This window comes from Acanthopagrus latus, chromosome 6, assembly GCF_904848185.1.
Source record: "Acanthopagrus latus isolate v.2019 chromosome 6, fAcaLat1.1, whole genome shotgun sequence".
Lineage (NCBI taxonomy): Eukaryota > Metazoa > Chordata > Actinopteri > Spariformes > Sparidae > Acanthopagrus > Acanthopagrus latus.
This window is the reverse complement of record NC_051044.1, coordinates 24,334,677-24,478,855: the sequence shown is the minus strand read 5'-3', so window position 1 is coordinate 24,478,855 and position 144,179 is coordinate 24,334,677. Positions and strand designations below refer to the sequence as shown.

The following is a 144,179-nucleotide window of genomic DNA, read 5'->3' as shown; positions in this document are numbered from 1 at the left end:
ACATACAGTTTAAAAACAAATAAATATAACTAAAATTCATGTTTTGATTCAGCAGAACAAGTGATATCACCTTTTTTATTCCGTGCATTCCTCCTTCACAAAACCTGGTTACCTATTACCCATGATGCAATGTTGTCACTGTGACATCACTGGAAACAACTAATCCAATTACATGCGACTTCCTCTGGAGCCACAAAAAGTTTTTATACTACTTTCTCCACTTACACTCCTTAAAACCTTAAAATTGGTGGAGTTTACCCTTTAAGCAGTAACAAAAGGACAATGAATCAGGTAAATCATACCAATTGAGGTCAAAACCTCCAATTCTACAGCACTTGCCTTTTTGAAATAAAAAAAGCAATTCATCCCGGCATGTTAAAGTTTCTACCCTGAAAGTTTTGACAACTCATTACAGCCAAGAGGTTGATATAGTGAGAATAATTGCCAAATATTGCTGCTGTAAATTGTGCTTCATTTGTTTAGTTCAGGCCTGGATAAACTCATGCAGTGCCAAGGCAGTTCTCTGCTCGAGGCTCACGGCACTAGGGCTGCTGGATGTACAGCGTGAAGTAGCGCAGGGTCAGGCGGGGGTATCATTAATTAAAAGCATGTGCTCCACGGAAGCGCCTCTCTGCAATGCAATAAAACAAGTTTATAGGCCTCCGCTGCCCACATTCTTTTTCCCCACTTTTCATCTCTATGACAAAATGCCCTCTCCCTGGTCAGACCATAACTCTCGGCCTGCTGACAGCTCCAGGATTACCACTGTGGGGAAGAGGGTGAGGTGGGAGAGAATGGGAGGTAACAACTGGGCTCCTCAAAGTCATCATGGCAGCCATAGATTACAGAGTATCCTCTCCCTTACTCTTCTTGGCAGGCAGACGACGTGCGACAGCGTGCATGCTGATGAGTTGTGGGAGAGATGAGGGAGAAAGGAGGGCAGGACAGGATCGTATGGCCCCGAGAAGAAAAGCCACCTGATCCCACAGCTGCTGGTGCAGCCCAGGCGCCTCTCACTCTCCCACTCAATAGGTGGAGACAGGAAGGGCTGGCGTGAGCCGAGGGACATGACTGAAGTGTGAGCTCTGCTTCCGTCAGCTCTTTGTGTCTGCGTTCACACCTCGGTTGCTCACATCTGGTTGTCCTGGAAGAGATGCTCACATCAATTATATTATCACTTTAAAAAGGCATCACGTCAGCTCTATTAATCCTACTTAACTATACATTTAGTACACAAACTGCTGATATACGACTTTTTTTTTGATATCTCATGGTCCTCTATGTTGAAGCAAACCTAGGTAAAAGATCTTGAAAGTTAAAAATTCCAACGAGGATTCCTCTCTCCCACAGAAAACCATGCTCCCGAAGATCCTGAAATTCCTCGGCAGTCCTCCCGCCTCTAATCCTGTGACTTCTTCTGCATCAGCGGGTCATACATTTGCATAACTTATGCCTGTATTTATGGTAGAAGTGTAACTGTTAATGCAACAGACATCAGGATAGTTAACTAGTTCAGTTGTGTCACTTTCACAACATTATGTTTGCCTCTGGTCATACCAGACCAAAGGCTTAAAGGAAAAGTTCACCCATAAATGAAAATTCAGTCGTTATCGACTCATCCCCATGTGGATGGAAGGTTGGGAAGTTTTTTAGCATCACAGGAAATCAACTCAGCAACTGTTCTGGCTTTTCATTTCACACCTTAAAACACGTCCCCATCTACTTCAGCTGCGTAGGAGAATGCTGCGACACTGTTTTGCAGTGAAGAGTCACCCAACTTTCCACTGCCAAGGACTATAATGTTGGCTGAATTTTCATTTTTCAGTGAACAGCTCCTTTACACAGAGTCCCATTGTAGATACTTGTACATTTTGATTTTGTATTTTAGTGTCAGATTTCAACCCAGAAAGCACCACAGCAGCACTACATGTACTTATAGTTTGGGATCAAATATGCAACTAAACATCAGTTTAGAGTATGCAAGTGACTCCTGGGAATGCCCATCAAGACCCGGTTCTAAATTGGAACCGGTTCTACATTTGTAAGAGCCCCAAGCATTTTCTCGGTACTTGAAAAAAAGCAGAGTGAGATTAGTGGATCACAGAATGGTTTCGGTGTAATTTATGATCACACATGCAGCCACTCCTCCGTCTCTTTCCCCACAGCTCTGTGTGATGGTGTTTGCCCGAGAACTATTCTGAGCTCTTCCACACACACACACACACACACACACACACACACACACACACACATACGCACACACACGCACACACACTCAGAGGCAGTGGCAGGGAGACTTCAATAATAACGTCTTACTCAAATTAACAACAAAACACTTGCTGCTGTAAGTGCAATAAAAACCTTGGTGGGTAAAAAGCCAACGAGAGTGATTGATCAAAACACTCGGTACAAGAGGAAAAGCATGTTCAAAATATGGTGTTCCAAAATCATTAGGTAGGCTAAATTCTGAAAAAAAAAAAATAAAAAATAGCCTGGAACAAATTATTAGACCATGTGCTGCTTGAAAGGGGATGCATTAATAAAGCACATTCCAGTGCCAAGTGTATCTTATGTTTCAGGGATCTGCCAGTTCAGTTAGATTTCCTGTACGTCTTACGGATACTTAATGTTTTGAATGGACATAAATAAAGTCATGTCTTATTATCTGGCATGAAAATAGATTTAAGCGTAGAGCCCTGACTGACTGACTTCACATAGATGCAACAAGTTAGCCATGTAGCCAGTGAGCTAACTAGTAATATGTAGCCAGCCTGGAACATGCAAGTCAGTCATGAAAACTCTTCAAGCGCCTTTACATATTTTTTATTTGCTCTGTCATTAACAGGTAGTTAGACTTCTTAGAAAAGATTTTTTATTTTTTCTACCATGAAGTCCTGTCTCATAACCATCTCCAAACCATTCCTTTTTTGTGGAGCACCAGCACGTTGGACGAACAGAATCCACCCTGCCCTCTCTACCTGAGGCACTCTAGCAGAACGGAGGAAGCATCCCCTCAAGACAAGACATGATGGAATAAAATTAAAGTTTTGTGGCTCCTCACTATACCCCTTGCTGTAGACACCTTTGGCTGTAGTGAGCAGCTGCCGTCAGCAAGTAGCTCAGTCAGCGGTGGAGCGAAGTGGCCCTGTTAGCTGGCAGTACTGTAGCTGCACCTCAAGACTGTTTAGGTGAGGTTTACGCGTGTTTTACGATTAGTTAAAGAGCCGGTTAAGCATGTCGTGATTCAACAGTTAGTCAGCAGCGTTGCAAAGCATGTCAAAGTATATACCGCTGATGGTTTTGTTTGATACACAGAGCATGTAGCAGCAAAAAACCCCATGTGTATTGAGGAATTCAATAGCTTATGAGCTCAACTTTTCATTCACTTTTCATTATTTTTTTCTTCCGAAGGTACATATACCTCAGCCAAGCATTCACGGAGAAACATTATGTCAGCCGCCTCAGGTGAATCGCTTTACCTATCGTCATGGCAGCGCTGTCACGTTGCATGCCTCTCACGTGCTTCACAACTAGATCTTTTCGGTGGTCTACAGCTCCAGACTGGAAAAATAAAGTAGATGTCAGTTTGTTCTTTGCATCACATCCACTAGAAGATATCAAATCTGACATGCGAACGGGGAGAAAACAGGGGACCCAGAATGAGGAGGTATTTCAGCTGCGGTGTGAATGTGCCCTTGTCTTTCCATCTGTCTATCCTGGCTCTCTCTACCTGCTCCCTATGGTGTCTGTGTCTGTCTAACCTGTGTCTGCCTGTCAGCTCTCTATCATTTTCTCCACGTCTTTCTTCTTCCGCCGGTCTCCTTCACTGTCCTATTTGAACCAATTTCCCGCTCCCTCTACCTCCTATCCACCTTCTCTCTCCGTCTCTCTTAACGCCATCATTTTGTCCCTTCAGAACCTGGCTCTCCTCCTCCCAATCCCACTCGGATTAACATACATTACACATTTCACAGTGACTCTGTAATAAAAGACTGTATTCAGCCTGTTTCTCCGAGAGCAGAAACCAGTATTCACATCTCCCCAAGGTCAGGACAGACCTGAATAGCCCACCTTAATTCATTTTGGGGGTGTGCCAGTACTTTGGAATGCCTTCTTTGGATTGCCTAGTGGCCCAGGTGTTGCTTTTAGATTACACTGTGTGCTCGCACAGGCAAAACGACGGTCTGTAATCAGGTTAGCTGAATAAAGAGACACGGCTGCTCACCCTCTTTATAAAATTACAGCCATTGTCAACGCTCGGGACCACTTGTCCCCGAGGCTTTCTGACGAGCAACATGGAGCTCTGGCTGTGAGCGCGGTGGTGGGCATGATGGCGCCTCAGCTAGAGGGGCGCTGAGGTTGGAAGTGGCCGGATGGCGCAGGGTGAGGATAGCTAGCCGACAACAACAACACGAGAAACACATGCCATGAGACACCGTGTCATACCGCTCACCCAGACCCCTTCTAACACCCTCCTCTCCTCTCAGGAGGCGTTTGGCAGACAGCGGAGCATCTGCCATTACCTCCAAATTTAGTTAGGGTTCCCTCGTTCCCCCGTCACTGATCCGTCTGTCTGGGTTAGGCAATCGCCACAGCGCTACACATGCATATATTAAAATTCACAGCGCTGTCTGTCTGTCTATTAGGTAAATCGCTCAAACAGACTGGAGCAGCGCCATTTCACACCGTGACCTCGCCACCCACGGTCTAAAAATAATTAATAGTGTTGTAGGAAGACCAGGCACACATCATTAACTTTCATCACTGTGTTTCACTTGCTGGGAACGAAACAATCGATGAGCAATGCCTCATAAAATCAGATCTGAGGACAGTATCGTGCGGAAAGTGTGCCTCTGTCTGCTTGGGGAGAGCGGGGAAATGGAAATACTGATACTGGCCCTGAGCATGTACTTGCCATTCAGAAATATCTTGTGCTTGAATTAAATAATTTAATGAACATGTGGGAGGCTGATATAAAAAAGAATTATGTGGAGCAAACACAAATTCTCTTGCATTCACTCTTAAAGCTGTTGTGATAGCAATGCCGTCTCTCTTCTCTATGTTGCCAAACTTGTGTGACTCCATGCAGGCGTCTTTCTTCACAGGAACTGACAGCGTCCCCTGATCCACCACTGCCACTGTATGTACCAGGTACATGCACAGGAGCTTTGGATTTCAGGTTTTCAGGCACAGGGCTAGCAGGTTAGCATGCTACTTCAGTAGATATCTCTGCAACACAATTACGCACACATCTTTGACATCAAATCTGTTATTTCTGCACATTCCGTTGATAATTTTGTTTTTGTTTTTTTTACTAACATTGTTAGATATTGCACCTTTAAACAAGTAAATGAAACTCACAGCCACTTTAAATAATGAGAGAATGAGAGACGGGAATTGCAGGGCAGGAATCAGCTGAGGCCATTTTACAACCAGCCAGTGTTCTTTAACCATTTTGTTGAATTTTTTTTTTTTTTCTGTTTACTGTTTATGTCAGTAATTCATCTTTCAGTTGTATTAGTTCACATAAAAACTGCTTCAAAAAAAAACAAGTGCAGTAGCTAGTCATTTTTGCTCTATAATTAAGGCTGCAGGACTAGATATTTACATACATAAAGTGTTTGTTTTGTACCTCAGAACTCCGACTGGACTTCTGGTGATCATTCTGTGGTTTTGAATGATTCATTTTTTTATTTGACTTTTAATTTTTTTTTATAGTTGAAATCCATACAGATTTATTAGTATTATAATTAACCCACATAATCACATCGATTCGTCTTCATGTTGGTATGATCTGTTCACACCGGAGATTTTTCCAACACTAATTTTTGTTCCAACAGCATTTTCTTTCTTTCTTTACCTTACCCAAGCCCCCCTCGCCCATGGACTTGCCGCTGTCAAATGAATAACACGATGTGAAAATTAGCTTTGCTCCCTGCTTGAATCTACTGTCATTAAAACAGAAAATGAGCCTCTAGGGTCAGTGAGAGAGAGTATTCAGAAACCGCACAATGTTTCATTTACTTGGTTGACTTTTATTCCTCTTGCAAGCAAGAGCCATCTCCAGCTTTACACAGATATGACTGTGGAGGAGCAGCCTCCCTCAGTCCTCAAAGCAAACACAGAGCCAGGGACAGGCTGATGTCGCTCAAGATGTTAGTTGACCTTTCTTTACTTGGTGTCTTACAATGACTTCACCTTTGTTCACTTTCCCAACAAACATTTTAAAATCATGATGGATATACTTCATAAGATGCATTAAGATAAAGCAGTGTTCCCCACGGAGAAATCCCATTAGATAAAGTGATCAGGCTGAAAGAAAAAAGGGGTCGGGGCAGGGAAACACAGGCCAAATAATAGAAAATCATCTTTTTCCTTTTATGGCATAAAATTGTGTTCAGTAGTTACTAATACCAAAATTGGAAAAAGGGATTTGACTTGAATCACAAATATTAGAACCCAGTATTTTTATTTTTGATTGACATTTATTCAGTCTAATTTGATAAATGTTAATAGTGTTAAACTAGAATGTCACATTTTCAATATGACAACATTCTTCATGTGAAAAAAAACGTTGGTACAAAAATGGAAATTTGATGGTTATTGGCATAAACAGACTTTATTTATTCTGTTCAACATCAGGCATGTCAATTATTTTTCTATTAGTTTCTATTAGTAAAGATATTTTTGAATATTTCCAAAATACGAGGGAAATCTGAAAAGAAGAAAAAATCTAGTTCTATAATAGTTCAACTAATAGTTTCATAACATGTGGTCCACTGCTCCCCAACACTGTGCCAAAGTATAACAACTTGAGCAACACATGATCAAAACAAGATTAGCAAAAGCCCGAACATGCGGGACAAACCACATGATTATCACTGTAATTACCCCCTCCACACCTTAGGCCCTGGAATGCTCTGCCAGAGGAGACTGACGGACATTTCAATTTCAGCGATTAAGAAACACTTGACAAGACAGGAGATCCAAGCTGTGATTGGAGTCGTGTGCGCTGAGCGTGTGTTAACGTGACGACGTCCTCCGTGGACGGCGCTGCGCTTAATTTATGGAGTGATGTCGGTGTGCATTGTGAGATCTCTCTGGGTTTTGCCCAAATTGAAGCAGAGGACTTAGTTGAGCTTTCCGCAACATTTAGATTGCATTTCCATTCCCGTCTTCCCATCCCACCACCGGGCACTCCCCTCTCACGAGAGAGCGCCAGGTTGTGTGAGGTGGGCGTCACTCAGCTGGAGACACGCATCTGTAACATTAAGCCTCATTACACCTCAGGATGTTCACTCAGCGCCGCAGATGTCCCACAGCTCGTACCTTTCCCCGACGCACAGAGGAGCTTGTTTTGCTTATGGAAATAAAGGGGAGAAAAAAAAAACATCTTTGCATGTATGCATTCTTTTTATTGTTTTTGTCATTAATGATCACTCAATCAAGAGTAATAACACTAATGTTTAAGTTGGAAAGAGCGCTAGATGCATTTGGTTATTGTTAGAAAAATGTGCTGCATAAGGCATCTCGATTATGCAGCATGAATTATGCACAGAAGCACCAGATCTGGATGCAAGCACCACACACCCAGAGCAGCTCAGTAATTGGTTTTATGTAATAAAACCCACCCGGCCCCCCCCCAAAGTATTTCTTCTCCTTGCGTATGCAGCGAGCCGAAGTTATCAACCGACAACCAGACTGGATCAGGAATTTAAGATGAATAACACAAATCAGCTTACTCACAAGAACACAAAAGGTCTGCCGAATACAGAGCGGCGCTGTCAGCACTTTGCGCGAGGCGGCGGCAGGAAACGAGCTCCACTGACAGTGTAAATCATAGATCAGTTCATTAGCAAAATGGCACTGATGGATTTACATTGGGGTCAGAACATTACCAAGTGCCTGGAGGATCCGGACTCTCTTCTACAACCTTGTGAAATGCCTCGCCGCGCCGTCCTTTTTTTTTTTTTTTTTTGCGCTGAACATTTAAATCCTCTGTTCCAAACCTCAGGCGCAAGACAGGGAGATTTACACCTAAAAGAAAAGAAAAGAAGGCCAAGTGTGAGAGAATCGTCCTCTCATTCAAAGTACAACATTCAAGCTCACAGCACGGCACGGAGAAAAAGAAGTCATGAAATCAGATACATCTTAATGTCATTGTCGAAGGGACATTGTCTCTAATGCTGTCACATAATCCTTTACGTCAAATCTCCATCAAAAGGGTTAGGGTTAGTGACAAAACAGTCAGCATGTATGAGCAGGAGCGGGTGAATGGGTGTTACTTGAGGCTAGTGAAGTCTTTGCTTTTTGCTTTTTTTCCTCCCAAAAATGTGTTTTGGTTTACATTCAAGATTTGTATATTTATATTTTGTTAGATGAATGGCCTCATGGGAGATTTATATGCTATGTACTTGGGCTATGTCTTGCATTCATACTATCAAATTAAAAAGAAATCCTTCCTACCCATGGTATGAAATGGACTGTGAGTATGATTTGACATGGGAATTTTGAAGCTGCTTAATGAGCTGCTCTATGTTATCACAGACTCACCTCTCAGCACAGCCGTGGACCCAATTATGGGCTTTATTTAAGCCCTGTATCCCTTTGTGATTGATATGTCTTGATTTGAGAAAGGTCCTTGTGACTGAAACGTAAAACGACCTTCTCCAAGAAATCAATAAAGACATAAAAAGTGTGTGCGGGAACAGACTTTTTTCCATCAGGATCACATGTCAGTAGTTAGCATCTCTGCGAACATATTTTCTTCTATATTTTCTGTTCAAATTGTACATTTTAGAGGTTATGTCCCTTTTTATTTTCATATTTCTACTTAACATGTCATATCATGTTCATATGACATGTCTACAAACCTGACTTTGACGTGTCTGAGGGTGGAAGTGACAGCGATGGACCACAGTTCGAGGCGCTGTTTCAACACCTGTAAATGTGAAATGACTCAATACTTTTGTCAAAAGACCACGGCATTTCAACATCTGTAAACATGACACCACTGGATATTCTTAAGGTGATCTCCAGATGTTTTCCAGCTGCATTTGTGGTGACAAAAATTAATATTTCTGATGGAATATTTGGCCCTCTGCACGAGCATTTGTGGCAATAAAACTGGGTGTTTTTAATGAAACAACGGGACATCCTGTGGCCACCAAAGCAAGTATTTTAAGCAGAAACTTTAAGCCAAAAGATGTTTTCCTAACCCTAACCCAAAGGTTTTTGTGCCTAAACATAACCGGAGCACTGCACTGTGACATGAGAGAAGCTGACAAACTGAACCATAAGAAACCTCAAGTCTAACATGGAAGTGTAAACGTCTTAACTGACTTTGGCAACATTTACTCTGGCGACTGGGTTGCTTTTCCCTTTGGATGTGTCTTCATTTCCTAACAGTGGGCAGCACTGATGCCTCACAACATGAATGCTTAGAGCTGACAAGGTCCTCACATCCTTCCTGCGCTTATTTATTAATCTCATTGCCATTGTGTACATTGTGAGGAACTGGCGACCTTTCAATCTGCCTTTGTTCCCGAAGTGTGCTGACAAAGGGCTCCGAGCTGATCATTTCACACAGTCATTCATAATGTGCAGCTTATATGTGACAAGCCAGTTATGACCCAATTATGGCATATAAAATTGTTCATTAGTGATTTGTGCCCAGGTGAAAAACACTTTTTGTGTGTGTGTGCGGGGGGAAAGCGGGAGGTGAGTCACAGAACACGTCCTCCTGCCTGCACAAAGGGCTCTTTCTTTTCTGCCCTGGCGTGAATTACCTTTGTCTGCGGCGCTCTCTCTTGAAAGTCAAACAGGGCATTCATGTGGAGACTCCTCAACAAAATTACAGCTCTATTGTAAAATAATGTATGAGCGCGTTTCATCTTTGGGCAGTTCCATGACTACTTTTGCTGGTCACAGTTTCATGTGGATAACGCCTGGCATTGAAAAATGGCTCCTTTAATGTCGCTGACACAACATCTGTATTGTGATGATTTATTCATTTAAAACAGACTGTCACCTGTGTCTGAACCCAAACATGTAATATCATCAGCCGCCCTGAGAGGATGCGTGTGTCGTGGTCGTGGTCAGTGTCGGAGCTGTCCAGCGGTGACGGCTGCTGCTCGGGGGCTGTGAGGTAGCTCTAGTGGAGCATTTCAGCAGCAACCGGCGGCAGCCTGCCGAGAGCAAGTTAGTCCATACAAGGTCAAGTAAAGGTGAGGCACTAGTCTCTTCGGCCCTGGCGTGTGCTTTACTACAGTGCGAGAAGTGTATTCTGGGCTCTGCTCTCGCTCTACCAGAGTAGAATAAGTGTCACTCCCCTGAGAGGAGCTGTCTCGGCCAGGAAATGTGCTCTCAGAGGACGAAAGGCGCAGTTTCCTCAACCGCTGACTAGCGGCTGGCACGCACACGGCGAGGAAATGAACGGGGAGGCAGATTTGGAAAAGCACAATGGTAATGCCTCTTAATTAGAAAGGTCTAGCTGAGAGGGTTTTTATCAAATCTTGTGGCAGGTGGTTATTAGACAGGAAATAGATTCTGTTCAGAGTTGAACACTCCCCCCTTCAGGACCTGGAAGAGTCACAGAATTACAATTACACACCTGGAGAATTCTGCGCTGGCAATCAGTAAACATGATTAAAAAACATTAAATATGAGTTGGTCTCCCCTGAATCCTAATGTATCACTGCCGTGGTGGAAATCATTGTTTTTTTATTATCTCTAAGAGGATTTAAACGATTCAAATCATTATTACCATTACCAATGTGATGTTATTTGCTCAGCCTCACATTTCAGCCTCTGTTAAAGATTATATTCTACTTTCAGTGCAATAGGCCCTGTTTATTTATTTATCTTGACCTTGGTCATCACATTTCTCCACCCTGGTTAAAAAAGCACAGGAAAGGCTCTGCTGCCTCCAGAACTTAGGAAGGCTGAATTCCGGAGCAAGATTCATGTCAGCTTTTACAGATGAGCAACAGAAAGCATCCTGACTGGAAACATCACAAACTGGCATGGTTCCTGCACGGCTCAGGACAGGCGGGCTCTACAGTGGGTGATGAAAACCACCCAGAATATCTTTACAGGCATTTATCTGAGACAGGTGGGCTGAAGGAGAGAAATCTTGCATAGGTCTTCATATTATACTAACTTATAGGTTCATTCAGTCATTTTGGGTGTCTATTAGAAAATGTAAATCTTGAAAACATTTTTTTTCTTTGTGTTGTTCATTGCTGCAGCACCTCTATTCACCCTCTGTCTGAACACTGCTTGTGGCACTACTGATGGCAGTGGCTGTGTAGTTGTGACATCACAACCTTAAAGCAGTACCGACAGAACTGAATAGGAGCTGTGCGCAGTTGATTGAAATCTCACTTTCTACAACATGAGACCTTTAGGAGGTTATTATTGTTAAATTTAACACAGAATTGTTCCACAAAGGTCTTCTCTTATCAGCCTTTATCACAAACAATTTCTTAAAATACAATTCTAAAAAGAAAAACGAAACAAAACATGATTCCTGATATCTAATAAGTAACTTTGGAACATGAAAGGGGCAATATGGAAGAATTAACCACCAGTTGAATGCTTTCTCAAAACCAGTAGGGGGCAGCATATTCAAAAACAGGCTTACTTTAGCCAAGTGGAACCTATTAGCTTACGCTGTTAGCCGCGCAGCTAGCCGTTCAGACTGGCTTGAAAGCAGCTTGAATCACTGGGGAAGTGTTGGCATTTATACTGCTTGCACATAAGCTTTGGAACAGGACTGACCAGAGCTAGCCAATTAGCATGCTAAACATGCTTTGCAAAATGCAAAATTGTTTTTCCTCCTCCTTCATATTACATCTTTAAGATAGCAGGTATTGTAAGTCAAACCTTTTCTTGGTTATGTTTTCTGGTCAAAATGTGCATGTATAAGGAGCTGATAGAAGGAGCAAATTACTGATGCTTTTCTTTAAAGCTGTCCGATGCAGTTTCTCTTAAAAATTCAACAGTCTAATGCCCCATCCAGGGACAGCATAGAGATGTTCATAGGCTGACTAGTACTGCTCATTAACAATAAACATATGTGTTTACAGTGGATGAGGATTTAAGAGTGGTGGCAGATTATGAGAAAAAGTACTGTTTATTAACTGTGGAAATGCTGCTGCCTGGTGACATCACACGTAGCAGATGGGGTTGAGGACAAAAATAGCAGACATCTGTTGTCACACACTCCTGCGTACAGGAGTGGAAGACGGTGGAATACACTGCGCACTGATTTCGGTGCTCTTTACGACCCTTCAGGTGAGGTAAGATGTTTTTAGTTATCAGCTCTTCTCGAGACAAAGTAATGGCTGCCAGCTCCCAGAGGGGGTTCACGCTTTGGTAGTGCGTTTGAGCAATATAAGGCCACAGTGGGGCCATGCTTTGCAGGTCACTCTTTTTTTTTCTGCTGGTGGGATTTCTTTTAAGAGGAGAAGATTAAGAAAAATCACGCTGTTGGCAAGCAGGCTTTGGTACTGCGAGGGGTCATCGGTAGCAGGATGAGTAATATCACTTTCCCTCGTGTGCTCTTGGAAAGATCTGTCATTGAAGCGCCACCCTGCCGCCACTAACTGTTGAGACTTCGTCAGCAGCTGACAAGGTGGAGCTTTTAGAGAAATGGTAACAAAATGTTGCAGTGGAAAACATACTCTGTTGTCTATTGACGAGAGAACACTGAGTGGCATGAGTCCAAACAGGCCTCTGAAGCAGATGGAGATGCGAGCAGGATCTCCCTGTCTCATCTGTAGGGGAGTTGTGTTCAATCATGACCGTCTTGTCCAGACAAGCCAAGACACAACCCATGGTCTGGGCAGTGTGGGCAGTTTGACCTGCGGACAGGCATACAAGCAGAGTCGCGTCGCTGCCAACAGAAGATGCTGTGTGAAGATGTTGATTTTATCCCCACATTTTACCATTTATCACACTGCAGGATGCACATAAGCGGTGAATGATTTCTCTGAGCACGCCGTGCAGAATCAGGAAACATCATCGCCTCCACCCATGAAATATTCAGACTTTCCCCCACCAGCAAATCGATGAAGCACCTCGCCAGGCTAAACAGTCAGAGAGGTCATTATAGCGAGAAGCTTATAGTCCAAAGCAGGTGTGCCGGACCAACTGAGGTCTTTTCCTTAGTTTGTTCTGCCGGAGAGAAGCTTATCTTTGGATGCAATATTTGGATTGCCACAAAATTGTGCATCTCCTCACAGCAACACTCCTGACATTTCCAGCAAAACAATTGTTGTATCAAGTGTCCCCACACGGAGTCTGAACCCAAAGGTTGGAAAGCTCGAGCTGAACTTAGAGCAGACAGTGAGAGAGAGTGCATTGATTTCTCGCACTTTTCTCGGTAAATCCATGAAAGAGGCACTTCAGATCATCGATACCATAAACAACTACATCATCCATCATTCATGATTAACATTAATCCAAAGCTGCAGGGTTTAGCACTCTCTGCAAGGGTGCAGGCATGTGCAGGGCCCTGCATATGTGTTCAAAGATGCACACGTAGTGTGGACGCGCATTTTCTTTTTCTACGTGACAGATTTATATATTCAAGAATGTGTGGCTGTTCACATGCGTGTGCTCTGTGCCGGAGCAGGAGAAAACGTGCGCTGGAAGCAGAGTGGCGGAGGCGAGGGCAACATGACAGCACGCTTGGCTTGTTCAGCTGGTGACCCCACTCATCACCTACCTCCAGGCTCTCCCTCCACGAAAAAAAAAAAAACAAAAAAAAAAAACAATAGAATCTTTTTACTCTGCCTCTCTGAGCAGTGGGCTGTGGATTGGCAGCTGCCCAAAAACGGTCCAAGTTTAATAAAGTATCTGTATGTGGGAGAACTGGCGCGTATGGCCAAAATAAATGCATTAAGCGCTGGATTTAGCAGCATGAAAGGTTTAGAAACATTCAGATTTATGTAAGCTTTGTGCTGGTGTGGGTTGTGTGTGTACATGGCAGGAAATCATTTCAGTCAGACTCATATTGTATGTTATTATAGGGATTATGCCATTTTTCCAGTCCTTAATTCAGTCGTTGTTTGAGAGGGCACAGGTGTCCTAACACGCCAAACAACAGAGAGTAAGTGAATATCTGATGATTAGATCAGATTAGACTGAATTAACTTGGATGTTAAGTACAGCCTGCTCTCACACTTAGCGCTGGTCTGTGGCCCTAAAAGCTTCGAAATTTGACGTGTAGGTACCCCATTAGCATCACTTCTTGAAGCGGCAGGTTATTACTGTGGTATAAACTGGGGGGGGGGGACACTGTTGTGATTGGATGGGTTATTCATTCAACTATTTCCACAGACCAGCGTTCGCATCTGGTTTGTGACCAGCAGTCAGGAGTCATTTGTTTTGAAGTTCTGCTTAGTAATTAGGTAATGGCTATTGTTCTAAAAGGTTTAATAACTTTTAAACTGCTAATCATGATCAATAAGCTTTCTGCACAGCTGCGTCTCTCAGCTTCTCAGTGGTATGCCTCATCTTGTTTGGGAATTCAGGGGCTTTGTGGTGAACATGGCGACGCTGTCATGTTCCACAGCTTTGATTCATCAAGGGAACCTGCAGAGCCTCGTCCTCTGGACCAATGGGCAATGGCTACTACAAAGATACTTTTGTTGTTTGTGTTCATATGATGTCAGTAAATCAGCTATACCACACAGTGTCTTTAGAATGAAGTTGATATAATAGACAAACATAACTTGCCTCTTATTCCTTCCTTTTTCTTTTCTGTCTTGCGTGCCTAAAGTTTGTTTTGTCTTTTTCACATGAAACAGGATTACACCAGTTTTCAAGTGAAAATGCCAGATTTACTCAAGGTGATGGTGTGCTTCATTTGGTGGCTTGTCCAAGGTGTCATATCCCCCTTAACCCCCCTTTAATTTCCTACACCATGTAGGGTAACACCAGATATAAGACCGTTTACTATTAGCTTCTATTTCTCTGGACTGAGCAGGATTGTTCATTTTCAGTGGCAATGGTGGTGCCTAACAATGAAGACAGCAACTCCCATGATCCCACGCTACTTCACAACACTATTTAAGAGACCCTTAGCAGCAGGAGTGACACACTGTACTTAACATACTCTAAGGTGATGGCTGTGTTTTATGGTAGACACTGCAATTGTGCCTTAGATGGTATCATCAAATCATCAAAGTTTCTTATGAATTATGAATGCAAAGATACTCTGGAAGTAACTAATTAGTTGCGCTACTAAGAGACAAAGGGCCTATGTAAGTCTAATAAAAATACAACCAGGGAGCTACTACTTACGTGCTGCTTTTAATTTGATATTACCCCAAAGGCCCTGCAATGTGCTCTAAGAGCTTGTACTACTATAGTGCTTTCTTTCATTTGTGTTTAATGCCTTTTATGTTGTATATTAATTAAAAGAGGCTCCACATAGATTAAGTGATGAGGAACTGTTTGATATAGTGTTGCACGGAAACGTGTGCCACATACTCAGTCGCCATGATAACATATTGTTCGCTCCGCAGGAATTCACCGCTGCTAAAGACGAAAAAAAAAAAAAAAAACATCTCTACATCATCCCCACACAATGGCCGAAAATTTGCTCTGTTGTCACATCATCTGAACCGAGCGCAATGGCCTTACAATGGCACAATTCTACCGAAATGTCAGGCCTTCGCTGCAATGGGAAAAAAAAAAAAAAGGCTGAGCCGGCGTGAACAGAGAAAAGCTGTGAAATGGAGGCAGACAGAGCAAGAGGTGGAGCGTGAGCTGGAGTGGGAGGGGACGGTGCACAAACACAAAACAACACAAAAAATGATAGAACGACGCTGGAATCCAATTTAGGGGCCCTAATCAGAGCAACGCTAAACGGGAGAGACGAGCAGAGCTGAGGTGGAACGGCGTGTCTGATGAGATTCTGTGAGCACACATCAGCATCCATCTCGCCCTGCGTCATGGGTAAGAAAGAGATCGTAGGCCCTGGCTGTGAAAATCTCTGAATGGCGGTAAATCTGACATGGTTATTAAATACAAAAGGTCCATTAATATGAATCAGGGGTTTGATTAAACACCGTCAGAGGAAACATACAGAAGGATTTTACCCTTGTGGAGCGACCTTATATATAAATTAGCCTTTTTCTTTTGGTAACCTCGCTATTATATCTTCAAAAGTAAAATCCTTTGTCTGTCCAGTGTTCCTTTACACTTCAAATGTCGGATTAGTTGGTTCTGAAAAATAATAAATGTCCCACCTTTACACATTTATACATTCACACAGCTTTTACAAAGAGCCAGTTTCCTCTCCAGTCCCTCAGCCCGGTAACCCTGGGAACTGCTCCCATAAAATAATACTGCACCTCATTTGTTAGGTCCAATGCCATCATCCAGTGCAAATTCAGGAAGCACTATGCACCTGCAACACTCCCCGCGGCTTCATCAAATATAACTAAGATCTTTCCCTAACAATAAGCATGTGTATTAGTTGTTTAATCTTATATATAATCTTATATATTAACAGTAATTAGATGTTTTGGGTGCTGAGCCCAAACTATACCTAAGCCATAGTTTATTTCCTTTCATCTGCCTTAGGGCAAAAGAAAGGAAAACTGAAAAGTAAGTCATTACCTACCTTCATGTTAATGGTAAGTTCTGTGCAGTCAAAGCTTTTTGGAGCTTCACAACAACAACAACAACAACAAAATGGTTGCAGTATTCTCCTAAATACATAAAGTAGATGGTGATTAGAACGAAAAACAATGGCACCATACACCTTGTATGGGGTTATCCAAGTCTCTGGAGGCCCCAGATCCAAAACTTGATTTTGATATTCTCACTAAAATCTTCCTTAAAGCTGCTAAGCTAAAAGTGAAATTGGCATCATTATCTGTTTGTTTTTTCCCCAGGCATGCATATATATATATACACTATATTACCAAAAGTATTCGCTCACCTGCCTTTACTCATTCTATGAACTGAAGTGCCATCCCATTCCTAACTCATAGAATTCAATATGATGTCGGTCCACCTTTTGCAGCTATTACAGCTTCAACTCTTCTGGGAAGACTGTCCACAAGGTTGAGGAGAGTGTTTATAGGAATTTTTGACCATTCTTCCAAAAGCGCATTGGTGAGGTCACACACTGATGTTGGTCGAGAAGGCCTGGCTCTCAGTCTCCGCTCTAATTCATCCCAAAGGTGTTCTATCGGGTTCAGGTCAGGACTCTGTGCAGGCCAGTCAAGTTCATCCACACCAGACTCTGTCATCCACGTCTTTATGGACCTTGCTTTGTGCACTGGTGCACAGTCATGTTGGAAGAGGAAGGGGCCCGCTCCAAACTGTTCCCACAAGGTTGGGAGCATGGAATTGTCCAAAATGTTTTGGTATCCTGAAGCATTCAATGTTCCTTTCACTGGAACTAAGGGGCCAAGCCCAGCTCCTGAAAAACAACCCCATACCATAATTCCTCCTCCACCAAATTTCACAGTTGGCACAATGCAATCTGAAATGTACCGTTCTCCTGGCAACCTCCAAACCCAGACTCGTCCATCAGATTGCCAGATGGAAAAGCGTGATTCATCACTCCAGAGAACGCGTCTCCACTGCTCTAGAGGCCAGTGACGGCGTGCTTTACACCATTGCATCCGACGCCTTGCATTGCACTTGGTGATGTGTGGCTTGGCTGCAGCTGCTCGGCCATGGAAACCCATTCCATGAAGCTCTCTGCGTACTGTACTTGGGCTAATCTGAAGGTCACATGAAGTTTGTAGCTCTCTAGCAATTGACTGTGCAGAAAGTCGGCGACCTCTTTGCACTATGCGCTTCAGCATCCGCTGACCCCTCTCCGTCACTTTACGTGGCCTACCACTTCGTGGCTGAGTTGCTGTTGTTCCCAAACGCTTCCATTTTGTTATAATAGAGCTGACAGTTGACTGTGGAATATTTAGGAGCGAGGAAATTTCACGACTGGATTTGTTGCACAAGTGGCATCCTATGACAGTTCCACGCTGGAATTCACTGAGCTCCTGAGAGCGGCCCATTCTTTCACAAATGTCTTGTTTCACAGTCTGCATGCCTGAGTGCTTGAATTTATACACCTGGGGCCAGGCCAAGTGATTAGAACACCTGATTCTGATCATTTGAATGGGTGAGCGAATACTTTTGGTAATATAGTGTATATATATATATATATATATATATATATATATATATATATATATGTATGTATGTATGTATGTATGTATGTATGTATGTATGTATGTATGTATGTATGTACACACACACTGCTCAACACATTAGATACATCAGATCTCAATATGAAGTTGGATATCTATACAAATAACGACAGGGCAATGTCTTAGGAACAAAAGGATGCCAAGTCTTTTAATGGAAATAAAAGTTTTCAGCCTACAGAGGGCTCAATTGTGTAGACACCCTAAAATCAGAGTGAAATGAAGATGTGGCAGGCTAGTCCATTTTTTCAAAAACTTAATTTCTGCAACTCAAAATGCTTTTCAGTATCACAAGCTTGTATGCATGCTTGACAACGTCGCGGCATGCTCCTAATGAGACAACGGATGGTGTCTTGTGGCATTTCCTCCCAGATCTGTGTGAGGGCATCCCTGAGCTGTTGTACAGTCTGAGGAGCAACTTGGCGGCGCCTAATGGACCGAAACATAATGTCCCACAGATGTTCTATTGGGTTTAAGTCAGGGGATCGTGAAGGCCATTCAATTGTTTCAATTCCTTCATCCTCCAGGTACTGCCTGCATACTCTTGCCACATGAGGCCGGGCATTGTTGTGCATTAGGAGGAAACCAGGACCTACTGCACCAGTGTAGGGTCTGACAATGGGTTGAAGGATTTCATCTCGATACCTTATGGCAGTCAGAGAACCATTTCCTAGGCAGTAGAGGTCTGTGCGTCCCTCCATGGATATGCCTCCCCAGACTATCACTGACCCACCACCAAACCTGTCATGTTGAACGACGTTGCAGGCAGCATAACATTCTCCTTGTCTTCTCCAGACTCTTTCACGTCTATCACAGGTGCTCAGGGTGAACCTGCTCTTGTCTGTGAAAAGTACAGGGCGCCAGTGGCAGACTTGCCAATTCTGGTGTTCATCAGCAAATGCCAGTCGAGCTCCACGGTGCTGGGCAGTGAGCACAGGGCCCACTACAGGACGTCGGGCTCTCAGGCCACCTTCATGAAGTCTGTTCCTGATTGTTTGGGTAGACATTCACACCAGTGGCCCTCTGGAGGTCATTCTGTAGGGCACGAGCAGTGCTCAGCCTGTTCCGCCTTGTACAAAGGAGCAGGTATCGGTCTTGCTGATGGCTTGAGGACCTTCTACGGCCCTGTCCAGCTCTCCGAGAATAACCACCAGTCTCCTGAAATCTCCTCCATGTTCTGGAGATTGTGCTGGGAGACACATTAAACCTTCTTGCTGCAGCACGTGTGGATGTGCCATCCTGGAGAAGTTGGACAACCTGTGCAACTTCTGTAGGGTTAAGGAATCGCCTCATACTGCCAGTAGAGATAATTACTCAAGCCAAAACCAGCATGAGTGAAAAATTCGCCAAAAAAGATCAAGAGGGAGAAACTTGAAATGACCTCCACATGTAAAAAACCAGTCCTGTTTTGAGGGTTTTCTAATTGTTGCCACTGTGGTGCACCTGTTGTTAATTCCATGAACACCAATACAGCTGAAAGTGATTAACGATGCCCTCAGCTGCTTAACCAACCAGAAAATTATCAGACAGGTTTAACTGATTTCATGCCAGGCCCAATAAAAAAAGTTAAGTTTAATTTTTGTGAGCAGTGTGTATATATATATATATATATATATATATATATATATATATATATATATATATATATATATATATATATATATATATATATATATATATATGAAAACGAGAATTCAGTCAGTTAGGGTCGGTGGCCCTTTTCTTACCCTGGCCTGCACACAGTATCTATAGGTCATGACCCTCCACTGACTTCCCACCAGCGGATCTGGTTTTAAGGGGTCGACCCATAAGCACGGACTGCGGGTGGGACCTCAGGTCTCCGTGGTGAGTCGGTGACTACTATGTTCCCCTGCTCTTTCCAGGCTCCCCGATCAGTGTGCTATCCACTCATTCCAGTAACTGTACTTTTGGTCCATGCTGAAATGATTGGAAATCTGTGCTTTGAACTATCAAGGCTTCTTTGTACATGCACAGCGGATAAAAGGGCACGTAGGCCTGAAGAAGGCCCATTATGTGGCTGTTACGGTGCATCTATGACGAATGTCCTCCTCCTCTACCTCTATTTTTACTTGAGAGCTTTGTGGTTTTTTTTGTGGCCACATAGAACGTGCACAGGAAACCTTGCCCCGGTCCATATTCTCTCATTCTCAGAGCCCCGGTCTATCAAACAAATAGTCAATTCTTTTCACACAGGAATGTTAATGGCCATAAGTAAGTTGGAAAGTAGAGATGCTGCACAAAATCAGTATATTTCCAGGTGCTTAAGTGCAATTCAGTGTGCCTTCAAAGCCATCTTCTTCACCATCCTTAGTGTTGCCATGGGAATGAAATGACGCAGGATTTGACGCCACTTTCACCCCCACGAACCTGAGCTCAACAAGACAGGACCAGGCTGAGTCAGGAACGGGTCTTGTAGCCGCACCCTGACCTCGGCGAACAGGTCTTGTTAACGTTCTTGTAAGTGTCTTTCAAAACTCCGGCAGCCGGATCATATTTCATGTTTTTATTGAAAAGAGTGCACATTTGAGTTCATAATCGCCTCTGCATTACGCCGGGGGCCCATTCCTCTCTCGCTTCCCTGATTTATGTTTCACTAATCTCTGCTCACGGGCTTGCATGCAGTGTGAATGTAGCTAGCGGCTGACCTGGATATCTGAGAGCATTATAAAGCACTACAGGGAGTCCCAGGCTTTGAGAAATCGTGTGGACGGGGCAGTGCTGTGAGTACACATCTATTGTTAATACGTCCTCGGATCCTGAAGTCCACCTCTAGGGGAGCGTTACAGGCTGCAGCTATCTATTAGCTCCAACTTATTGTCAGTGAAAGAGTCAACCGTAGAATATTAAAACCGGGCTGAGCTGTCTTGAATTGTGTATCTACTGTATACATATATAAAGGAGAAGAGGTTCAGGAAATGTGTCCAGTGGAGTCAACGCCATTTTGGAGACACGACAGGTGAACGGGGTGACATTTTAAAACAATGGACACAGTAGCTGAGTAGTCACATTAAGACAGCTACATTTTGTATTTCGAGCCCTCTGAGATTGTAATTGTATTCATGCAGATGAGTTATCATCTAATTAAATATGTACTCATTTGCAAAACATTCTCAGAACAGAAATCTGAACAATGCCAGGGTCAGAACGATTGTGTTCTTTTGCTGACTCTTTGTTAGAGTCAGAGGTTGCAACTGATTGAATAATGGATCTGATTTTAAATTACAATTTTTCATTTTTTTTTAATTTTTCCGCCATGATTTTAGGAGCAAATTGTTTTATAAGGCTGTGAGTGAAACATAACCCTCAGATTGTCTAGGGATTTTAAAAAAAAAAGAAGATAACTACAATCAGTTGTAATGTGGGCACTGAGTGACAAGTTCTTGATTTATCAGGAAGAAAATGTGTTAGAGACATAAACGTAAGCCGCAGCTAACCTCTTCTATGCGGGGAGTGCCTGCAGAGTGGGTGAGAGGAAGCCAAACTCCCGGAAGTAACATTAGAGAGCAGATTGTAGGAAACTGTCGCAGCTACAGGAAGAGGAGCTGGCAGTTATTGAATTTCTACCACAACAATGCATTGTTCAAACATTAGACCATTGCTCATCTGGATCACTGTTCAGTGGTGTGGCCAAATAAAGACTTGGGGGGGGGAAATGCAGTTAGCCGAGAACGGAGCTGCACGTCTCGCTGTGAGCTGCAACAGAAGGACCAACATCATCAGAGTGCTGAGGACCTCGGGTTGGTCACTGGTGAGGGACAGGATGGTAATATTCATTTTTAAATTCCAGAATGTTCCGTGCCTTGCTCTTTTGTATAGCAGTAATGGCCACAGGAACACGTTGCACATCTCATATAGTCAAACTGTTTTTGAAACGAGTCTGAAAAAATATCTAATGGAACAGAACAGCAGCCTCTCTCCACATCAGGCAGGTTTCCATATGTAATATCTGACTATATGATGAGTGTGGCATCATTTACTGTGCTTGTCAAGCTTTATAAAATGCTGTCATGACTGTCAACATAATGTTGACAGCTGCTGTCATGGTTTGTCTTTTTCTTTGACCCCTTTGTTTAATTGTTTTATATTATGATGTATTTTTTACTCGTGTTAGGGATTATATCTTTCACCTGTCACGGTCTGAGTTTGTGCTTTTGTTTTTTTCCTGTTTTTGTTTTGTTTTGTTTTGTTTTGTTGTTGGTGTTGTTGTTGTTTTAAGTTATATCTTCCGATGTCAGGTCTCACTTTCTTCTTCCTCCCATTGTCCATTTTCCCGCCTCTGTGATTGTCTGCCCCTCCCTGATGTGTTTCACCTGTATCCAATTATCCCGGCCTCCCTCGGGTATACAGTCTGTGTGCTCCCTGCTCTTTGGCAGTTCGTCTGTTCCAGGGTCTCCCGCTCCCATCTCCCCGTGTTGTGTTTCTGGCTTTTTCCCTCCTTATTCATGGTTCGTGCCGCTTCTTTTTGATTTGACACCTCGCCGTTTGATCCGGTATGTTGGTCTGTGCTTTGTTTAGCTCTGGTGTGCGGTCCCTGCTTTTTGCTTTCATGGATTTTGGTGTTCGGCTTTTGTCGTTAAAAGTCGTTAAAAGCGTTTGGGTCCCCTGTCTGTTCAAATCATGACACTACCTCTGTAGCGGCAAACAGGGATCTAGATGAATAAATGAGATCGTAGATAGCAATAACTTAAGTGCAAAGTAGAGATTTCTTGCTGAGAGTAGACAGTCACACTTTATGACATAATTTATATAAATAAATGGTTAATGAATAGTTGATTAAACAATATTTTATAGTCCTTTCAACATTAACAAGCGATTCAGTTCTTTATAAACCATTTATAAAGCAATCCTAATATTTGGGACTTCATCATGGCCTTCCACTGAATGTTTATGGGTCAGCTACGCAGCATTTACTAACCATTCACCACACATGCAACTTCTAATAAACAGCTGTTTGTTGACAGGGAAAATATTAGCAACTAAAGTTAAGCTATATGAACTATACATTCACCATTCAATAATTGGTCTATGGTTATTGTTAAGGTTGACAAACTCAATGTGAGAAGAAAGCGGCCTTTAAAGATTTAAAGATTATAGACAGTTATTATTATTATCATTTTTTTTGTATTGGTCTTCTTATGTTTAAACATGACACTAAGGTTATCTGTGTGTTGATGTGCATAAACATCCACAACAGAAATCTAAGCTAAGATGAACAGCCAGTTGTGTCTTTTGACGTCTTCTTTCCACTATTATATAAAGATTATATGAACTAGCCTAAAATCTCCCGATTGACCAGTGCATGAAAAGAGTGCGGCCCCGTCTGACTTGTTTGGGGGTTCGGATTCTATAAAGTAACTCTGGCTGGGCCGAGGTTGTTTTCCTGAGTGTAATTTGCACATCAGGGAGAGCGTTCCAGCTGTGATGAAAGGAAACTGATTCATAATTCATAGAGTTGTAAATGTGGGTGCAACGGGCTAATGGGCCCTGCGCTGTTATGTAATGAAACGCAGCCTGATGAAATTTGGGAATATTGTATGACCACTGTAATGGGAACTAGGCTTTTCTAATGAATTTGGAAGTTATGGCTACACGTGTCAGGTTAGCTTCATTTCACTGTAATGAAAGACGACCCCCTCTCTGTTCAAGGTGAGGCGCTTATCAAGAATGCGTATCCGGCTGCCAGCTTGAAACGAAGTAAGCGCTATTATAAACAAAACTGCCAGACATAATTGTGAAACATCCAGTCGCGTCTTATCACTGTCGCCGTCTCAGATGGAAATAATTGACATGAATCCCTCTTTTGAAGTGACACTTTCGACTCAGTGAGAGCGCAGGTCAGACGCTCTTGCAAAAATAAATCATTAAAAAACTGAGAGATGAAAGAAAGGTAGAGGGAGCGAATGGAAATAGAGAGGGGAGGACAAACAGAGAAAGAGTGGGAGAACGATAGCAGTTATAGCATGCTAAGGAACCGCGCTGCCTTTGTTCTCGTGCCACACGCAGGAAAAAGGCCACATCAATGATGTTGGCTGTTTCCAGCGAACGGTATAAAAGAGAGAGAGAGCGACGCGAGGAGGGGGAGAAAGTGAGCGTAATCCATTTGAGATTCTGGAAGGGACTCAGTCCTCCCTGTCACTCGTCCATCCTTCCCAGGAAACACAAAGAGCATTATGCATGAAGCCCAGAAGGTCTCTGAGCACGCACCATGCTGTCGCCCGGCTCCGATATACAAAAGTCGCTCCGACACCATTTCTTTGGGAATTCACAATGTTGCATAACACAATAGAATACGTCCAAATCAGTGAGGGGTTAAGAGGTGATCATTCTCCCTGCTTTCAGCCCTGACCACCTCCTCAGTGCTCCCATTGAAGTGTGACTAACAGCCAGTCACCTTTCAGATGTGACATCTCTCTCCCTCTCTGTGGGTGGACGCTGAATAAAGAAATGGCATGGGGGAGTTAGATATTCAAATGCATTGTGTTCTTTTTTTCCCTTTTGAAGTCTCAAAGTGCTGCCTTGGATTTTTTTTTTTTTTTTTTTTTTTCTGATTTCTGTGGATTTTCTCTTGGGTGGAAGTGCAAAACTTCCTTATTCGGCTGTAAAGTTTAATGAAGGGGTACAAGATAGGGATGTGGCAACCACCCAAACATTGTGCAGGTGTGTTTTGCAGATAAAGTTAGAGTAGAACACACTGTAGGGAGGGGAAATAAAGAAAGGAGATAAAGGCTGAAACAGATCATACGCAGAACAAGCTATGTGATGGCACATACCGATAAAAAGCTGGTGAGACAGAGCCACATTCACCTTTGTGTGCTTTTTTCCCCTATTTTTTTAATGCAACGAATGGCACAAATCCCAGCATGTCAGGCAATATGAGATAAAAAGCAGTCAGAGATCTCTCACTTGCTAGCAGACATACATGTTTACGGTGACAGTTTTCAAATCTTCGAGGGATATGTTTCGTCTCCATTTCCTGCATTTATCTGCACCGCTCAATAGAAACTGTTTTTTTTTTTTTTTTTCTATCCACTCTCATGTTCAGCTCTTGTTGAACATACTGTGATAGAATCTCAGTGATGATAATGGAAAGGATCATCAGTATGTTTTTATCATGCTACTTCCTAGACAATGCAACTATGGGGGGGAGCATTAATCAAAAATGACGTGAGTCACTGACCGACCCATCTTAAGAGGGCTCCTGAGAAAATTAAAGTGCATTATGTATGTTATGTCAAATACGTCTGTCTTGTGTTGCTGAGATATCCGCTATAGTTAGCATACTAACAAGCTAGCCCCAGCCAAGTAACACCACAAGTTCACAGTCTGGACCACTAACTGCACAGCTAACTAAGCTAAGCTGGTGATTCGTTGCACCGTATTTGCTGGAGTGACTTTGCTTCAACAGGTGGCCAAGTTCATACATAGCTCACTTTTTAGCACATCTGGATCTGTGGGGGGAAATGACACAATTTCTTCCAACTTCAGTTTTTCAGTGAAACATTATGTTGCCTTTTATATACTCATACATGGGAAGTAAACAGTTTCCTTCAAACACTAATTCAACGTCCAGTTGAATCTAAATTGCACCGTGCACACAGGGAACGACTGCAATTGAAACGTGGACTATGCAGGGCCTGACTCAGGGTTTAAGAACTGTTGACTAATCATAGAACAACAACAGAGGATTTAGATCAAAGATGTTCCTAATGAACCCAACCTGATAAATGTATTCTACATAACACCACATTTGAATATGTGCAAATTAGGCTGGTGAAAGATGAATTCATTCATTAATTTGGCTTTAGAGTTTTCGCACAGAAACTTCAGTACTTTATTATGAGTGTAATATATGTACATATATAGAATTCTCATATGTGAAATATATTTATGCATACATATACACACAAATATGTACATATATGTATGTATTCACATATACAAATTTTAATGGTATTTCTATAAACCTACATGGTCTACAAATATTAATTACATATATATTTTTAACATGTATTGCCGCAGCATATAATACCATATAAGTATTTGTGTATAAATGCACATTTTACAATGTGTATTTTCATGTATACCCATAGTATATCCTCGATACTCAGAGAATGCTATGCAGTAATCGTATATTACCTTACAGGAAACACACATATAGGCACCATTTCCGTACAGGGTATGGTGCACAGCAGCTACCCATTATATCTCACAGCCAGGCCCAGTTGTATTCCTCACTTTGCTTCCCACTTTGTGATTGCATGTTCTTCCTGTGTTCATGCTGATTTCCACCCACAGTCCAGACGTGTAGGTCAGAAGAATTAATGAATGCAAACTGCCTGGAGGTGTGAAGGTGGGATTTTTCTCCCGCTTCTGTGTTACTCTTGTGTTGGACCGTAATCGATCAAGGTCCCTCTCCCTGCCTTTCTCGATGAACGTGAACTCCGTGCACCTGCGATGTGATACAACAAAGTGTGAAGCGTATTACCGTCACACATATGGCACAGAGACGCTGCAGTCTCCTCTCGGCTCAAAGCCTGTAGTGCAAAAGGAGAACGGTGATTCAAGAATGCACGATTTAAAAAAATATACATTTATACACATTCGGTATACAGATGTTCAGCTAAACACCAGGCCCTCTCGTAACAGAGCTGCCAAGGAAAAAGGCTGTGTGACGGCTGAGCTTTCCGAGGGGCTGAAACACACGTGTCACTTAGAATTCAGCGGTGTCACAGCTCGGACCGAGCCAGTGCAGACAAATATTGGTTTTGTGTCAAAAAGCTACTTGAAAGTTGGATGTGTTAATCTTCCTGCTAATGGCCCGGCAAAGGCCTCCTTATTATTCCGGCCCCAGCCTCCCTCTACTGAGGGTGTCTCCACAAGGTTAATTAGTGGAGGGTCCCCCGAGGTTCTCCACGCGATGTGGGCTTAGGATAGTGGAGGTGCCTCTACACAAACAAGGTTAATGGAGCCTCAGATAACTCCTTCCTTCTTTTCCCTTCATCCACACGGAGAGTGTTACTGTGCCTTAGTTATTCATCTGCCTTTAAGGTGGAGGGGCTGGCTGCCTTGGGGGTTTGAACTGTGGGTATAGGCTATTGAGATGACATTCACATCTGCTTACGGTCATTGCATTATTTAAGTAATACTTCACTTGGCGATGGGAAATGGCAGTATGGTAAATAACCAACTGCTATTTCCAGCTCTATTATGTGATGAAAACCGAGAAGTTTAATCATCGCGTGTCAGCGTGCAGAAACAGCAAGAGCAGAAAACATTTTCGCTACTAAAAAATGCATTTGGATATCATTTCGCCAGGAAAACCATTTTAGGGACTATCATCCATCAATGATCTTGCCGTGTAGCAGCTTTTCTGATGTAGGCAATAATGTCCTATTGAGCTAATCTCGAGCCCATGGGTGTATCTGTCATCATTTCCCACGAGAGAGGGGCGGTAACACAAGGCTTAAATCAAAGAAATAACTCCGGGAGAGAGAGCGGGGCCCTGCAAAGGTCACTGTGTCACAAATGACTTTGCATCAAGAGTCACACTCTGAATCACACCCTTGAATAAAGTGTGTCTTTGAGCCATTCCCTCGGGCATGTGGTTGAGTAAGCTGCACCTTGCCCACTATGCCTCACCCCACCCTCCTCCTCCTCCCCCCGTGACCCCCGTCAGCAGCGACATGATTTATCGCACCAGCATCCCCTTCAGCACCATCCTGATTGTTTGATTTCTCGATTGACATTTACGACCATCCCACCTGCATGCATTTTTCATGCTCGACCGGGGACGGCGAGCGTGCATCCACCGATCATGAAAAACACTCAAATAAAGAGAGAGAGAGCGGGAGAGAGAGAGAGGGGGGAAAAAAGACACATAACATCTCTCATAGCGTGCCTGGAGCTTCATGTGCAACAATCATGTTTACTTTATGTTCCATGAGTTCAGAGGCTGGCCGACGCACCCCCGTCTGTCTCTGCGCATCTTCTTGTCCATGTGAAGATATCGCCTTCAGAGGGAAAGGGATGAGAGGCACCCCGCTGCCTTTTTGAGGTCACAGGCAAGGAGGGCGGCGACATGCTGGAGGTTTATAAGGGGAATGAAAGGCAGCAGAGGAGCAGCTAAAAGTTTTAAAGCATGACCCAGTCCCCCTTTGGTGACGAAGGTGGCTCAGCGTGTGCTGAGAGGCTTGTGAGGGAATCTGGCTCCTCTTACTCTCTCATATGCACATCTAAGCACTTTGCCAGGCCTCCGCTGGCCTCCACCCCGTGTTTGTTTGTGTGGGGGTATTTGTGTGTGTTTTCTGTGTTTATCAGGTGCGGTGTTTTGCTTTGTTTGGGTTATGAATTCCGTGCCCCCCCCCAGTGCAGCGTGCCACGCTGTGTGTGATGCTGAAGCCTGGAGGAAAAAAATATGAAAATAAAAAACGGACGTCTATCGAAGCCAACTGTCGTGAAGTTTGTTCGAGAAAGCCACCGGACTCCCTCCCCTCTGCAGTGCAGCTAAACACTCAGATGAATACGAGCTGCGTGATATCTCTATATGGTATCATCTGTAAAGATGCAGTGAGGAGCCCACCAATGGTTCGCCGTGCATCAGCTCACATGCATACATGATTAACAGATCAATCACCTCCATGAGTGCTTCTCTCATGTGATATCATAATATTATGTCTCCCCCCTGCTTTGATCAGAGCTGGTTATTTCCATCCAGGGAACCGCTGCAAAAACCTGCAGGAGCATCACACACTTGTAGGCCCATCACTTCACAAGCCCTGTTTGATGCATCTGTCTACAAGCATGGAGACCCACTGACTATGTTATTCCACAGCACATTAATGGAGGGCCTCCAGCTGAGTGCGGCTGTCAGACATCTGGGGGAGAGAGATAGCTAAGATGTGGCAGCTCCTGTCGCTGTATTGATTCACTCTCCGGCGCTGACATTCAGAGCACACACGAGCCAAGCTTTGACAATCTTATGTTCTTGTGCTGGTACGGATTTCACGGTGGAAAAGAGTGAAAGTTAGTGCAGGGTGATGCGAAGCTACGGCAGCCGACACTGGGGGAAAGTCATCCGCGCGCTGCTTCTGGAGCGCAAAAAAAAAATGTTTACTGGGTCATAATCTGTCCAAACTCTTCGGGAGCGAATGGGAGGATGAAAGGAAGGGCTCGGCCTCATACATATGCATGGCTGTGACATTGTGAACTCTGAGGGTTAGCACAGAAAACGATGACTAATTATGTTTGCCGTCTGTCATATCAAAAGATGTGCTGAGCAGGGGGTGGCAGTGACCGTCCCCACTGCAGCCCATCGCTTTCACTTTCTGTCTTTGTCCGCGTGCTCTCCGCCACTCTCAGGTCTCCGCGGCGTCCTTCTTGCCTATTTTAATTTCCCTGTCAGGCAGTCTGCTTGCTGTCTGTGCAACTAAGCTGCGAGATTCCTCGCTTGTTGACTCAGCAGTTAAGTGCATTAATTCCCCATCTCTCGAACTCATTTGGTATTCCGTGGGATAGAAAACAAAACTGTTCTCTGGGTGGGTAATGCCACATAAATCTATATGTAAACATATCATAAAACAGAGTCTAAAACTGTAGCTTTGAGCAGATTCGCGGCGCTGTTACGAAGCCAAATTGCCACCTTCAGACTCTGCATGCCGCTGATGTGCTCTCATTCTTGCATGCGCCGCCGTACTTTTGGCCTCAGTGCATCGTATACATTTATTCACAGAGGTCAAACCAGTAGGTTGGTGCTTGGACATGTCTGGTGGAATAAAATGAAATGGATCTATCTGCATTCAGTCCGAGAAAAAGGGTCATTAAAGTGTCCAGACCTTCTTTTAAGAGAGAAGAGAGAGAGAGAGAGAGAGAGAGAGAGAGAGAGAGAGAGAGAGTGTGTGTGTGTGTGTGTGTGTGTGTGTGTGTGTGTGTGTGTGTGTGTGTGAGAGAGAGAGACAGACAGACGGTGAAGCAAAAGCCTTTCAGATGCTGGTGAATTCTCCTTTCTCCTCTCTGGTGATCTTCTATGCTGTCCAGCCAGTCACGTTAATTAGATGGGCAGAAACCTCGCTGTCATTGTGTCAATGACTTTTGAAGAGGGCCCTGCAGTCAGGAGGACCGACCGTGCCGAATTCTCTTTTTGAACCCGCATCTGGGAAATGTGGTTAACAGGCAGGTCAGGGAAAAGACGGCGTGCGGAGGGGAAGAGGCGAGAAACAAAAGAGACGCGGGGAGAACAACAGAGGGCGAGCAAGGAGTGGAGGCATCACGGCGAGCGGAAACAGAAGCAGAGCGAGAGACACCTGAGACAGAGGAGGAGGAAAAGGAGAGGGCGACGGCAGATGAACAGAGGCCGACAGTGTGGTCCAGACTGAAGGTGTCAGCCCCAAGCTGTGAGCTCCGTGTGGGCTGTTAGCCGAGCGCCCCGCTGTTATTCAAGTGCGAGGGAGGGGTCAGCGCTGACCGCATGGCCTGCTGGGAGCTGCGGCTGTCTGTCTCTGCTATTCTGACGGCTTGCAGCTCAGTGAGCGGAAGCTGACAATGAATTACGGAGAGAAACCTCAAATTAGTTTCTCTGCCTCCACGTTTCCCTCAGGGGAGGCGAGCAGAAGGAAGAAGAGATGGGATGTGCAACGTTATTATTACCCACAGGGCAATTAAGAGTGTAGGGAAATTAACCAGAGAGTATGATGAAAATGTTTGCATTCTAGTGTAACTTGTCACATGATTTTGGAGGCTAATATCAGACATCTTGATTTTCACACTTACAGTAACGTAGTCTTCCCACACATTGTGCATGTTTTTCGTGGTGAGATACGGTCTTTTCAGTTTGAGCCTTACTCTCTTGTATCATAATATATTTGTGTATTATGTATGTTGTCTGAATAGCTTCTTTTTTCTGTGCTATTTGATAATTGGTTAAAAAAGGTGTGGCTGGTGTTGTTTTCACCTTGTGAGTCTCTGTGTATTTGTGTGTGTCAGTTCTTCGTCATGGCAAAATGTGGTCCCATTGATCTGATTTATAAGGGTCAGTACTTAATTTATCATTTAATCCATGTTTCGTTGTTTTGACAATAAACCTCTGTTCTTTCTTACTTTTAAAAAAAAGAGTTTATTAAATTGATAAATGTAATAAAAGGAAAAATAGGGGATGTACAATATAATAACCATTTGTCTTACCGGCATTTTAATGATAATTGTTGACATGCACTTTAAACGTCTGCCTGAGCTGTGATGACACTGCAGATGACTGCTCCTGGCTATTGTGTGTAGTTGAGATCGAAATAAAGGCTGAGTTTGAATAAAAATGACAACTCAGTAATGTAATAATGTAGTAATGAGTAATGAGCGTGCACGGGTGGGAACGTCAGGATATGGATGGGTGCTGTGGCGGGTATGATCCAATCGCAAGATGATCTCTAGTTTTAATTCTCCCGTGTCTCTTTTTTCATATCCCTGCTGATGAATACCTCTCTAAGGCAGGATTCACGGCAATATATCTTAAAAGGGGGCGATGCACGTAAGCGAAAGGATACATACAGCAGGTAAAATCTAAATATTACGTAATCTAATTGTGCTATTGGAAAAAAAAACCCAAAACTAACAGCTGATGTTTGGCAGTGGCTTGATAACGCTCTGTCCAAATTCTTAAAGCTGCTGTAAGTGTTAGTAACAGTTAACAATCCTGCCCCTCTTTCTGTACTACATGAATGCGCTGCACTAATTGCCAGACATAGCACCACAGTAGGATCCCGCTCTCTGCAAATCAATAACCTCTTTGCGGAGTTCTCTGTCCTGATTGGATGAAGTGTGCATGGATACCAGAATGTGTTTTTTCTATGTTACAGCACGAGCAGGAGGAGGAGTGACTGACATGGGTTACTGACCCAACACTATATGACAGTGCTTACTGTTGTAATATAGAGCTGTTTAACACTTATATTAATTAAAAAATATATATATATATCACTTACAGCAGCTTTAAGTTTTAAGTCTGGTGTTCAGAGTGTTGACTTTTACTCTTGGATTTAAACTCTGTTTTAATGAACCACTCAAAGCAAGTACAACAACTCAATACCAAATTGGTGTAATTTACTAACTGTTATGATCTTAAGAATGTTTTTTTTCCCACTCCATTCATTCTGAAAATGAGCATACAGCCGACAAAAGCAATCATGATTTTTGGGTATGAGACAATATAAAGTTATCCAAAATATCACTGTAGCATCTTTGTGAGGTGTTCACCAAAAACCGTCAGCAAAGTGCTTTGTGAAGAAGAAAAAGCTGCACTATGCTGTTTGTATTCCAGCAGAATAATGACATGATTGCTATCGCTGCGGAACAAAAACAGAGTTTTTGTTCTGCGAGACAGGACAACATCCAAAATGAGAAAAGTTGAATTGCATTAGTAAAGGCCATTGATATTCTGACAGGCCTGTCTGAATATCAGTTCCCTCAAGAGGAGAAAATGCCCCTGGTGTGGCAAAGGAAAAGAAAAGAAACAAAAGCCTGAGAATGTTCAAGTGAATCATCTTTTAGTCACTCTGCTTGCTTTGGCTCTTAGTGAATTCTTCGACTTTAGTTGAGCGCGCCACTCTTCACCAACACAAAGAGAGAGGGCAGGCATTTTATGCATTCGACAGGGTTTGTTGACATACCAGAGTATTATGCCAGTGCAGCACTTTTCACTTCATTTGTGCTCTTACTATGGTTCGTCTTGAAAGGACGGCATGCGTCAAAAGAATATTTCACTGTGTGGAACATGGATCACTGACTATGAGAAGCTGTCGCTCCCAAGAAGGGGGTTAAGAGCAAAAATATCAAATAAACATGAGATAAATTCCCTCCCAGCTGACATTAAAGGGGTTTACATTTGCACATATCAAAACTTTCTCAAGGTTTTACAATGTAGATTGAGGTATTTGACCATAACGGGGGCTTGCAAAAAAAAAAGATCCCTTGGATGTAGCTGTTCATCATCGTCGCCTCCCCTCCGTCTTGTCCTCCCCAGCCTGCTGACACTGATGGTTTCTAAGTGAGTATCTCATCCCTCTCTCTCTCCCCCTCTGTCATAATCACTGCTCTTTATGATCGGTTTGCCCTCTCTGCCCTTTCAAGATGCGGCATGTAATGAGGGCTCTGGAGGACTGTGTGAGTGGGCTATTTAGCTATTCAGACAAGATCAGCTCACACATCCCACGCTCTTTAACTCGGCTCCGTACCAATACCGCTCAGCTGAGCACAGTGATTGTTTGTCCCTCTCACAAGGTCACATACTGGATGGGGCAGCTCAGACATTCAAAATCCATGTTCTTTCAGTGCCTACTCAGGTCATGTCAATCACGTGATTGGAATGAGCAGCTCTATTCACTCTATCCCCCTGACAAATAAAAAGATGTAAAGATGCAGTTTTACATGAGTTTAAAGGCATGAAAGACAGCGCAGAGCTCCAATTTTGTCATCTAAATACAGTGAAAGTATCAAAATGCCTAATTTATTGAGAAATGCACGGAGCTCTCCTTCAGCAACTGTGTCACTGTGTGAATGAGCTGTTAGGACTTCTGTATTGATGTGATGTGGCAACTGTACAGAGCCACGTCACCAGCACAGCAGGGGTTGCCAAACTGGCAGAGCTGATGTGGAAATGCGGCAGGCGGGGCCTGCTCTGCTCAGGCCTGTGAGAGCTGACCAATGAGGGCAGACTGAGCTTAAGAGACATGCACTCACATGGTATGTTCAGGCAGACTCTGACTCAGCTGATGTAGGTGGTGTTTCAGGCAACATACCTCTCCCTAAGGTATGAGTGTCAACAAGCTAGCAGCTGTTATCTTTTCTTTAGCTGGGATTTAACCATTTAAATGCTAGGGTTTGCGCAACAAGTTACCCCAACATATTTTGCAGGGGCACCCCCACTGTGTCCTAGGTTTAGCCCCACCTAAGATATATGTAATTGGTTTAAAGAAATACAAACAAACCCAAGTGTTTTTCCCACTGGACGAGAATGATAATTGGTGCAGCCAGACCTGTCTTTATTTCTGAAACAGCACTGTGGAGATAGGTCTGGCTATACCGGACATAGTAGAGGGTGAGCAGAGGTGCTGCAGCAATGGACACTGTGAAAAAAAAAAAATGAATATTTGAGTATTTAAATACACCAGATAAAACTATGAACCTGAAAAGAGCATGATGAGCGACTTGTAAAGGGTCACTTCCCCTCAATTAGAGAAACTCCAACAAAGAACAAGTTAGAAAGATGTCGGCCTACAGGCTTCACTGTCAAATGAATGAATTGAAGAATGAAGGAATATCTAATGTTTTGTTCTTGTCTTATCTTATCTCACATTATTCCGCAAAACACCAACATTCCTACATATAATCCCACAAACACTGGGTTGCAGGTAACATTCAGCTAAGAACAATGTACTTATACTTATGTACATCTTATACTTACAGACTTGGACTTACCTCCATAAATACGAATTCAATTTGATAAAAGCATTACTTCAACCATTCTGTATGGGTCTAGTCAGTCACATCAATGAGCAATGAAACAAAAACATCACATGTATACCCACTGACATATTACAGCACATGTTGGCTTAATGAACATTTAAACATACACAGACAATCTAATATTTAGTCTTTATAAAATCTCACAAGATGTCAACAATGATAAACACAGTAACTGACAGGAATCCAAACAAACCTAATCATGATACTGAAACATTAACAAGAAAAGCCTATATTCACCATTCAACCCCTGTAAGCATGCATTATTCATACATAAGTAATACTTAATCCACTCAATATTTTAAATGTTTTATTTTCTGCAATTCATTTCATCCTCTTGTTCCGAGCTTCAGATCAGTTTTCACCATTCGCTGTGATCTATTTTTAAGCAAAAATGATTGATTGCATTCATGTCTGCCAAGAGTTCCTGCGTTATAAAAAGTACCTTTTTTTTTCCTCATGAAGATTTAAATAAACATAAAAATTAGAAAATTGAAAATTCAGAGAATTATGGATTTGAAAAGCCTATTGTGAATCAAACATCATTTCCTGGATCTTTTATTGTAGCTCGAAATGAAAAAGTAGACCTTGACCATCATTTTATGCATTTTCTGATTTTAACAAGGCCAGATATTCCACTTCACTTTTGGTGGGGACGATAAACAGAAAACAGTCTCAGCAGAAAATTCCTGAAATGGACACCAAAGGTGCTGCCAAAAGAACCCTTATACTACAGAGGAAATGCTGTTTACCATGCGTACAATTAAACTGTACTAGATAGTGAAAGATAGAATAGAATAGATGTTTATTGTCATTATTTCAGAAACAACAAAACACAGATATCAGCTCTTTGTTTGACAATATAAATATCAATATAAATAGGTATTAAAAAAAATTATACAAATCACAACATATACAACAATAATGAAATATATACAACAATAGGAAAAAGGGGGTTTAATGGGGTTTAGGGTTTTACCAGTATGTAAAGTACCAATATTTTGGCTCAGATTCAACTGTGAGGTAACAGGCAGAACAAAATGCAGTCCTAACTATAAGTGTGTTTTATTTATTAAGGTAGAGGTAAATTAGGTTCAATGTTTGTAAATGTGACACCTCAGAATATTTTATAAGGAGAGTCCTGGGAATTTTGTAGCTGTGCTTGTGTTGACAGAACCATTTGTTTTTAACGAGACCTCAGGACATCTACAGCGGTGTCTGTGGCCACCTAAACAGGGAGCTATTTCAAGCAAAACAGTGTTTTTCTAACCAAACCAAGCATTTTTTTGTGCTTTGTCCCAAAAGAAAAATAGCACCTTTCTTAAAAGTTAACCTTTGCAAAACATCCAATTACCATGGTCAACCAGCACCACCACACTCAGAGAAGGTCCACAGGCAGGTGTGTGAGGTGCAGGTCACACATCTTTAATCAGCACAACTGTTTTTCATTGCATACATGTTCAAATAATGTGTTTTCACTGATTATATTGAAGATATTGAGAGGGAAAAATTTCTCTTTTTTCCCAGAAAGGGGGGTCTGGACTCCGTGACTCCCACCCATGGATTTGAGGGGAGTTTTTGCAGGTTGTGCATAGATTTTAGAGGTACAAATACTTCACTGGACTAAGCAGACTAGCTTTAAACTACAACTACTACCGCCACTTTTGACCGCAAGATAAGATCTTTATTAATCTGTCAGCAGAGAAATACATTTGTTACAACAGCTTATCAGTCACAGGCAGAGGGAAAAGAACAACTGTGACTGAGTTACAGATAAGAATGTATAACACAACAGCAAGACAAAAAGAGAATAAACTAAAGATAAGGTGAAAAAAATGCTGATAATGATTATGATAACAATAACGATTGTGATAATAACAATAACTACAACAATAATGATAATAATAACAATTAAAGTAGTAATAGTAAATAATAAAAATAATAAGAATATACTCACTATGTCATTAACTGTACAGTTTAGATCATAAGTATAGTAAACGCACAGTGAACTGTGTGTGACGTGGTGCTTCTGTTCTAAGCCCCGCCCCCGTTTGCCGTTTGACCTATGAACGGCTCTGTGTTAACTCGCACATGCTCGCGACGTCATCCCTCTTTGGTCTTCCGTGTCAACATGGCGGCTTCCATGGCATCCCAGGCTGCAGCAAGAGGACTGAGGACAGCGACCTCTAAGAACATACTCCTCGACAAACTCAAGGTTTTCTTGCAGCCTACATTACAGTGAACGCGGTGCTCACCTCTCACGGGTGGTTTCTGCTGTCGCGTGTCCGTTGTCATCGCCTCGGGGAGCTGTCAGTGTAGCCGCGCGGCTAGCAGGCTAGCATGTGAGAGCAGAGGGAGGTTTGACAGATCAAAGTTGAAGAGTGTGACAGGCAGCCCGCTGCTGATGTAACCGAGAATATGTCCGTGCTGCTGTACAGTTGTAATCACTCTTGAAGGATAAGTCAGCCATTGAACAGGAGCTTTACTGAGGACAACCTTGCTAAAGATCTGAGCGTTTATCTGCCACTTTGACAGTAACCTGACATGTTTGTCTGTGTGTGGATACGTGATATTTTTAAAGGTTTATAAGCTGTGAACTGGCAAATCGTTAAAACGGTGCAAAATCCCTATGAATGTTAGTTGGGGTTCTACAATATATAGTATGTGTGTAGTTTTAATACCTCTACAGCAGACTGTGTGTGCACTTGGTCCAGTATTAATGGACTGGATAAAACGTCAATACGGCAATATGTTGGCATATCGTGTGATGAAAATGTATCGTTTTTGTACTTTGCCTTTATTAAGATTATTTTGCGATGTGTTGTTAGATGATTTCCTGCAGCGCACTGATTATTACAGAATCTCACAGTATTGTGACTTAATCTGTGATTACCTAATATTAACATGTCCACAGCTTAGTGCTAAAGCAAAGTTAGGCAGAAATACCTGAACGCTGCCACCAGTACTGCGGCTGTTCCAGATAAGAACACAGTAAAATGTTTAACTTGTGTACTTTGATCCTCCAGTGTCTGTTTGTGAGCTGTGAACCCCAGCGCACAGAGTTTATCCGATTAGGTCTGTCTCTGTACACAAGAGAAAATGATTGCGGTTACATTCTCATCCTTTTTGCAAACAAAGCATTCGGCCTTAATGATTAAAAAAAAAAAGAAGAAGAAGAAGAATGGAACAAATATACTGCCAAATCAACTGAAGGGAATCAGAAGTAAAGCCCCCTGATCCATGTTGTCTAACAAACAAGTGCACTTTTAAGAAAGCAGAGCTGTGTTTTGTGTATTAAATGCCAGATGTCAGCACAATCTCATTATTGATTAATCTGCCAATTATTTTCATAATGAATTGTTTGTTCTGCAAAATGTCAAAAAATGCGAAAACTTTTAATCACAATTACCCGCTGCCCAAAGTGACATTAATTGGTATTTTTGTCAAACCAGCAGTCCAAAACCCAAAGACTCTTCATGAATATCAATAAGCAATACATTCTTATATTTATGAAGCTGGGCCCAGCACTTGTTAGACATTTCCTCTTGGAAACTTAAATTAATTGTATCTCTATTCTCTCTATCAACATCAGCTCAGGATATGAGCACCACCCCAGTTTGACATGTTTTTTCTTGGCCAGGATCTGAGATCCAGTCTTTGTTGGAATCCTGTCGGTATAAATATTTGTGACACTCGGACAGATGTCCTTAGGAAAAGGACAGAGCAGGAACCTGTTGGTAGTGTAAACACTGTTCCAGTCAAGTCGACATGCACTGTTTGGCACTGTGTTAGCAGTACAGTTGGCAATCTCGTGTCATGTTTACTTTTTCATGTCTGATTTTTGCCTGTTGCCCTGTTGGAGCCTTTTATCTTGATATGTGGATAAAGGTATAAAGTGAGCATAATAGGGGGATTTTGATAGCTGGTGTGCCTGAAACACAATGGTTTGCATGAAACACTGAACTGGAATAAAAGTGTTGTTTTTGATATTGCAAGCACTATTGAATTAAAACATTAAGTGATACTGACACCCCAAATGAGAATAAGATATCCCCAGTAATAGGAGTCAAGTTAATATGGTCATCAAGATGCAATCTAGGGCCCCTGCTGACTATTTTGTGATGCATTGTAGCTTTTTTTTAATCAGGAAAAAATGACAAATGCTTATTTTTATACATATTTCTGTCTGAACAGCAGTTAAAAAAAACTAAAACAAAAGACATTTACAATCTAATGCAACAGTGAAGACACTATGATGCTATCGAGGGTCGAGGCAGTCCATCACTAGGCTAGCTTACTTTAAATCCTGCATGCATGGTCATGTACACTGTTAACTACAGCAAAAATCAATTCCAACAAAGGTGGGAAATACCAACAACTTAATGACCTGAAGTAGTAACCATTCAATAGAGCAGCAGAGTGAAAATGTTAAGTGTCCAACACCGGGAATTAGACCTGAGACAATCAGAGAAACACGCATCCCACATTCTGTTGCTTTGTTCACTTGGTGCAGATAGACAGTTAAATATGAGAGATTGAAGCTGAGGTTTTAGTAGAGAGCAACAGTTTAGATGCTGCCTCTTGGTGGTACAAAGCAGAGATTACTACAAAATCTGATAACAGGAAAGGGGCTGAAGGCACTGAAAAGTACTGAATTTGACCTTTAACGCAAGTAAGACAAATTGACACCAGGTTTGGCAGTTTGTAATTTAAAACCCTGACTGAATGTGTAGCAGATTTCAGTGCAGGTCAAACAGCTGAGGGAATTTCTTCTTGAAGAATGACAACAATTTGTATTCCTTAAATCACTGTTCAGGACGTGTATGAAAGCTGCTCTGAAGTCAGAGCTGATTAGACCTGATTAGGTGGCTGAGAGGAATTTTTTTTAGGATTGTGGCAGTTAACGGATAAGATAATAACTATTATTAAGCACAAATTACAAGGACTGTGCAGCTTTAGGGGTCATGTAAAATGCATCTAAAACTGTCGAGACGTTACACACCTGCATTAGAAATTAACTTTATCCATTTAGATTTAAAGGGTTGTTACATATAAAATTAAAGAATTTTGAAAAGCAGTAGTGGATAATAACAAACGCTTATATAACGCCCGTATAAATGTATAACATTATTGTGATATCAGTCATGTATATATATTTATTGTGTTGAATTATCCTCTTGTGTGTAAGTTGTATTTTCCAGCTTTGCTTTGCAACACCTACTCTGTATTCTCATGTTCATGCATCACCTGCATGTATGCGAGACTCCATGCAATCTGCAACAATCTGGAGGTCTGTCAGCGAAATGTATTGTTGTCAGCGGTGTGCAGAATGTAGTGTAATTCCACAAAAGCTAAATGCTTTCAAAATGTATAATCTCACATTTACTGGTTTTTGTACCAGCTTCTCTTCAATTACTTGTACTACTCTCCCTCACTCTCTCCCTCTCGCTCTCACTCAGAGCCAGGTGATAAGAGTAATGATGAAGGATTCTCTCTGGTCTGTAGCACAGTATCAGAGCCTGAACGGATTGACAGCCAGGTATCTCTACAATAAAAATCAAATCAGCTCTGACAGTGTGCCAGCTAAGCTGAGGAATTCAATTTGCGATGATTTGTCAACAACAATGCAGAGGACATCCCAATATTCAGATGGTTGGCTCCAGGATGCTCTTAAAAGGGGAGTGGGATGTTGTGTGTGTGTGTGTGTGTGTTGTTTTTTTTTTTTTCTCTCTCTGCTCTCTCCTTCTCCCTCTCTCTTTTTCTCCCTCTCTCTCATAAATCAAATCTCCTGAATTCTTGTCTGCACAGCGAGATAATCCTCAGGCTGTTTTTCACTGTCGTTGCACAGTGGTGAATTTGTAAACGTTTGCTACGTTTAAAAAAAAAAATAAAAAATAAAAAATTGTAAGGTGTGCCTGCTTAGTATTAACCTAGCAGTGTCAAAACCCAGCGTGGTTTGAAGGGAAACACTGGGAAGAGAGGTGGCTCAATGAGACTGGGTCCTGAATATTTTACAGTGGGGGGTGGAGAGCCCTCTGCTTGCAACGACTTCTTTTGCTGGAACTTCAAACGACGGGCGGCTTCCCCATCTGTCTCAGCAAGAACACATTTACATTTCCTCCCCGCAAGGGATACTGCAGGACGAAGTTAGCTCTAACTGGATTTGAATATCGCTTCACCAAGGTTAATAGCCATTTCTGTAGCTGGTGAGGTGCTTAGGCTTTTTCAATAATTTAGAAGGGCTGCAGTCATTAGGAAATGTTGGCAGCCTCTGAAATGGGGAATGCACTGAGTGAATGCACTCCTATCAGCTTAACTTGTGCTGTTGATCTTGTGCGGCTAATGAGGAAAAAGTGAGGCCGAGGCTGAAAATCAGTTGGAAAAACAATGTCAGTGATTGCTGACAGCTGTAATTTAGCGAAAGTGCAGAATTTTGAAGATTTCGCTCAGCTGTCATACATGATTATTCATCATCTTCGAAACGAGACCTTCAAACATATCGTAAGTGTGATTTGGGCTTCATTTGTGAGTTTGCCCGGGGCCGCCCCCCCTGTGAACGTTGTTTAGAGGGCGTCGGTCTGGCAGCCTGAGCCCGTCTGAGTGAGTTTGTGACGGAGTAAGAAGGCTGCTACAATATGTGGCAATAAAGACAGCAGAGATGGAGCTACCCTAAAGTGTCTCCTCACAACTGACATTAAACTTGCATAGCCCCAGACACTTTTCCTGGATGTCAGAGTTTGACCCTGCAGTTTTTTCCTCCCAGAGACACTGTTTCCATGATAATTTTGAAAGTTCTGAGAACATTTGCATAAAACTTAGTTCGCACTTTTCAGAGACCCGACTTGGACACGTCAAGTCACATGATAACAGCAGTTAATCACTCCTGTAGTGCCATTGATTTGCCATGGTTGAGTTTGCAATTCATGAATGTGCCTCCGGGGTATTTGCCTGTAAACAAGTTGATATATGTGGACTTGAATGTACATCGGGGCTTTGGTGATACAGCCTATAAATAATATTTTAATATTTTATTGCAACACACTACATACATACATATACACACCTATCAGTCACAACATTTAGCCCACCTGCTTGATATTGTATGGGTTCCCCCTTGTAAAGCCAAAACAAGTCTGACGTGGAGACACGGTCAGAAGACTTCCGGGGGGCGTCCTGTGGTGTCTGCCCTCGCCATGAGGGGGTGTACTTGGCCTGCAGTGGTGTCTGGATGGGTGGTGTGTGTCAGCTGGGCACACGCATACATGTCAGGACCCAAGGTTACTTCACAGAACACTGCGTTGTAACGACATGATCAATGATACTGACATCACCTGTCAGGGGTTTTAATGTTGTGGCTGATCAGTGTATATTGACACTTTGAATTTTCCTCTAGAGCCCACAGAGATGCTCGATTGAACCTGACTGAGAGTCAGCTCAGTAACTTTTAATTTATTTTCTATGGATCTTTTAAACCCCCTTAATTTTCCATGGAATAGATAGAGTATATACTTTAAAATTTTTGACAAATTCACAAAACGCATACACACAGTTTTAGTAGAGACGAGTATTGCCACTTTCACAAGATAATAACCAAATGATCACCAGTGATGTAGTTACAATGAGTGAGTGGGTAAAGGGAAGTTAAAGAAAAACAAATAGAACGGTGAGTTCAGAAGATGACATCACTTTACTGTAATGCAGCCGTTAAATCCAGGAAAAGCTTTAAAACACGTCCCTATCATGATATAATGATATCCAACATCAAAGATGATGTATGGTCTCATATCTGGATAAGAATAATGATATATTGCCCTGCCTTAATGTATATGTCGGTGAACTTTGACACAATTGCACATCCTTGCATTGGCTTCTCATTATTACCGAGTTATCTTCCTCTGAGACTCGACACTTTGAACACTGACTCCCTAGTCCGCACACTCTCCTCTCTTATTAACTATGCTAATTACTGATATCCCTATCTGTAGAGACACAACAGTCAGGTTTTTCTCTCTTAAGCCTGTCTGTGGGAGATTAGACCTGCCCTGCCTAAAGACCTGCCAATGACGCAAATCTCACTGATCTAAATCCTGGAGCCACGCTCTGCTGCTCCCGCCTCTGTCTCTGCTCTACCGCTCTATTCCCCGCTCCCTAACAGACAGATGTCATTCCTCGTGCCGCGTTATGATGGCCCGGACACGACCTTGGCTTTTTAAGGAGCAAGGGCGCAGAAAGCAACAAGTGCGTGGCAGCAGTGATGAGAGCCAAAAAAGTACATCTTATGTTCCCCCACCTGTGACCGTACCTGATTTGTCTAATCTTTTTAAGCTGAATATTCATCGCGATTATTGGCATCATCAGAACGTGGTACGGGCATTAGGCAAGTCAAGATGAATAGATGCAAAAGCCTGGATGTACTCTGCAGTGATCAACCTGTGTTATGTTTGTGGGGATGAGTCATTACGCTTTTGATTAAACCAAATGGCAAAATGGCCTCATGTGTTACTCCCAGTATTACATCCCTGTTATCTTTGCCACTACCCCTCATCCAAATCTACGCTGGCCATACCCAATCTGCCATCAATACTCAATTACCTTATCAGTTAAAGGCGACCAGGCTCTCTGAGCTGACCCACCAATGCCTCACGAGGCATGCACTTGCCACATGGCTGGCTGTAAGTGGAGATGTGCCTGTGATTCACACCGCGCTGTTTATGCAGAAAATCCACATCAGCTCTGCTTCTTTGCCTCCTCTGTTTTCCTTTCGCTGTGTGTCACCCCACTCACGGCTTACTACACAGCGCTCGTCTAATTGCAAGACGGCCCGTATTTATGAGTTGCGACTAAGTAGCAAACTGCCACCTCATTAGCAGAAAAACATTCCGCCGCAATCAGTACGGCAATGATTTTGATAGTCGCTCTGAGTACTAGCTCCCTCTGATTCGGCCCGTGCTCACGGAAGTGGACACTATAAAGCTCCCCTTTAAATTCTCCCCGGATGGTTAGCTAAATGGATGGGGGATAAAAAAAAAAAAAAAAAGGCGAGTGCATAACCTGAATGGGAACAAATCAATTACATAGAATTGGTGAACTGGCAATCTGTTAATTTTCTTAAACATTTGATAATGCCCCTTAAGGAGCATTCTGGTTAATTAACTTGCAGTCATTTGTCGTCACTAATAAGGCAGTGTCATTTCAAAGGGGTTAGGGTCTGGCCATGACGAGTAATGAGGATTTTAACCTTAGCAGACATCTGGGGATACCGCTGTATAAAATGAGATATTCAGTGCCTTTGGAAGCAGTCGTTCGCCTGCTGTGCTCAAAAGATCTCCAATGTGGTCTATAATAGGTAAATGTTTAAATTCAATCTTGTCGAGGCCAGGTTGGCTATCAGATTAAGCGCTCTCATTAGTTACCATTCCTTGGATTTAATGGTATACTGTAAGGTTGGGCCGTGTCTGCTGCATTTGCATATGATGATGCCAGCAGTGAAACATCAGGATACACTGCAGTTTCTTGCTGTCGCTCTCACCAACTGATCTCACCCAGCTGAGAAAGCAGTCACCCCTCACCCTCCCCACATAGGTCCTTGTGCCGGGTTTAAAAGGTCTTCATACCCGCATTATACGTCCGTAACTTAGTTGTGTTGAAACTCGGAGGCATGAAACGAAGTTGGCTGGCTAGCTGTAATGAGAAAGATGCGAACAACAACAGCGCGATTGAGAGGAAAAAATGCAAATATGGGGAGGCGAAATGCCAAGCAGCAGAGTTCTTTCCAAAGAGAGTGGATCTGCGGTTGGGTTTCGCCTGCTGCCAAATGCTAGAGGAGAGGATGGGGGAAGAAGAGCAGTGCTTAGTTGGCCTGTTTTCTGTTGGGCAGGTAGATGTCATTGGTTAGCTTTAGTAAGCTTGTGCAAGTATGAGGTTTCCCCAGTGAGGCTGGGCCAACTTTCAATGTTTTGTTTACAAATCCTGCAAAGTAAACGTTTACTTTATCTTAAAAAGAAAAAAAACAAAAAAACAAACAACCCAGAACAGTTCCCTTTTTAAGAGGACAAATCCACCAAAACAAACCTGAAAGCACCAGAGGCATCAAATGCCAAATGTTTTAAATCTTGTTTGTTTAAAAAGAAAATGACAAAACATTTGCATAACATTTTTACATGTTCACTGTCTTAATTAAGTCTCTTGACATGCTAGCATTTGCTAATTATCACCGTGCACAAAGTGCAGCTAAGATCAACAGACAGACTTTGCCATCCATAGAGCAGCACGACTAGCGTGGCTAAAAATAGAGTCAGCTGTCTTCACTTGTCTTCACACGGCTTTTATGTGAAAAGTGCCTCAGTGCATCAGGTTTTAAGTTTTCCTAAAGGTCTGCTTTGTTTCAGTCTAACGCTCATGTTTCTGCTGCACCTTCTGCGGTGATTGTGCCTTTTGTTGTTCTTTTGTTTTTGTCGAGGAATTTAGGTAAAAATTTGCTAGAGCAGATTTTAATGGGAGTGGAACACCCTGTGGTCATTAGAAGGACAGACACTAGGAGGACCTTCAGAGTCCTAAAGTGATCTCAAAGGCCCCTCTGAACTCTTACTGACTGGTGTCCTGTAAGCTTCTTCTTCCTGGTCTTCTTAGAGGAGTGTCACGCGGGCCACATCAATAGTGATTTGCATTACTCATGAATATGCCTGCTTACAATGATGCCTTAGCCCCAGTCACTAGAAAAGCATCGGCTTTTCCTTTTTTTTTCCCTGGGATAGACTCTCTGGGAATGACATTTTGAGAGTTCCCCCTAATGGAGCTGCACTTTGTCCAGCCATTGAGACTTGTTAATGGTGATAGGCTCTGTGTGAGTGGCATAGTGTCTTTCGCTCAAGGTAAATCCTGAATCCCTTCCGTTCTCTCCTGCCTTAATGCAGCTCCTCACAGTGCTTCATCTGTATTCATAATTTATGAACTGGGGGGAAAAAAAAACTCTATAAAGTAATTTGTTACTTTTTTATTGACCTCTGAAGGGTGGTGAGTGATGAAGGATCTTGTTCAGGTGTCCTATAAGATATTGATTGGATCACGCAGCAGCAGCAGCAGCAGCAGCAGCAGCAGCGACGGTGGCGGCCACTTTGCATGTGTGTTCCACATCATCAATCAGAGCAGTTTTTCCCAGAAGGTCCGCTGCTGTACTCCATCCAGCAGAGTACTGGGTACCACAGGTCCTCACACCGATGTCAGTTACACAGAAAAACACAGTTTGAGAAAGCGCGGTAGGGCATGAATTTAGGATTTGTACTGGTATCAGAATCATCAACATATAAACAGTTTAATGCAATGAAAAATATTTTATACGCCTGATATTACAATGCTGCACAGCAAATATGTCCTTACTAATACAGTGTTAAGTTATCATTTCCCTGTTTGTTTGTTTTTTTTTGGTTTGTTTGGTTTTTGAAAAACAAAGAAAAAATCAAATTTTAAAAATAAAAAAAATATGTAGTTCTTGCAGTTCTTATTGTATTGGTTTGCATACCTGTTGATAAGGCTGCATGTAATAGTCATTATAGATGAATTTAATTTACAATTTTCTTGGTTACTCAAATAACTAATTGTACGAAATATTAGATATAATATAGATATAATATATAGATGACAAGAAAGATTGGTGGAACCAGTGATTTATGTATGTATTTTGGTTTGAAAAAAAAAAAAAATGACTTTTTCATTTTTTCAAATTTATTTAATTTTGTTTTACCAATGGATCAATCAACAGATCTTTTCAGCTCAGCAGGTAGTGATGTTGTGTGTAAAGTTTTCCTCACAAGTAACTACAACATATGAACAAAAAACATTTATGCAATCCTTTGGTCCATAATAGAAATGGATCACCAGTTAAAACATCCTTCTCCCGGGCAACCAGTGGCAGACAGTGAGGTGTATAAGGAACCAATGTAAACACGGATGGTTTCATTATTCTGTCTATTAGCTATTGATTCAACATTTACTTTATAATGATACACTGAAGCAGAAAATGTGTCTTTTGGCAGCTTATAATAGCAATAATTTTATGGATTATATGAACACCAGGACGCTTCACAAATGAGCAATCAAATTAATAACTGCAGTCATCTTTACCATAATGACTCGATGTATTCATAATTGATTACTATTGAAAATTAATTACCGCCTGTGTCACTTTTATGGCATTAATATAAGATGCCGTTGGCCGGATTGTTAAAACGACAGTGCTGACGTCCTCAGATAGATGGATTGTGTTCAGAGATAATGTTCCCTTAGTGTTGCCAACTGCCAGGGCAGAATCACATCTTCACTCACTATTGGCTGGATCCTGTCTGCCTTCACCTCCATTCAAGAAACAAATGCGTTCTTTGACCTGCGGTGTCAACCCTTTGAGTTTTTGAGTGACAGATTAACGAGCAGCGCAGCATTGACTGGCTGCTGTTTATGGGCCTGATCAAAGGTGATTGCCTGCTTTGTAACCTTCCCCTGTAAATTAAGGCTTATGGCTCTAATAAATTTCCATGGGATCCAGAGCCACTCTGTCAGATGGTGACTTTTTGACATTGTTCCACTCTTTCATAGTGATAAAGACAACTGCTTTAAATTAGCCCTAGGATATCGACTCCTTAAGTTTAACAGAAGGGCAAACGACAAAGTGGTGGCATGTGTCGAAATGACTTTGCAAAAGTGCCAAGATCAGACATCCCCTCACCACGATGACACTTCTCACAACAAGTGTGGTTTGACATTGTGCATGCTGCTCTCAACCAAACACGAGGCCGCACGGCCTTGTGCCGCGTAGGAGAAGTCCTGATGTTGCACGATGCTGCGCTGAATACCATATGGAGCAGCCGAAGAAGTGTTTTGGGAGTATTGTTGACGATACCAAGATTTTGACCTTCAGTGCTACTTGTGGATAAGTACAGCTGCGACAAGGACTTGGCAATCTGATGCAGCTGCTGCTGTAGCACTGTCTGCCCTCAGTGTCTTTGTATGAGGGCACAGCCACTCAGAGTGCTGTGTGACGAGAGCGCCAATATGGAGGCATAGTTTATTCAGTACATTTCCATGATTCAGATTTCTTTGTTCTTTATTTATTCATTTATTACTTGTAAATGTTTTTTAAATGTCAATTTGTTTTTTAGGAAATGTCTGTTGGGAGGTGATTATCTTTAGCCTTGTCTGATTTTTCCACCACAAAGAATACATGTTACATCATTTTTAATGCCGGTTTTGTTATACATTTTTACAAACACTTTTACGCTCTGTAAACATAATAACATGTTCTAGATGTCTAAAGATTAACATCCTTTTTTATAATTGAAAAAAAAAATGTTACTCCCAAAAATCCTCTCAATGGAATGTTACAGTTACATTTGAGTGTTATACACTACTGAATATCACCTGTAGGAGACAGTATAAGTGCAGTATACAGTATATGACTGTGGATGAGACTTCAAAAGTCAAAGGTTGTGTAACATTTTTGAACAGAGCTGTCAAGATTCTCCAAATCTGTGATTGGATTTTAATCTTTACTGACTTTATCTTGGTGTCTTTTTGCAGGTTGGGTTTAGACAAGTTCAAATAATATTTTACATACATGAAGATTTCAAGGTTCAACAAAAATACCACTTTTCTGGGATTCAAGAATAATCAACAAAAGCTAGAAACTGGTAGGGGAAAGTGAAAGGTGTTCACTTGCCCCTCCCTCATTACCACCACTGAGGTGCCATTGAGCAAGGCCCTTAACTCCAACCACTACAATGGAGCTGCTCATGGTACTGTGCAGCTTCCTGGTGCGAATGTGTAAATGTGTGATGGATCACTGCCTTCTTGGAAAAGAGAGCATCACTCTCATTCAATTCTCCCTGAAGAAATTTAGGTTAAAAAAAAAAAAAAGAAAAAGAAAAGGAAAGTTAGTTTTCTCAAATCAGTCCAGAGTCAAGCCTCCTCCCAAACAAGTCAATACAGGATCTCTGAAAAAAGAAAATAAACTACAACTCCAGTACCAGCCAGTTGTCTTCATTCAAGTGTCTGGAGGTACAGCTGCAGGCTACTGGTAAGCTAGGTGTGTGGTCTTTTTAAGCAGACACATGTAGGAAGGGATGGTAGAAATCCATAATCGGTAGCTTATATCCGTCTTTCTTTTGATTCACAATCAGAATTGTGATACTCCTATTCATGAACAAATATTGTTGCATGTCATATAACATATATATAATGGTTTTTTTCATGATTTGGACATTTTTTATTTAAATTTTGAAAAGAATACAGAAAATACTTTGTCTACCCTCTGCATGTCTTTGTGTGTACAAAAGTTACACACGAGTATAAGCTACATTAAAATAGCACAAGGACTATGTGAAGGACTGAGCCAGATATAAAGTGCTGGGTGGCTGTCCTTACTGATTAAGATATTTTATGGCAACGGGGACAAATGATGTTCTTTTCAGCACAGGGGACTCTGTACTGTTACCCTGAGGGCAGCAGCTGAAAGTGGTGATTTAATTAATCAAAAGCTAACCCATCAAAATGAAAACATATTGAACAACTCTCATTACACCGTGCTTTATTTAGGGTATCAAATGTTATTCCCCCCCCTTCTTACACCAGCTTGTTTTAATCTTGACTGACTGATAATGTAACTGGGTTGCACCTCGCTGTGAGCGTCCTCAAAGTTAAGACACTCCGATCAAAACATTAATCAAAAGAAACCGTTAAGATCTGTCTGAAAGTAGGACATTTTGTTTTTTGGCTCTAAAGAAAAAAGCACTTTTCTAAGAGGGTAGACAAAGTTGGTATCCGACCCTGCCACGGCGCGCGTGACATTTGGGGATCACTCGCTGAATGCCAAGACTCTTGCTGCAAGCCTGCTGAAAGCAAAATTCTTTCACGGAATAAGTGCTTCCTTAATATGGCCTCGGCTTCTTTCTCCCCCTGCCTGATTTGAATTCCGTTGTAAAGGATTTCGCTGTTGCCTCTGCATCAGAATGGAAACGCAGACACGGTGCAAAAAACTTGATGGAGACAATGATGGGCTGTTTTTGGGGCTGTGTCACATTAATACTGCACGTCTTCATGGGTTTGAGTCCTGGCATATTTTTACCTCCGGGATCTCCTGGAAAATGTGCGCGTCCCTGACCTAAGAGGGAATGCCAGGTACATGTTTTGTGGACCTTTTTGGAAAACAGCCTCCGGTGTTTTCACGTCAGCCAAGTGTTTCATCAGACGGGCTCATCTGAACAAAAAACTGCAAAGCAAAAGCAGACAGAGCTTCTTTGCTTATCCGTTCATACATCCTTGTAGCTAATGTTAGCTTGCATTTCCAATTATCTGCCTTTTTTTTTTTTCTATTTGTGTTTGAGGGCATCCTCCTGAGAAATCCTGACTACTTTTAATATGCGCGATGAATGAGACCTGTTCGCTTTCGCCTTGTTTCCTCCTCAGCTCCGTGCGGTATTTTAATAGAGAATAATGCTGTTTATCGTTGTCACCACTCGCTTTTTGCCGCTGTGCCCCACTTCTTGTCACTTGGATGCATTCATGAGAAAGATCTTGAGTGCTTTTGCGTGTATAGGAGTTCGCCGCGGATATTTATTTCATCAAGGGCTAATGTCAGAGCATACAATTTTGTTTTCCACCACAGTGTGTACAGCGCATCCCATGTGTGTCTTCTCTGTGTGTGTGTGTGTGTGTGTGTTGAGAACAAGTAGAGCAGTAGTTAGGTAGAGGGAGTGGGGTAGGACTGTCTCCAGAGTGCTACTGATGATAATTACTGTAGAGAGAGCGTCTCAGGGGACTGCAGACCAGCTGCCTGCCCGCCTGCCTGCTGCCTTGCTGCCGTACTGCCATTCACCACTTACTGCGTTCTACCAGGGCAGACATGTAGCAGTCAGAGAGATTATTCCTTAGTATCATGACTTGACTGTCTGATGGCTTTAAGTGCTTGACTTGGAGCGACTGAAACATAGGTGTGGTCATGATGAGTCTGAAGGGGATTTTGAAGTGGAGTATTTCACAAGAAGGGCTCAGGAGGGATTTCTTTTATACGATATCAGGGCTGCAGCTATCAGATATGTTTAGAATCCAGTATTCTACCGATTGTCCCATCGATTAAATTGGGTAATCTAATGAAAAATAATTTTGCATTATTAAACAACAATACCAAATAATGCATAACAAAAATGACAGCAATGTTAAATAGACCAAGCAATTGGCTTTTATTCCTGAAAAAAAACCATACAGGTATTTATTCCAACTATTCCTAACAGCAGGAGTAAGGGTGTGTGTTTGTTTGTGTGTGCATGCGTGCGTGAGGGAGAGTGAGAGAGACGAGGTGTGTGTGTGTGTGGAAAGGAGAATTGGGTGTAGGCTATTACTCTCTTGCAATTTAACACAAATTAGTTTCCACATCTTAACATGATACCAAGTCATACCGACATCAGGCTACCGCCTCTACAAACACCATACGTTCTAGCTAGCAATGGTAGGCTACGTTTTTACAGACAGTTTCTTGGCTCTCCACCATCACGCCCACTCAATTCTGAGTGTAGTGGTGTGTGTCTGCAATAACAGTCCGTGTGGAAAAATGATCCCCGAGCTAAGGAGACCTCATCACGCAGGTGATAGGAGTTAAACAAAGCCTCGGGACAGAGATTTTGCTTTAACCATTTTTTTGGGATCGAATTATTCGCGTTACTCGAGTAATCCTTTCAGCTCTATACGATACGTCTATTAAGAGTCGCATAATAGGAGGAGCTGCCCTGTATGGACATACTTTGTTACTAGGACTTAAATTCCTCTTGATTTTATTTTAGAATTTTCTTTATTTCACATGTCTTTACAGGTTGGAAAAGGTTCAGGCTGATAAAAATCAACAGCCAGAAAAGTTTAATGATACAACTTGCTATAGATGTTCACTCGCCTCCAACAACAACCATGAGTCAGTCATGTCATTCAGTTAGTTTTGTTCTCTCGCAGAAACTTTATAATGGTTGAGAAAAACCCTGTTGATGGAGAGTCAGGAGTTCCCTGAACATTTTCACAGTGATATAGGTTTATGTTTTGTAGGTCTGAATTCAGTGCCTCAAAGCATTGCCGAGGTAATGCCAGCCCCTAATTTGAACGCTTCGCTCTGTTTTTCACACCTTTTTTAAGAGGAAGGAGTCGTTACATCAGCTGCACAAGGACTCAGGGAGAACTGGAGTTTCTCTAATCAGTCTCAGAACCAGGTGCACATGTGACGCCAACGCACAGAACGTCGTACGCGCGTGAAAAACCATCCTGCTGAGAGAGCATTTTCACTGCAGCCGCCAGTCGACTTCTGAAAACCCTGGATGCCTGAAATATCTCCTCGTACGTCGCCGCCTCAAAGTAAAATGAGTATTATTGCAGTACTTCTAATGATTTCACAAATTAGATTTCTTTTCATTAGAGAAGCTGCGTGGTTTCATGGGTTTGTAAATAAGGAGAACATCACCTACAGAAGGTGTTGGCGGGTAAAGCAACAGGCCTCCTGTTTTCCGTCATTGTTCTTTTTACGCTGGATCGCTGAGCCAGATGTGCCTACATGTAGGGCGTATTACAGCATCGCTTGACATCGCCGTGACAGATTTAACGACCAGCTGTGGATAACACCAAGCATGACTTCGTCTTTCTAGTGATGAATTTCAGCTGTCAAGAGTACCTACAGGTGTCAAAATATCTTTGCAGCGCAATAGGAGGGCAGACAACGACAAGAAGAAACAGTTGTCTTTGCTGTTCCTCTGCTCATTAGTAACCGAGATGCTGGCGTCAGACCATCTTCAGAGCATAATGAAGAATGCAGCGTTTACACAGGACTGATTTCAACAAAGGTGAAGTTCCAAAAGTTAAATGACACATCCAGTCAGTCGTGTCATCCATTGGAGCATCAGTCATGCCAGCCAGGTGAGGAAGTGTCAACCTCATCCTTTGTTGTATCAGTCAGCAGTATTTTATATTTGTTTGGCATTTGTTTTTGGTTTTCGCCTTTAGTAACATGAGCTGCACTCTCACAAAAGAAGAAAGTGAACATGTCCCATCAGCAAAGTGCTATTGTCTGCACTTTGAGCAGGAAAAAACCCCACCGAAAAACAACAGTCACATGCTTCAAATATGCTGTTCAAAAAAATTTAAATGAAAATTAAGAATGAAATTACAATGTGTTGCTGGTAGAATGTGTCATCTGCTTCCTTGATGCGTTCAGACACCGGCTAGCCTTATGTAGCGATATGATTTGCTGTCATTGACGAGTAAATAAAACGTTGCCTATTTTTTAAAATTGTATTTAGTGCTTTATTGTTGTTTGTAGTTTGTTTATAAAACTTGATTGTTTCTTATCTTTTCTATATATGCCCTTCTATTTTGATTGTATTTGTACTTGAATGTACCCGCTGCCTGATTTCCCTCAGGGATTAAAAAGGTAATCTATCTGTCTATCTAGAATGAAACAGAGGTTGTTCTGAAATTAAACAAGAAGCACAGGGGCAATTAAGAAAAATAGTCTACTGTGAAATACAGAATGGCATGTGTTACAGTTAACACTATGCCATTATTTTTCCCAATTAGATTTGGCACAGAGCCTCAAACATGTTTTTGGTGCTTTATCTGAAGGTAAAATCAAGTATATGAAGGATCACTACCAGAATGAGAGCAACATTGAATGGTTTCTGCATATCTATGTAGTTATGTGCTAATGTTAAACTTGTTAAAGGTGATAGACTAAAGCTGGCTGCAGTACAAGAAACAAGCAAAAGTAATTGACTCACACTAGGCTACACAGGTGACAGTGTTCATGAACAGAACTGAATAATATGCAGCGTAATAAACCAGTTATTTACCAGTCTTGCAGCTGAAGGTTCTGAATTTTACTGTAGATTGCTTAGTGTGTTTTAGAATAGTGCTTTATAAATAAATTATATTGTTACAGATATATTATGAATGTGTAGACTTATAGGCAACACTATACAGACAGTTGTTGGATAAAGATTCATCTCTGGATGACTGACTCCATGCAGGCTGCATACGTAGGTAGGTATGTTGTTATTAGAGTACCAAGTGAGAGGCCACCTTTGATAAAAATTGTCTGCGGTTTTGGTATATACTAGAAATTGCCCTAGGTGCCTCTCCATTCTCCAGTGTTTTGCCCAAGGTAACTGTCAGTGCCTGGAGGGACACCTCCAGCCCCACTTGACTTCCACTAAGCAGCAGCCGCCGTTATTTTGGGAAGTCTGCTTGGCTCTTTTCCTCCTCACCCTCGCTACTCTATGTTATTCCATTTTAATTTATATGCACTGGTTTGAGCTTCCTAGTTAGCTGGTTTGGGGAAGGCTAATGGGAGATTCACATTACCGTTACTTAGGACTGCACCAAACTGCAGTACTTTGTTTGTCTGCTATATTCTAATATTGTCATCTTAAATCTTCATGTGATACCTTGAATAACTCAATGGAGGCTATGTAGTTATGTCAGTAGGTGCAAGTCACCATGGTTACAACCACTGATTGACAACATAGTTAATATTTATGAAGTGCTGCAATCTAATTGTTGGTTCTTATGCCTTGAAAACATAAAGAAACATCTAAAAATGTGACCTAGCTGAGTTGAATTGCCTCACCTGACACTGAGCGTCATGTGGTGTGAGCATTGCAAACACACTTTACAGTGTCAATGCTGAGACAATAAATTGTGCAACCCCATCTGTGTCTCTGTCTCTACAAAGGTGCGTCCTCATTTTGGCAGCAATTGGGACCGAAACATTTCTTGTCCGCTTGTTTTATGGCCGCGGCTTTCAGGTCACATTATTGTCATCCATCAGTGGTTTAAGGACATCGTCCCACCGTGTTTGTGGTTCTGCGAGCTAGAATGGTTGTCTAAGAGGCAGTGTACATGTCCTTTATTCTCAGCCTTACTAGGACTTAATGTATTGATCAATATGGTTTCCCTTCTCCTTGAAATAATCTTTAATGATTGAGTGTGCCAGGCAACTGTTGTTGAGAACTTTCGCTCTAAAGTTTAGATCCCATTGATCTTTCTAGGCAATGTTATAAATAATTGTTGGATAAAATTAGTGATGCATGAATTAGTTGAGCTGGAACCGGTGGCCAGCAGGCGGATTTATGCAGCTAATGTTATCTTAAACCTCTCTCGGTTTCTCTAAAAGTGAAGCCAAATGTGACGACAATGTGACGTCACTGATGGATCGCTGTCTCTAACACGAAGTCGCTTTAGGAGTTTCATAAGCTCAGAGTTGAGATTGACTGCAGGGTTCGGTATTGCTGATCAACCCATTATTCTCCACACTGTACCAACATCTGATCACAGACAAAGCTTGATCACATGTTGATGGTTTCAGGTCACTAGGTTCAAAATCCAATCATGGGGGTTTGACCTGTCGGTTCATTTGTCTCGGTGTGATCTGATCATTGAAAAGACATGTAAAATGTTCCTGTGACGGGCTCTCTCCTGCCATTTTCTTGAGTGAAATGTAGTGTAGATAGACTGACAGATGGAGACATGCACCCAGGCAGCAGAGAGCTGATCCTCCCAAGGCAAACAGTTTGAATGGCAAGGGAGGTGGATGTTTTAAGAGAGGAGTCCCTGCAGGTACCTGACAGCAGTCAAATGAGTCCACCAAACAGAGAAAACTTGCTGTGGAGCTTGGCTTGTTAAGGCCGTGGGATATGTTCCGCTAAAGTGGACACGTAAGAATGAGCGACAGGCAGAAGAAGAGGGAATGCCAAAAGTCTTATGCACCAGGTTTTGCTCCAATACAGGCTGAACCATGTTGTCCAGACCAATTTTAGTTTTCTCCTAACTTCTGTGGTAATTTTTCCTGCTTTTTCTTTTTTTTTTTTTTTTCTTTTCTTTGCAGATTTTCTTGCCCTGCCTTTGAACCCCTCCAGACCCCGGCGAGAGAGTAGCATCATCAGTCGTGGCTTTTATAGAGTGCTATGGGGGATAGAATATAAAGCAGAGCTGACATGTATACATATAAACTGTAATAACTGAAACATGTGAATAGTATGGTATTGCAGACGAGACTGCAGAAGTGACCCGTGGATGCCCCTCATTACTGTATTCAGTTATGCGAGAGAAGAGGCCAATATGGAGCAACATGTACTGTTCTCCTAGAAAACAAGCCATTTTGGCTCTAATGAGGTCTCCTGACGGGCTCTCATGAGAGCTGGAATGGTGAAAGCATGCTAATACAGTGTGCTGTGGCACAGAGAGGGTTGGTTTTGGCATGGATTGTGAATTACCAGCCGAGCGGTTTTGTTCTCAGTTAAGTCCCGTTGATGATTGTGCTCTTTATTTAAAAAAAAAAAAAAAAAAAAAAAAAAAGGTTTGGCTTGGCTGTGCCCTATTAGAACGACCATGTCAAGCCCATTAGCCTTTAATCACCAATAACCATTAAGGGTTAGTGGGGGCTACATTTGATTCCCTTCAACACTTAATGGTTGGCGGACACTGAACAAATACTTTGCCCTTCAACCCTTCACACCCTCCACCACACCCTTGTGTTGCTATGCTCTCCTCGCCTTCATGAATGATGGAGTGACTGACGCCTTTTTAAGGCACAGAGTGGCCTTGTCACGTACCATACCGTGCAAATCAAAACGCAGCCTAAAAATGCACACACGGTGCATGTGGATACACACACATATCCACAAAAAACATCTTGGTTGTTACAGTTTCTGTTTTTGGGTCCTGCTGTAAGTCTTAAATAAGATTTGCTTGTTCAGCTCATCTATCCTTGTTGCTGTTGGATTCATTCTTTCCTTGTATGTGGTGATTCTAGTGGTTTATATTTGCCCGCATTCAGGCATGTGCTTGTGTCTTTTTTTAAATGTCATCTTTTGCTATGTTAATATTGAATGAATCACTACTCGTGAGAACACAACTGTCAATCTTTCAACTTTATAAACCTCAAAAATATAACGTACCCAGCAAAATATTTTTGGAACTTTGTTCTCGTATTTACATGATGTCTCTTCACCCCAGGGCTGGGACGACCCGTCCTCCCAAACACTCAAGTTGGGTAGGCGAATATCCGGAAGTGGTAGGACCTGCGTAGGCTGAGAATAGCTCCTCTCACACAGAGACGCCGCATTAATGCCGCAGCGGCGGTTTGCCAGTTCTCCGCCGGTGGTCATTCACACAGAGCCAAGCACTGCTGGAGTAAAGATGAACCGCCGTGTAATTTCACACAGAAAGCTAGCGCTGCCGCTCCTAAAGAGGCGTGACGGTCCACGTCATGATGATGACATCTGTGTGTTTTCAAGGTGTTTCCCCGGTGTCCCCCCTGTCAATCTAAACCCGCGGACAGTTTATAATCATATGGATGCTGATATAATGTGTAGTGATTGTGATCCTGACCCACCAAACATTCTGGAGAGAGATAAAGTTACGTTTTTTGTTCTAAATTACATAATTACGTAATCGGCATCAGTAAACATGATGCTGTCTGATGCTGTCACTCGTGGGGAGGGTTCACTGAAGTCTCGGTCAGGAGGGCTGACAGTCGCAGTGATTTATATCAACACAACCACTTGAGTGAGTTTAAGTTTTTAGACAGGGACAGACGCTGTTTTTCGTGCAGAAGTGTGACGAAGAGTCGGTAGGACAGGCGGAAAGAAAGACGCTTCTCTGCGTACGACTGTGGTATTTTTTTCCTCATATAAGTTACCAAAGACAGTTACAGTCACTACGTTACTTTTGTTTGGTCATGTAAAGTTAAATTAATCATTAGATTAGTTGACTAATCGAAAAAAAGTATCGCTAGCATGAAAGCTGTTGACTCAAGGAACCTTCTGTATGCTTCACAGGATTTGACAAACATAATTTAAATGTTAAGCTGCATGTTTATAAGCTGAACTTTTTTTGCCAGTTCCCTAAACCTCAAAACGTTGGTTTAGTAAGTGCAGTTTAGTGCTGCTGTGTCCTAAATGAGATGCAACATAACAGAGCATAGACATGTTGCCTGTAGACATTGTGTGACTTCATGCAAGTGTAAAATTCGCTGCTGTGAGCAACAGAAGGAAGAGTAAAGGGTAAATAAATATATCTCTCCTATTATTACTGATAATTAGCCTTATAGCAAAAATGTTCCCTCTTTCACAGTTCCATATTCTTACAAGGGTCAACTGAATATTCACACTTTCTATCTTGTAACACCGGCTCATGTCGGTTGTCCATCTTCGCCGCCTCTAATAATTTCACCCAACTGCCACATATTTTGCCGGTCGGTTTCGAAGGACGCGGATTCAATTTCAAGCTGTGGTGCACTGCTTGATGCAGTTGCCATATTTCAGGTTGTGAGTTGTGTGTCCCCACAGAAATGTATGTTTCCCACCGACAAGCATGGAGCCAACCTGTAGCAGCTGGCTACCTCTTTTGAAAACGAGTGGTGGTGGTGAAGTGCAGAGTATCGACCGCGCAGGCTCGAGTGCAGCAGGTGTCTTGGAGCACTTGATTTTCCTTCACTGACGCAGTCTTACTAATAATATTCTGGTAGTATACAACACACTATACAAATAGATGTTAACTGTATCATAAGTTGTCGCCATCTTCTGCACTATATAATGTGCATGTACGCTCCTTTATGTTCATGCAGAAGTCCTTGAATAACACAGTAACTGTGGATAATAGCTTGGGTCAGTTTAACTTAGTCAGCAACAAACGGCAGTGCGATGCAGATGTTACAGTCGTGTTAGTTAGATCTTCACTGGCGGAGGAAATACACACACTGAAGCATCATTTATATGCGGAACCATAATTTACCTCACAATCCTTGTTTTCACTTTACTTTAATGGCCTTTCGCTCCTTAACGACTCCCCGAAGATCTTCCCTGTGAAAACATTTGTGCGCACGCACACATGCCCATACATACACTCGACACAAACACGCACACACACACCCATGCACATTGTACCGTGTGCTGGTGTGGAGGGATTCTAACTGGTACACAGCTTGTGTCTCCCCGTCACATTAAAAAGCCAATTTCCTTTTAATAGCAACAACAGCTGGAGCTGACAGGGCCTGCGTCTGCTGATGGAGCAAACGGCTCCAGACCTGTCCTGCAGCTTAGGCCCGACTGCCTGCCTCATTACTGGGAAAAGAGGGGAGAGAGAGATGGAAGAAGGGGGGAGAGGCGAGGAGCAAGGAGTAGGGAAGAGGAGAAGGGATGTAGCCCGTGCACTCAGAGGCAGGTGTTAGACATGCTGTAGTGCTGTATAATGTAAAACACTTCAGCAGGGAGTGCGGGTGAAACTGTTATCATTAAGTACAAATCGTCAAGATGATATCTTGTTATTGCACTGCGTTTAGTATCTTTCACTTTAAAGTCACGCTTACTCATTCTGCCACCCCTCCTTCCCTTTTTCCCCTCCAGTGCACCTGGTTGAGTCCCAGGAGATGGCTGAATCTGCAGGAGTACCAGAGCAAGAAGCTGATGCAGGAGAGCGGCGTGGCTGTCCAGCGCTTCTATGTGGCCGACACAGCCTCTGAGGCCCTGGAGGCTGCAAAGAGACTCAGTGAGTAGAGGCCGCACGCACATACGCACACATACACACACACAAGCACACACATACACATGCACAAGGAGCCATGCAGTTCGCCTGCGTCCACTTGGATAGAGAATGGCACAACTGGCCATTTTTATACTGGTGTCAATTGGTGCTACACATTATAGTAAAGAAAATCATTGTGATTAATTAATGATCATTCTTGGGAGAGAATCGAACAATTAATCAAAATAAAATCAAAATCGCAATGTGGTTATTGTGTTTATTTTGATTGGTTATGCAGCCCTAGTGTCAATAGGATATCTGAGTTACGGTGCCGATAATCAGTTTAAATCAGTTTTATTCATATAGCCCAAAATCACTATCACATTGCCTCAGTGGGCTTTACAATCTGTACAGTAAAGGACATCCTCTGTCCTTAGACTCTCATTTCAAGTGAGAAAAAACACCCTTTTAACAGGAAAAAAAAAGAAACCTCAGGAAGAGCCACAGAGGAGGGTCTCCTCTCCTGAGACGGACAGACATGCGATAGATGTTGCATGTACAGAACAGAACAACAGGAGGACGACTGTGCAGGACGTGGCATCGCCAGGCGAGATGATTAGCAGTAAAAAAGAAAACATCAGATTGACGAGGTATCATATTTGATAGAAACACAGATATTCCCCTCACATTTCGTGCATTTAATTTAAACATTGATTTAAATATTATTTTCCGAAAAATATGTTTTGTTTTGTTTTGTTTTGTTTTTTTTTTTGGTTTGGTTTGTGAAAAAGCCGGACATCTGAAACAGTTTTGGTGTATGATCAGAAGCAGCCATGGCCTTGTAAGACCTTTGCCAGTGTACATGTTTTACATTTTGGCAAGTATAAGATGCAAATCTGGAAAAAAAAAATCTGATCAAAGTATCAAGTCAGTGAGCCCCAGCAAAACATAAATTCTTGCTTTTAGTTCTTCAGTTTTATTTTCACTTTTTAGTTTTCAACACTTGCTGCTGTCAGAGCTGCGGTCGTTACTTAAAAACAACAGTTCTCAGCCCCATTCCAGCCTGGCTGATTTGAGATTAGCTTAGTGTCTCTGTTGGGTCCAGTAACACGGCAGTCTTTTTGATGACATGGCGCTATGAAAGCGGGATATGTAGATGCGTTCTCATTATTTCACAGTGCACTCTGGTCCAGCAACACATGATGCTTGCTGAAACACATGCAGTACACATGGCCGCAACATCACAGTGCTGCACAACTGTTCTGTTGTATAGATTTACACATGATGTAATGTATGTCTTGTAATACATACACACAATACATGTATTTTCTGTGATGCTCTATTACTGATATTATTGATAATGACTTGTTGGGTTTTGTAAACTGTGATGGGTTGTAATTACTGTGTAATTGTGCCGCTGTTCAGTACACTGGGAAACATTAACAGCCCTATTTGTGCTGCATGGCTCTCTTGCCCCGCTAGAGGAAGTGCAAATGGCTGTGGCTAATCAGGGTTGAAGTTTTTTTCCAGTTTAGTCGTGTCTTTATGCCGTATGCTTCGATGTGGAGGCCTGTGTTTTCTGAGCTTTCTGAGCCGTGCCTGCTCGGTTTTTCATCACGCACTCATCCCTGCTAATTTGTTTCACAGCCTCTCGTGTCCAGTTTCTTGTGTTTCGCATGCTTTTTTTTTTCTTTTGTTTTTGTTTTTCTTTGTTTTAATCCATTAATTTTTATTCATAGGATAAACTTGGAAATTTTGTAGCTACGCACCCACATGAAGCCATGTAAGGAAGTGACTGAAGCTGTAATTTTATTCTTGTAACACAAATACACTGTGCGCGCATGAACAAAGAGGGTTTAGCACATATTTGTGTGCACCCCCACATAGCTCTCTCTTCCGTTCCCTGTTCGACTTCCTTCCCACACACCAAACTGCCCTATACATACTGTGTGTATTTCCACCCTCAGCTGTATATTTTATTCAGTGTCCTCTCCAACTACAGTGGTGGCTCTCTGATAGTGCGTATAGGTTGGTTGTCAGCCAGGAAGGTGCCACTCTTACTGCTGCGTTCGGGCTCCAGCGCCTGGGGTGCTGCTTCCACTGGCCCTGGTTACGATGCAGACAAAGATAAACTGAATAGGAGGAAGAGGAGATATATTTTCATGACAGTACCTATACTGGCTCGATGGGGGAAGAAAATGGAGAGACAGAAAACTTGGGAAGTAGAAGCAGACAGCTTAATAAAACTCGGGCCGCATTCAAGAGTTGATTTACTTATCTCTCGGGATTTACTGTTTTTTTTTTTTTTCTAGATGCGAAAAAAAAGTCAGATGGAATTTGTTCATAGTTATGACAAAGTTATTGAAGTTTTCTCCTGGCAAATGAAATGTGGCACTGCACAAAATTGCATGTTTGGGTTATTGTAAAATCTATTTTGGGACATTTTCTATGTTGAAGTGCAGAACCGTTCATGTGCAGAGGGAAAAGGATCTTTATACAAATAGAGGATGAGAATGATTTATCATTGCGGATTGTCCACTGCAGTAGAGGTAATTACATGACTGCGGTTCAGAAGTATCTTTATTGGTTTCTTCAACCAATATTTCAAGCACAGTGGCAGAGAACTTACACTTTCCTTTCGCACTCCGTTGCCTTTCAGAAATGGACAAGACACGCGTTAAATAGCCTAGCGTCAGGTCTTAATTTGCAGCGGTGCGTTCAGCTGAACTCGACTGTGGCCGCGACCACTTAAATTCCCAGCTAAAGTGAAAATCTGCGCCAACGCAGATTTTTGCAGCTCTTACGGTAATTTGCGGTTGGCTCAATAAATCAGCCTCTCTGTTTCCCACAGTGCACTTCAGAGCTGCTTTATCTTCACATCTCCATTTGTGCGCCAAGCTGTGGTCAGTGTCCTCGTGCGTGTGTGTGTGTTTCTCACACTTGGCGACCGTGGCTGGCTCGCCATTTGAGCATGCGAGCGAGAGTCTACTGATGCTTTGTTTCTTCAGATACACACTGCGTCCCCTCATGCTCTCGCCTGCAGGTGTACGGCTCACTCTCGGGCCATGTTAGGTCAGACACGAGTGTGATGGAGAATAAGAACAAAGAGGGAGATCAGTAATCTCTATAAGTGATCTGTTGGGCTGAAATGTGAAACTGAGACTGGCGAGCTCTGACTCTCAGGGGCGCAAGAGGGGGTAGCGGGGTGTAAAGCCAGCCCTGGACAGAGCTCTGTTTCATGGCTTTCCAGCTTAATGAACACAGGGTAAGGCTCTGCACAGTGGATACGGATGGTCTGGGTATCTGAGCTGACCAGGACCGACTCCAATGGATTTCTGTGTGGTGCTGATATCCCGCTGTGAGTCCTTGGTTCCCTGCATACACAATAGGAAGAAGCAGTCAAGCATGGGCGCATAGACACAGATGAATGACATGCGTGGGGTAAGCTTGCCCGTATGAACACAAAACAACTCTCACACACACACACACACAGATATATAAATACACCAACCGGTATTCTCCTCTCAGCTACACTCACTTAACCATGAAGTGGCTAAGTTGACAGTTCAATTGCAGCTATGCTATAGAGAAAGTCCTCTCGCTCCTCTCATGTACTGAAAAGTGGTCCAACTCTCCTAAAGTGGACACAGATTGATTTGTTCTATTACCGCCGAGGACAAATAGCTTAAAACCTTTCTCCTCCTCAATCAAAACATAAAAAAGAGTATCCGACATGGACCACTGCCTCCCTTTAACTTGACTGACAAGTCTTAGGGGAGAGTTTACATTGTGGCAGATGGGTGACTCACAACCAGCTAATGGCTCATGGAGAGCGGGATTTGAATTCTGAGGCCCCATACCGAGTGGGCTGTGCAGGGAGTGATCAGAAAGTCCGAAGTTTATTGCAATGTGTGCTCCACTGGGACACCGAGAGAGTGACACGCTAACTCCTGCTGTCTTTCCAAAACCAATGACCCAGATCCACTAGTCTCATGCCCAAGCTTTTAATCTTTGTGTTGTGTGTGTGAGTGTGTGTGACAGCCGGAATGCCAAGCTGTAGTTATGAAAAACAAACTTTTGGACCTTGAAGTGACGTACCATTTTTCTAGGAGTTTTTGGTAAAATTGTCGAAGATACTTGTCCTCTTTAATTGAGCTGTCACACTTGTGGTTATTTACCGTCTCTACAATCAGGGATACAGTCCTTTTGTTTGGTTATAGCTTCAGACATTACACATTTGGGCTTCCAAAAATGTGCTAAGGTCCTCAGCAGTAAATGGGGAAAGCACAAGTCTCTGTGGCAGGATCAATAATTGATGTGTGCAATGCAATGCTACTGTGGCACGCTGCAGTCAAGTTTCAGTAGCACCTCTATTACTTTGATTTCTAAAACGAGACCTAAAAGAGGTCTGAAAAATGTATGCACATATTTTTTTCAGTAGCAACACAGCACACACACACACACACACACACACACACACATAAGAAATACTTTATATAAAACCCTGATTCAAAAAAGTTGTGATGCTGCATAAAGCCAATAAAACGGAATGTGATAATTTTGCTAATCCTTCTTTGAACTGAAAACAGTACCAATGCAATATATTGAGTGTTGTACCTAATTAATATTCATCATTGATATTTGCTGAGCAGTTTTTCAATTGATAGTTTGCTGCCATAACAATCGATTATCAGTTAATCGTTAATAACAGGTTTGACCTTTGTTTCCATTAGAATACAGTCTAAACCATTCTCATGCTGGTATTGTGTATTTTTATTTTGATATAGTCACTTGAAGTTATACTTTTTGATTTATTATTGCCCATCTGTGATTGCGGTTTCACAAAATTTTAAATGGTTACATTTTTTACGGCAACTTAATGGATTCATGATAAATCATTAACATCTTTTAATTCTGAATTTGATCTCAGCATCATGTCTCAGGCAAGTTAGGACAGGGGCGACAAAAGACCTGGAAAGTCAAGGAAAGCTACAATAACACCTGTTTGGAACATTCCACAGGTAAACAGGTTCACTGGTATAAAAGGTTCAGTCATTAAGAGGCAAGGACGGGGCGAGGTTCAATACTTTGTCAAACACACGTTATATAAAATATACTTCTCCACGGGCTCAGGAACACTTCATAAAACCTTTGTTGGTAAACACAGCTTGCTAGCAAATGATTTTATTATTGACTTTTTATAAAAAAAAAAAAAAAAAAAGTTTTGATAGCGTGTTTCATTTCTTGCTCAGACTCTGAAACAACCATGGACAAACTACGGAGCTGCTAATAAAGTAGCCCTCAGTGTAAGGTGCATAAGGCCATCAGATGGTCAAATAAAACATCTAGTAAAAGTTTGAGTTAAGACACATCATCAATCCTTCTCTGTGAGAAAACACATGTAAAGCCCTCTGTGGAACAATACACACGTCTCATTGCATGCCCTGAAGTGTGCAAGACTATAAAATTGGCTGGGAAATGGAGCAAGAGCTTCTTCCAGTAAATTACCTGAAAGAGCTTTGTGAGTCTCCGTGCCTCGCTAGTTCCTCCCAACGCTATCCAGATTCGCACCTCATGTTTGAAAAACATATGGGTCCTCTTCTATGGAAGATCCCCTTCAGCAGTCTACCATTATCTGTTATTGATAATGGTGTATAGCTCCAGTCAAAAATTGCTTTTCCTTTTGCATCGATGTGGGCACACTCGTATATACGCAGATATACATGTGTATGCAGGTTTGTCACAAAGACCTCGCTCGCTATCTACCAGTTTTGAGATATCAGAGCAAGTCCAGTAATGAATATAGATTTCTACTTCTTCTCCTTCCAAGCAAACACGCACGGCCATGCACATGCGCCCAGATGTACACACACAGACACACACACACACATATACAAATACCTGTGCCCTGCTGCAGCCAAAGAGAATGTGATTATGCAGTCCACTTTGTGTGTCGCCACCCGCTTGACAGATGCATCTGTTGAGCAAATCTTGATGGATTTTCAGTCTGAATTCTAAATCAAAACCACATTTTCCCTCCCCTTCCTTGCTGCGAGAGCCCTTCATGTCTGCCGTGCCTGCTGCCTCACCCAGCAATCATTCATTGACAAAGGCGGCGATGGAAGAAAACATTGCTCTGGATTCTTATCTTCACCGCATGTTGAGCCTGTGTGATGAATGGGACCAACGCATACTTGTGTATAGGAACACCTCGTATCAGATGAGACGCAACGTTTTGTTCTTCTTTGCTATTGTCATCGTCCTGACATACCTTTTGACAAATTGTGTTGCAATTACATTTTCTTTATCTTCCTGGTTTTTGTCCACTCCGTCTTGTTTGCTCTTTTTAAAGTTACCTCCGTTTCTCTCACTCTTCGTTCACCTCAGTCTACCTCTGCTGCGCTCTTTCACTTCTCTTTGCTGAGCACAACCTCACCGCTAGAATGACAATTATCAGAGGTGGGAAGCATTTTAATTTATTTCACGCGGTTATGAATATTCAGTGTAAACAGAGCCGTTTTTATGCATGGCTGTCAAATCTCATGTGAGCTTATTAGAGGGATAGTTCACCTGATATGTTGGCTCACTGAATAATGGGGAGCTACCTTGACATTAACTCGTTGATGAGGCAGGCGTGTGTGCGTGTGTGTGTGTGTGTGTGTGTGTAGGCGTGCAGATTTGGTTATGCTCGTCCGCTTTGCGATGGTGTATCACGGAGAGGGAAAAAAAGAAAGAGGTCTATAGGTTCTACTCATCCCTAAGAACTCATCTCCATCATTTTCAATCTGCCAGTCGACACGCTCGAGAGAATGTACCTGTAGCTGGCTGAGGTAAACATCAGATCCAACATTGAAAACGTGAGCATTTTGTTTGCCGTGCTTTGTACAGTGCTTTATTTGTTTTCAAAAAAAGGAGAGAGAGAGAGAGAGAGAGAGAGAGAGGCTCTTCTTTGGCTACCGGGTATCTTCCAGCGCTCTGAAGTCAAGTCAATGAGGCTCACACTGTGCCTCAGATGATGTGTAACTAAAAGTAGCTCAAGGCCAAGGACACTGTTGTTGTGTGTATCTTAAAGTGATTGTTTTCAGTCTGCTTATTTAGTTGTCTACTCTCTGTGGCAGCTTAGAGCCCCTCCATGCCTCTGGCCTGTGATCTGCAAATCTTTTCACACAATACTGGCTTAAAGTGTATTACGGCATTTTTCTGCTGTGGGTGTTCACGCGTGTCCTCGCAGGGAGACCGAGGCTTGTTGGGTTGGTTTCAGATTTAGCTCACGAATTAAAGGTGGAGTAAGCCAACGTTGGAGACAATCAGAGAATCTAGCAGCATGTGTATGATGATATCAGTGCAAATTGATTTAGTGTTACATTAGAAATTAGCATTATGTGCTGCTCGAAGTGTGAAAACACTAAAGAGTAGAAGAATGTACCAGCAAACTTGGGGGGAATCTGGTGGTTTAGGTGTCCAGGGGTTACTCCCTCTGCATAAGAGCCTCTGCTGGATGGACTCCCAGACACATCCGCTGCGATTCCCCATCACTAACAGTCTGGAGAGACACGGAATACACCAGACACTGAGCCAAAGGGCATCTTGGAAGGACACAGTGGTGTGGAGGGCCAGGGCAGTTGTAACTGTGACGGCAACTGGGAGGAGAGACAGTACGTTCCCCGCCATGAAATCCTGATCCTTGATGCATTTAATGAACATTGAGGGAAAAATATCTTAAATTCCAATCTGGACGTTTGCCTCACTGTGTAAAATGTTCAGTTGTTATACATCCGAGTGGTTCATCTGTAGGAATGTGGGATAAAAACTCAATCGCTAAACTCACAGATATAATTTATGCGGTTAACGCACGCGCTCACGCTTGGTGTGCCTCCACATTCATTTTTTGCTGGTGATATCAACTGTTCTGCTTTTTCTGGCAGGGTGCAGAGAAGCATTTACACCTCCGACTGGGCCTGGCGCTGGTGTATGAGATCATCTAGAGAGTGCCATATGCTTCTTCACTAACCCAACACACTGCCTAGCCTGTACCATCTGTCATAGCAATGCTCCTCCCCACCACAGGCAGCACCACAAGCCGCAGCGAGGACCTCCTTATCCGTGCGTGACGTTTGCATTGTATGCGAGTGTGCTCCCCTCGCTCATGACCTCATCTCCTGACCGGCCCATGTGCCAGTGGAGTTGCTGTGCGATGCTTATCTTTATTCAGAAGCTGTGCTGAATGGATGATAAATCTGACAAGTTATGTATGTGTATTTTAGATTCAGTAGAAAAATCAAGGATAGAACGATTAGGCTGTTTGCTACATTTTTTTTTTTTTTTTTAAAAAGGCGCCTGCCATTACCATGGCTTCATGGAAGAAGCACCTGTTTGATCGCTTCGGTAGCAGAGAGTGAAAAAATGTCAACTCTACAACACAGGCCAATATTAATCTATGAAGGTTGCATTGAAATTAATTAGAATTGGCTGTATACTGGTTACTTATTCATTTAAACTGAACAGAAAAAGTTAAAAGCATTAGTGTTATTCATAAAGAAGGAAATGCCTCTTTACTTGTTGAATGAATGAATGAATGAATGCTAATTTATTTTAGATATGTCAAAACAAATCAAAACAAAAAGTTCAATTAGTTAGACAGATGAGTATAATAACACGAATGAGTATGTCACACAGCATATTCCACTGACGTGCCTGAAAAGGAGCAGGAAGAAGTAAACACTTATTTAATCCTACCTCTTCTCCTACCAATCCTACCAACGTACTTCAGTTCCAACTATATACAATTCGATATAGAATATGTATTACAAATAAACTGCATATTATTTATAGATATATTTACATGCGCTCGTTCAGTGTGGAAGGACTTCACTAATCAAACCCAGTTTGTGAAGTCCTGTCGTGGGCGCTGAGTAGTGATGTGCTACTGTGGCACATTAGCATCACTCATGCTTCAGCTCCTCTTTTATGTCATGGTGTCCCAACACTTGCTCAGTGATAAAGCCATTATCTGGATAATACTGGCCCTAAATTGCATGTTTTATTAAGGCTATTTCATGCTTCATTGAGCAGTGAATTTGTTAGAAGCAATGAAGTGATTTTTTTTTTTTCTTTTCTCCCAATGCTTTCCCTCCGTGTGCCTTTTTCTTTGTATGCACTCCAGTTCGGTTTCAGTTTCTGCCTACCTGGATTTGGATTACAGTGTTGTGTGAGCCTGAAAGGTCCTTTATCATCAAATTCCATCATGCCTGGCTCTCAGTGCGTGATGCCAGCCCAGTGTCATCATTGATTAAGAAAATGTTTGGACAAACCTAACATTTGTCGAATGTGAAAAGGAAAAGTCAGAGCTGTGCTATACACCTCATGGACACATGGGACCCGCTTCCATTTCAGCTGGGGACAGACAAATACATGTAACTGTCAAACATGGTTAAAACATGGATCATGGCCAGACCGCTCCTCGCTGCGCATCCCCTCCCGTCTCATTCCTAGTCCCCACTAGAGCCGCGTCGTGCTCTTCAACACTTCAAGCGCCTTTTAAGACCACTTTCATCTTCCCCCTTCAGAAAATGAAGCAGAGTCTCTGGTGAAAAGAGCTGACAGTAGCAGTTAGTGCTGAGAGTTGGCTCGACCACGGCCCTCTCACTTCTGTCTTTGTCTGAAGTAGTGAGGGAGAAGACGACCCTCTTAGAGCTTTGTGCGTTCGAGTGTGTGTATGTACGCCAGCTGGAGCCCATGTTGGCGTCCTCGTTGGTCTAGTGGACGGAGGCCATGGGGGGCAGCTGCTCACCTATTGAGGGAACTGATTTCCAGAGTGGGTTCTTGAACTTCAAAAGAAAATGCAACCTCAGTATTAAAGGATGCTACAGCTGTATTGTTGCCATCTTTTTGTGCCTTTGGCCTTTCCATCAGCGACCATCCCAACCTCCTATATTTTCAGTGTGAACATCACAGAAGCTTGGCTGTGATAGCAGCGAAGGACAGTGATCTGTTTAATTATGTACGTTAAAGCTTGTCCCAGCATGAGACCCGAGAGTCTATATGACCCAACTATGCAAGATAAGTTAACTAGCGCTTTGAATAGTAAGATCACTTCTAACATTCCCAGACACAGTGTCAGAATAGATGTGCACATTGCATGCCACTTAGATGACCTCAGAAGCAAAGTGTATGTATGAACTGAGAAAACTCAGATGCTGCAGAGTAGCTCACATGTCATTATGCCAGTAGTATGGAGCTTGATGCATCGTGTGTACAGTTAAGAGCCACTACCATGGATTCAGGAGTTTGTATTTTTCCTTGATCGCCCAGCTAAAGAATTTCAAACCAGTGGCTTGCCAGCCAATTTCTTCTTTATTAATATCTTAATAACACTAGACCCAGGGGCCAAGGAGGTCAGGATACCATTATAGCTCAACAATACGATTCCCCATTCATTGTGAGAGCTCTGAGATGACAGAAGATGTGCTTTCACTTCACAGAGATAACAGCAGTCATCATCTGCCGGTTGAGTGGTTGAGGAAAAAGTGCCCTGACCGTCAAAACTGGAAAATAAGAGGGCGGTGCTGGTGCTGTGAGTTGATATGTGTGGACTTAGATGGAAAATATTAGAGGTGGCTGTGTTTATGCATGCTGCTTCTGTGTTTACAGAGCCTCAAAAACAACCTCAAGCTATTGCCCTGCACATTTCAGTCTCCTGGAGAGGCTTGTGTTTGGATGTCTCTGGCTTCCACTCCCACTGAAATAACTTCTGTATTACACTATTGCCATTCGGCTAGCTTGTGTTTGGACACTTTGTACACAGTGCATGCTGCACTCTGCGCTCTGTCTTTTGTGCTGTGTACTACAGCAAATGTGCACTTCACAGAAGAATAAAGTTGTGTAATCACAGGCGAATCTCGTCACCGTTTTCTTGCTCATTTACATGGAATCCGGGTATCATACTACTTACTTGCAGCACTTACGTGATTAATCTGGTCCGTGCACACCGATACAGGAAAATTACTTGACAAATTTACAACCATTAGCCAGACGGCTGTTGTTTACGTGGCCAGAGTTAAATATTATTATGTTAATAACTTCTGCGCTAATGTGCTGAGGTTCATTTACATAGCTATTAACTGCTAAAGTCAAGTCAAAATAACATTGCTCTTTCTTCTATGTTTAACCCACACATTCTGACCTTTCTCTCCTCTCCTCGTCCCTCTTTTTTTTTTTCTCCATCCCTCTCATCTCTTACATCTTTTCCACTCCCTCCGATTTGTTCCCTCACTTCAATCTGTTGTTGCTCTACTTATCCGCTGTGTCGCTTTCTTTGTCTTTGTCTGTAGTGCTTAACACCCCGCAATTTATGCCCCACCCTCCTGTAAAATAACCGTAGTGCCACAGCAGTACCTCTTTGCCCTCGTTTGCCACTTCACTCACGCTGTAGAGGAAATAAAGGAGTGCAGGGAGTTAGCCGGAGTGAGCTGCAGGTGTCTTTACCTCACAGCCCCCCCACTACCTGCAGGGCTCCTGCTGATGGACAGAACAGCTTATGCCCCTTCACAGGGCTGGCCTGTCACACGCGAAGACAGATGTTAGTCTGCAGTTTTTTCCTCTCTCCACAACCTGCCAAGAGAACACACACCCGATGAGAAGAGAAGAGATGGGATGGGGCTGGTTTGAAACAGGAGGTTATTGACATAGGCGCAGCAGCGTGCTGACACGCACTGCAGCGGCTTTATTCAGATCACATTGTAGGTATGGCTGTGTGTTATTTTTATGCGTTATTTCAATGCACAGTATATATTTTAAGGTTTTTTTGATCTTTTCAAAGGAATGTCTGGATGTGGCTACAAAATCAAACGTCATAATATTTTTGACCAAATGCATCTATTTTGCAACAATATTCTAGGAATGACTAGAAAAATAAATAAAATAAAACACAATGACATTCTCGATAAATAGTCGTCAGTGAAGGGGTTATAATGACTAGGTGGGTGAAGGCAAGTATTAGAGCAGGTCTGGTAACAACTTTATTGTGACGCAGCATTTAAATATCACAATATAATGACATCCAAAATGTAAGCCCATGTATAGTGTTATGTCACAGTACCAATATCACTGAGCCCACATATTTGGCTGTATGATGACTGCACACATAAGAATCCTAAGAAGTCACACTCAAGCACACAGACAGTAAAAGTGCTCAGACACACATGCCCAGATGCAAATTATGCTGGCCTCTCCAAGGACCTGTTGTTCTCACCCAGTGCATTAGCTGGCGCTTAGGTCTCTCGTTTGCTAAGAAAAAGCCATGCATCTGAAATTGTCTTAACAGCTGTAAATAGGCTTTGCTGGGTAAAGCGGCCTGTCTCTCAAAGAGCTGATTTCTGTAAGCAGCTTAGTGTTTCCACCTCCTCATTACGCACCCTAACCTATTCATGTTGTGGCTGAGACATGGAATTATTTCTCACACATCCCCTCTATCGTATTAGGATGATACTAATGTGCCAGTAGAAGCGAACATGTCAGGGTGCTTTGCATACATGCAGGCTACCTACGTAGTCGTGTTGGTATTAGTCAGAGTTGAGAGTTAAGCCAGGTTCAGTAATGGGGAATTGTACTAGTGGAGCGAAATGCACACTGTTTTTTTTTTTTTCCCCCCTATGGATCTCAAACCATTAGCTACACTTCATTACTCCTATAGTGGAAATGGCATTGCAAGTCCTGCTGCCCACTAGCATGTCAACAGCAGCAGATGATGTAAGCTTTTAGAAAACTTTTATTTGCTATTGTTCATGCTGAACTGATGAAAGATATTCAGTTAATAATGAGAAGTGAGCTGCTCATGTTTGTGTAGATTCTCAGTCACTTCTTTTAAAATATTTTCATGGAGGTTTTTCTGGAACACTGCAATCCAGGGCTATTTTTTTTTTTTTTTCTAGTTAACCATCTCATGGTGTGGCTTGATACCGGCAAATGTCTCTGCAGAGGCTTTGTTTGCGCACAAATGATTCTCCCTATGGATGTATAGATAAACACCACCTGTTGTTCCACAGCACCGTTATCATTACCGTCACCCCTCTGCTTGTACGGCAATGAAAAAACTCTTAGCCAGGGGTTTGAACTGCACCTCTCTGCCACTGAGAGGAGACCGAGGCCAGCTCAGGATGTCATTAGAAGTGCTCTCTATGTCTGAAAGCCGGGTGGACTTGTCCTCTAATGAGGACTCGGCCGTCATGAAGGCAGTAACTGGAGGATGTGTCACACAGAGGTGTCACTGTCGGTCCGGGACGCTGATATTTTCCTCCACTGAGTGGCACTGAGATGGCATCATTAGAGGCAGAGATGGACACAGGGACGGTGGGCTAAACCAGACAAGATAGAGAGGTGATAATGATATATTTAGGTGTAGAGAACAAAAAAAAGCCAAATTGTAGTTAGCTTTGACTTTTTGTGTCTAATTCTCTTTGCTTGTCCCTTGTTATACAATTCCCAAACGCTTGGTCTTGCGGAGATGCCAGAAGCAAAAGGACATGTGGAGAGCGTGGTTAGGATTTATCAATGTTTGTTGACTTTTCAACCTCAACTGAACAGGAAAACATTTAGCCTTAAGAATACCAAGGCCATTATATGTCAAGGTAGATGAAAAACTAAAGGTTTTATTTTCATATCTTTCCTTTTGGTTCACCTGCCATCACTGCTTGAATGGAGAGCAATTTTCTGTCTGACCTTTTTGCAGTCTGGCAGGATTGGAAACGGTAAAAGTTTACGGAAAGCTGAACTTGTCCAAGATAATACCAGCGATGCCGCTATGGTTTAAGGAAACCATTGCACAAACAGTCCAAACATTGAACACCACTCGTTCCTTTTTGTGATCCGTGAGGTTGCAAAGTGGAATTAAAACACAATATGTTGGCTTCACTTGACTTTTATTTATATATATATATATATATATATTATTATTATTATTATTATTATTATTATTATTATTATTATTATTATTATTTATATATATATATATATATATTTTTTTTTTTTTTTTTACAAATGCAAGGAGTGAGAGCATGCACGCATTCCACTTCCTGCTCATGCAATTAGTAAAGCCTGTCGGATAGCTGAAGTCTTTGATCCCCTGCGTGGCCGAAGGTACTTTGCTATATTGGGTTATGAGTTCATTGTTCCTAATATCAGTGAGCCATTGATGTGACACAGCAAGGAGCCCTGTGGCGAAGTGAAGAGAAAGTTAAAGCTAAAGCTGCTCCAATAGCTTTCTGTAGTTATCAATATGCCGCTGACAACATAATTGAAGTTATTTAAAGACATGCCATGTGCCTCTAGATGGAAGCAAATGGAAGCACAGATTGTTGTTCTTTCTACTTATAGCACTGGAGTACCCCTGAATCATTAATTATACTTCAGCTGCTTGGAATTAATTTCATTAATATGCTTTGGCCACGTCATCGTTAATGGGTTTTAATGGTCTTGGTAGACTGATGTTTCAGACCTTTATTTTTTTTTAAGATTAAATCCTGGCTGTTTGGCAGCAGTCTCCACTTTCTTGTGTGCCATTACAACCAGGAAGTGTTTTGTCATGATGTGCACAGATGCTGAAGGTTCAGGGGTCTTTCAATTTGCAAGTGTTAATGGCATTTATCCATAGGAAGGCTCGGGCTGTCTGTGGTGTTTGATCGTAGCTGTGTGCACCCGTGTTTGTTTTCTCCTCTCTCCCAAGAGTTTGATTAGTCTCCTCCATTTAGCCGCCACATTACTTTCATTACAGCACACATGCACGCTGGGGAGGGCCGTCGTGATCTTTTTCTCCCTCCATGCAGATGGTAGCCACATCTTACTCTCTCTGGATTGGCGCGCAGCCTGCATCTGTCCCTTACCAGCCAGCATCCCCCTCATGGCGTAGCCTCGAAGGTTTAATTAAATATCAGACCAAAGCTAATGCTGCTGCTGGCCACCCATGGGCTACATGGAAACGGAGTAGCGGGGGGAAGAGGACAGGCGTTTTTTTTTTGTTTTTTTTTTAAAGTACACAGAGAGAAAGGGGGTGAACGAGACACTGATTGTAGAAGTAGCATCGTCTTTTCCAGCCGCTGTCACTGGCAAGCAGACTGGGAGTTGATTTGCACTCATTACTGGGAAACGAGCACGGCCTGAGGATGATGACCACATTACTACAATCGCATGTGATGTGATTGGAGATGTTGTGCGATGTTAATGTGCTCCCCCGTGTCCCCGAGATAAAGAAAAGAAATGGAGATGAAAATCTTCCTCTGCATCTTTACAGTGGGCCGTGCATGAAACAAATGTAAGCTGAGAACTGATTACGCAACCCTCCCCCCAAGAAAAGGGGTTGCATTCAAGTAATAACCAAACCACTTTCTGCACAGCTTATTTCTAATCATTGTTACTGCAAAAAAAAAAAAAAAAAAAAAATGTATTGAGCAATCTTGAAACCCATCGGCTATCTTCTGAGACGATTTAACCTCTGGGGACACGGCCTGTGTTTCAGGGTTTTCGTGAGTAGCCAGCAAATATCCAGATAACGGATTTCCTGGTCAAGAGTTCCTCTTCCGAGTGCTCAACATTGTTTACAGTCCGCTAGCAAATTAAGACAAGAGCATGGAGTTGGAGTTGAGAGATCGATAACATCTGTAGAGAGATACTGTATCAATACAGAACATTTTTGTTAATAAGGCTAATCAAAAGTCAAATCTCCTTTCCGACAATAGCCGATGGGTTCTGCTAATGTGTTCCACCGCTTTTGTTGCCAACATGGACTGTTTACCTGCATACACCAAAGACCACGCAAACATGATTGTTTAATGCTACTTAGACAGCAAAGAAGACTACAAATGGAATCCAGAATGCTTCAGATACCAGTACGTTGTCCCTTGCCCACAGATTCTGCATCTGCATGCAGATCTGTTGATAGAGATTATGCATGTAGCACATGAACATTCTGCACACTGACAATAATGAAACAAATACTCAGGGAGTTATACTCAGAACGCGATGTGTGTGTCCTTTCATCAGGGTGACCTCTTAAGTTTAGAGATTTAAAACTGCATTTTTCCGCTGATTGAACACCTTTAAATCTACCGGTGCTTGCCGGTGTCTTTACTGATTAATTTCAGACATGTGACCTTCCCTCCCCTCACATAAGAGCATGACTTCTCTCTGATTTTACATACTACTACTCCTTTTCCGTCCGCTCCACATCCTGCTCCGCACTCATTAGGGACCAACCTTTGTCTGAGTGTTAGAGGCCATCTCATGTCTGTCATACTACCAGATAATGGCCGCCCTGCTCTTTACCATGCACCATGTTCACTGTGATCTTTTAGGACATCATTATCCTCTCCATGTGTTTCCACAGGAAGTGGTGTTTCAGTGTTAACCAGAGAATATTGTACCATTCGACAGAAGTTCTTTTTTTTTTCTGTGAAAATGACTTTTTTTTTTTTTTTTTTTAAATCATGAAGTCTTTTAGGTGGGAATGCACATCAACACATTATATCTCCCTCGTTTTATAAAGTTTCCTCTCATTATCAGAACACTGCTCTTTCAGTGCCCATTCACAATTGCTGATATTGCTACAATATCTTGTTGTGTGCCACATAATAATAGGTTTGCCATCAATTACTAGTGCAGCAGGAATGAACACCTGCCTTGTTTTCACCCCATTACCTTCCCTGGCACATTACATGCCTTTTAATATATTTAATATGTCCTCGCTTTAAAACCATAGCTTGCTTTTTTTTTTTTTAAGGGTCTCCATCAATGTGTCAATACTCTTACCTTTCTCCACACCTCAAACAATGCTATCTCCCCACTGGGCTACATCTTTGTTCTTCCACTTGTTTCTTTTTTTTCCATCTTTAAAGCAAAAGTCATTTCCGCTGTGCTGTCCCTCTATGCTACACATGCCCGCAGGACGCACTATTTCATCTTGCTTTGAACTCTTTTAAATTTTGCGCAGTAGCAGTTTTTTATTAACATATTTATTCATTTATGACTCCTCTCGAAGCCCTTTGCATATGCGCACACCTTTTATTCTCTCTCTCTCTCTCTCTCTCTCTCTCTCTCTCTCTCTCTCTCTCTCTCTCTCTCTCTCTCTCTCTCTCTCTCTCTCTCTCTCTCTCTCTCTCTCTCTCTCTCTCTCTCTCTCTCTCTCTCTCTCTCTCTCTCTCTCTCTCCCCCCTTCCAGCTCCCGACTGTCCACAGAGAGCGGGTCTTACTAATGCACTGTTAGTTTAATCCCTGCCACCCTGTCAGAGGCTATTTTCTCTGGGTCCATTACAGCAGCAGTGAGCACAGCCACAGTTTTTTGGCTCTCTCGGCGCACCAGCACCTGTCTGGACGTTCTCCTGCCTGCTCGTAGAGTTCCGTCAAGGGAGGAGCTTGTCTCCCGCCCTCAAGGTCAAGGTGTCTTTCTAGCCATTGTGTGGCTTCCACTCTCCCCACCACCCGCCTTCCTGCCCTGATGGCAGCCACCTGTCAATGGCTGAACTCCCCCACCTAGATAATAATAACCCTAGCCAGACACCATCTTAAATCAAGTGTCCTCGCCCCATTTGAATAGAGGGAGATCCTGGGCAGGACGCTCAATAGACAGCTGAGGGGCCTCCTCCTGATGTGCGAGTTCTTGCAAGGTGGCAGTGGCAGCAAAGGGGAGCCAGGGTGGTTGTATAATTGGAGCAAGGTCACGTGAAAGTTTCAAACAGTTGTACAGTTGCTTATTTCCCTTCTCGCACTGAGACTATATACGCATACCAGTTGTAAGGAAACACATCAGTGAAACCGGTCAAGTGGATCATGGATGGGGATGGTATTTTTAGCCGTGCAAGTGGCACGGTTCTACAGATGGTATTTTCGATCTGTTGGTTTGGTTCTCCACTTTGGTCCCGACTGAAATATATTTTTTTTAACTATTGGATGGATTACCATGGCATTTTGCACTGACATGCATATTCCAGAGAGGATCCCTTGACCTTTCACCTTGTTGCCACCATGAATTTTAGTGAATCATCCTGACTGTTATTAAATGGATTGCCATGGAATTTTTTGATCTATGTGGTGCTTCCCAGACTTATCATCTAGTACTGCTGACATGTTAAAGCACCATGTGGTTCATACTGGTTTTGAGTTAGATGTCCCAACAATGATTTAATAGAATGCAATGAAAGTCAGTATAGGCATTTGTCTTTTGATGTTTCTTTTAACACTGGAAAAAATCAATCTTTACCATTATTGTATTATTGTAATACAGTAATTGATTTATGACTGTTTACAAGCATGACTTATGACATTCAGGGCAGGTGCCAAATCGAAATGGAAAATCGAAAAGGAAGTCAGCATCTCCATACAATATAGAGATGCTGATTTTCTTTTCCACCAGGAGTAGTAAATCGTTTGCTAACCATGGTATTGCTGTGCTCGACTGGCCCGCCATCTTGCCTGACCTGAAACCCTATGAACAATGTATGGGGTGTTGTCAAGAGGAAGATGACTGACACTGGACCCAACAATACAGACAAGCTCAAGGCTGCTATCCAAGCAGCCTGGGCTTTCTTACAAAAGGAGCCTCTGACCAAGTATTGAGTGCATAAATGAACATACTTCATTGAAGGTCGACATTTCTGTATTATAAATCCTTTTTTTGATTGGTCTTACATAATATTCTAATATTTTGACATAACAGAATCTTTGATTTTCATGCGCTGTATTGCACTGTAGTCATCCAATTTAAAACTATTTCGCTTCATGTTTAATAAATCAAGAATGTATGAAAGTTCGATTTTTTGAATTAAGTTACAGAAAAAAACAACTTCCCATGATATTCTAATGTATTTAGATTCGCCTGTCCATGTTTTATACAAGTGTATGTAAACTTTTGTCCACGAGTGTAAGTGATGCTATCACAGCATTGGTGCTAACCACGGAGCCGCCTTTATTTTTTCAGTCAGTTTCTTCTCTCGCTGGTCGTTTCATGTAAACCAGCACCGTGGCTGGCAGTAGTTCCATAGGATGCTTATTACCACTGTGGTTCAGACACAAGCGCAGAGCTTGAGGCCTTGCAAGATGGATTCACAGGATCACATGATCACGTGATGTTGCGAATCCATCTGCCTCACAAGGTAACCCTCAATCGTCTTTTCCTTCCCACATGCTCCCTTCAGTCAGATAGAGCGATAAGTGGCAGACTGAAGGGGCCATCCAAGGTGCTGAGCAGAGCCTATATCTTAAGTGTTCTTTCTCTCTTTCTCTGGCCTTCTTTTCCTCATTTTGTCTCTCACTCAATCCGTCTCTCTCTGCCTTTCAGATGCCAAGGAGATCGTGCTGAAAGCTCAGATCCTGGCCGGTGGCAGAGGCAAGGGTGTGTTTGACAGTGGCCTTAAAGGTGGAGTGCACTTAACTAAGGAGTAAGTATACCCCTGTGTGCATTTCACGCTCAGAGTTACTGTTGGAGATAGATTCATATTATTTCTCCAACGACAGCAGCTTAGAGAGAGGAGGCTCAAAGAGCTCTCTGAAGATGATCCCTAGGCACAAAGACACAGTCACGTATACTTGTACTGCAAATAAACAGTTTTTCTTTCTTCCAGTGTCTCATTTTTTCGAACAACTACCCTCAATTAAATGTTAAAAAAGTTATTTTGAGGTCACTAGAGGCTTTATTCACCCCATGCTGAGTTTTCCTCTCTCAGGTTGATTGGGTTTTTTTTGCTGTGGCAGACATTTATTTTGTTCTAGTTTAAAATTACAAGGTGTGATGGGTGCATTCCTCTAGTGAAGACTCACTCTGAACTCTTGTGCATTTTTCAAAAGGCTTAGCATCAATCTCAAAAAGCATTTTCTTTGCACAGGCGCTGCAGTTTTCGTGTCGTAAAACAGTGTTATTTTATTAGCAAAGGTACCCACCACTTACTGCTGCCTTAGCAGCAAAAAGATGATTTATGACAATTGTCGCAGACATGTATCACCGTCACCCTACTTCGGGGTTTGGAATGGCCGGGAACTTTTTCAAAGTGAGATATCCTGAAGTTCATCGTCCCCAGACAGTGACATGGGTGCACAGTTCACCTTCCTCTCATCTATCAAAGGATGAGTACAACTCCTGGCTTCACTTTTATTCACTTATGAAACCAGAGCAGGCTTACAGAAGCATCCCTGGCATGCGGCCTGCTTTTAAGCAGAGAGAATAAGTAGCAGTTCATTCACAGCAATGTGCAGACAAAGTGTCTCCAAAAGCTGCGCTTTGTCAAAATTTGTTTCATACCCAAAAGTGCTGAGGCATATCTCTCTTCAACTGAGCAACAATTAGGAAGTAGTTATTTGTCTGTCAGTTGACCTCATTTTCAATTGTTTAAATTTTTGTTTTTCTGTGAGTGTTTTACACATTAAGACTGGTTCTTAAAGCAACATTATGTAGACTTTTTCCCCTTTTTTGCGGTTTGATGCCACTGTTGTTTTGGATTGCATACGAAACATTGTCCTAAATATGGACAGCTGCGCACAGATATTTGATGTGAATGCATTTCTTATGAATGAAAATAAGACATTGAAAACCAGCTAATAGTACTTATCAGTCCAAGACCAACAAGTCCAGCTCTGCCTCTGTCTTAACAACAAGTAAGCAAATTAGTCTATCAGAAAACTTGTAGATCACGGAGAGTTCAGGCAGAGCAGTCAGAGGACATCAGAGGTAGACAGGGAAGATTGTGATTCCCCACCCATAGTGCAGGAACCATAACTGTATTATTTAGACCTGGATACAGATGTGTGGCAAAAGATTGCCCTGTTGGTTGACAAAGCATTCCCCGTAGGCCACCATTATGAAAAAGACATTTATAGAATTGTCAGCAGGACACCTTAAACTGCAAACAAGGTCAATTATGACCTTATCTGTGACAAATATTTGATTCATGGATGTTTTGTAAAACCTTAGCGCCAAGAGAAGCAATTTTGAAATGTATAACATCATCACAATGTTTAGTCAGTGGGAGAAACTCTACTGCGCGTATTCTATCAACTGCATACCCCGGAGGTCAACCCGGTAGCTAGAATACATCAATACAACATGCTATTACACGTCTGTGGGGCAAGAACAGGCCTTCAGGGCACAGAGTGGGAATGACAGTGGCGCCATTCTCCCAGTCATAAGTCAGTGTATCATCATAATGACTGTCTGACCTGTTGACCTCTCTCCATCAGCCCTGCAGTTGTTGGTGAACTGGCCAATAAGATGCTGGGTTTCAACCTGACTACCAAGCAGACACCGAAAGAAGGAGTGAAAGTAAAGACGGTGAGCTACTGCGCAGACTAAACAAAAGAAACATGTACTTCTTCTTCTTCTTCTTCTGACCTCATTTCAAGGCATTTTGAGTCCAGTAATGCAGTTCTGTAAAATTAATGACTGTGAAGGCAGTCTGGCTCTGTGTTTTTTTTCCCACTAGGTTTAAATAGTAGCTGTCCACTGTTGTTTACTGTGGATATGCGCTGGCTGGTGTTATGGCTCATTGCATAAATTGAACCGAGCCCAGTGTGAATTTAAAGTGTTTGGTAAACAACTGTTTCTATGTGCCACTAACAAGCAGGAATATCATTTTCTCTACTTGCATGCTGCATGCAGTACCTCCTCAAAACAGACACATCCAGGTGATGAAGCCTTCTCAGCCTGTGGCTTGTGTATTTGGCCCCACCTTTTCTCCCTTTAACCCTCCCCATCGTACCCCTTCTAACCCCACCTCCACCCAGCTCCTGCTCCTAGTCTTGCTGCAGAGTTTAGGCGGAAACAAATGAGCGCCACTCTTGTCATTTTTATGTAAAAAGAAAGGTACCCACAGACCAGAAACTTCACAAGCTGAGATTTAACTCTGCGTCTCAGAGGCAGAAGAAAAGGCAGAAACCCAGCAAAATAAATTGGACAAAAGTTGAATTAGATGTGAGCCAGGAAAACCGCGAGCCTTCGTGTTGGCCATCTAATTATCTTACCAGCTGAAATCAAACCTGTCAAGAGCAGCCACTGACTGACCTGAAGGATCCGGCACAGACGGGAGCTTCGTCACAACCTGCTCTGTGAGATGACAGCCAGACCTTAGCTGTCAACCTGCCAATAGGGCTCGCGTCAACCCTCAACCCATACTGCACACAGAGGCGAGGAAGAGCGCAGGAAAAAAGGGGGGCAACCCTTCAGCATCTACATGGATTTGCTGTCATGGCACTGATGGAGGAATGAGGGAAGAGGCTTAGGAAAGGAGGAGGCAAGGCAGACGGGAGACAGGAGGTAAAGAAGATGGTTGTTGAGGGAAAGTGCGGGAGACAAAACCAACGAGTTGAGGTGAAACGGAAAGAACAAGACTGCTGGAACAGAATATGTTTAGTTTGAGCCGAGAATTGGGCTGCGAGTCAAACAACAGGGAACTTAAGAGAACGTTTGAGTGACTGGAGAAGACAACATTTGGACAAGGAGATAGCAGTGCTGTCTGCTCACGCGGAGGGTAGAGAGGGCTATCCATCCTCATTCGCTGGGCGATAGGCTGGAAGCAGAACATAACGGCTGTGCATGTTCAAACAAACACCCCTGTCCAGGAAAACCAGCAACCCATTAACCACCACACAACTGATAGTTTCCTGTCAGGATTTTTTTTTCTCTCTTTTTTCCAAATGAGCCTCTTGCTTGCTTCCTTGCTTGCTTCCTCTACATGCCGGACTTTAAATAATCAGTCCCTCTCTGTCCCTTGTCTCATTCACAGCATATGAGATTTTCTCAGCGCTATGCTTCATAGATTCTGTCAATCTATGGACCCTGCTTATGTGCTTATGTAGTTGTGCTCAATCTAATGTTGGATATTAAACACTTTTTTTATACATAATGCACTGTAATGTAAAAAGTTTGCGAAGGGGAGGGGAAAAAAATGGGTTTCATTGTTTGGTTCCTCCATCAGCTTCTTTTTCCCCTGCTGTGCTGTGTCCAGGTGATGGTTGCCGAGGCCCTCGACATTACCAGGGAGACCTACTTCGCCATCCTGATGGACCGTTCCTGCAATGGTCCTGTCATGGTGGGAAGCCCCCAGGGAGGAATGGACATCGAGGAGGTAGCCGCCAGCAGCCCAGAGCTCATCTTTAAGGTACACAATTACTGCAATGGGAGATGTGAAGGAGTTTTGTCTGAATCTAGATGAGAATGAAAACAATTTTTATGATCATTTCTTGATGTAACACCATTGGTGATGCACATGTGATTTATTGTATTGTATTTATCTGTTGTGTTTATTATAAGGGTACTATGTAAATCTTTAAAAAGTGCAAACCCACCGCCGCCTTCGCTGCAAGAACATTTTTATTTGTCTTGAAATCAGGCCAGGACTGGATTGCCCGGTGGGTCTTGCAGATGGAGGCTGCGCTCTGTTCATATTTTCTGCTAATTCAATTACTTTCATTGTCCTGTCTACATGCGCAATGCAGCAGCTGAACACATAGAGAAACACACTGAAGCTTAGTGCGAGCAAACACACTGCCTTCTGTGTTTTATATTGCTATAATTTAGATTCCATTTACAGAGCTTAATCCGGCGTCACTTGACTACTTGGCAACAGGTTCCCGTCGTTGTCAACAGATGCAAAATTTGAACATTGCAGATGGGGTTTACCTGCATGTCCTATTGTCATATATCTTACTTTTGCTGTAGTCTACAGATGTTAGAGCAGATTGTAAAGATCCCACCGAGATTTATGTCAGTCATTATTTCCACAGAGGGTTTCAGATTGTATATGCAACACGCAGCTGTGGCATTGCTATCCAGCACGCTCGACAGCGCAGCACACCTTGCACGCGTCTCATTAAAATCTATATGGTCCAGACGCAGTTTAAACAGAATCAGTGCAAACTGCTTACGACAGCTGCGGTTTCATACTTTATTTTCTTAACCCGTGTGCACCCTGAAATCCCTCATCCTTTGAGATAGAGAGAGTCTCTCTCTTAAGTTTCTTCACAGGTATAACAAAGTCGAAGATACGAGGGTCTGATGTGCATGAATCCATCGCTCCAATCTCCCTTTTTCTCCGTTCTCTGGCAGCGCGCCTCTACTTCATTACGATGTCGGCAGTTTGAAATGAACATCCGCTTTGTGTGAAATTATGGTCCAGTGTTTGAGCCCCTTGTTCCGTCTCACTCCCTCTCTCCATTCGTTTGTCTCCCCTCTCTCTTTCACTTTCACTGCAAATCTTACAGGAAGTCATAGATATATTTGAAGGCGTGCGAGATGACCAGGCACTCCGCATGGCAGCTAATTTGGGTTTCAAAGGACCTCTGCAGAGACAGGTAATGGGCGCACCGAAGGCTTTAAAGTCCTAATGCAAAGAACGGGCAGAAAGATGCACACAAACGCACACACAGACAGATAAATCCCGATTCACAGACTATTATTAGTTTTCCAGAGGCAAGTTGTGAAGTGTCATTACACCAGACTCACTTGCCAGGTGGTCTATTGTCATGTCTGTCAGTGATGCACAGCCCTGTGCCAGGCTGAGGGGAGCTAACATCACTAATGGCACCATTATTTGGTAGAACATGGCGCACACTGGATCTGTAAGTGAATCACACAGTAAGAAACAAAAACTCATCTCTGTGGGCAACCTGTAATTTTGAGGACAGGGAAACAAACGTTTTTCTGTCTTTTCACGTCAAGTTGAATGAATTTAGTTCAGGCAGCATTAGCGACTAAAATGAGGCCAAGAAGGAGCTGCACAGAAATGGTTCACATTCACGATGTGCTCAGATGTAGAGTTCATTCCGAAGCCATTTGTCTCTTGGCGTCAGATCAGAAATTTGTTGTCTTTTTCCAAAGGCACCATGACATGTTCAATCAGATTAGCTCAGAATCACATGAAATATGTTGATGTATATATACTGTATCTCTATATCTCACTGTTTTGAACGCGCTACAGCACGACAGAGTCTGTGTGTACGCCCAAGCGTGTGTGCATACATACCTGTCGTGTATGTGTGACAGAAAAAAGTAAGTGACATAGTGAGGCTGCGTCTGAAAATGTGCACTGAGAGGTCAATCTGTCTTATCACTTAAGAACAGTTACAGATATCAGTCGAGATCCTTTTGAAATGGCTATCTTGACAGCGATGATGTTGTGGCATTTCTAGGTTGCTACATTCATACATACTGTTTGTAAATGTAGATCCTGTACGAAGAAAGAAATGACAAAAACAAGCACACGTTTGGGTGCGACTGCCAAGTGCAATCTAGTGAAATGTGTATCGGTGCTGTATTTGTATGTAACCACACTGCATCAGATTGTCTAGTATGTGTCGTAATCCATTTTGCCAGATGACACATCTTTTTTAAAAAAACATGAAAAAACTCTCTCCCCCCTCAGCACAGAGACATACACATTCATGCAAAACAAACAGCGCCAGCATGATGTTGAAGGTGATTTGCCATGTTTTATGTAGCCTGTGTGGGATGCTGAGTGGCCTTGGTGGGGCCGGCTGCTCAGAGCAGAACCATCAGGTAATTACTGTCCTCTGTGGACCTCACAGGCAGCAGATCAGATTAAGAGGCTCTATGATCTGTTCCTGAAAGTCGACGCCACTCAAGTCGAAGTCAATCCACTCGGAGAGACTCCCGAAGGACAAGGTACCTTGTATCATAAAAAAAATGCCTGTCTTTCTGTGTGAGTGTGTGTGTCCGTGGTCTCTGTCTTTTAGTGTGTATTATTTGTATCTGTGCTCGCCTCTGCATGTGTGTTTTTACCTTTTATTAGCTGTCCTGAAATCACGTCAAGCATGTGTAATATTTCAGAATTCGGCGTTGTTGCATGAACAGGCAGCCACCTTGTTATCAGGGACTGTGGGATTCATCTCCTCGGGTCTGAATGCGTTTAAGAATGTGGAGTGTAATTGCAACACGTTGACGTCAGTTTCTTGTCAGCATGACTCTGTCTGGATCAAAATCCAAATGGCTTCAGGGATCAGAGCTTTTCATATTCACAGCATGTTGATGTTTGTTCATGGTTCTTAGTTACTGATAATTAACTGAAGGCGTGCAGTCTATCATTAACTATTAATGAGGAACTACAATTACCAGTGAAATTACAGCAGCAGCTATGGACTCGTCTCTCATTTAACCACTCAGGGATGCTCTATTAATAGCTAAAAAAATACATCTGATAAGCCTGATGCTCAATTCCCTCTGCATACTATATACATGCTATATATCAGGCCTTAAAAGCAACTGAAATTTAATTTGTGCTGAGGAACTTCTTCACAGCAGGATCCTTAGTTTTGATATCTTATAACAAACATAAGCCCGCTTGAAGACCTGCAGAGCTTTTTCGTTGTTTTCCTTTCCTGCAGTCTTTAATATTTGTTGTTACGCACGTAAAAGATCTGGAATGTGAAAAATGTCAAGGTTCGCACCAAGAGAAGCTCCTCTCTCTCAAAGAAAACACTGCTCCTGAAACACCTTGTTAGTAGTCTCTTCTTCAATTCTGAGTCTGTGTGACATCACACTACATCACTGAGTCATGCATTTGCATAATTTATGCCTGGCAGCTAGTTTGGCACGTCAAAATAGATTTAAACACAGCTGCTCTGTTGTTGTTAGCATACGAAATATTAGAAACATAGAACGTAGAAACATTTTGTGTTTTTGAGCATTAAAGCGTGTTCAAGTAATGACCCCGAAATATGAAAATATGAACATGCAGTAATTATAGACAAATCAGACTTCCTTTGCATGTACAATAAATCAAAATCCGGTTAATTGTACTACTTAACCATAAAGCTCTATTCAAAAGTCAATAATTGTCTGTTCCCCTGTCCCATTCTTGAGGATGCACGTCTTTGCAGGATCTTATTGGAATTTAGTGCAAATGTTGCAATTGTATTGGTCAAAGGTCACCTGGACCTCACAAAACACATTTTGGCCATTACTCGATAGTTAGGACAACATTTTACACACATGTCTAATAGGAAAAAATTCTCAGGTTATGAAATTTTCTATCCAAAATTTTGAAGGTTAACTTCACTGTGACATCAAAATATTCTGCCAAAAATGTGCTGGCAGTTATTCAATGCCATAGCATCATGCCTGGTGGGTGGAGGCATACCAGGCGGTTGTATTCTAGATTGTGTCCTTAAATCTACATTTAATTAATTTTCTTTTCTTTTAAATCCACCTTATTGTGACACTTACTGAGCAAAAACACTTGATACACAAGCCTTGAATACTTCTCGGAAGAGAAGTGTCTTTGAATAGAAAACAAATTATAAAGGGGAGAAAATCAACCTCCACCCACTGTCTTTATTGTAGTGTACCCTATTACATGTGCAGTCTGTTGAAATGAACTTTAAGCAATTAGACTCAGGATTATCTGTGGTGCGCTCAAGCAATAAATAATGTCTCCATTGTCAACATTAGTCAACTCTTCGTGCTTCAAATATTGGTAGCCACAGTGAGACTGAAGTATAAATTCAGGCTTCAGGATTCATGCATTGCCCCTTTTCAGTTCACTTGTAAACACGATTGGTCCAAAACACACAAAATTGACTCTAAGTCTGAGTACAGCATTCCTGGCATGATTTCTTTTAATCATCACCAAGAACAGCTGGAAGAGCTGATCAATCCCAGTGCCTGTTGTCTTTTAGAGGGGTGGTCTTGCCGTCTGAAGCCAATGTCAGGCTTCCTTTGTATCAAGCAGTAGCTTGCATCAAGACTTGGATCGCTGTTTGCTATGACTGCGGGTCCTGCTTCAGTTCATGGCCTTAAAGCCTGCCTCTTTTCAGTCTCCACCTAAAGCCCTGAAAGATGAAAATACTCCATTGTCGCCTCATTAAATACATTCTCCCAATATGAAACACTTAGAGGTTAGCAGGACAATATTTCAAGGCTCATCATTCACATATGAAAGGCAGAATACTATAGATGCGATGCGCATTGTAGCTATTGCGATGCTGCTTTTGCTGAACTTGCGCTGAACTTTGTTTTTTTTCTCCTGAAGAAACCAGAATGATCGCCTTGTCTGCAGCGCTGAACGCAGATTGACTGTGATGTGTCCTATCGAGACACATTACAATGTGCTGAAGATGCATCACGTCTTTGATGTTATTTAGTCGGCTCAAAAACAGATTCTTGTTCAAAGTATGCTTTATCAAAGATTGACAAGAGAAGTTCGTGTTCCATGATGTCTTATGAATATTAATGAATAACAAATGACTCTTTTCAAACAGTGACTTCTTACCAATAGGTATGAGCTTCATTTTCTACCTGCAGACGAAGCAGCGTCTGTGATTGAGGCAGGCTTTGTAGGCGAGCTTCACATTAACGTCGACACATTTCTCGGTTCGATTTGTTCACGTGTCACTGGGGAGCGCAGCTATTTTCCACCAGGCATTCAAAATATTTGTATTAGCGGGGAAAAAAACTCTCAAGGGTGGAGAATGTGTCGTTGTTCTCATTTGGTAATAGCTCAATTTGTTCCGTAGATGGACTGCGATAATAGATGTGTCAAAACGTAAACAAAAGGAATTGTGTAGTGCGAGTGCTACGTCACCTGGAGGACACACAGTTTGTCTCCTCCCCGGTCCCAAGACAGTCCGCCTGCTGCATGTCCACAGTGTGTTGTGTGTCTGTCTCTTTGTCTGTGTGTCGCTCTCAAAGCCACTTGCCATGTTTCTCTATGTTGTTGCCTTTTTCTCACTACATCTTGTGTCTTTTCTGGCTGTCTTTTCCCCTGAAATGTAGAATTAATGTGAAAAGCTGATGTTCAGGTATTTGTTGACATGGCCACAGTCTCTCTTGTGTAGTGTTGTGTAGATTCAAACATCTAAACTAGAATTCCTTCAACATTGTTTATTAAACCTAGCAGATCACTGATGTCTGAACATGAACTTAAAAATAAATTTCCCAGTTTGCAAAAAAAAAAAAACCTCAAATGTAATGTATTCGAATTCATAGTTTGACATTTTGGGAACTAAGCTATTGGTTTTCTTGCTAAAAGTTAGATGAAAAGATTGACACCTCTAATTCTCATATGGTGAGCATGACACTACAGCCAGTTGCTGTTAGCTCAGCCCAACACAAAGACTGGAGCCAGGAGGAAATAAGATGCAGTTTCACATGGAGTTACATGCCAGCCTACTTCTTACGCTCATAATCTTGCTCTTTGCCTGACATCCTCAAAGCAAGTCAACATTCACTGCACTCCATAGAGAAATAGCCCTGGCACACAACCTCCAGGAAAACTGCAATGTGTTGGTTTTGCACAATTTGAACAAACAAGATTTGACGCATTAGTGAGTGAGCTTTGAAAGGCGTCCGTGGGCTGATTTTCTTACCTTTGGACAGAGCTACACTGTTTTGTTTCATCCATTTCTCCAGTCTTTGTGCCAAGCTCGGCCAACCGCCTGCTAACTCCGGCTACACGCTTGTCGTACAAACATGGCAATGGATCAGCCTTGTCATCTTAGCCTCAGTCACAAGGTGAATAGGGTACTTCTCTAAAATGGCCAACTACTCCTTTAATGACAGTCACTTCAAGTGTTATGAATAGAAAAAGCTCTTCCACTGATTTATTGCGTTGTTTGCCTGGTGTTTCTCCAGGTAGCTTCTCGAGTGCCGTCTCTTTGAAATGCTCTCTCTTTGAAGTGTAAAGGAAATGTCCATTTGCTGTAATGGCCTGTCCCTCAGAGGCAGTGTCAGAAACCCAGCCCTTAGTGAGCCAACCTCTGAAATAATTAAGACCAGTAGGCCAAGGGGACGCCGTTCAGTTCATTAATTTTAGGTTTTAGAAAATGATAATTAGTTTGCTTTTTATGTCTGAAGTCCTCCTTCTCTTCCCTTTCCCCTCGCCTGCCATCTCCTCTCCCCTCTCACTCTTAATGCGTCCTCTGCTGCCGTCTGTATTTCCAACCCTGCCTTTTGTCGTCTCCCCGTCCCTCCAGTGGTTTGCTTTGATGCCAAGATCAACTTTGACGACAACGCCGAGTTCCGCCAGAGAGCCGTGTTCGCCATGGACGACATGACGGAGAGTGACCCCACGGAGACGGAGGCGGCCAAGTGGGACCTCAAATACATCGGACTGGACGGAAACATCGCCTGCTTCGGTGTGTACGCAGCTCGCTTCTGCACGCACACACCGTTAAATGAATTCTCCCATACGCGACCCCCTCCTGGCATAAGGCTTTAATGCGTCTCTCAAGTCACATGAGTGTGAAGCTAGGACACAGTTAAAACTTAGTCAAAGTAAAGGCAAGCCTGGGCTCTCCTCCAGTCCACATTACAAGCAGCTTTCTGAGGACTCCAGAAGGAATGCTGCCGTAACCAATGCGTTCTAATTAGCTATAATCCGCCCAGAAAGTCTCCAGTGAGCCAGATTGTTAGCATTCTCATTAAAGGCCCCCTCTCTTGTCATAAATCAAAGCTTTTACAGTGTACAGCAGCACTAACAGGTGCTCTTGCTACTTACCCCGTAGCCTCATAAACACATTAGATGTCTGTTAGCACTACCCCTCATCCTCTTACACACACACACACACACACACACACACACACACACACACACACACACACACACACACTCTCTGCATCCCCTGCTCCCAGCATCTCTTAAAGTAACAACAGCTTTTAAGGCCCTGCAGCTTCCTTGAGAGCTCTGTAAGCCACCAAAGTGACAGCTGTTAAAGCGAATTTCCCTTTTATTGAGACCTCGGTTGGGGAGCTTGCCAGGACACAAGTGCAGTTTGGCTAAACTAAATGAGGTAAGACAGTTTTGTGCACTTGGCTCAGCAGGGTTGCCACGCCGGCAGTTGGCTAAATGATGACACGGGCCGCAAAAGGAAAAAAAGGAGCGAGGCCACGTCTTTTAATCAACTCTCTTTTCTCTGAAGTCGAGAGTCAAGTCATAATCAAATTTTCTCTGTGTTGCTCGACTTGAAGCGTTGAATGTTCCTGATTAGAAGATTTCCAAGCGATTCACTTTTAAAGTGTGACTTTTTTTTCTTTTTTTTTTTTTTGGATAGTTGCTCTTCTTTGGTTGATAATTCACTGTTGGATTCCTTTGTGGGTGATCTTGTAGTAAATGTCATCTCTCCTTCAACGCCTGAAATGTTATTTTAATTAGATCTTGGCTGCCAGCGTCGCACTTACCTTTATCCTGGACCCACTGGTCAGATTTACCTTCATTATATATAATGACTACATTTTACATGAGATCCTTACAAGGCTACAGTTCCATTCAACATGTGAAATGGGTACACATTACTACATTAGTCCCGCACTTCAACGGTACTATCCCTTTTACTCTATAGTTCAGCACATATTTTTGCTTTTTTTGATTGAACTGACAATGTTAATGTTTGCAGTGAATGGAGCCGGTTTGGCCATGGCCACATGTGACATTATTGACCTGCATGGAGGGAAGCCAGCTAACTTCCTGGACCTGGGGGGAGGTGTCAAAGAGAGGCAGGTGTACGAGGCCTTTAAGCTGCTCACTGCTGACCCTAAGGTAGGAACAATCCTTTTAACAGTTTCTTTCTTTTTCTTTCTTATCTTTGAAGAACAAGTCCGCATGAACAAAGCTATTTTTGACCACCTGTTGAGTTGCCTTCGGTATTGCAGTCATGCATGTTGTCATAACACATTTATAAAGCCCCGTCTATCAGGTTAGCACTTTGCCACTGAGACAACAGCACTCATTAAACGACAGAGCTTGGCATACGTACGTGTTTCACTGAGGAAAACAGAGTTGTCAGGCAGTGTGATAATATACCATCATTCGGTTGCGGTGGCGTGGTAAATCACTGCTCTGTGCTCTGCAACAAGACTCTGCTTTTAAAGGCTCCACAGAAATGTGCACGTGCAGGTTAACACGCGGCGCAGGCTTATACACAGCTCCGAACGCATGCAGAAATGAACTCACTAGCGTGCCTGTGGAAGTCTTGCAGCTCGGGACGAGTGGCAGCTCGGGGTGTTTCGCAAGTGATCCAGCTCTATGTTCAGAAAGCTGATAACTCCAAACTAAACAACATGAGCCTTGTAACGACACCGCAGTGCTGATTGTGTGTTGACAGTCATCACACCGCTAATTCCCCCGCCACCGTCACTCCCACATTACTGAGCTCATCTCCGGTTGCCTCTGTGTTAGCATCTCTGACAAGGCTCGGTTGTGTTGAATACAGAGCAGTATTTGATACCGGTTCAGTCTCAACACGAGCGTTTTGGGTTTTTTTTTTTGAAAACTTTTATTTACCCATGATGGTTTGACTTGGCAGGAAATGCTTTCGAAAATGTGCTCCACACTAATTTTAAAAGATATCTGCGAAGATGAGCCAAATTCAAACACAGCTTTCAGTAGAGGTCACTAATCTGCTACACAGATGACACATCACACTCTCAACCTTTTTTCTAAACATTTGCTTGCTAGGATAATGCTATCGTACTTCATTTAAACATGCAGAAACAATGTACGGGCTGTGAATATAGATATATTAACTGCAATACGCAGTCTGCTCTTATAATAGATAGTCTGTCAATATTACACCTCCAGTAAACTCAATTTCATTTAAACATAATGCCCAGTTGTAGAATTTGTCATATGACTCGGTGTGAGTAGAGAGGGCCATTTTTAAAGAGCTCTGCCTCATATTTATCGCACAGCAGTCAACAGACCAGTGTTGCACACATTTATAGATGAATATTTAAAACCCCACCAACCTTAACACCCCAGCAGTTGATACATTGCCTCACTCAGATTTCCACTGTGTGTAGATTCCATTTGGTCTCAGGTGAGTTCAACTCAGTGGTCTGTAGGGGAAAATAAAAATGAATATGGTGGATTAAAAGAAATGTGATCAATAGGGGAGGAAGAGGACTTCAAAGCCGTGTCGATCTCTGCTGGTGTGGGGCCGTCATCTGTTATTATTGAGCCCTTTTAAAGTGAGGCGGATTTCTGCAAAGGCAGAATCAGGTTGTTAAAGTCTGCATTCATTCCCAAAACACTCCCTCATGAACTAGAGGATCCTCCCCTCGTTCCTCCATCTCTCCCTGTCTTGGGCTGATTCCCCAGATCCAGATGGGAGCGTAAGCCTTCTGTCTGTCCCTCCTGCTGCTGTGTATGGAAATAGAGACAGGGAGCTCCTCCCTTAACAGGGGAAAAAAGCAGAATAGGATTGACATTAAACTGAGTTGGAGGCACCATTAGCATTTCAACCAGGGGAGCTGAGAAACCTGCTCTGATCTGTGGAGGGAATGTTAATCATTTCACAATAAGAGCAAGAGAGAGAAAGAGAGACAGAGCTGCTCATTTGCATTCAGTAATTTTTTCCTTCTTCCCTTTTCTCCGCAAATTAGCGCTCTCAAACTTACAAGTATGAGCTGGAATCGAAAATTGAAATCACGCCATTGGCTAGGTGAGAATGACAAGGTGACATTATTGATTCCATGTTTCAGTAAGGCGTAGAGAGGCAGCCGGTGTGCTTATTTAACTTAAATATCACATCATCAGCGGTTATGGCCTTCAAAAATACAACCGTTTTTATTAACAATTGTTTTACTGTCTGAAGCCCTAAACGAGCGGTAGATTCTTTCTTTTAAAAAAAAAAAAACAACAGCATATGTTTCAGCAATGCTTATTTCTACTGGTATGATGAGTTTGACAGCAGCTGAAGGAAATGGCCATTAATGTTCTGCTGCATACATCAATACATTTTTTAGATTTTTGTATCTGTGACTTTCGATTAAAATAGTTTAGACACTGTGACAAGAGACAGAAGTGCGTTCAGCAGCCAGTCATGCACTATGGCAGCAAATGTCCCGCTGCAATAACGCCACACATTTGCACAAAAACAAGTATTTTGGTGTCTATCTTTTCTTTCAGCCTTTCTTCCTCTGCCGTTTTTTTCTTTACGCTTTGGTCTCCCTGGCTCCCTCCCGCCTCTCCCGCTCTCTCCCTCTCAGTCCCCGCTTTGATGTCTCAGGCTCATTGTGCTGAGAGGAGTGGAAGTGATGTGAGTGTATTGCTGGCACTGAACAGCCGAGACGGAGTCTGAGATGACAAAGCCTCCTTTTTTCTTGTTTGTTCACTTCTCCGGTATCTACCCTTACAGCGTTCATTACCTTAAACATTATTATTCTCTGAAAGAGCATGGAAGAGAAAACAGATGAAATAGGGATACTATATAGGAACAACACAGAAGTAAAAGAGTCACAATGAAATGATAGGAACATAAAAAAAAGGAATCATAAAGCAGTGTGTTGCCTGGCGTGTGTTTTTCAAAGATGTGCGATGTTATGTAGCTCAGCTGGGTGTACTAGACCATTCAGCTTTGTTTGAATTTCGCCCCCCGGCTTTTTTAAGCGGGGACATATTTATTTTTCATGCTAAAATAAATAGCTCCACTTTCTTCATATCCACGTATAGAACAGTTTGTTGACAGAATGGCTGAATTTATTGAGGTTTCCCTCACATCACCTGTAGGCACGAAGCAGCAGCAGGCAGCAAATACCGACAGCCAAATAACCTCGTTATTGCCTTGTGCCGGTGCTCTGAAGAAAGTGGCAGATGGATGTTTTGTCCAACTCGACATCCATTTTGGTCTCAGGGCTTAAGGCAGTTTTCTGTAATTTTTATGGGCTCGAGTAAATGATGACATTTTTCTCAAACACACCTTTGTTGTTGGTGTATGTCTGTATGACGGCCATTGCTACATTTATATATAAAACAACTATTTCTTGTGGCAAAAAAATATTTAAATCATAATTATAATAATCTGAAGAGGTTTCTTAGTGGGCTTTTCACCATTTTCACTGCCGTATTTTTCAGTTTGTTTCCCCATTTTTTATTTCCATCCAAACCACAAATTAAAGGGGCACTATGTTGTTTTGGAGAATAAATTCAAACAGAGAATCTAAATATTAACAATATGAATGAGGTAATAATAAAAAATGAAGAAATGTTTAGTTTTTCCTTAATGACTCCAGGTTTGTTCAGTTCTAGTGGTGCATGTACTCCGGAGATCATGAAGGAGGAGTCGCGGCACGTGCGTCTCGTGTGACTTTGCGAGCCTTTATTCAGATAGACTAAACTTGTAATAGCGCTACAGCTTAATTTTTGCCACATTGCATACTAATAGGGTCACTGTGGAGATCAGTTGTGAGGTTAGTTGTGTCTGCTGGCTATCAACTCCATTTCTATTCACAATCAATAAAATCCTCTGTCCGTTTTACACAACTTGAAGTATTTAAACTACTCTGACTGAGCTGTTTCTGAGGGTGGATAAAGGCTTTTCCTCTCAGAGTAGCGTTTTGTTCTCCCGGCGCTGGCAGAGAGCCAGTCACATTTCCGTTGCTGTTGTGAGCAAGAATTGTGAATGTTCTGCCTCTCGCTCAGTACTTCTGTGTGTCTGAGAGTGCGAAAAGTAAAAATGAGATGGAGGAAGAATAAAAATATACTGTAAGAAAAGGGCAAATAATAAAAGATATAGCATGTAAAAGTCAGTCTGTGGCAATCTATGTAATGCATTTAGCACCTCCTGATTATATTATACTCTGGCATATTAAGACAACTCTCATCTGCGTGCATACATGAAATACAGTGTGTGATTCTGTGTAAAAGCTTACGGTTGTTAGCTGTAGGCTTGTTGCCTGCCGCTGTAGTCGGTCAAGCTGCTGCGTTGTTTAAGGCGCAGCAGGCGTGCAGAGCGGGGAGGCTCCGCTCTGAGGTGAAACAGGTGCAGATTGGCACATTAGCATTAGTTCAGCTGGGCGACCCGCCTCCTGGGCAAAGATGGAGGCATGTTCACGTGCATGTTTCAATGTTGTTGCATAATCGCGCGGTTGATCATGAAAACATCTTCTCGGCTCCCACTAGCATGGCTGCGGTCTCAATTTGGTATGCCGAGGCTCACCTGAGCGAATGAGTATGAGTGTGTGTGTGTGTGTGTGCGCGTGTGTGTGTTTGTGTGCGTCAGTAATGTTTGGTGTTTCGCGCAGTGCATTTTCGCCTCCTCCTGTTTGTGTGGGATTATTGTGCTCGTCCCCTAGTGTTTCAGTCCGAATTGCCCTCAAGCGAAACTATATACTATTTTCCTTCTTTCCAGCTCAGTGACTCTGCTGTAACTCACCTGTGGTCCCTCTTTAACCACTTTTCTCCTTGTTGCAGTGACACTCCTGAGCCCGACCCTCTACAGGGGACGCACCACTACTACTTCCTTTTTCAACACTGTCCTCTGTCTTCTGTAAAAGCGTCTTTATTGGTATTATTCAGCTGCTTCTGTGATGATACATAACTGGACATTTATGGTGGTGCCCCGCTGTGTCTTCCAGCCAGTCTTGTCTCCTTTCCATTTCTTCTCGCTCTTTCTCTCGGCGTCTCTGCTTCTTTGTATCTCTCTTTTCCTCCCTGCGGCCTTTCATCTCGCTAAATCCTGTTAAAGTCAATGTGAGGAGCTCCCCCTCAGTTTCATGCCTGCTGGCTAAATCTTTCAGGAGTCCAGGCACTGCCTTTGTCTTCCCCCGTATGGAGATGTCTGAGCCCATGTCTAATGTGCATGAACATGTATGGAGTCGGAGAGGCAGTGGCTCTGGTCCAAGCCAGGTGAGCTGGAGAAATGTGTTGGGAAACGTGCACCGACATCTCTTCAGGCTGCAGAGGACGGAAAGAAGGAAGGAAAGGAGCCCTATTTTACAGGGTTGTATCCTCGGGGTGCAAGTCACACAGCTCATTCAGTCAAACAGGTGCAAATGCATGCTCGTATTGCGGCGCCCACATCATACACACATCTGCGCATGAACGCAGCCCTCCAGGGACACCGACAACTTTTAGTTGTCACCTGTGGTGCGAGAGCCCCGTGGTGTGTTATTTTAGAGGGAAAGAAATCACCTCTCCGCCCGAAGCAGAGGGCCCCCTGGGGGAGTCGCTGGTTCCCAGTGTTATAAACACAAGCAATGCAAAGCCACTGAGAGAAGGAGGGGGGACAGAGAAAACAAGCTACCACGGTAATGGAGTTCATTCCCAACACGCGGAATATTACACCAGGTCTAAATAAGGGGGCCGGCCATGAAGGAGCGAGTACTCAGTGCAGCCAGCACTGGGGCTGCCATATTGAGGCCAGGCCACGGTGAGAGTGAACATTCCTTGTACCAGACAGACGGCGGTGGGGGGGGTCTGAGTGCTTTAAGGGAGAACTGGCTCTCTGGGTGATGCATGTCTTTTTTTGCAGTTACACACTGTGTAGGTCATTGTATTGGTTCGCCATTATAAGAGAACTGCTTTACCTCCATGTAATGGTTTTCCTGCAGATATGCTTACTGTGCATTAAAATCCTGCTCTCGTGACAGATATAAGGTTGGGTTTTTGTCTATCATGGGACCATTCTGCTGTAGTTCATTTAAAACCACTGCAGCAATGTGTGGAGCTTATGGTATTGGCTAAACACAGAGTGTACTGACCCCGTGTTAGTCCTTGAAAGGTATTCAGCGGCCCGCAAAGTAATTGGTCTGCGCGCATGTAGACATGGGCACAGCTTTCAGCTCCGTGTAATAATGTGTGAGATCTCTTTTTGCCGTTTGAGCATTTAGCGAGTCTGCCTGTGTGTATAGACTCCCAAGGCTGTCCATTGAAATTCTCCAAGCTATGGGGCTGAAGTTCAAAACTCAATTGTGCAGCCTTCGCTATGCATCCATCTATAGACTGATGCGGAGTGGGTGAACTGGCTTGATTAGCCAAGCCCTTTGCCCCGTTTACTCAGTCACCCACATGACACATAAAGAATGGTGCAACTCGGATAAATCAGCCTCACCAGAAGTAGTCGTTTATCTTTCAAACATGATGTCAGGTAACAGTAAGCAACAGTCCTGGATTTAGATAAGATTACGTCTTTGTTTACCACCCTTCTCCTTCTTTTTCATGTAATGTCAGAACAATCCTATTGGGACTGTGGAACTAATTGCGTCAAGCTTTTTGTACCGAACAAATAACAGCAAGCAATGAAAAACATCCACAAACATCTTGATGACAGTGAGGCACATTGATTACTGTGTCAAGCTCGCACGTCGTCTTTTGGGGTGTTAAAGGAAAGAACACTTGTTCAAATATAATACTGAAATTATAAAAAGAAGAGTTCTATTTCATGTCTCAGCAAGTGTTAGCTTTGCTGTAGCACTGCCTTCTGGCTTTTTGTACATTACATTTATCTGTAATTGTAACATGATCGGATGCCATGTGACATTTGTTCTGACTGTGTAAAGCAAATAAAGATGTTTCCTCACTGCTTGCTTAATTTTATTGCTCTAGTCTTTTTGAATTCCATAGTATTGGCAGAGCAATGCATAAGAATGTGGCTTCCTCATGCAGAGTGTTCCTTTCTGCCATTTGCAGGCATTGTGTTTGATTCACCTTAACCAGGGTCACTGCCTCCTCAAAACTAAATCAATCCTGGCATCCCTTGTAATAAGTGTACCGTGCCACCAGGCCCGCTGAGCATTTCAGTTCTTAAAACGACAAACTGAAACACACCTCTAAGCCGTTTTTTTAAAAAGACATTTTTGTCAAGAATGATTGCGAAGGACACCTCATACTGACTCGACATTGCCTGCTCAGTCTCAGAGAACTTGTGTTCAACAAAATGGAGAGAGCAGTCAAATCAGCACACAAGTGCACATGTCTTTGAAATGAGCTGCATAAGAGCTGTAAAGATGTGTCGAGTGGTTCTCACTAACAAACAGAATGCCTTATGAGGCAGTAACTAAGCAGGCGGTGCTATTTAGAGAAAGTTGATGGTCCGTGTATTGTTATGCGCTTTCATTTTCACCGAATTGAACAAAAAATGTGAGGAAAGTGTAGTTTATATGTTGTATAATATTTGTACATATTGTTTTCTGTTTTCTACATATGCCTCTTGACTTGACTGATTCTGAAGTTAGTTATAAACAGGTTTTGACTGCACTGTATATGTTATGATAGCATAATATCAAAGCATTCAAGAAACCCTCAATTATTACATAGATTGAAGAGTTGTTATTTGAGCCAATGGATACATATATGATAATAAAATGCCATAGCTGTGTAGCTTGTGTTCTGGCCGATTGGATAAACGGAAATGTGTTTCACTAAAAGACAGACCCTCTGAGACGTGACTTCACCCATTGGTTTGAGAACTAATGTTTTGAAACCTCGATTAGGAATTAAGGCCGTCTTGAGGCCAGAAGTGTGCCATATTTTGACTAGAGGGTGGAGCTGGCAAGGGTAGCTATGTCCTAGACCATCAGCTGCTTTACTGCCAATTATAACTATTTATTGAGTTGATTCATATAGCGAGAAACAGCATCATTTTGTCATAAGCTTCCATACAATCCGGCTTCTTTTTGAAACCACTTGCATCGTCCCCTGCTGGCTTTTAGAGAGACTGCAGGTTTAGGGGCACCTGAAGTCAGTCAGTGGTTTAAATCGATTTGAATGGGTTAGGTTAGAACAGGAGCAGGGATCGGACGCTGGCTGGCCTGGTGAACCCGTGCTTCTAATAGTGATGTGTCAGTATTAGATTTTTTTTCTCTTTTTTTGACTGACTTATCCACGAAAAAAAATCTGAATTAAGAGAGAGAAAGCATGCGAGAGCAAAAGACACTGAGTGCACAGAGCGTGGGTGAGCCAGAAGGATTCTGCTGCAGAGTCGTGGTTCCTGCAAGATGAAATGAGACTCAGTTTGTGTCTCCACTTTCATGACTTGGGCAGAATAACAGAACTGTAACTTGACCATCAACCCGAACAACACACTTTTCTTTTATACATATGCCGCTGCTCTAAACTCTTGAACCCAGCTCTGAAAATACATCATCCTAACAGATATGCACGCTGTCGGGGACCGAATATCAAATCTGTGCTCTCGTCGTGTATTTGGGCAAAAATATACATTTTGCACCTGCAGGAAGAAGGTTCAAGACATAAGTGAAGGACAAATGAGGTTGTCAGGCTCCATACGTTCTGTGTGTCATTCCTCTTGTGAAGGTTAATTTGAGGAAGTGGAGGAACTGTCCAGAGATGCACCATGGAGCTGATGACTTGTCAGATTGATTTGCCCTTCAGGGATCTTACGCCTTGACTGTCTCCTTCTCCATTTGATCTGGGCAGGACAGCACAGCATGCTTTTAAAGACTCATGTCATTTTCCACCGCACCCCTCAGTAGACAACACTATTACTTACCATCATGTATGCATAAAGACTATGGATCGCGAATGTATTCACCTTATCCCAGTACCTTGTCTCGGCACCAACATGTCCCCTGTTGTTTCTCTCACACACACACACACACACACACATGCACGCACACACGCAGCGACAGGTCCCATGGGTATGTCTGATTGAGCTTTCTCCTGTCTGCCATTCCTCATCCGTGGGAAATCAATAGAGGATCTGGGATTGGAGCTTGGGCTAATTGAGCTCTGCTCTCTCCGTTCTCTTATTGCTGCCAGGAGCGTTTTGTCATCGCAGCACCTGGTTCACACCATGGGGCCAGGGGGAGCCAGCCAGCGATCAGATAGGGTCTGTGGATGCCACAGGGAGGGGAGCTGCGTGTGATTGAGCGACCTTGTGAAGTCGAGTACTCAGAGGAAGGGCATAGCAAAGAAGGGCTTCATTTATTCTCATGTGCCTCTGCAGGAGCTTTCCACCTGATGATAAGGGAAATAGAAATGTATCATCTGTTGAACAGTTTTGGGAGTCAGAATTGTTACGGTAGTGAGCATCACCCTGGATTATTATGCAGCTCTACTCCTTAAGGGAAATTCCGCTACCTGGGCCTTATATTTACATGTTTTGGTGTGTAAATGATTTATGCCTCCCAAATGTTTTGGATTCACTCTAGTAGATCGCCTCTGCTGGCAATCATCACACAGCTTCGATGGCTGCAACAGGATCTTTTGGGGCAACTGAATCCCTCAAAGCTGCTTCTAATAAAAATGCTTCTTTTTTTTTTCCCCCAACTGGTGGAGGTTATTTTTGTAATTGTCTGATAAGATTACTGAAATGATTCCTCCAGAGATAGACATGTTTGTCAAATAGTAAGATCCTTTTTGTAATCAGAAACACAAAAACTCGCTTAAGCAGTGGAATCTCGTGAGAGGCGAGCTGTTGCAGGGAGATAACAGTGGAAACGATTCATAGGGTGAGTCACATGTGAGATTTCAGATGTTTTGTTGCTTCAGCTCTGGAATAGTCTTGTGAAGATGTCCGATCATAGACTCACTGAAAAGATATTTAATTGGGACATGTCGCAGGGTCATCCTGAGTCATAAGAACTGAAATCCTTATTTTATTTTAGATTAGGAGTAAGACGTTTTGCATGCATGAAGAAAAATGGGCTGTTGATATACTGTCTGGGCAAAAATTACAATACAACTGACTCATAAAGTTCAGCTATGCTGTATAACCTTATGTGAAGTATAATTTGAACAAAAGACAAATGTCCTTATGTACCCAGCTACGCTCAGGAACATTACCATTAGCTTTGAAGACCAACAGGTTTACTGCCAATCCAGAGGAGGACTGACTTTGTTTGTTATGTGAGCTGGGTGAAAGTGAAATGTCCTCAATATATGCTGACTCCTTTTGGTTGGATGAATAAGATAAAAGTGAGATGTAAATTTGGAAGTTTGGAATGAAATGTAATGAACTTGTTTGACTGCTGCAACTATATTCTTGGTGTCTTGTAAACCCATGAGGGTCGGGCAACAATTCCAAAACTTTTGGTAAATATGAATCATTTACACATCAAAACAAGTCAATGAAGAGCTGAGGTGATGCTTCCCCTCATTGTTTTCTCCTTGATGCAGTGAGGCAGGTCCTCACGCATCCTTTTGCATGTATTTCACGTGCCACCACTAACCAGAGAGTATATTAAAATGAACTCAAACCCTTGTCTTGGCAGTGGGACTAACACGTGGTTCTCGCCAGCTATAAATATCATGCCATGAGAGTGGCGGTTCTGCTGTTTTTACTCTTCACACATGGTTTCAACATAGTCATGGATTGGTAACCCACAATAATGCCTCATATTAAATGCAGGCGTGCTGTTGTTAGCCATTGTAATCCTTACAAACTGCTTGCGGCTCTCTTATTTTTTTTGTATGAATAATAAAGATGCCTTCCATCCAAATCATCTGCTATCATCGCTCCACCCTTTGCCACCATTCCAGTCCTCCATCGCTCCATCTGTCCATTTCCCAAGACTGGAGGGAGTATCACCATCGCAGGCAGCCATGTCCAGTGCTGAGAGACGTGCGGGACTGTTAGACCTCCTTCATTTCATGCTCCCTTGGCTCTTATGTGTGCACATGCTGGGGGATTATTGGAGGCCATTCAAACACCCATCTGATGAGATCATTCGTGCTCTCCGAGCCATGTACTGACACCACAAACACTGTGCCCTCTCCTGTCCTCTAGGACTAATAGCGCGGGCGATATGTCTGAAGTTGCTTGTCGAGGATAAGCCCGCATCACTGGAACTGCTAATTGCGGTGATAGCTGATAGGAGTGTTGCTGTAAATTAACTAGCTGCGTAACATGATCTCAACAATCACAACAGGCCACAGAAAATGTCTTTTCGCTCCTTATTTGACTAGAGGTGGTTGTAGTGCGCCTCACGTCATTAACTGCCGTACGAGTCACTCTAAGATACAATTCACAGGAGTGACTGTTTCCACAGTCTTGAGTAAACTGAACTTTATGTGTAACGTCAGTGGAGTTCCCTTTATTTTTTCATTTATTTAACAGTCTGACAACAGCAGACATTTGCCCCACAGCCCAACTGGCAGTTGAAGCCACAAAAGAGAGAGAACTGCAGCTGCATGCTGCCGTCCTCATATTGGTAAATCCCAAATAAACTTGGTCAATTTCCTTTGACTCTGGAAAAAACCTTATTGAAGCCATGCCCAGACAAATGATATAAATGTTCTTAATTTAGTTTAAACTATAAAAGATAATGAAAAAGATTTGTTGAGACGTCCTCACAGTTTTACCACGGGACTGCAGGTATCCCACTCATTGTACTGTAACTTTGAAAATTGGGCTATAACTCCGAAATTGATTCAAATGTTCTGTATCACAAGGTCAGTAATAGAGGCCATTACCTGAGTATAGAGATTAAAGTGAACATTGATGCTATTCTCCAAACAGTGCAGAGCATAGATGGGTGATTTTAAGATGAGGTGTTGTTGGGAGTGTTTATTTGTGGCTCCTATGAGAGCATATTTAATCTGCACCACTCAGTATCAGTGCATGCATCCACTTGTCTGCAGCTTATATGCTTGTGCCGAGCCTCCTGCAGCTTTGTGTTTGTTCTAACGTGGCCCGGGGCTTCTAACGACTCGCATTAACCTTTCTGATTTTAGTCAGACCCAGCTCTCAAATCCAGCAGCCCTTTTGCTCTCTCTCTTGTTGCAGCCCCCTGGGTTGTGGGCAGGGTCACGGGGTTGAGACTTTGTGTCCTCTCCACCAGCTTCGCTTTGTTATCCGCCTCCGTAACAACCTCAGCGTGACACTTGCAAGGGCTGCAGTGGTGTTTTATGTCATCCAGTGTTTTAACATCTTTGTCCACTCCCAAGTAAATGTTGAAATCAAGTTTTTCGTAGCTAAATTTGGAGAACTTTGAGCATTATTCAGTAGACAGCCAGCAAACGCCGAAATTCTCACATCTTTTTTGCCAGCTGCGTAGCCAAATGAGCAAGCATTCACACATTTAGTTTGTCTTTTCATATGTCCTGTCTCTCCTCCCCCCCACTCGTCGTGTTTCAGGTATTTGTTGCTTTGTACGGCGAGACATGCCGGCAGCAGTACAGCGAGAGATTATTGTCGGTGTAATTGGCTTTTCCAGGCCTGATTTGATACGAGCCTCTTGTCTGATCCGCACACTGCTTTATTATCGAGCGTAATGGAAAGACGTTGAGACTCACATGAAACGTTCGCCTCATCGCATCTCCAACAAAATCGCCTATTACGTTTAGTTTTCTATCCTCAGGGTCAGGGTGGAAAGCAGCATATCTGTGCTATGATGAGGCACGTACAGCATAGAAACGGTATATAACAGTGCTCGCATGCTGAAGACAAGGGAAGAAAGATGCATGTTGTCTTGCAAACAAACCCTATATACAGTGTATCAGCTATCTGTGTACAAGAGTCTATACATTCAAACATGCATAAATATGCAAAAGTTATCTGTGACTTTTGCGCACCACCTCACATTTCCCCTATCTAGATATTATTGTCTCTGCGTTTCCGATAATTGACAGCCGGTGGGAAGAATTTCGTATCAGATTGTGTGATCCAGTCCAGTCCCCTGTACGCTGTCCAAGCTGACAAGACAGTCTGCCGCTGCAGCAGCCTGCCTTGTTCTCGGAGCAGCAAAGGCAATGTCGAACATGGCTCTCCTTCACTATTATCTCAGTCAATATCAGCTACTGCCAGAGGAGGATACAGATGGACAGGAGATTTGCAACGGGAAACCTGGGATGTACTGTAAAGAAAGGGAGAACATTGTTATGCAGCAGGCGTATTTTTGTATAATAATTCTTTTTAAATACACTTTAAACACGTACAAAACATTTTGTCAACACAATGGAAACGTACAAGTTACTGTTTACGCTTGGTAAAGGCCACATAGAAAATGATGCCTCGCTATACAGAAAATGCAGAAATAACAGCTTTTTGTCCATCATGTCCTTGTCACTTCCTTTTATTTGTTGCTGTTCTAGTGTGGTTGTGAGTGGTACAACATTTGCTTTGTTAAGGTTCAGTTGCCAGGACAACAACCTCTGAGGCCTTACAAGCTCAGATTGCTTTGCAGCACTACAACACACAACATCAGTACTCGGTAATCAGTACAATAAAAGTCAGTTCTTGTCTGAGACTTTGATCAAAATGTGGAATTTTATATAAAAAAAATTATTTCACTTGAAAAGACTCTCTTCAGTTCCTGGTTGATGCATTTGTCAACGGTCAACTTTCCTTTCCCCTGGTCCTACATCGACAGCTCATTGTCCCTCTCACTATCATTTGATTCAATCAAAAAGGAACGATAAGCTTTCAGCTGAAGGCACAACAGTCTGAGTATGAAAACATGTGGTTATATTGTAACCCTGGTTCTCTGAGAGGAGAAAATAATGTCACACGAGCGCTGCTTTCTTTCAGCTATACTGCAGGATGTCACCAGGCAAGTCCATTTGTTTCAGACAAGAAATCATCCCTCATACTTAAAGCCCCCCTCCAGTCGGTTTTTCTTCCTGTTCACCAGTCAACCCTCCTATCTCAAGCAGAGACTGCCGGCGTAGTATATAGTCATATGTTGTAGTTACCATTGCATCCAGACTGTCGGTCTAGCAAAATAAGCAATGCTGTCATGGAGTGGCGACAACATAGATATTAGCATGGATGAGCAATAGCATGAATATTTGCAGGGATAGTGATGCTGTCACTTGAACAGAAGTTCTTCTTGTGTATCGAGGAGCTGCAGAGTTATTGAATTAGTTGAATAAGCCATATGTTTTTCAACCAAATGATGAATTTAAATCTGTATCTGTCATCCACAATTACATGCTATCTCTATGAAAATCCTCCCTTTCAGCTGATACATTTGATACAGTCGATTGAAGACAACAGCTCTGGTGCAGGTGCTCCTTCCTCTTCCAGGTTTATAAGAATTGGAAATTTGACAGAATCGTTTTTAATCTCCACCTGAGAATTAATGTCGGTCAAAGTGTCTCGCCTGGTCGAACAGTTTGGGTAGACGTTCCCTGATAGTGTTGTTGTTTAGCGTGAGCAGAAGAGTTTGAGGAAAAATTTGAATTTCTACGTTTCTTTTTAATATAGTAGTTGATTGTAAATTGTCATTGTTCTCTATAAATGTAATTCTCAGCCTGTCAACTCTAAAGAAGATTGTACTGAGCAAAATCCGCAACGTGTCTTGTTTCTACATTAACAGAATCAAACGAGCTCTCCTTCCTGTCCCGGCTTGAGCTAATGTTAGCTTCACGTCAATCCTGACAGTCCAGACTCACATCTTCTACAGTGACAAAACAAAGATATGATGTGGTGTCAAGTTGTATTGATACGTTTACCGGCTGTCTGTCATTTCTTTGCTACCTTGTCTGACAGTTTCTCAAAACAGTCACTTAGATCAATTATATCACGAAAAGACTTGTCCCTTTGTTGGTCTTTAGTGAACAGTAGAAAAGATACAGCCCATTCCTTTATTTTTCTCAACAAATGAGTGGACAGATTGGTGTTTGCTCTTCAACAATGCCACCTTTTGCCAGGCGTGAGTAGCACAGACGTCAGCCTGCAGAGAGCAGATTAACCAACCAAGAGCAAGATTCCTTTCATGTAGATTTTAATTAAAGTCATGTGCTTGCAATTGAAAAAAAAAGACACCCTTTCAGTTTCACATTTCAATGTGAAAATAATTGCTCAGATTTGTTTGTAACTCTGAGAGCCCAAAGTGAATCTTACAAATTCTTCCTCACCTAGTAAGACTCAGTCTGTTGCAACTTGAATTTGCCCTTCCCTCTGTCTCTCCTCCTTCCTTTCTTCCGAACTTGCCTTTTGTACTGTGTTTGATTGTTCCCTCATTCCTACAACCTGCTGTATCATTTTTAACAGCCCTCTGACATTCATCTTTTTTTCTCCTAGATCCAGTGTGTATTTTTTTTTCTTCTTTTTACAACTAGCAAGGATGGGAATATTGAAATATTGTGTAGAGAAAAGACATGAGTAGAGAGGCAGTGACAGAGAAGGGGAGGGTGGTGGTGAGACGGTCGTGTTGAAAAGAGCGATAAGGGGAGGAGAATTTGAGAGAGTGCGGAAGGTGAGGGGAGAGGGAGGAAACGGGTGTGGAGAGCTGTGGAGTGGGTGGAGAAGTGGGGGTTGGAGGGGACTCTAGCAGTGATTACATTGTCCATCAGGCCTCAGGACGGCCTGCATCAGCCCGCAGGATTGATGTTTGACAGAATAATTAGAAAACTGTCTCAGCCTGTAATCACTGGAGCTCATCTTGCAGGAGAAGACTTCCATTCGCTCTCTGCCACACATGCACCCACACACACACACACACACTCACACACACACACACACACACAAACGCTAGTCCGCCATCCGTGGTTGACTGGTATATGGGACAGTGGGTTGATAGAGTGGTGAGATGGGGGTGTTCCTGTTTATTCTTAAGGAACTGAAAGAGTTTATCTGCAGAGGTGGGGATTGGAGGCGAGTGTGGTACCTCACTCACCGGCTCACTGAAGGCAGGAGTGGAGACCACGCTGGTGATTTTAAAGGTGCTAGAGGTAGAGTTTATGGACTGGAAAAAAATGAATTAAGGGGAGTTTTACTACAGCAGGTGGCTGAACGAATGAGATGTGGGACTCAAGACCCCCCTAACCCTACTTTGACTCTTTCACTGCTATTGTGTGTGCTCGACGAGTGAGAGATTGTATATACGTGGTTGCTCGGATTGCAAATCAAAGTCATATTAAAATGGTAAACCATCCAGGACACAAGCAGCCAATATACTGAACAGTGACACACTTACCCGCAGCAATGAATGACCCCTAATGTCCATCACACACGTTTCACAGTTCAGTTTAGACAAAGGTGCGACATTGGTTATAATGTACAATGGCAATGTTTTAAATTTGCGGTTGGGGATGTTAGCTGAGAGCTAAGATGTTCATCTAGAGCTGCAGGGATTAGTCACTCAGTCGATTGAAAGAAAATTAGTTGCCAACAATTCTGATCATTGACTTATCGTTTCAGTCACTTTTCAAGCAAAAGACATATGCTGGTTTCAGCTAATTAGACTGATCATTTCAGTCAGTGAAGACTTTTGGGTTTTGGGCTGTTGATTGGACAATCGAAGCAATTTGAAGACACCACTTTTGATTTTTTCAAATTTTTGACATTTTATAGACTGAACAGTTAACTTGTTGCTTGTGAAATTTCATGGTCGATAAATTGATCATGATAAAATAAGTTAGTTTTTTTTTTTTTTATTTTGAGCCATACTGGCATAGAATTTTGATTGAAATGTAATCATTGACCTTGGAACTAAGAGCTCATGAAATAATCTAACAGCAGCATCCAGGTTCTAGGTTCAAAATGTGTGAGTGTTCAAAATGCGCTTCATTGTGTAGGCTGATGTATGTGCAGAGTTTGACATGAGAACACTGTTTTCACCTTCAGTGCTCGAGGTGTAAATATCCTCTGTGCTCTACAAACATATTTTGGGACATCACAAAAAGTCTAAGTTAATCCTGGCCCAATATTCAGTATAAGCAACTGTGATGTGTAAACTTGAAGCCTCCAGCGTATGTACACTGAGAATTTCTCCTAGTAGTCAAGCTTTTGAAATATCTGTACATACTTGCAATCATAGATTCGGGATTTCTTAAGGGGGGAGGAGTAGTAAGTCTGAATTCTCAGGATTTAAACAAAATAATGCAACGGATATAATCATGTGACACATGAAATAATTAAATACAATATCTATGGACATACTATTACAGTATCAACCTATTGAACTCACGTAATAAGTCAAGGTTTGTCCAATGCTATGATAATGAACAGGGGTCTGGCAAAAACACACTGCATACATTTAAATATCAGTGAAGAAAAAGATGTGACTGAACTCGATGACATGGAAACGCAGCAAAATAACTGCATTTTGGATCCGCCACACAAAAGCCTGATTGAACATGTCTACAGAGTGTTCGGTGGCCGTTAGGCTTAAGGAGGCTTATCGGAAAAGCCTCTTGTATAAACAAATGTCACTTTCTCTTTTTTAGTTGCTGAGCTGGAAAACCTCATGTCTCCTCTTGTGTTTGTTAAACTTGAAGAACCTTCTTGTGGGGGGGTCAGTAAGCTACTGTTTTTGTTCTAGTAATTCTAGTTAGATACTATATTCATGGTGTCGATGAACGGGACTTATCCTTCCTATGCTATTGCTTAGCTGTTGGAAAATTGCTGAGTGTGTTTTTGCAGGTTGTATTTACTGGTTTCCATCAGAGCCAGAACATTGGTAATGACACAATTCACTGTCCACATGTCCTTTCTTGACAAATACACCATCTGTGACCTAAAGAAAAGCAACATTTCAGAAACCATCCTCCTGAAAGGGCAAAAATATACTGATTTTATTGGTTGTGGATTTATGTTAGTACACTATGTAACTCTGATTCCAAAATGGATTTGTTTTCTTACTGAGACTTATGTTGCTTGTACAGACGTAAGCCCATCCCAATTTGAATGTACAGCTCCCAATCTTCCGCAAGAAAATCCAGATGAGTTACGTTACTGATGGTCTGAGGTCTTCATTACGATAACACCCTCAGCCTGCAGTTCAAAGGTCTCATTATTCGTCCACCTTATGTGCCCCTCCTTGACATGGAGCAAGCCCCTAGATGAGACCTCCATCGATCTTTAGTCTACTCAGCCTCTTCCTTTTCCTCTTGAGGCTTTTATTGGTTTCTCTGATCCCTCTAATACCTGAGCAAACCCTTAATGGCTAATTGATATGCTGCTCTGTTCTCCAGAGCTCCATCTAAAGTCTGCAGGGCAAAATGTCAGCCTTGGAACCCCCCATCCCCCTGAAATACAACTAAAAAAAATCCTTCGCAATTTGCATTTGAGAGGCGACCACTTCTCCATTTGATGAGATTTGTGGTCATGAGTAAATTTTATCTAACAGCTCCCGCTGCAGCATGAAAGTATGGGGTAAGCACGCTAACATGCCCAATTAATGTTTGTATCCATGTCTGGCTTTTTGGAAATGAATCCCTGATTGTGCCCATCTGTTTTCGACCAGGTTTGGATGTTTCCAGCAATTTAGCACCCACTTACCCAGACCTTGCAGGATCCACAAGGGTGGGAGGGCAAGAGGGGAGGGAGAAATATTTCAATTCTGTCTTATCAATCACTCATTTAGCCAAAGATGAGCGGCATAGAAGAAAAAGTCATTGGCTTTCAATAACCGCCGTGATTAAGTCATTGACGAGGATGAAAAACAAATCAGTGGCGCTTGTAGAAAGGGGCACTATAATAAAGGCTTTTAGGGGGCCTGCAAAGGTTGAGAATGCCATGTGGAGATAACCTTCCATTCATCAGAATTACAGCTCTCTGAGGTCACGCAGCCCCGCTAAATTGCCTCTCAAGCTGTACATCCAGTCGCAGAATGTCGCGTATGTAACGGAAGTCGTTGCTGTGTAAGAGTTCCTGATGTCATATTGTGAAATCTCACACTTGACCATTAATTAAGCTTAATCGGCTGCTGTTGCATCCTGTCACAGCTTGGGAGAGCCTCTAAAGTGCTGTGTGCTCAAATGTATTATTGCCTTATCTATTAAAGCATCACCGTTTCAAAGGCAAGAGTGCTTTATTTGACATAATGAACTTGATGATGTGTATAGCAGTAGCTCCAAACACACAGCATGTGTGATTTGTGGTGTCAATAGTGTAGGGTGTGAATTGAGGGTGAGGATGGCATGTGAATGTCTTTTTCCGCAACATACCCAACGCACTCTTCTTAGGGAGAGAGTTGTGAACTGATGATCAACCTGTAAACTAAATTGTGAGGTAAATTAAGAGCTTTGGTGAACAGAAACCGGCAGGTGTTGCCACCGCTGTGTTGCTCTTATTACAGGTTTTAAGGTGAAAATTGCACAGGAATGGCATTTATTTAAAGGGAGAGGGGAAGTGAGATCAAGAAGTGAGATCAAAAAACTTATGTAAACACACGCAGTTCTTGCCTGTCAACTTTTCAAAGCGTACTCAGTGTTATAATGAAGATGCCTGTCCTGTGAGTATGGAGAGCTTCGTCTACTTGAAGGCTGTACATCCGATTTTAACCTGAAGCAGCAACTGTTAATCTGTACACTTTTCATCATCATTTCTTTCCATTGGACCTGTTCATTCCAAATGGCTTTGTGCTCACAAAGACTTCTTTATTACCCTTTGAATACTTTTGCTCTTCAGATGGATGCTGCTTCTGTAGCTTTTATGGCTACACCTACTGTATGCAGGATCTTGTTCTGTTGTCAGACTCTTCCTACACAAGTTAAACGCTAAGTTGTTTATCCATTAGTGGAATGCACTTGTCTAAAGGTGAGCGGATGGTCTGCACATTTAGACATGCAAATGGTGGGGAGGTGACAAAGAGAAGAGGGCTGGAGCGATGATTTGCCTTGCAAAGCACACCCATCTGCCCTTTCAATGGCTCATTGGCTCCCAAGATCAGGTGCAATCTGAACTGGAATCATTTGGATAATTGACCTTCTGTGTGCATACATTAGAATAAATTAATTTTGATTGGCCGTGCAGCATTAGGAACAAAGCGGGAAATGTTGGCTCTTTTATATTCAGCTGCCGGTTTGTTGTACCCAGTCTCCGAGGTGATTATGTATGCCATTCCCCAACTATTATGCATTTCCTCAGTTTAATAAAATAATTCCTGCTTTGAGCAGAGTGGAGCACAAAACAGCATGACATGGAGCCATGCTCAAGTTTTTAGGTGAGGCTTCAGTCTGTCTTGGCAAGAAAAGTATGCGCACAGATCTGTGTGGGTGCGCTTGCATGTAAATTCATATGGAGATTTCAGGTGTGTGGGTGGGATTTTTTTTATTTTTTTTTTTTATATAAATCTATTTATCTGTGCCCGTGTAAACATGCTGAAGCAGAGTATTCTTGCCTGCCTCATGTGGCATCTTGTCCTCACTGTTTTTTTCCCCCCATCTCCATAAGTGACCTTGCTATTCCAGTGCCCACACTGTGCGAGTGTACAGCAGGCCCGTGCTGCCCTGTAAGTCTCATTGCTGCCTGATGGACAGCCATTAACCCTTGGTGAAGAGGTTGAGGAATATTTATGTCTGCCTGTCAGCAGTGACACGACACCCTCTGGGGATGAATAATATGCCTGCCCTACACTGGCTCCGATTGTTGAGTCCAATTCACAGCAAAGTGGTGTGTGTGTGTGTGTGTGTGTGTGTGTGTGTGTGTGTGTGTGTGTGTGTGTGTGTGTATATGTGTGTGTGCAGTTTGGTGTGTGTGCCCACTGATACATTCACAATGTGCGTGTTGGTGTGCGCACAGTACGTAGTGTGTGGGTTCAGGGGCATTGTGATACCCTGAGGTGAGCAGCGGGAGATGAGTTCTACATCCCTCACTGACATCTGACAAACCTCCTGCTCACCGCAGAGGTCGGTGTCTCTCCTCTTCACTCTGTGTACTGCATGGAATCTTTTACTACTGCTTTGTATCTGTTTTCTGTCACTTTCTTACATAACTTTACATTTTGAAAATCTAAAATCTTCCTGTTAGATAGGCCTAATGGCTGTACAAAATGGTAAAAACATAAAATCTGGTGTGAGTTTAGCTCCTATGTAGAAACTAAAGTAACTATATTATAGCAGTAGAGATCAAGGAGTGTCATTTTAATTCAGTAGGCATCTAAATGAACAGGGAATAAAACACAGTAAAGTTCAGATTTGAGAACAACACACTTGTTGTGGGCCCGGCTCAGAAGTCATCAGTCACAGTTGTTGCTTGATTACATGTGTAGATAATCCTTACCAATCCCATCGTTGCACACTGTTATCAAGTGGCAGCCCCTGAGAACATTCCTCTATGATGCCTGCACTTGAAAATGATCACCATGTGCTGTAGGACCAGCAGAGTGTGTTTCCCTAAACTTTGATTTGTGGAGGTTGTTGTGCCCCAACAAGAGCAACTGCAGTTATTATACGCGATTGAAAACATTAATTAAATGATTAAGAAAATGTAATTAGATCTTGATTCACTGTTATCTCTCCGAAGAGATTGAACATCACTCAAAATTAAGACGGTAAAGGACAGTGTGGAGAAGATGCGAACTCACTATTGTCGACCAATGTTTTCAAATGTGATTTTACAAGTGTGTGGTTAAAGTACGACAATATTCGTGGAGTGTGTGTTTTATTGTTTGGAACACAGTCAATTTCATCGTAAAGCAAATCCACAATGTCCTAGATTTCACTGTGCGTTTACCCATGAACTAGTGTGATATGTGCATGTCATATGCTACATTAACAGACCAAACCTGTGGGAAATAAAATTGTTTGAATTCAACTGAGTCTAAAATTCTTTGGAGAATTAGCAACTCCCTACCTTAACAAGTAGAATTTCCCTTAAAGGCCATTAATAGGGCAGGTATGGGCCGGAGTTAAACAGTAGTTGTACATTCTCTGTAGCCATGTTTATTTCCCCTGAGGCACTCTGGAAATGTGTCACTCCTGACTGGTTAAAAGCTATTACTTGCATATGGACATGATCAGCAAGTAGCACATTAAAATCATGCTAACTCTTAAGAGTTTCTTTGTGTACTTATAAGACTTGTTAAAGACAAACAAACAAGAACACAATAAGGAGGGGTGAGGTTCATGCATTACACATCAACTGATGGGATAATACCGTAAAGTTAAAATTCCTCAGTATGTCCCAGAGACCAATCTTTGGGATAAACTACTGCTCTCTTCATGTGTAACAGATCGAGACAGTGCTCCAACCTCTGATCTGTTGCAAAGTAAAATTGTTTTTGACCTTTCCACTTCATCTAGATTATTTATTTTTGTGTTTTATTTATTGAGAGACCAGTGTGTTAAGACAATTCGTTTGGAAAGGAGTAAAGCGCGTGTCATTTCAGGTCAAACCGGAGACTTGACATGTAAGATTTAATTCATTCACACTTCTAGGCACTCATACAATAAACGGAACAAAGCCCCGCTGCTCCCACAACCATGTCAGATTTGCCGAGGATAATTTCCCTCAATATTTAAAAGTCTAAGAAAGGTAATATAAGCTCTGCACAAAATGTCATACTGTATTACCTAATGTCTTACACATTTAGAGGACTTCTTTAATCGCCAACTTTGTGTTTTTTCCTAGTCTGTTCTAGTTAATTAGGTATTCAAACTGTATTCCCATGCAGGTGTGTTGGTGCAGCACAATTGTACCTTTGATGGTGGTTGTATGAGGCTTTGATCGTGTTCTGTGTAAGAGGCAGGGAGTTTTCTCTTAATCGTTGTTGATGATTGTAAATATTTAGGGGATAAAAGAGGAATTGTGGCGGCGCTAGATTTGAACTATACAGTTGAGACCTAGTGATTGAAAAGGCCTTTCAAGCCCTTCGACAACAAGGATCTGCTGTACCTTGAAGCCAGCTGCATGCACACCCTGCCTCCATCTCCATGACAAAGGCAGCGGGAAGGTGTGCCAAAGTATCTTCTTTAAGCTGATCTTCAAATTCAGTTCTCAGACTTTCAGGCACCACAAGTATATTAAAATATATAAATGCTCTACGTATACACACTGTCTTTATACTGTCAGCATTAAAATAATAGCTATTATTGTGAGGATTTTTTAATAACTTTGACCGCTCTGTTTGATCCAAACGCTAGAATTTAAATTGTAGCGCAGGAGTAGAGGCAACATGAACTGCATTACCAAACGGAACATATTCAATTTGGCCTGAGGCAACAAACACTCCTAAATATAAACTGTGTCAAAATGAAAGCTCCCTTTTTATATGTGAATCATTACAATGTCAATGAATACTGCATGTCTAGACAATATGTTTTAACATATTTGTTCCCGGTTGCTGGACTTCTTTTGAACTCCATGTCCTGTCACGTCTGATTACCTGCTAGACTCTCACTTGAATGTGGCAGTTTATGCAATGGAAGAGATACCAAAAGCTCCACACAAACAAACTGTCACATTAAAAATGGGAGGTGGAAGTAATAAAGCCTGTGAAGGCATACACAAAGGGTGGAGGACACACAATAAAAACACACGTGTGTGTTTGATGACATGATGTTGATCCTCTCACGCATCATGCTTGTGCGCGCTGGTGGCGTCGGAGTCTGACAAACAATTTTTTGGCACGCTTTTATTCGAACACGACAGCATGCCGATGTGGTGCATCCGTTCATGACCACAGTACACCTCAAAAGACATCCCTGGAAAATGATCTGTGTTGCAAGGCACAGATTGCCTCAATATTAAAAATCAAACTCAGTTGACTTCTGTTAACTGTTGGCATCTTTCCAAATAGGGAGGAACACCGATGTTGAGCCATGCGTGCAGCGAGCAACAGCAGTCACATCTTATGTTGTGCTCACAGCACGAGTATTCCATACGACAGGAACGGCGGAAAGTGTTAATGATGTGTTGTAGGTCTGCCGGTGCGAACTGCCTGTCGCTCGCAGCTTCTCTACAGTCATCTCACTTGTTTGTTATTGTCATTTGTTTCATTTCCTGTAACAGTCAGGGTGCTATCTGCTGGATATAAATAAGTACTGTAATGTAGCAGTGGAATTCACAGGTAATCAACATAGAAATCATGTACAAGAGCAAGTCGAGAATTATTGTTTTGCATTATAAGGCAACCCCCCCAAAAAATTGTTGCATGACTGCAGCAAAAACAGATCCATCAAAGAACAGCTTCCCCTGCTCTTTCATGCTGTGGTTTCTCAAAAAAGTTCAGCGAAAACATTCAAAAGGCGGAGAGATTTGGGTTAAATGTGAAGCAATTGAAGCACTGTCAGCAATAACAAACTGCGCTATTTTTTTGTGGTTTATGCCGACAGTTTTTGTTTAATTGGTGCTGCTCGCACCTGTCAAACATGTTTAAAATAATCCTAATGGGAATGTCTGGCAGTTAATGGATCAGAAGGCAAACGATTACAATCATTAAACACCACATGCTGTATCATTTTATCTCCCAACTGTCGGCACCAACTGGCCCTGACTGGAAAAGACTCAATCCCATTTGGTCCAATCATTCATTACAACCAAACCATAAATGTTAGTGGCCTAAAATGGTAATGTCTTCACCCCCCTAAAATGACATGAAATAAGATAGTTGCAGTGAGAGATTTGGTTTAGAAGTGACAAAATCTGTGTAATCATTTTTTCTTAAGAAAATAACCATGTGCTTTAATGGAAGAAAAAAGAAAGTAAAACAAAAGTGTTATTTGATTTCATCAGGCAGTGACCCACAGTCTTAGTGTCTAAGAGCAAAGGCAAGCAAAGCCTGGTGACCTTTGATCACAAGCCAGAATCTGCAAATAACCAGCAAAGCCACATCCTCTGATCTAGGCTCACAGCAAGTTAAATAATTCTTTGATTTGATCTGAGGCAAGTTCATTTTGTGTTTTAAATGCTGACAACAGAATTTTCAAGTCAATAAGGAATGAAATTGATAGCTAGTCTAAATTGGTTCCCACAAGTGACCGTTGTTGGTTCCTAAAATCAGGCAACAGCATTCTGCACAAGTTGGAGTCGATAAGGGAGCCTTGCCTGATACTGGACCACTGAAATGCACTTTCAGTTGTTCAGGCAGGAAAAAAAATACCTTACCTTATGGAAATCAATAGGAGACAGGAATTAACTGATCACCGCAGGTATCACTGCCTCTGACCCTGATGTTCATTCAAACAGCATAACAGCCATCTGCAGAATCCATTCTCTGATCATACGGTGCTGCCAGATCTCACCTTTCCTCATTTTCCCCACTCACCCCTGCCATCTCACAAACCTCTCTCGACTGGAAGGAAAGCCGTTCCTGCCTTGATTGGTCTCTCCTCTTTGACTTGAAAAATGGAGTCAGAAGGGGCTGCAAGTGGAAGGAGGCTGAGTGTTCGTACAGTTCTCTTGGCCAGGGCAGATGTGAGAGGACTCGATGATGCTGATGAGTGTGGGCGAGGAAAAACGTCAATGCAGAGTAGGGTGCGTGTGGCAAAATGATGCTGCGTGACATGAAGACTCAGGCGCTGTGTGTCTCCGCTGCTGATTTCGGTTTAAATGGGAATCACTAAGACGATCGGCATAATTTGTTTTCTGAAAAGGGAATTGGGAGTACTTGCTCACAGCGAGTATAAAATATTCTGCGGATAAATACAGTATAATTGCGTTTTGAGGGAGCTGGGTTATTCATTTAGGTCCTTTTCATAAAATGAAATCAATCCAGAGACTGTGGAAATGTCCGTCGATCAGGTAAACAGGACCTAGCGCAAGGTAATGGAGGTGGTAGACTAAGCTCTGTGATTACACATTTATGTCCCCAGATGAAACCTTGTCTCCACCAGGCATTGATCAGGCAGGTATCTGGCTGCCTGTTGCAGTGGGGATTTTTACCGTCAAGTGAAACTTCAGATGCCACTGCCTGTCAAGAGGTGTCTCCACCGGTGACATGACCAATCTTTGACATAACGTTCAGTCTGTCTCTCCGCAGTCCCAAGAAGGGGCTGTCATGCTTCAGCAGGCCGGATAATTATTTCCCTCTTATCCCTCCTTGCCAGGGCCAATCCTAGCCTTCAATAGAAGCCAGGGACCGCACCACTTCCCATCACCTCCCTCCGTCTCTTTTCTTCTCCATCTCTCTTCCTCCATCTGTTTCACTTCGCTTCACTCTCTGACTTCAAGACCCTCTTTTCCCTCACTCCGTCTTTGTGTCATTCTCCCTTTCTTGTCCTGTATTCTCTCTAAGAATAGATTTGCACCGGCAAAATAGCTCCTCAGTCTGACAGAATTGGTGCTCAGAGGAGGGAACATAACATAAGAGATTGCCATATGAGCATCTTTATCACATGGCTTACCCTAGTCATTTGATTTTCCCTACACATACGACAAAGAACATATGCAAACGTCGTCTTCCTTTCATCCACACGTCCTTATCATCCGGCTGTGACATGAAGCACAATTACAGTGTGGGCAGTATCAAGGAATGAAATCGTTTAAAAAAAAAAAAAAAACTGAGCTGTGTATAAAGACTGAAAGCTGTGTTGTGTGTACCTCCATCTTTTATAACAAGGCAGGATATTGTGTGTGTTGATTAAATAGGCAAAGCTTTATCTTTAAATGTATTGTCATCTATATGCAAACGTTGCAACAATGCTTCCCAATGATAATTTGATCCCATAAACACGTGACACTGCACCTCTGGCTTTACTTAAGACGAAAGTTGACTATTTGTCTGCCACTATTTGATTGGAGTGGGTGGTGGGCAAGTAATGTGATCGATGTATCCCCGAACACCACAGTTCTCATGTCCCTTTGTGGTTCGGATGCAACATGACAGGTAAAAGCTTTGACATCAAGTCCAAACAGAACATGTGTGGAAAAATCCTAAAGAAGGCATTGACCATGTTAGGCCGTTCGGTCCTGTCTTACTTCAAATGTGGACAGAGACAGAATAATGGTTTCTCACCAACAGCAGTCCCACCATTCCAAGATGTGTGATTAGAGCCAACCGGCCTGCCTTGATTCGGAATCCGTGCATTTTAACCTGTGGCCCCAGGGCCGAGCGCAGGGCCCTTGGCAGATCGAAAACAAATAAACAAGGCCTGCCAGAGCAGGCGGCGACAGTACGGGCTGTCTCCAGTAGATAAGACAGAACAATAGCCCTTAATAGGCCACAGAGAGACACACACCCATCTCCAGCCCTGCCTTTTTCTACTCCTATCTGCTCGCTGGTAACAAAGGAAACAAGATGCTTTCCCTTTTCTTTCTTTCCTGCAGAGAGATTAGCAGCGCTTAACAGGGATATGGGCATGAAAATGTGTATTTGAGTGATAATTCAGCAACGCACGCAAAACTTGTGACAGGGAGCCTCGCTGAATGAGAAGGAGCACAATGCTTTTATTCCCCCCTGGGTTGAAACTTGGAGAAGAAAAGTACATCATGTTTGTTTGCTATTTATCAGCCTTTGGAGGGAACATGAAGACTTTCTGAAAAACGCAATGCTGCTTTCCAGTGTTGTCTTCGCAGTTCAGTCCACACAAATGACCACTGATGCAAAAATCTGACAGTTTTATGGTCAAAACTGCGTGTGTCTGCAGAAACATATTTCTTTCAAACATTCGTCCAAGACACATGAAAACACGCTGTACAATACATGACCACGTGGGCATGTAAAATTCTGACTCCTTTTTTATGCTGGCTTGTCCTAAATGCACTTAGTAAGGTGTATAATAGCAGGCAGAAAAGCCTGTTTCCCCTGTAAAAGCCTTTTTTTTTTTTTTTACTTCAACGCAAAGAAAGCCTTGGCAGGCTATCGGAATGCCAGCAGCAATGATCCCATTTTGAAAAATCTGAATCATTTCTCCGGCGCCCAGGTAGAAGCTATCGGCTCATGCCTTAACACCGCCTGAAAGAACACACAAAGATCCTCTATAAAAAAGAGCGAGCTGGCACATTACACCTGATGCCTTTATGCCGAGCTCTGATGAAAGAAATCCACCCCGCTGCCAAGTTAGCGCACCTGAAATGGATGCCTTGAAGGAAAGAGGCTGTACATGCTTCTGTGACAGGAGGTAAAACGCTACACAGTGTGATGTTGGAGAAGTCAGACGGATTGGAGTGTGCAATGCCATTTCGTACCTTAAGGCTGGATTTCTTGAGACGCTGTGAGCCGAATGGAGCAGAGCAGGGTTAGACTTTTGATTGGAGAGGGCATCAAACCAAGAAGATTGACCCTGAATTTGGCTGCCGTTCTTTTTCCTCGCTTCATCATTGTGGCATTTCAACTCCCATGCTGACCAGTGCCTTACTAAAAAGAAGCCATATGTCTTAAATCTACGGTGCACGGCGTAGTGTAGCACAAAAGGGACCAAAAATGTCTGATTGGAGCACGCACTGCATTTTAGCACTGAATGAGCTGTCCCAGGAGTGAGAATCTGATTAGAGGGATGAATAAGATGCTCACATTTTAACTTTTTCTGCTCCTTTAACTCCAATGTCTCCCCGTATTCTCAATTTAAGGCTGCGTTTCCTCCGGGCATGCAGTATCACATTATCACTCCTCAGATAACAGTGGGGTGGTTTGTGTGTGTGGGTGTTGTAGCTCTGCAGTTGTGATCTTTAGCTGAAATCGGCAGAAGTGGAAGAAGAACTTCTACGTCAGATGTCTCATTTTTTCGGCTGCAGGTTAGTGCAGGGGAACACGGTGTTCTTTAGGCTGCACATCTGCTTGTAAACCAAAACCAGAGAGATTATAGAGGAAGTCCAGTAAAGTGCAACTCAATCCTTGCTGCATCCATATTTCTATAAACCGCATTTACTTCTGTGCCAAGCTACATAAATCATGTCTTGTGTATCATTAATATACATGGATGTCAATAGTAGACGCATGAATGGAAGAAATATGGTTCCTCCCAATAGAGACAGAGTTGAAAAATGGGCTGCAGATAGTGTGAGAATAGAGCGTTCTCCCGTGAGGCTGCAAAAAGGCATCTGAATCTCTGCTGCCCCCCAGTGGGGACCAGTGTGTGTGTGTGTGTGTGTGTGTGTGTGTGTGTGTGTGTGTGTGTGTGTGTGTGTGTGTGTGTGTGTGTGTGCGCGTGTGTGTGTGTGTGCGTGTGTGCGTGTGCACCCACGCTTGTGTGTGCTTGTGAGTGTGAGACACTGAATCAAACGCTCTGATACAATGAATAAAGTCTAACCCACCCAAAACCCTGTGTTGTATAGTCGCCGTCATGTAAAGACATTGGTATCGTTGGGTGGAGTCCTGTCTTGCGGGACTGACATCACTGTCACATTACATACATTTATTTATGTGTGTATGCAGCTACAATCAGCCTTAACATCCAGTCACCCATCCAAGTCTATTTGCTTCATGGGATCTGCATGTATACTGCAGGTCGAGGATTATTATAACCATTTTTCCACTGTCCATCTCATGCAGATTACAATCTATTTGGCATTTGTAGAGATGCACGTTTTGGGAAATTGATGATATGTCAGAGTGATTTTTTTTTTTGTTGTTGTTGCTCATTTTGCCCCCTAATTCATACTCTACTCCACAGTCCACTCTATTAACTGCTTAGTTTTGTTTTTGATTTGCTGTAAAGTAGCATAAAGGGACTCACACTCATTTTCTTTTTGCAACCCCAGCGTTGTAAAATGATAAATAAATGAAACCTCGATTTTGTTGTTAATTATTCCCCCTTTTGTGGCAGGGAAACAAAGAAGTCTTTTATTATAGAAAATAATTGAACTGTCATAAAAAAAAAAGTCATCCGGGCCCTTAATTAGAGTGTCTTTGAAATAGCACAAATTTGTGAACAAATTTATGAACAAATCTCTTACATAACCTCCTCTCACATGAAAACGCAATTTGAATGCTTTTTTGAATTTTATTTTTTGTACAAACCTCTTCAAAAGCCTCGTTTAGCCCACTGGATCACTACCATGCCATTTGAAAATATTTTTTTTTTGTGCTTGCATAGCCTTACAAACTGATGTCAGGGGTGTCACAAGCCAGCAGCTCATGAATGCGCCAACACAAAGTTGATGTAACACAACAGAGAAACATCAGCCACTGCCATCCATATTAGCAGATGAGCCGATTGCTGTCAGAGAGACAAACACTGGCCGATATACCGGTGCCCCCCCCCCAGACATTTGAACTGTAAATGTTTGTTATTTAACTGAATTTTATTGACGGTTTCAAAACACTATATAGCTTTTACCTCTTCAAGGGTGCGATGAATGGAGCTGCATGGCGTTTGCTCATTTTTGTTTTGTTTGCCATCTTCAAGGAGACTATATTTCGTTGGAGCAGACTATCTGATTACTATAAGCTTATTATCTAAAGAGGAACTTGTTGCTGTGATTCTGTCCCAGAGTTTATTTGCTCCATATAAGCCATTGATCACAATACTGTAGGCGGTTTCCTCTGTATTTAGGCTTAAAGATGTACTATACTGTACTGTACATACACAGACTCGAGCCTCGGGATTTATAATATTCAAGCTCCAGATGTGCATCCGTCCTTCATTTTAAATTGGCCGTATAGAAATTCATAGTGGCTTTATCGATGTTGACCTCAAGCCACTGCTGTAGGCCACATCTGCACAAGCCAGTGGGTAAACACACATTCGAACATGTGCCCTAAGGCAGCAGAGAACACACACACACACATGCACTCTGTGAACTGTGGATCGCACTTAACAGGCTGTCAGAGGAACCGTTCGATATACAGCTGAGGTTTGAGAACAAGCCGGTATCATTTCACACCTCTTTCTGTTGCTGCTAAACTCTCAACCAGGCCTTTCACAGTCTGCAACTCTTCACACATTTACATTCAGGCCCGTCCTTCAATAGGCTGATACTGATGTGTTGGTTTTCTATAAAAAGCAAATGAATGTAGCTTCATCTGTAGAAGAACTCAAGTGTGTGTGTGTGTGTGTGTGTGTGTGTGTGTGTGTGTGTGTGTGTGTGTGTGTGTGTGTGTGTGTGTGTGTGTGTGTGTGCGCGTGCGCGTGTGTGTGTGAGAATGTGGCTGTGCTGTGCACACACATTTGTCCCCGCTGACTAAGAGAATAACCCTGTTGATGTCAGATTTTTTTACAGAAAGCTTGTGTTCCGATCTCTGGACATGGAGTATGAAAATGGTAGGAAGTAACCAGTTAGATCAATGTTTTTGATCCCAGGAGTTAGAGAACTATTTACAGGACAAGTTTTTTGAACTTGAATGAATAAACTTCAGTCAGCCACCCACTGAGGGTTTTTTCTTTAATCACCTGTATGTATATTGACACAAATACAAAACACTGATTTTTGAGATGGAGATTACATCGTCCAAATAATGATTCTGAATAACAGGTTGTCAAAAATTATACAATGATTGGCTGATAAGGGTTTTTTTTGTTTTGTTTTGTTTGTTTTTTTTTTTCAAATCGTGTGTCGTTATCTTTACAGTTTTATCTTTACATTCTGAATGAGAACAGACCATACTGTATATGGAAGCCAGTAACCATAGTGACAATCATCATGTGCTCTGTTGGCTGGGAAAGCGCTACACAAGATGAACTCGCTGACACATTTACCCTGTTTAGATGAACTACAACAAAATCTCATGAGGTCATGATTCATGTTGTTTCTCTTTGTTTTAAAGGTAAACATCTGAGTCATGCTCGCTTGCACTTGGAGGCTAATCCTTGCTTGCCTTTTTCCTTTGTTTTTTTGCATTCCTGGTCACATCCCTCTGTGATATACTTAATCAGTTTGAAACAGTACACCGTGTTGACCTAACAGCTTGCTCAATTTCTTCGCATGGCGTCGGAGTCTTTATGCTACTGCCTACGTCTGTGTTTGTTTTGGAGCTCTCTCCCGGCCTTGTGTCATTTTCTGTTGTTTATAAGGAGATGCTCATTTGGATAGCAGGGAGAGGACAATGCCGTGGCTGTCGCTCTGATAGCTATCCAAGTCCTTGATCTTCTCTCCCTATAAACATCATTACCACACACTGAAAACATAAAAAACACTCATTCACAACAGGGACACACACACACACACACACACACACTCACTCACTCACTCACGCGCACTCACACACCCACAAGCTGCTCATCCAAATCAGCGCTAACAGATTAGCAGTGATTATAAACAAACATGGAGGATTAATCCTGTGTGCTCTCAGTCTACTTTTCCACTGAGCTAGCCAGGGTAATTACCAAGTGCTAGATTGTCAGTGTAATCGCACTCTCACACACGGACACATAAACACACACACACACACTAGCTGCCTTGCTTCGCTACTTAGTGGTATCAGTTTCGTGCTCATTCTCTAAGATAGCTGGAGAGATATTTTCTGCAAAGAAACTGCAAGACGGCTGAAGTGAACGCAGCGCAGACAGGAGGATTGTTTGTCACCACTTAATGTGCTCAAACTTGCATGTTTGTTCCTAAAAGCCTCCAGGAAAACAAGGAATTGTCAAAGCGAAGGACCTCTTTTTGTATTTGGGAGTGATACCAGCAGAATTTTGTTCACAACGTCAGGATGGGATGGGAAGTGACGATTCAGTCTGCTGGGCGCTGTCTGTGTGGGTGTACATGATACTTCTGTGTATTTATACTAGCCCTGTTTTTTGGGGTTTTTGTTTTACCACACATTGTATGTAAATCAGTTTTAAAGGCTGAGTTTGAGCAATTGCTCTGCCACATTAGTTGGAAAAGCAGCCAGGTGTGTAGCTGATGCTGTCCTGACACCGTTTCCCATTGAAGCGTTCTCATTATTGCCTTCAGTTTGCCTCTTTCACATGCTGCGGCTGCCCTCCCAACGATATATAGCTTTATATTGTATAGCCTCGGGGTGCGTTGCCTGTGGGTGCACGACCTACTGTACACAAAGTTGGGAGTGAGGCTTCTCTGCTACTAAATGTTGTATGTCTAAGCAGATCTCAACCTTGAACGAATTAGGTTTACACTGAAGGGGTGAAGCCTGTTGCCAGCCGTACTGGACCCTGTGAGAACACTCTGCACTTAGGTTTCGGCAAAAATTTGTTCGCCTCACAATAAATATTGGATAGTACAAATGTGCATCGTTCACACTGTCTACGTGGACTTCAGCGCTCAGTGCCAATACAGTGCTCTCACTTTCAGTGCTACTGCCCTGCTGTGACTCACAGATGGATGCTTTTTGTTCACAGGTGTGCCCCCCCCCCACACCCGGATTCAATCATTTATTCATTGTCTTCCTTCACAGGTCGAAGCCATCCTGGTCAACATCTTTGGCGGGATCGTCAACTGCGCCATCATCGCCAACGGCATCACTAAGGCCTGTCGAGAGCTGGAGCTGAAGGTGCCGCTGGTGGTCAGGCTGGAAGGTGAGAATGTGCACACATACTCATCAAGCTGGTCCCCACTACTGACACTCACTGGCACAATACAAAATGTGTGTCGCCCCATTTTAGAAGCCTGGACCGTTGATCTCCGTCTGGCTTGTGTTGAAAAGCACTTGACATTAGTGAGGATTTCATGATGCTAGTTAAAATGCTGGCCTCAAAGCTACAATATGAAATCAAATTCACACCTCCAGCACTTGTCACTCAAGCTGTTTGGCTTGACATGACTTTCCTAAAGTCAGCATTTGTGTCCTGTAAATAGCAAATCAAACATTAGTTTTAAATGGGTCTTTTCTATATTAGCCACATAGCCATAACATGTGACAGCTAGCATCAACATCCATGAAAGCTAACAAGCATGGGATAGTAATCACAGATAATGTAGTGAGCTATATGTAACATTTATATGTATTTATTTACTATTTTCTATTGACAGCTGTATATATAACAGCTTTGGTGGAGTGCAGCAGGATTTAGAGCCCATTGTTTTTAAATTTCGGAGCCATTGTTGCTGCGGTACTCTCTGGAGCCCATCCGTCTTCATTGCGGCCCAGTGTCCCAGTAAGAGCAGCAGTGCATTTCTCATACGTGTCACATTTTGCCGCACCCGTCATTAGCACCAGCCAGAATAACAGCAGAGACGGCACTGATTGGCTCACCTTTCACCTGTATATGCTAATGGTACCCCTTCAGTTGTGTGTGCGTGTGTGGGATGGCAGCGGTGACTCCCGGAGGCGCGGGGGCCAGTTGGTGGTTAGCCTAATTGTCAAGATCCTGCTGAGTAGTGTGTCCAGAGCAGGTGTGTGTGTGTCTGTGTCTGTGTGTGTATGTCCTTACACACTCTGCTAATGTGGTTTGTAGGTCAGGGTGTAGACGTGGTTTCTAGAACCCAACTGTGTCCTAGCTGTACTCAGAGCACTCGGAGTGTGTAACGACGAGTTGTTATATTATCACCTAAAGGTTTTGACTTGCAATCAAATGAGGCCTGTAAACATACACACACACAGAGAAACACACACAGATACAGGTATATGTAGCAAACACCAGACTCTAGATCAGGATAATGTACACCACATCCATGAAGAACCTGTGACATTGTTTTCACTATTTCCCCACTAAACACAAGTCATTTTGTGCAGGTGTGTAATATCAGTGCCTCTTTTTGTCTTTGCACCTGGATCAAAACTGAACCTTTTAACAAGGAAAACCGCGTGGCTTGCACCCAAATCCCACCGATTACTCTTACACACATAGTTGAACACTGGTGCCAGTTGGAAAAGCTCAAGGTGCAAAATATGCAGCTGTGTTTTGAGTGTTACACGGTGAACCGCCACTAGAAAAGGTATCACAATACCCTGCAATTTAAAAACAGCACTTCACCCCATTTTCATTCATGTGCACATCTCTTATTAGGCATAGCTGCAAGTATGAGCGTGGAGCATGGAGCAGAATATGGCATTACTTCACATCACAAAGCCGGTCTGTAAAAGATGGCTGAAAACCACACAGGCCAAGAGAGTCAACACATCCAAACTGGCAAAGCGTCTTGCTGACCTGCCACCTACAACTATGGATAATAAAGTTTAATTGCTTTAGCTTTAGCTAATGTGTGAATGGCATAGATTTGTATATGTTAACACAAGGCTCCCAGTGAAGAGGTAAACTTACTATAACTAGAGATGCTACATAAGCCTTTCACAAGTATGTAGATCAACAACACCAGTTATAAACTTGAATAGCACTCAGTAGGGTGTAAACCTCCACCATGGCCCAACAGTCCCCTTTTGTACTCACTCCTAGATAGCAGCAATCCAAATTTTATGGAAGTCCTTTGAGTAGTTTGGTGTAATGATGACAAACCAACCAACTGATGAACTAAAGGAAGAGGTGGTGGTTATCAATTTACATTTACATTTTAATATTTAATTTTTTTTTCCCAAATTTGAAGTTTCATGTTCTGTCCTTTTATACGGTACCTTGTTCCATTATTTTTCCCAATGTTTGAGGTTTTTGCTCATCATTTCAGTGTCGTATTAAGATTTTTGGACAAGTATGATATGAAAGTCACAATTTTGTGTGTAATTTCTGTCAACTATCCATCCTAACATTGCCGATTGATTAGCCGAAGAGTGTTTCCATAAATGCTGATCTGCCGCAGAAGGGAACGGATTGGCAGTGATAAAACAGACCCTCAATTAGTCCCTGCACATTCCTCATACCAGGCCATGTAATTCAACCTGACTCACAAACCGGCTGAGTCCAGAAGGTCACTGCTGGTGGTTGGTCCAACCGCGTTTTGCTGGCCGGGGCCTAATCCAAGCTTTAGCTGTGGGTCATTACGTCCTGGGCTGCAGCCTTGTGGAGAAGATTGGTTCAGAATCAATCAGCTCAGCTTGCTAGGCTGACCGCAGGGCAGTGAGAACGGCCCAGCGCTCTTCAGCAGGATCAGAATGGATTAACTGGCACACTTTTAATTGGGAAGGCTCTTTTTAAAGGGCCTGGGTTGATTTCATTGGTGGAGGGTTTAATATTCCCATATGTGGAGGAGAAGGACCATGTGGTCTAGATGCTGATAGTGGAATTAGTTGATTAGGGTTGCGTGAGGCGTTTATTGTGGGCTGATAGAGAGTCTAACTAAATCACAACCGGTCTGTGGGATACAGATTCAGCACTTGTGTTCATCCACTGAAAATGAATGCTACAGATTCGGCACAAGAATGCACACATGGAGAAACTGTGGTACTGATAGGAAGAGATACCTGAGGAAGCACTGCACTGCCCCCTTTGGCCACAGTGTGAACATGGCCATATTGCTCTGTGAGGATGCTGTCTACCACTATGGAAAAAAATTCTCCTTAAATAGCCCTCAGAGTCCTGGGATAAAGGTGACTGCATTCGCTTAACTCTGTTCCCCCAGCCTATTGATTTACAGAGCCATTCCCCAACTGTCTGTCAGTGGAGGCTGTTTTCTCCCCAAAAGGAGATCTGGCCATTTTTTCTCCCATTTAATTAAAAAGAGATGCGAGCTCCTACAGTGCGCTCGAGATGGCCTTTTCAGTCCTGACAGCGTCATTATAGCTTAAATAGGCGTCTGCTGTAGCTACACACACACACAAACAGATATACGTAAACATGCACATTCCGGCTCACTTTGTCTCCAATCTGATCTGTTTGTTTAGCCTTTTGGATCTACATTTAAGGAAATGCTTAGATGTAAGTATTAAACAACAACCAATATTTATTTATTTATTTATTTATTTTTTGCCTTTGCTTCTAAAAACAAAAAGCACCTGACGAGAACTGAGCAGTTAATGAGCATGACTGCTGCACAAAAACGGAAAACAAGCAATTTTACTTGTTCAAACAATACGGCTCTTTATCAGCCTGTCAGAGATGCTCTGTTGATCTAGTAGACTTGGCTGTAGTGTGCGTTCCTCTTAAACTAGAGTCTAGACAACACACGAGACATGAAAACTTGGATTAATGACTGGCGAGCACATCAAAGGAAAGCAGTCTGCACTGTTCAGGAGTATCTCGCTCGGCGTCCAAATGAGAAGCATTTGATGTTTGACACGCAGGATAAGGAGGGAGGAGCAGGGCTCATCCATTTCTGGCTGCGGAGGGAAAAACTTGCAATGTTGCGGCTGATTATTATGAGGATTAACAGTCAGAGTCGGAACAAATATGATGACATCCAGCGATGAAAGAAAAATGTTTTTACGCCAGATATTCGAGGTAGACGGGGGTAGCAAGACACCGAGATGCTTGTTTTTTCTGTTGTGCTTCCAGTGACAAAAAAATTAAAGATACCGTTCGGTATCTCTGTTCTTTAAAGCAGCGTTATGCAACTTTTTTACATTCTGATAACAGCATCAAAATCGTGTTGATGGCACAGCATCTTGTAACAGTGTGGCTGGTGTCTCTGTCTCAGCCGCTCCACCCCCTATCACTTGTTTCTGCACTATGTAACTTGAGTGAGAGTGTTGACTTCAGCATACAAGTCTTAAACTCAACAATGTTGTGACGTCATGAGTTTTGTTCGTAGTTAGCACCATTACATTCCATCTGACAGACCAGGGATTTGTATTTACAAGTGTGGTGTTGCTTTAGGAGGCTGTGGGGGTCGCAAAATTGCACAAAATGGCAATTTCTACATAATATTGTTTTAATATTCAGTGATATTAACTGTTTTTTTCCAACTTTTCCAACATAGTTTATCAGTCTAGAATATCTGCCAAAAGCTTCTCAGTCATTTCAGATGCATGTGATTCTCCTCCGTCTCTTTCAGATTAGTTTTACTTATTTATAGTTCAACAAAATTAAAAAAGTGCAATTATTATAATTATTCATAATTATGCACATTTGAATTGGCGGACCACTAAGGACAACACAATTCAACATAATTTACTTTGTTTGTAATTGGCGGACCCTGCCACCTCTCTGGCTTCAAACAGTGTTCTGGACACCTTATTTTGCCCGGAGAGCAGCTTGAAAAACAGTTCTGAGTTTGTATTATCACCTCATTGACATTTCAAATATTAACATTCCGAGTTAAATGTCTCCTCTTAAACTACATAGTGGCCCTGTTAAATTATGTTTATTGAACTTTTCCCGAACACCGAGTTCCTGTGTCTTCAAAAGTGACGAGATAATAAGCCTTTTCAATGAAGACTTTGTGACACTTCAGAGTGGGAAAAGCAGAGGTGTAAATAATACGATTAATGATGGCTTAGTTATTGTTCATGCTGGCTCACTGTCACACTGTCGTGGCTTACGAGGACACTCGGATAGAACTGAGCCACGGTTAATGTTATTAGTAACACCTGCTCCTCCGACTGTGACGAGTCGGAATGTCTCCGGTGAAACAGGCCCATGGTGAATACTAAAAGTTAGAAGAGCAGAAGGGTCAGAGAGTCAGTTCTTACATAATGATGTCAATTAAAGAACAATATTCAATTAAAAGCTTTTTAACATTAGCCACAATTAAGTACCGCACCAAGTAAGGCTGTAGCAACAACACCTCTAAGAGTACAGAGTTATTATGTATGATGTCAGCTACACATTTGGATGATATGGATGCTGTTATTTCTTCTAAAACAAGTTACGTAGTCTCCCATCAGAATATTGAAGTTTCTCTCTACGTCTGAGTCTCCTCCTCTCATCGGATCTTCGGCTTGTTAGGACAGAATTAGTCACAAACATAGGAAAGGCAGCATCAAGCGTTTGGCACCGCCCCAGGCCTTATTATCTTGTTGAAATATAGTGGCCTGTAATTGACTCACACATTAAAGTGACATTTTCACAATAATCACCAAGTAAGCCTGCTAATTAGAACAGAGGTCCAAACAGAAATGTGTTGCGGAGTGGCAATATATCACAGGGAAGAGTACTTAACGGCGCCCGGTCCTCCCGTTGTCTCGGCTTGAACGGACACGTAGCCGAGCGGTTGTCGTGAGGCTGATCAGCCGATTGGAGCAGGCCTCAGAGTTGCAGGAGAAAGTGTGGAAGGCCGTGTGGGTTTGGAATGAAATTTAAATTGAGGTTTGAAAGCCAGTAATCCCATTTGCCGATAGTCATTGCAAATGATGAATAAGCCCATTAAACCCTAAATATATATTGTGATCATTTCCTTTCTGTGGGGCGCTAAAAATCTTTCTTTTTGTTCCATTTTACGTGGTTTTTCAGAGTTAATCACATGGACTCTCTTGTTGAAGTCTTGTGTGTGTGCGTTGTGCCTTATACTGAATGTCTCTTGGTCCAGGCTCTGAGTAGGTCTCTGGCAGCACCTAGTGGCTGCAGGTGAACACATTCATACACTTGGCATACTCTATACACATGCATTCGTCACACACACACACACACACACACACACACACACATATTTTAGTGGTACTTTATCCAGCTGGGCTCTGTCCTCGCCTCTGCTGCTGTGAGCTATCAGTGCTCCCTGCTGCTCCCAGTGGAACTGTAGTCACCTCACACACACACACACACACACACACACATTCAAACATACATGAAGTGCATACCTCTTATTTGTCACACCCACAGATGTGAGATTCCCCCCTCTCACACGCTACATGGATAAGACAGGGATCCCATGAATATTTATGGTGTGGAAAACGAGCACAAAACACACGCGTTGTTTACTTTATTTCTGTGCTGTATACACTTTCCATAAGCATATTTGTCTCTTGCATTATGTATCTGCTGTGGGCACATATGGCAGCCTCTCCCACAGTTTTTATCTCCTGTTGTTTCAAGTTTTGTTATGCAGCAACTTTGTTTTAATCGTCTGACAGATGAGCCTATCAGTATGATAATATGGATCCGTCAATCCCAATGAAGTTAACACAGGTCAGCCTATTGAATGTAAAGCATACAGCACCCCCCCTCCTCACTATGAGCGACAGCCTCATCGGTTGAGACTTCACAGAGAGAAAAATCTATGCTATTTGATCACACGATGACATGGGACACCCGATCCCCCCTGTTTACGTGCCAGAGCAAGGCCTCTTCCTGCTCTTATTCTAATTAATTACATTGTGGAATTGATTGTTTGGAGTGCGAGCCTGCAGAAATGTGTTTGGAATGACTTATTATCTGGCTGGACTAAAGAGATGAAATATTAGGCGTTAAGTGGCGCTGGTAATAGAATTCCTCATGAAAGGTCTATTGATCAGGGTGGCCGGGCCTCCGGAGAATTCACATATCATGCGGTCTTAATTACACGCCAAGCAGGAGAGCTAAGGTCAACCTGTAAGTGTCTGAGCATGCACACACACACACACACACACACACGTTTAACATCAGCAATTTGTTCAGAGTACACTGGTATACTCAATGACATGATGATTATTTTCCAATTTTTTGAATTAATCTTATTATATAAGAACCGGCAGATTTTTGCATTTGAGAAGCTGTAACCAGTTCATTTTTGCATTTGATGGCTTATAAATTACATCAAAATTAAAGGGGCACTTAGTAGTTTTAGAAAAGAAATTCAAACTCATATAGTATTTACATATTTACAGTGTTAATAAAGTAACAATGCAAAGTCAGAAATATATGTTTGATCCATAACTGAATAAACAAGCTGTTCTCAGAGGAAAATAAGGTAAGAGAACATTGTTTGAAGCTACAAAGGTGGCAGGGTCCGCCACATATAAAAAAAAGTGGAACAGTATGAAACTGTCCATAAGGTCTGTTTATTCGGTCATAAAATCAAAGATAATTGGTTTTATTTCGTTTACGTAGGCATTAAAATCAATCTACAAATGCAACTACATAATAAAACTGTAATGCTTTATCATTTTTCTGCATGTTGGAGTTCAACATGATGTATCCATTAAGTTGGTAAGGGTGTTTATATATCAGAGTGCCTTGGATGCTCAGACAGACATGCCAGAGTCTCTTTGACAGACAGACAGTCATCTCTCTTATTTGTGCTCAACTTTTATCCTTGAAGAGCAGCTGATATTTTACATTCACTTTATTAAATTTTTACTCCTGACCCTGCGCAGCTTCATCTTATTTATTATCACACTCTTATTTTTTCACACACACATGCTCAACCAGCTGAGCTACTATTTAAAATACAATGAGCCTTTATTATTCTTCTGTGGGAAAATTCTAGTGTTGCAGCAGCAGTAATGTTTAATAACTTCAATAACTATTAAGATAAAACAAAATAAGAACAGGAATGAAAAAGTGAAAGAAAAAAAGAAGAAAAAGACTAGTTGAACCCAGATGAGACACACTGTGCAAACACTGTCTTCTTTGCCATCACCTCTTCATGTGTGAAATCAGTAAATGCCACATAAACAGCTGCCTTTTGTTGTTTTAGCGGCGTGGGTGATTCTGCTTCGTTTGACCTTTTACTCTCTCTCGCCTGCTCACTCGCTCCCCCTCTCCGTGTCCTTCCGTCCACTGCGGCGCCCCCCCTGCCCTGTGTTGTGACAGCCGTGTCAGGCTGGTGTTTGGCTGCGCTGGGAGGCAGCCAGCTCTGCACGTGGAGCCCCGGGGCCGTGCAGAGTGTCTCCGGGTGTCTCTCTCTCTCTCTGGTTGGTTGAGGGTCTACCGGGGCATGGACGCCACCGTATCACCTAGCACCTGCTACTCCTGACCTCGCTGCAGTCGGGAGGAGCACACACACACATACACACACACACACACACACACACACACAAATTGCCCTCTTGCCTCGCAGACTTTGCTCAGAGACCAAGCCGCTTCCGGATCAGCAGCCGAATTTGCCACCATTCACCCATAACTCCCTCCATCTGTCTTCATGTGCACTGATTCCTCCAAAGGAACTCTTCGTCTTTCACACAGCGTGGTTTTTACATCAGTGCAGATGGCAGATCAGGTTCAACCTTGTTTTTTTTGTCATTTTTATCCATGTACCTGTTGTGACCGTGTCTTCCTGTGTCTGCCAGGGACCAACGTCCACGAGGCCAAGAGGATTCTGACTGAGAGCGGCCTGCCCATCACAGCGGCGGAGAACCTGGATGACGCCGCCAAGAAAGCAGTGGCCGCCATCAAGAAATAGAAAGCTTAAAAAACAGACTACACTCTGGTCCGCCCGTCACCAACATTTATATCAGTCTCAGATTAGCACCGTCTACCTTATTTTTTATTTTTATTTTTTTTACAGACTTTCACGATTTCAATCCTTTGCTCTCACAGGTCTTCAGTTTTTTTTCTCTTTTTAACACTAGCTTCCAAATTACACCTCCCAGTCCTTACTGAATATCAATGTGTGAGGTGCTGTATCACTACAGAATTCAACATTTACACTCACCTCCCCAGTGCCACTGAAAATTAGCTTTCAGTTTTTCTTTTTTCCTCTATTAAATACATACTAATTGGGGTAAATCACTGTCACGCTTGTTATTAATTGACATTATGAAAGTCAACATTAAATATGATAAAGCTCTAGTGAAATTGGATGAAGACCCAACACTTTGTGCATTCCATTTTCCATTTTGTGGCATTTGTAGGAAATAGTTAAGAGAGACGTTCTCTCTTTCCACCGTCAGCCTTTGCTTTAGGTACTTCAAAGGCAGAATATGACTCAAAAAAACAGCATTTTCATGAGTGGTGAAATCATTTGGTGGCACTTATTTTAAACAAAAGGCAAGCAGATAACTTTGGATCAATCCGCCCGATTTCTTAATGACTTGATCCAAGTTGGTCCAAATCTGTGGACCCATCCATCCATTGCCTTATCTGTGTCTCAAACGAGGTGTGTGAGGAACCCGCGCTGTGAATTTTGTTCATCATGTCTTATTTGTTGAAGTGCTCCATGGGAAACGGTGTGTCAACTGCTTCAAATCTGTGCCTGTTTCATGAAGGTGTTTTTGTAAACTATCCCAGCAGTAGTTTCGCACAGAGAGGTGTTCAGAAAAAAAAAAAAGAAAATCAGATATGAAGTTGTATTTAGATTTTTTTATAATCAGGAATGTATATTGACAGCAAATCTTGAATACAGTGTAAAAACTGTGTATATAATTTGAGAGATAAAAAAAAAACTGATATTTCAAGATTGCTGTGCTGTTTATTGGCTCACTTTACACTCACATCGACTTTTCCGACATCGGCATTTTGTCAAGTTTTCATCCTTCAGGTCAACTTACTGTGTGTTCAGTGTGAAGGTCACATGGTCTCATATGTTTGGGTTCAAATTATGATAAGATCCAGATCGGTTTAGTCACGTTTTAGGAGGGAAAAGAAGTATTACTCACCCATACGGACATTATTACAGCAAAAGCCTTGACATATCAAAGGTAATGTATATTCCCAAGTATGTATACGCCATATGCTTTGGCTGGACCAGACAATTTGGATCCAATACTCAATCCTTTTGCTTAGGAAACATTTTTTCTCTTTATCTCACTGCTGACAAAAAAATATTTCAAAACTATGTCTGATACATCATGTAAACTGCAAAGTAATTTATTAAATAAATGTAGTGGATTAAAAGTATGTACTTCCAGAAGGTAATAGAGCAAATGAGAAAATGGAAATACTCCAGTAGAATTACCTCAAATTGAGTAAATGTGCTTAGTTACATTCCAACACAGGTTTCCCACTCCAAGGTCATCTTAAAAATCAAAACTAACATTCAAGACAATAAACATATAAACAACAACTATTGTATTGATGGTATTAACTGTAGTCAATACATTGATGTGGATTCATCTGCTGTTGTGTAAAAAGCTATGTTTTTTCGGCAAGAACTCACTCGTGTAAAAATATGCGACACAGCGTGCTCCATACGTACCTGCGCACCTTTTTTCTGTTCCTCACCTCGGTGCACACACACTTTAACTCCTCAAAGCACACACCTTCAGTCCTCTAATGAAACTCAAGTGTACAGCGTCCCAGGAGAGGCTCGAGAGGAGTGGCTGTCCTTCACGGGCCCGGTGCGAGCAGCACCGAGAGACGGAGAGTTGACTGAGACCTCTTCCTGTCAGACACACTGACTGTGTGATGGATTATCTGTCAGGCAATCTGAGAGGATGCCCAGACACACAGGATCGACTGCCACCTCCATGAAAGACACACACACACACACACAAAGCTCCTTTTTTTTTCTTCTTCTTCTTTCTTTTTCTTTTCTCCCTCCTGCTTGCACCAGGAGGTTTTGTCTGAGAGGAACACACAGAGAGAACTGGAGAGAGAGAGAGAGAGAGAGAGAAAGAGCTCGTCTTTAACATATACATATATATTTTATTTTTTTTTTTTATCAGGCCTTCTTGCAATTTTTACGGTCGCTTCACATCTTTGTTCTCTACGTAGTTGGAAGTGATGTGCTGCATATTACTGCCAACCTTAACACAAAGCAGAGAGAGACATTAAGCGAAGTTGCTGGCCTGCAAAACATAATTTGTTTGTGATCCATTAATTTAAGGTGTCCCCTGTCACCGAGAGTCATCTGAAGACACAAACCCGGGGGTTCGTGGCTCTGCGCGGCGCCGTGCCAGCCAGCCGAGCCGTAGAAATGGGCTGAAGGGTTCAATAATTGCCTTATTTCATGCTCTTCCCTCCATGTGTCAGAAATATCCCCGCTGATGGATTGGACGGAGGAATTTAAGGCTTGTTAAAGCGGGCTTCTCGGGGCCCTGATATTGTTTAATTCAGTGTCAAGCTGGAGGTCACAACGAAATGTGCACACTGATTTACTGGGCAAAATTAGTGCCGCTCCTTCATATAAATATAGATGAGGGGGGGAAGAAGCTTTGGAGGTCAGCTCGAAGACTTCCATCATGGAGCCCGCTGCTTTTAACTCGGCTAATACCTCTGGAGGTGAGAGAAAGGAGGGGGGGCTGGCATTGTTTTCCAGCGACCTCTTTGGGCGGGCTACTCCTTTAATTAAGCTGAATTATTATGCGGCGGCAGTTTTATTTTTCACCCTTGGTGGCTCACTTTATTTGTCTCTGTAATTGTCCGTTTTGCTTTCCGGAGACGCGGCAGGTTTTTTATGTGCTTTTGAATTGATGTCAAAACGGTAATTGCTACTTTATGAAGCTGCCTTCAGTGTTTAGGCGCGTCGGAAGAGCCGGAGCTCGGGGAAAAAGCTTTCTTTCAGACAAACAGGGTCAAGGCCGTCTATCAGGAAGTATTGGATATTTATTGAGTCATTTGGAAGCCACGACTATGAACATATTAGTTCATAATAAAGCAATAGCCATGTGAATTGCCCGCGGCTATTGTACTTCGTCTTTCAGGGACAGGGGGGTTGCTCAATATTTACAATTTTCCGCCTGTGCATCTGCCAAGCAGGCGGTGGGGAGATAAGGTGCATGAGCCTGTGTGTGTGTGCGCGTGTGCGCGTGTGTGTGTGTGTGTGTGTGTGTGTGTGTGCACGCTTGTCTTCTCCAGTATATTGATCCATCCTTGTGTAAAGCATGAATGTGTTTAGTTTCCTACATAAGTTTTTCGAGCTTCTGTACAAGAACAGCAAACACTCCTCTTCCCCTCGGGGATCAATCGGAAGGCAGAAGTGTTGCCTCTCAGTTTGTTTTTCTCTGTCTCGCTCACAACCAGCAGCTCCGGCCTCACCTCTCCGCAGCCGTTATTGTCTTACCTCTCAGCCTGAAATCATAAAAGATGGTCGTTGACAGATTTTATGGAGGAAAAAGCAACACAGCGCGGGAGAGGGTAAAATAACGTCAGGAGTGAGGGAGCGTCCGGGGCTGTCTGCGTTGCGTTTTGTCTGCGGCGCGGCCACCGAGGTCCTCAGATCTGGCCTTGGCTCGCGAAAGAGCAGAAAAAATCCATTTCCCTCTCTCCAAACTGTTGTCAGTCTGTCCGTAATTGAAGGACTTAGAATCGATTTAAATTACCTTGGCTGTCTCGAGAAAATGAGCGAAGAGGGGGCAGATTTAAAAAAGTTGCAATAAGCGGCCCAGCTCCTGAATCTTCCTTTTGCCATGACGATGTCTTGTTTTCAGCCCGTCTCCGAGCCACTCACGCAATCAATACAATTTGAGGGGCTCGCTGGGTTTCAAGTGCAAAGTTTGAACACACGGCTTTCGTCTGAAAGAGTTTTTGGGACGTTTCCAGCGTGGACCGCTCTGCTGTTGGCCCTTCCCATCATGCTATGCTTTCCCTCCATCAATCCATCCTCAGTTTCTCCCCCTTATTTTATTGTTCTCAAATGATCCAACCGTCTCTTCAGCGCTATGTTTTTCTCTCCTCTCTCCTTCCTTTTATTGACTCACACAATTCCTTTCCATCTTACTTTCATCCATTAGTTCTTTCATCCATCCGCCCTGCCATCCTTCTTTTTTTCATTTCTTTGTCCTTTCGCTAAACCCCATCCTGCTTCCATCCACCTCACCTCTCCGCCGTGCTTCCTCTCCACCCTTTCCTCCCTTACTAATTTTGTCTGTTCTTCCGCCTTCCTTCCCTCTGTCCTGTCATGTCTCTGCACCACTCATCCATGGAGGTAGAGGAGGAGGAGGAGGAGGAGGAGGAAGAGGAGGGGGATGATTTCAACACTGCTTCACTTTTTTCGGACCTGGAAGCTCTGTCCGTGTTTTATACAGTCAGTGTTGTGAGCATGCTGACATTAGCATTTAAGTCAATTCACTGCTGTGCCAAAGTACAGAGTGGCATTTTTAAATTCAGGATGTCCAGCGGCAATCTTCCTTTCTTCTTTGCGTTCGTTTTTTTCCCCCCCGTCAGATTGAACGTGCTGCTCTGCTCCTTGCCTTCCTGCAGTTTCTTTAGGGACAGCAGCACGTATACACAGGTACTGTAAACAGCTAAAACGGGGGGATTGACACCTTTTCCCATTGCCAGGAGAGTAGTTTACCCTTCTGTTGGCCACGCTCGTCATCACGAACACACCAGAGACACGTGAAACAGGAGAAGGCAACAGATGTCATCCGACTGCACTGAGAAAACACCCAGAGGTGATGAAGGTACGTTGCTGAGGAGTGAGACCTTCCTTGCTTCCTTGCCTCCCTCCATGCCTGCCTCCGTCCTTCCAGTAGTTACCTTAGTTCTTTTTTTTTAAACTCCCCTCAGCGTGAGCAGGTATTGACCCTTCTTCAATTAAAAAAAAAAAAAAAATGACAAGAAAGAAAAGAAAAGCAGAGCCAAACAATCTGTCTTTTCACGTCTTTCAAGTTGAATCCCATTCTTGTTCTTATTCGCATTCATCCAACTTACCCATCATGCTTCTTTCCCATTCTCGCCATCCTTCTTGCCCTGTCGACCCGTCATTCAAACATCCATTTATTCACTCATCTTTTTGTAATTTGGGATGTTTCCGCCTCATCCCTTTACTCTGCTTCCCCTCTCTGTATCCTCCCTCTTCTCATTTTCGTCTGTCACTTCCTCGTTCTTATCTTCGCTCCACCGTTTTTATTCAGACCTTCCTTCCTCTGTAACCTTCTTCCTTTTATTCATCTATAATTTTTCCTCGTGTCACTCATTCCACCCTTCCTGTCTTGCATCCTTCCTCAGTAACATGCCAACATCCTTCGAGTGAGCCATTAAGGAGCAACAGAGGGGGGAAAGGAAGAAACTGGGGCTTCACACATCTTATATACTTAGTCTGTTTTAAATATTCCCTAGTTTCCATTTGCACAATAAACTTTCATACGGCTTTGTTGCTGTTTTTGGCGATCTGCCCGCCATCCTGCCATCTACAAAGTAGCGCCAGGAGAGCGGCCTTCAGCGAGGAGAGAAATCTTCTCTTGGAATGACAGTAGTTAAAAGCTCATTTGGTGTGACCTCTGAAAGCCAACACCCCCTAATTAAAACGGCGGCGGAGACAACAGAATGCTGTTTCAAATTGCTTGATAATTAGACTCCCGAGTTATCCTGGTGGAGCGCTCGGCAGGTGTTCGGCTGACACACTCAGACACTCCATTGTCCCACAATGCCGAGCTTTCATGCCGTCTGCTGAGTAAAAATAAAGGTGAGACGCAATCCTGAGGGGCCGACGGAGAGGCACAGTAATGACAGCGCCGCGCAGAAGAATCAGGGAGACGCTTTTGTTGTTCGTGAGTTGTTGTTGTGTTTTTTTTTTCTTCCCCTTCACACATCATCTTCTTTCACGTCAGATGGCGGAAAGTTTGCTGCGCTGATCTGAGGTTGTTTTTTAATATAATATCACTTCATCAATCTCGTGACTCATGCCAGTTTCAGCACGAGGATGTGTTATCAGATATTGATTCCAACTGGGAAATTCATATGAAGCATTTAGTATGAAGTTAATAAAACTTCCCAATGCTGAATTTAGTACAAAGTAGTGTAGTATTTAGTTAGTATAAAGTCGGTACTGAGTGAACTTAGAAGCATACAAATTATAGTTAGTATAACCATAAAATCAGTAAGTTTATATAATGTTAATATTATAAATAATTAATACAATTCTATGTTTAGTTAGTATTAGAAGTATTAAGTGCTTTAATATTAAGTTAATATTAAATATACCTAGCATAATGCTATTATGCTAGTAAGTATAGATGGTATTAAGTATTAAGAAGACAATGCTATTAGACCCAACATAGAGAGACACAAGAGAACATGCAAACCCTCAAGCAGACCGTCCGGGACTCAAACCCACATCCTTCCCGCCAACCACTGAGCCGCCGTTGTTTCCATCTTGCGTGTGTGTTTGTTGAGCGTGCTCGGCGGGGGCTGTGCCTCGGGGTGAAGGTGACTTTGACAGTTAATAGCGATAACGGTAGCTTTTCACTGCCTTCTCTTCTCCCCCTGCCGCCTCATACTCGGAGCTGAATATATGAAACCTGCGCGTGTCGGGTGCCATCGCCGTCAAACGACTTTGCCTGCAGCGCGCGCTGAGAGGAGGGTTAGCGCCGAGGCACCCGGGAAAAGTGGCCTGTCACCTGTGATTTTGGCAACAATATAAAGCGGGCGCGGTAATGGCAAGATGAAGGCTGCTGCGGCGCCGAGGCACTCACACACATCCAGCTGTAAACAGACGGAGTAAACAAGGTGGCGAAGTTCAGCGTGCGTGCTAAGATCTGCCTTGTGTTGAGGATGTTGCTCTGGTGCGGGAGCTGTGGGTAATCAGAGTGGGGGTGTTTTATTTTTACTCGCACAAAATGTACCCGGACCTCAGCTCTGTGCATATTTGTGTGCGTTTGTGTGTGTGTGTGTGTGTGTGTGTGTGTGTGTGTGTGTGTGTGTGTGTGTGTGTGTGTGTTCTGTTTATTCTATGGGAAGAGGCGATGAGCTGTTTGTGCAGTGAAATACGCTTGAAGGTTTGTTTGTGTTCTGGGCTGCGACTGAATTGCCTTTTTTCCAGAGGTAGAGGTAAACTCCTGCCAGCTTAGCGCAGCTCAGGCCTGGGACATTTAAATCATACGGCGGCAATTAGCATGAGCTGAATATGCCAGACGGCATGATGACTAACTGTAAACTTCTTCTTACCTTTGTTTACTTGCATTCATTTTGCTGAGCACACAGCAGCAGCGTGTTTGCACTGCAGCGTACGATCATTAGCGGGAGCTCCTGTTCTTCTGTCGGCTGCTGAGGAGCCACAGTGAGGATTAAAAGCACAGTTAATGGCGTGCTGATGGTAGCTGGCCAGGATAGTAACGTCTGGATTGCAGATGAGTTTGAAAGGTTATCGCGATTAATATTCACATCATCGCATAGTTTTATCCTTTGTCGTGAGCAGGCTTGGAGACGGATTACATAGGATTACACAATTAGGATGCAAAATAAGGTAACTGCGTTTCACTAAAGTTACAGAAGAAGGTTTCAGTTAGATTACAGATAGGTTCACTAAAAATGTGGATGACTAACTCACGACAATTTTAAAATAAAGAATCAGGTGTTCGGTACCGAGGTAATCCAAAAGCAACGGTAATCCAGTTACATCACTTCAATATCGCATTACTTTTCTGACTACATTTTTTTTTTTTTTTTAAAGGTAACTAGCAACTGTGCCGTAAGTAACCCCAATCCCAGTCACGACAGTCACCGGGTAAACGTAGTGTGCGTTTGACAAAAATGCGCCAGGTTTATTAAAAGTGCCGCCGATACGGGCAGGTGTGGCACATCTGGCGACAAATGCCACAGAAGGACATGCGAGGACCAGGACTGCACCGTGGATCAGTCTGAACGATGTCGCATTCAAAGACGCGATCTCGTCTTTCCTTCAAACTCAACCAGCAGCAGCACTCAGGGCATCTGCAGGGTTTGTACTGTCATCCTGTATTGGAGCACAGTCTGATCAAAATCTCCAATAACACTAGAATTACGTTTATCTAGCTGTATTACATATTGCAGTATAATGTTATACATGCATAGGCAGTGTGTCTGTGTGTGAGAGAAGGAGCGAGGCAGGTAGAAAGCAGGGCCTGCTCTCATGGATGAAACATTACCTACATCCAAAGGATATTTCAAACACTTCCCCTTGTAAAATTCTCCATTACACGGGTCAATAGAGGGCAATGGGAGAAGAATAAATACCTACACCTCTCCTGAAGACCGCAGCCCTCTCCTTTGCCTGCACAAATACACACACACACACACACACACACACTGTCTGACACTCGCTGTCAGCCCATCTGATTGCCTGTTAGGGAGTCTCACCCACCACGACAAGTGCCCTTTTTTGCCAAGAACCATTTTCTCTGCCATGTCAGATATGGGGATATTAATGAATGCACAATGACAGTACTTAGGGAGGCGAGCAGATACCCTGCCTCGGCAAATTTACCCGCAGGTCACTTCTGTACGACAAGAGAGAAAGAAGCTGCGGAAACAAACAGGTGCGGGTCAGAAACTCATCTCCTCTCCCAGATTAAAAACTCATCTTTCAAAGCAGCGTGGCGTTATTGAGGCTGATTCTCAGGGCTCTCCATGCAAATGGAGGCGTGGATAACTGAAGCGGAAGGATAACTGAGACAGAGCGTGGGGGCCACAGGTTGCTTCTGCCTCTGAAACACTTATTAGGAGTCAAAGCTTTGTGTGTTTTTTGGCACAAGATGCTTGCATCCACACACGCACACACATACACACACTCAACCACTGGCGGACTATGGATGTTTGTTCATTAAAAACAAAAAGGGGCTCCACATGTGTTGGGAAATGTGCAGAAAGTCATTAAAGTGAAGTGAAGGTCCTTCACCACGTTCATAAAGGGCACTTTCACAGCATTTTTGGACCACAGGGGCCCCCCGGTGCCCCCATCAGCCCCCCTCGAGCCCACCTGTGCACATTCGCTCATGTGATAGCCTAAGCTGCATTTAAGATGTATTAATGACCACTTGCTGTTCTTATTCTGACCTTCAACTTTCCTTTTAAAGACAATTAAGAGCTTCTTTTATATGCACTTACTGCCTAGCTGCATTAATGCATAAGCAGTCTGCAGGCGGTATGTGAGCATTAGTGGATGGAAGCACGAGGACATCACTCAGAAAAAGGGGCGGAGACACAGCGGCGGGTTTGCGCCACTGATCCACCGAAGCTAAACAAGACCGAGCATCTCTTTGAAAAAGGGGAAGTGCTCGCTCACATCCGTGTACAGCACGCGAAGTCATATGAAATGAGGTGAATCCGCAGGTCATTAAAGAGCTGCCTCTGATGCCTTTTTAATGAAAAGCGCACTGCCAGAGCCGAGCCAGCAGGGATAAAAACCAGGGCGATCTTATCTGCTGTTGTTTCCTCATTAACCTTAAATTATGCAAACCGGTACAGTTCACATTCCGGTTTGTGGACAGCTCCTTTCGCTCGCTCTTACAGTACCACCCCCCCTTCCCGATAGCCGAGCGCTTTCATGTTGGCTCCGACAATCCGAGGGTCATGTCGGCTTTTCATTGCCACCGATTCTACTGCTGCTTTCCCCTGTAATGAGCTCTGGTTATCCCGCAAGGTCGTGTGGCACCGACACATGGAAATGTTTTATTTTTTTATGTGCTTGCTCCCCATCCCCACACATTTCTCTTCATCACCCCTGTTACCTGTTCACGCTGACATCAGGTGGAGGCTCCACTGCATCCTCAGGTTGCCGGTTCATCATAGAGTATACATAGTCATCATGTCTGCCGCCGTTGATGATCCTCTGTGGATCGATGAGGGGGATTAGTATTTCACGCTGGATCAGATGACAGCCCGAGGCCTGCTGAGAGGCCAGTGGGCACTTTTTAAGTGTCATTCATATATGTAAGAAAACACGTGTGCTGTTGGTTCTATTTCTAGAATAACACTTAAGATAACACCGCTAACCAAAGTCATTGCAGAGAGCTGAGAACGCTGAACATCCCATAAGGCAAGAGACAAGCTGTCAGACTGACCTCAAACACTTTTTCTTTTTTTGTTGTTGAACAAGGACGTTGTTGAACGGTGACAGATGTTTATAACTGACACAGTGCTTCATAAATTCACAGTTCACTTTCGTTTTCTCTCCTGAGTAAGTTTGATTGACCTGTAATGTTTTTACCTTAAAATAACAGATTCAGATTTATTGTGATGGTAGTGTTTTGTAACGGGGTGAATCGTGTCTTTGTCAGACTGTCAGACTGTCAGACTGTCAGCCATCAGCGATGCCATGATGGCATTTTTTATTGGACCAACTTCTGCACAATATACTGTACGTCACACCAGCACAGCCATGACCTGTATTTGTCCAAATTTATGTCAGTTTTTTACACCTTTTCCCCTTTTTTATTAATCACAACCTGTGTCTGGCATCCTCCATTGGTAAGACACAGACAGAGAAATGTGGAAGAGAAAGAAATACTCAAGTTAATTCCAGATTGTCACTGAAATATTTAGCGAAAAGTGTAAACTGATGAATATTTGTTTGTTTTAGAATTTCAAGCCTGTTCATGCCAAAGGGGGAAATTGTTCCACATTCTCTCCTGAGAGTTAAAAGTTAAATGACGTATTAACATAAAAATGTTGCAATGTACATTTAATTAATTTATTGTTTTCATTCATAAAAAGTCACCAGAATGCAGGAAACAGAGTATCTGAAAACTGGATTCCTCTGGAGGACGACGTCTGTTTTTAAAATCTCATGATTGGCAAGTATGAAAATTAGACATAAGCTTTTGATAAACTTTAATCAATATTAACCAAAACATCTAATAGTAATCTAGTAATCTTATTTTTTGAATAAATTGTTTGTTTTTTCTTCTTGTTTATTTCTCATGGTAGTGCAAAGATTTGGGATAGGCCTGACACTACCAAGTTATTCTCTGGAGACCCACAGTTGGAAAGTAAAGCTCCAGTCTGCAGGACATAAGGGGTGTTATTATCTGACAGACACACAAAGTATTACGATACATGGCATGAGCCTCTGTAGGCGAGAAATACAGTAAGAGGCAACGGACCACTGACATATTACTTATCAAAGCCCATATTAACTGATAAAGCTGACATCCAGACCACTCAGTACAATGACCCTAATTTCCTTGTCAGATCTTCGGATCTCCGTGTCTGCATCACCCACTGCTCTTCATGAGTCACTTCACCAGGGTTCAACAGAGAGGAGGAGAGTAGGAATTTCAAAAGGACTCTGTCAAGCAGTGAAACAGCTGTCAATTTGCCGTCTTGGTGGAGCTACAAAGCGGTGGCAGCGAGCTGGGAGATCCCTCCTGTCTTCCTCCACCTGGATCCGTCGCCCTTGACGCACACTTTCAAGGACGCCTGAAAGACTCTGTGGTGGAGT

The 144,179-nt window shown here is 42.7% G+C and overlaps 1 protein-coding gene across 1 annotated transcript; it reads left to right on the top strand.

The window, feature by feature from the left end:
- Positions 1-36,831: 36,831 nt before the first annotated feature.
- On the top strand, positions 36,832-133,556 carry suclg2 (succinate-CoA ligase GDP-forming subunit beta). The gene is made up of 11 exons (XM_037101960.1): positions 36,832-36,981; positions 59,186-59,327; positions 78,625-78,724; positions 80,517-80,607; positions 82,280-82,432; positions 83,535-83,624; positions 84,858-84,954; positions 89,262-89,423; positions 90,681-90,823; positions 123,871-123,991; positions 132,448-133,556. Exons 1-11 carry the CDS (start codon positions 36,832-36,834, stop codon positions 132,558-132,560), a joined length of 1,362 nt encoding a protein of 453 aa, XP_036957855.1. The 3' UTR covers positions 132,561-133,556.
- The last annotated feature ends 10,623 nt before the right edge of the window (positions 133,557-144,179 follow it).

Bases quoted from the DNA above. Each gene is read 5' to 3' on its own strand.
- suclg2 (XM_037101960.1), top strand. From the start codon at position 36,832: ATGAACGGCTCTGTGTTAACTCGCACATGCTCGCGACGTCATCCCTCT. The intron at 59,328-78,624 runs GTGAGTAGAGGC...TCTGCCTTTCAG, and splicing joins GGAGGCTGCAAAGAGACTCA to ATGCCAAGGAGATCGTGCTG. The intron at 80,608-82,279 runs GTGAGCTACTGC...TGCTGTGTCCAG, and splicing joins AAGGAGTGAAAGTAAAGACG to GTGATGGTTGCCGAGGCCCT.